The 135,167-nt window shown below is 48.8% G+C and overlaps 4 protein-coding genes and 2 long non-coding RNA genes across 12 annotated transcripts; 4 read left to right on the forward strand and 2 right to left on the reverse strand.

Moving 5' to 3' along the window:
- Positions 1–19,331: 19,331 nt before the first annotated feature.
- Positions 19,332–27,815, forward strand: LOC122458393. Its single transcript, XR_006278427.1, has 3 exons — positions 19,332–19,419; positions 21,229–21,342; positions 27,105–27,815. It is a non-coding gene; the product is annotated as an uncharacterized LOC122458393 (long non-coding RNA).
- A 3,018-nt stretch (positions 27,816–30,833) lies between these two features.
- Positions 30,834–38,964, forward strand: LOC122458394. The gene is made up of 2 exons (XR_006278434.1): positions 30,834–34,773; positions 37,997–38,964. It is a non-coding gene; the product is annotated as an uncharacterized LOC122458394 (long non-coding RNA).
- A 120-nt stretch (positions 38,965–39,084) lies between these two features.
- Positions 39,085–56,785, reverse strand: LOC119845614. Of its 2 annotated transcripts, XM_038378075.2 has the most exons (6): positions 54,966–56,785; positions 50,888–51,098; positions 49,832–49,916; positions 49,059–49,163; positions 45,879–47,846; positions 39,085–39,926 (listed from the first exon to the last, which is right to left on the reverse strand). In XM_038378075.2, the coding sequence occupies exons 1-6, from the start codon at positions 54,991–54,993 to the stop codon at positions 39,633–39,635; spliced, it is 2,691 nt and encodes an 896-aa protein (XP_038234003.1). In that variant the 5' UTR covers positions 54,994–56,785; the 3' UTR covers positions 39,085–39,632. The 2 variants fall into 2 exon arrangements, with proteins under 2 accessions (XP_038234003.1, XP_038234005.1); XM_038378077.2 differs by lacking the exon at positions 49,059–49,163.
- Positions 56,786–57,384: 599 nt separating this feature from the next.
- CC2D1A (coiled-coil and C2 domain containing 1A) lies at positions 57,385–95,275 on the forward strand. Of its 5 annotated transcripts, none has more exons than XM_038378385.2 (30): positions 57,385–57,580; positions 59,301–59,389; positions 62,521–62,653; positions 62,921–63,030; positions 63,628–63,693; positions 65,093–65,230; positions 66,331–66,658; positions 66,807–66,931; positions 67,647–67,719; positions 68,479–68,574; positions 69,445–69,575; positions 73,133–73,205; positions 73,660–73,799; positions 74,293–74,431; positions 75,410–75,582; positions 76,541–76,663; positions 77,363–77,421; positions 78,736–78,852; positions 79,582–79,655; positions 81,965–82,023; positions 82,114–82,165; positions 83,214–83,313; positions 84,616–84,706; positions 85,422–85,553; positions 86,193–86,248; positions 89,943–90,009; positions 91,159–91,285; positions 91,951–92,027; positions 92,401–92,448; positions 92,884–95,275. In XM_038378385.2, the coding sequence occupies exons 1-30, from the start codon at positions 57,502–57,504 to the stop codon at positions 92,902–92,904; spliced, it is 3,096 nt and encodes a 1,031-aa protein (XP_038234313.1). In that variant the 5' UTR covers positions 57,385–57,501; the 3' UTR covers positions 92,905–95,275. The 5 variants fall into 5 exon arrangements, 2 of the variants coding, with proteins under 2 accessions (XP_038234313.1, XP_043362877.1); XM_043506942.1 differs by having other exon boundaries at positions 57,576–57,687; XR_006278430.1 differs by lacking the exons at positions 91,159–91,285; positions 91,951–92,027; positions 92,401–92,448; positions 92,884–95,275 and adding an exon at positions 87,519–87,820 and having other exon boundaries at positions 57,424–57,580.
- A 4,158-nt stretch (positions 95,276–99,433) lies between these two features.
- On the reverse strand, positions 99,434–114,951 carry PODNL1 (podocan like 1). Its single transcript, XM_038378387.2, has 11 exons — positions 113,854–114,951; positions 108,604–108,801; positions 106,107–106,355; positions 105,239–105,332; positions 104,625–104,689; positions 103,771–103,880; positions 103,161–103,317; positions 102,554–102,669; positions 101,551–102,208; positions 100,589–100,737; positions 99,434–99,851 (listed from the first exon to the last, which is right to left on the reverse strand). The coding sequence occupies exons 2-11, from the start codon at positions 108,604–108,606 to the stop codon at positions 99,701–99,703; spliced, it is 1,752 nt and encodes a 583-aa protein (XP_038234315.2). The 5' UTR covers positions 108,607–108,801; positions 113,854–114,951; the 3' UTR covers positions 99,434–99,700.
- A 2,308-nt stretch (positions 114,952–117,259) lies between these two features.
- On the forward strand, positions 117,260–134,816 carry DCAF15 (DDB1 and CUL4 associated factor 15). Of its 2 annotated transcripts, none has more exons than XM_038378991.2 (13): positions 117,260–117,413; positions 118,940–119,037; positions 119,224–119,359; positions 120,161–120,267; positions 121,450–121,589; positions 122,076–122,246; positions 125,674–126,294; positions 127,799–127,890; positions 129,859–129,987; positions 131,008–131,093; positions 131,460–131,564; positions 132,068–132,183; positions 133,792–134,816. In XM_038378991.2, the coding sequence occupies exons 1-13, from the start codon at positions 117,279–117,281 to the stop codon at positions 133,845–133,847; spliced, it is 1,992 nt and encodes a 663-aa protein (XP_038234919.1). In that variant the 5' UTR covers positions 117,260–117,278; the 3' UTR covers positions 133,848–134,816. The 2 variants fall into 2 exon arrangements, with proteins under 2 accessions (XP_038234919.1, XP_038234918.1); XM_038378990.2 differs by having other exon boundaries at positions 117,261–117,413; positions 131,430–131,564.
- The last annotated feature ends 351 nt before the right edge of the window (positions 134,817–135,167 follow it).

The raw sequence follows: 135,167 nt of genomic DNA on the forward strand, positions 1-135,167 counted from the left end.
GCATAGAGACCACAACCCCATTTTGCTGGACCTGCAAAGACCTATAGTAAGAGATAATCCCTGCCTCTAAGAGTTTACTACTTATGTAGATGACAGACAACAACAAAAAAAGACCATTGTCTCCATTTTACAGATGGGGAACTGAGGCCCAGAAAGATAAAGTGACTTGCCCAAGGTCACACAGGGTGTCCGTGGTAGATGCAGGAATTGAACGCAAATCTTCTGAGTCCCACTGAAGTGCCTTAACCAGAAGACCATGGTCCCTTTCTAAAAGTCAGCTTATTGGTTTTCTAAGATTTTATGCTGTGTACCTGTACAGAGCTTTTTTCCTTAGAGATTGTTTAGATGGCTGCATAGAATGAGGGTTAATATTGTGATGAACTGACTTGTGTGTGCCCTTCTCTGGATGGAATCAGAACTGCTAAACTGTGAATCATGGACCCTGCATTACTGACAGCTAGCGGTGATTCTCCTTTAGTTCAAGTGGTAGTCCACCTGTGCTGTTTGGAGCATGATGTCCTGAGATTTATCTCCACTGTTGCTGTGAAGTTCTGAGTAACCCAGTTGTACAGCAGAGTGGTGACTGTAAAATCCTAGGTGGTCATGGAATTGTTATATTTCTATCGGATCTTCTTCTGATCTTTCAGATAATTATAGGGCTTGCTACTGTTTTTTAAAAATTAGGGTGAAAGTGGCATTTGCAGCGTCAGCAGAAGCAAAATGTTGTGGTTCCACTGATGTGTTTTGCAGGATCTTGTGTTTTCCATCTAAATTAAATTTCGATCTGAATAACTCTCCAAATTCATTCATTCCACTGGCTTCACTTGCACCAAAGATGAATTCGGTACCTTGTGTCTTGAATCAGGCTAGGTGGGAGAGAAAATTCTTCTTCCCTCCCTGTCCTACACACTAAACAAATATGGACATTGCTGTAAACTGCTGCATTTCAGTGGGTTAGTGATTCCTCTGTATGTGTATGTATACACGCACACACAAACACAGACACACGTTAGTGATTAGAAGAGGACTGTATGGGGATAGACAGATAGATATATGGGCAAGCAGTATGTATGGGGATGGACAGCTAGCTAGCTGGCTAGTTGGCGGTATCAGTGGGGACAGACAGATCAATAGAAGAGGATTTGTATGGATAGGTAAGATTTTGTAAAGTGGTTTGGGATTCTTTAGAATGAAAAGCACTAGAGAAATTTAATCATTATTACTCTTTTAATGCCATGATGATGTTAATCTGCAGAAGAGATTTTTAGTCTGCAGAAGAGAAGAATGAGGGGGGATTTGATAGCTGCTTTCAACTACCTGAAAGGGGGTTTCAAAGAGGATGGCTCTAGACTGTTCTCAATGGTAGCAGATGACAGAACGAGGAGTAATGGTCTCAAGTTGCAATGGGGGAGGTTTAGATTGGATATTAGGAAAAACTTTTTCACTAAGAGGGTGGTGAAACACTGGAATGCGTTACCTAGGGAGGTGGTAGAATCTCCTTACTTAGAGGTTTTTAAGGTCAGGCTTGACAAAGCCCTAGCTGGGATGATTTAACTGGGACTTGGTCCTGCTTTGAGCAGGGGGTTGGACTAGATGACCTTCTGGGGTCCCTTCCAACCCTGATATTCTATGATTCTATGATCTAATTCCAGGTTACTTTTAACCGTTAAGAACAGTTAAATAGTCTTTCAAATAATGTTCATATTCTGGGGAGGCTAGAGAGCCCCAAATAATGTAGGTTTCATAGTAGCTGCTGTGTTAGTCTGTATTCGCAAAAAGAAAAGGAGTACTTGTGGCACCTTAGAGACTAACAAATTTATTAGAGCATAAGCTTTCGTGAGCTACAGCTCACTTCATCGAATGCATCCGATGAAGTGAGCTGTAGCTCACGAAAGCTTATGCTCTAATAAATTTGTTAGTCTCTAAGGTGCCACAAGTACTCCTTTTCTTTTTTCCAAATAATGTAGTAAGAGAGTGCTGAGAAAGCCTGGGATTGCCCCAGTGTAAATGGAACGAGCCATTAAATTCAGAATGGGTATCAATTCTGTTCCCAACCAAAAAGAAAGAACCAAGGGAGAGTATTCCTTCTGAATTTGGAGGAAAGTTGCAAAGTCTCTCTTCTGTCTGAAGATAAATTGACCCTGTTGCTCCCGTTTTTCTTTAGGATACATGTTGATCCAGCACTTAGGGAAGGAAAGATTCTGTTCACAAATAGAACACAAGACCAGCCTTCTCCCCTGGGAATTTAAATAAAAGACAACATAAGGAAAGAAAGTTCAGGGTAAAATTTACCTTGTCCACAAAGAATAAACCCAAGAGAAATGGGAAGGAATTGTTGATCCGTTATTTCTGCACGGCTCAGAAACAATTAGCTGCAGCAGAAAGGAGGAGGGGAGACCAAAGGTCCCGTCCATTATCCCACTGCGCTATGGGAAATCTCCCACAACCTCCAGAATTGGTTTCATCAGCTCTATGTAGGCTTTGACCTGTTGGGGATGGTTATGATGACCAAAGGAAGTGTCAGGGTGTGTATTCCCATGAGACACTAAATGGAAGCCAGGGAGGTGACACTATTATTATTTAAGCTTTATGCAGTAGTAGTGCCCAGAGGCTAACCAAGTTGGGGCCCCCATCATGGTACGTGCTGTACAAACAGAGAGAAAATTACAGTCCTTGTCTAGCTAGGTAGGTCCCCGTATCTGGGATGGTGCAGTCAGCTCCCACCCTCTCTGACAGACACCAGCCCGACCGCAGCTCGATGAAGAAATAATTAATTCATTTATCAATGAACCATGTGGTCCAAATTCATCCCTTCTGTAACTCCACTGATTTCAGGGGAGCTACAGCAGGGATGAATTTTCCCAGCCTATCTGCAAGCACAAGCAATGCCAGTAACTCCTCTGGGTCTTCCCTTTTATGCGGCCCCCTGGGAAGACATGCAGCTCATGGTCAAACCCATTCTGCTGAACGTCAGGGACAACTTGTGTTTTCAATCATTCCTCCTGGCGGAGAGACAGTGGGGCACTCCCAGCCTGATTCCCAGGCCCCTCACATCTTGGGGCTCTGCAAATCATGGATGTCAGCAAGAAAACATCATTCTTTTCCCCTCCCAGTAGCAAGGATGCTTTGTGCCCTGTTTGCAGAAATTCAGCCAGCATTTAAAGCAGTAGGAGCCAAGATCCTTTTAGTGTATCAGGGTTGTGCACCATGTGCGGGGTCATATAATGTCAGAAAGTCTCCCTTTTAGCCCCTATTTTCCCCCTCCCACACCATTCTGTGCCACCCCCACCCAAGAAAATCAAACCAGGGTTTGTGCCATCAGTTTTTGCCCTCTCTAACATGGAGAGGGGTCTCCATCCCCACACAACCCCACTTACAGGCCAGAAGAGATGAGAAACCTTCTCGTTCAATGTAATGCAATGTAAAATCCAAGCTGAGCCTGGATTCTTTTGGTAACTTCCAGTAACTGGGAGGAGTCTAATTTGTGGGGGGAGAGGGAGAGGGGGGGGGGATGGAGAATTTGGCTGCCTCCAAATGAATTTTTCTGTCTTTTTGGTGCCTTTTAATTGAGCCCCTGCCCAATGCCCCAGGTTTTATTTTTAGCAGGGAGCCTGCCATGGTGAATTAATCTCAGCGAGGGGAACTGAAATTGGGGTCTGGAGCTCAGTCTCTCCACAGACCTACAATTACTGCTCCTTTGAGTTTTATTTATAGCTCCAAGAGGTTTACTTAAAGGAACACGCCCACTGAAATTCACTATAAAAAGGAAAAATGGCCCCTTATTGGAGGCCCACAGAGCACTGTTAAAGAGACAGGGTTTTCTTTTTTTCTGGTGGCTGACTCTGCCAGTTTCAGAAGTTGTCTGCTACCTCACACACACTCACACATTCAGGCGCTCTTATAGTCTGACAAGCAGACACACACACACATACAGATTACATAGTCTCACACACAAGATGTACTCATACAGTGTGACAGGCACACAGTCACCCACCCACACGTACAGACACATGGTCACATAGATATGCAGGCACACACACTATCAGACACAAACACACTATCAGTGACACACAGAAACACAAATACAGTTTCACATATAGACACTTACACAAATACACATACAGGCATGCAAGTAGACACGCACTCACGGATAGCACTTGACATAACACATACCCTCAGGAATACACAGTTGCACACATATATACAAATACACACATACAGAGAAACACAGTTGAATCTGAACACAACGGGAGTAACATACAATCATTTTACCTCTATTTTTTGACATTGGTTTTGCATTTGAAACGAATTCTTTCAGACTAGATAAGTATAGATTGGCGTTTATTTATACTCCAGCTAAGCTCTGACCATAGATCCTGTATCCCAATGACTTTTTCACTGTGCACAGAGTCAGCAATAAGAATGAAAAACAACAGGAGAAACCCAAATGTCTTTCAACACTCCAAAAAGGTTCCCACCTGAATTTGAATCTGAATTTGAGTGTGGAAGGTGAAGGTGAGAGGAGTTGTTTTGGATTTCAGGGTGAAGATTCAGAAGTTCAGGATTTTGGGGTCAAGGTTTAGAAGAAGATTTCTAACCACCACAGTAATGGGGGCAAGCAACCTAAGTGGTTTGAACATGGAGCTTGATAAGTTTATGAATGGGAGGATATGATGGAATTGCCGGTGATATAGCCGGGGACTGGACTCAATGACCCAAAAGGCCCCTTCCAGTCCTATGTTCCGAGGATTTGAGTTGAGTAGTCATATGAGGGCCAGACGGGACCATTATGATTATCTAATCTGAGCTCCTGCTAACACAGCCAGAGACCCTCACCCAGTAATTTCTATATCAAACCCATAACTTCTATGTGAGCTAGAGCATCTCTTGTAGAAAGACATCCAGTCTTGATTTTAAAACTTCACGTGATGGAGAACCCCCCACAGGATTGTTCAAGTTTTGGACCCAGGTTAAGTTTGATCCCTATTGTATCCTAATTAGGTCACTCCCAAGTTGAAATCTGTTGTTATTTAATTATTTTATTACAGTAGCCTGCTCAGGGTCCCCAGCTGAAATAAGAGAAAGCCCCTCCCGCACAGAGTTTGGAAACTAATTAAATAGCGCGTTGACCTGTATGTTGTAGAAGTTTTGTGCTGGGGTTTTGTTTCCTTGCTGGATGGCTTCACATAAGAGAGGAAATGGGGAAAGAGGCCAAAAAAATTGATGCCTATAAATAACTTTTTCATGAGATTAGACTGGGGTGGGGAAGAGGCTGGAAAGCAGTACATGCCTCCTATTTCACTACTGAAAAAAGCAGAACAATGTGTCTAACAGCCAGGAGGACAAAAGCCAATAAACCACTGCAAAACGTGCAACTGTCCAGTGAACGTTGTAACACGGACAAGATAAAAAGACCTCATGCTCCGTGAAATACGAGCTGCTTTCTCTTGTGACAAGAAGAGCAAGTGAGTCTGTAGGGTCAGAAATGTGGAGCCCTCCTCTGTGCTGTCTGGAAAGAATGAAGGGAGCTGGTCCAAGACAGGGAAGGGAAGAAAAAGAGCAAGGGAATGCATGAGAGGCAGAAAAAGAAGGAGGGAATGTGCAGAGAGAGAGAGAGAGAGCTAGATAGACACCGAGACATAGGGAAGAGAGGAGTGAGACACAAGACAGGGAAGAGGTTGAGTGTGAAGTGCATGTGTGTGCAAAAATGACAGACCCAGGGATGGAATGTGTGTGACAGAGAAAGAAGGAGAGGGAGTGTAGTGTGGAGGAGACAGAGCAAGACAGGGAGCGGTGCCTGATTGAAGGTGTGTCTGATGGAAAGAGACAGTGTGAGAGGGAGGGAGTGTTTGCGAGGAGAGAGACAGAGAAAAAGGGAGGGAGTGTGAGGGAAAGAGGAGACAGGGAGGAACACCCTAGTGATGGGTCTGTTCAAAATGCATATAATGATGGCATTACAGGACAAGGGAGGAGCTGGGATGGGGCTGGAGGGAGAACAGTTATAACAGGTGTCAAAGCAAGGAGATGCACCCCAAAGCTCTAACAGCCCGTGACCTCCCTCCCCGCAGCCCCCCATCTCTCCAGTGCAGGTGCTGGGAGCTGACATGTGAGCGGCTCGGGGTGCTAAGAGAAGCAAGCAGTACCACTCAATCCCCTGTCACTCCAGCCACAATGGAGGCCTTTGTCTGCCTGGCAGCTCCCAGAGTCTTTCCCAGTGCTGCTAACTAGGCTGGGACACAGAGGGAGAGCAACACAGCTTGTTGCTGCTGTTTATCCCACAGCTGCAGGGCATGGCTTGTGGGCCTTTTTCCCGAGAAATCCTGCCTCTCTCATTTTTTACTGGTCCAGCAGCAATGCCTAGCCATGCAAAAGAATGGCCATGTACTCTAAGGAGTGACCATCTGCAACACCCAGAAGTGACCGACTACAGCACCAAAGGGTCACTTGGCCCACAGGACCAAAGAATTACTTTCCAGGTCAACAAGGTGGGAGAGCACCCACAGCTGCAAAGAATGGCAATAATCATCTATGCTAAGAAGACCAAAAAGCAATGACTATTCACCCTGGGGTGGTGTCTTGCTATTCTGTGTGATTACTCGAGGATGATCAGCCATGATTGACCCTTGAGAATATCTTCACTGCAGGGGTGACTTACACACTGGAGATCCCCTTTTCTGTGCCTGGCTATGTATCTCTGTGCATTTCTAATGCCACCATAATCATGGACTATGTATCATATTCACAAAACTGCATGAAGTTCTGGCTACAATATGACTTAAACTCTCCACCTCTGTGTCCAAAGGAGATCACCCCAGTGGTTGTGTTCCAGCAGGCTGTTGCTGAGCTATGCCACCGTTCCATTACAGTGAGAAGGCCTATGCAAAGAGGTGGCCCTTGCCCCATAAAAAGACTGGTCTTCACAGCAATATTCTTTTGTACTGCAATAGAGTCTAGAGACCGATCGGAGATTGCAGCCCCATTGGGCACTGAGAAATACAGAGCAAGAGAAAAGGAGTACTTGTGGCACCTTAGAGACTAACAAATTTATTAGAGCATAAGCTTTCGTGCATCCGGTGCATCCGATGAAGTGAGCTGTAGCTCACGAAAGCTTATGCTCTAATAAATTTGTTAGTCTCTAAGGTGCCACAAGTACTCCTTTTCTTTTTGCGAATACAGACTAACACGGCTGCTACTCTGAAACCTGTCAGAGCAAGAGACTGTTTGTGCCCCAAACTGCTTCCCACCTAAGCACTTGTCTCCCCAGGAATTTTCCCAGTAATACTGCTATAGTCAAAGTGCTGTCATACTTCCAGTATAACTCCCCATGTGGACGCTCTCATTCCCGAATAAGACTGGCTTTTTTCAGTTTACCTTAAACCATTTCCAAAGTTTAAACTAAACTGGAAAAAGGCACTTTTATCCCAGAATAAGAGTATCCACACAAGGAGTTATGCTGATATAACTAAAGTGGTTTAAATTCATATCCTATCATATACCAGCATAACTTTGTTGTGTAGACAAGCCCTAGCTAGACAAAGATTGGGAGTGGAAACTGAAGCACAGAGAAGCAAAGTGATTTGCCTATGGACATCCAGCAGATGAGCCCCAAGGTGTGTTTACACAGCAGGTCTAATACTGGTTCTGACATGTTTAAACCTCATGCTCCCAAATCATTGGCACATAAAGCCTTCGGAAACGTGCCTGTATATCTTCAGCCTCTTTGGAGGAGGGTTAGGTACAAGCCTGTGTCCTGCTGGCAGATGTAGAACCCCACTGCACTATTCACTGGTCCATGCTACCCCTCTAGCATGTCCTAAATGTGACAGCACTTGGGCTCCTCCTGATATCCAGGGGGAGGAGCAAGGAGTGGTTGAGCCTAGCACTCCACCCTATGCTTTTGTGTTTGATTGACTATTTTAAAAAAATTTATGGAGGCCGAATAAAGGGAAGGTTACTTTGTGGCACCATGGAATCTAGGAATTCAAAGTGGGAGGGGCTTGGCATGGCTCATTTCCATAGGATTTCCCAGCAGGCTTGGTTGGCTCAGAGCTGTTTCATAGCAGCCTAAGCCCTGGAAACTAACTGAAAGGTTTGGCCTTTGCTTGTGGCTGCACTGAGCTTGGTTTTGTTTTGTTTTATTTTTTTTTTGCATTAAATGACTTTACATTCTATTTTCCTAGGAAGGATTTTTAGCAAACATTGCTCAGCAGTGGGATATCAATAACTTTTCAGTGGGAGGGGGTGACGCTGCTGTGGTCTCTCCAGCTACTGACAAACAAAGTGGCCATTATTTGTCTTTCTGAGACTTTTTTCTTGGGGGCCCCTTTAAGGTTTATTGCTTAACTATAAACACCATTATGTCACCATGAGCCAATCAGATGGCAGGGTAAGAGTGGGCTTTGCTGCAGGTCCTGGTAGCTTCAGCTTGCTGAACTCCTGCCTAAAAGCATTAAAAATGAATGGGTCCCAGGATAGAGTAAGAAGAAACACTGATTTGTAACACTGGCTTAAAGGGGGGTGGATCTTTCTTTATACTGTTTGGGGTGAAAGGACAGTGTGGCACCGGGATCAAGCTTTATTTTAATTAGGAACTGTCATCTAGTGATTGAAGCAGGGATGGCTGGGAGCTGAAATGCCTCAAATCTATTTTCTTGTCCTTGGAGTTACCAAGTGGTTAGAGCCGGGGTTGATAAGTCAGGACTCCTCAGTTCTGTTCCTGGCTCTGGAAAGGAATTTGATATAGTGATTAGGAGATGGGGGAGACAGGTCTCGTTGGGTTCCATCCCAGCTTGAAGAGGCATTGTAGTCTGGTTGTCAGAGCAGACGACTGGGAGTCGGAAAACCTGGACTCTGGCACACCTTGGGCAAGTCACTTTGTTTCATTGTCCTTAGTTAATATGGAAATGGCAGAATTCTGGTTGGCATCAATTGCGCACTGTTGTGAAGCAGTTCACAACACCGCAGTTTGGTTGGTTTCAGCTAGGGCCTTCTGTGAGCAAGTCTGCCCGACCTGGAGCCGGTATCAAAAAGCTCACACTGTTGGATAGAAGTCAGCTTTTGCAGAGCAGAGCTGTGCAAGGGAGCACAGCCACCAGCAGGAGATTGCTGGTGTACCTTCAACATGGCGCCGAGTAGCAGAAACAGAAGCCAAGTCCCGGGGAAGAACACACTGGGGTTGGGGGAGGTCCAGGAGCATGGCTGGATGTGGGGGAAACGGGGAGAAGGTTACTCATGGAAATTAACAGCATAAAATGCAGCCAGACCTTGGAACTGGAAACATGCAGTGATTTCTGCAGACTCTGTCCTGTTCTGGCCCTACACATCTGAAAAACACTAGAGGTTCAAAAAGCTCAGCATTAATGTTTAAGGAGCTTGGTTTGAAGTACGTGCAGCAGTGAGGCCTGGCGGAATGAAGCTGTGCACAATATGTATTGATTTATAATTAATAAAGGAGATTTATTTCCCCTGTGTCTCTCTCCCTTGCTCTGATTTTGATCTCCAAGTTTAAAGAGGCAGATTGTGTGTTGTTGGTTTTGTAATGCACTCTTTGTCCATTAATACTGCACGGCTAGCCTTGCATAGCTGGGCACACCCTTCCGTCTTTACCCTTCTACCCTGCGTATTCAATCTGCTTCAATTATTGGTCAGGCTTTTTCAGTGCTGCAGTTGCTTGATTTCGTTAGTGCTGAAAGCAGAAAGGCACAGCAGTGGGTGGATTAGATACAGTCCAGAGCATCTGGGGGGGGTGGGACAGTGTGGGTTTATTCTCAGGGTCTTAAGCACAAACAACTGGTCATCTGGTTTCCTCTGCCCAACTAAAGACAAGAAGGGAAAGCAACTTGCATCATGAAGAGGCAGCCACGATGGTCTATTCACTTCCTCTTGCAGCAGGAAAGGCAACATGCTCTTAGTCCTCCCTACTAGTATTATTTGCCCTATTTCACATATGGGGAAGCTGAGGCACATAAAGGGGAAGTGACTTACTCAAGGCCAGGCAGTGGTAGAGTCAGGATCAGAACCTCAGGTGTTCCTGGTTCCTAATACCATGCACAGGCCACTAGACCATGCTGTAGTTCTCACTGCAAAGAGAGAACTCTTACAAGGTAAGAATTTCAAGGGCACAATCTTGCACTCGTTAAGTGGGGAGAGGAAGAATGGGATGCATAAGACCCAGTTTCTTCTATCTCACCCATCACTCTAGTGGGTGAAGGGAGAATGGATTAGTATGTACTAGATTTACTTACAATGGTGCATCATGGTCAAGATCAGAGTGGATAAAAACATAGGGTGGTGTAAACTATATATGCCACATTGGACAGTGTTTTATTCCCTGGTAGCTAGATTTTAACTGGCAGGCTTGGGGATGAGTGGAGCAGGGAGAGATGTTTTCTTAACAGACTCACTGTCTCTCTCACTCTATGTTCTGTGTTCGCATTTGACCATGGCAGGCTTGCTTCTCAGTCATGCCAGTTTTAGTGGAATAAAGATTAAATATTAATAAATAAAGCAAAAATCCAAGCATTTTGGATGGGTTATAAACCCTCCTGCGACCTCCAGTCAATGGAGATTACAGTTAGGAAGAGGCTTCCCTATGGAAAGGTTATTTCAGAGCTGTGACAGCAGGGATTCTCGCATCTTCTTTTGAAACAGCCAGTCAAAGACAAGATTCTGGCCTAGATGAACCTCTGGACTGATCCAGTCTGGCAATTCCTGTGTTCCTGTGGGTTACTCCTGATTTACACCATCATAAGTGAGGTCAGAGTCATACTCATTACGTGCAATGAGAGGAGGGTGGCTTTGTGTTTAGATTACAGGAGCAGGGGTCAAGAGATCTGGGTTTTACTTCTGGTTCTGGGAGGGGAGGGTGTGTGGTCTCATGGGGAGCACACAGGCTGGGAGACAGGCCTCTTGGATTCTAGTCCCTGCTCTGGAAGGCAGTGCAGTTTAGTGGGTAGAGCAGAAAACTGGGAGTCAAGACTCCCGGGTTGTACTCTTGGTTTTGCGAGGGAGTGTGATCTACTGTTTAGAGTACAGAGTGGGAGACAGAACTCCTGGGTTCTATTCCAAGCTCTGCCACCTATTTCCCATGTGATGCTGGACAAGCCACCTCAGTTTCCCTTCTGTAAAATGAAAATAATAATATTGACCTGCTTCCCAGGGGGGCTGTGTAGCTTAATCCATGAATGTTTGTAAAGTGCCTTGAGATGCTTATTTGGGAGATGTGAGAGAAGGGAACAGTCCTATTACTTTTATACCTGCAGTTGCCTTGGCCAGCATTTATTACCAGAGAAGTGAAAGCATTCTTTCATGGTAGCTCCACCTTGGGAGGCTGTGAAGATAGGGCCTGATTCAAAGACCACTGAAGTCAATGAAAGTCTTTCCGCTGACTCCTATGGGCTCTGGATCAGGTCCACACTGTGGGTGAGAGTGCGATGGGTGGGGCAGTGGGTGTTCATGTTGCAGATTGCTAGTTCCACCCCTAGGGTGCTCTGCTTAATGGCTCCATTGATCAAGATGTCCGTTTTCTTTTCTCTCCCCCCACCCCCCGGCGAGCCTTTCCTTGTGCTTGTTGTGGCCCAGCACAGCATGGCCAGAGCACTCAAGACGTCATTGAGATGCTCCAGTTGGCCTGATAGAACAGAGCCAAGCAAGAGGAAACATCAGATAAAATGAAGATGACATCTTGTGAAATGCAAGGATGCTGTCTAAAAATAATCAAACTTCCCCCCACCCCCAACACCCCCGGCTCTGCAAAGGAACCACAGCTGCACTGCAGATCCAGCCACAGCCCCGCCAGAGGAATGAGGGCGTTGGGGAAGTTGCCCTGTCTCTTAGTCTGAGCTGTCTGCGGGAAGGGCTTTCTCTGCAGAAGGGTAATAATCCCTGCGGTAATATGTTAGCATTCATGAAGAAGAATCAAAGCTGCATCTAGGGAGCCACGGGCTCAGCCCGGGCATGTCTGATGCACTCAGCCCTTGCTGCTGATAGATTCAAAGAAGCGTGTACACAGCCAGTGAAAGCTTCCAGGACAAAGATACCAGACAGTAATGGCTCTGACAGTCCCCATTACAAGCAGGAGCTGCCGAGGTCAAGCTCAGGAAAAAACATTGTCATTCCAATAACCTCCGTTCTCTCCTTCCCCTTGTTTCACCCATTTTTCATTTCCCCACAGTGCATTTAGTGCCCATCCCCCAGACTCCCAGAGGGCAAATCAGCTGATGCTTTTAGTTCTTAAGCTAGACAGCCCTTGACTTCCTCTGATTCTGTCTCCCCTCATCCCTTCCTTGAATGCTCTGTCGCTGTAGCAATGTCTGTGTCCCTAAACTGCTTGCAACTGTGAGAACTATAATTTCTCTTGAGTCACAAAAGTTTCCAAAAAGCAGATGGAAAGAAGGCTGAGGAGAGAGAAATGAAGTGTGGAAATGGGATGATGAATGGAAAACAGAAGCTATTTGTTCAGAATGCAGACACAAATCACACACGGTAACATGGACCTATGCCCAAACACAAGCACACAGACATACAATAACACAATCACTGAGACAAGAGGTCTCACACCACACAGACTAAGACACTCACAAACACAAAACAGCATAGATACAAAACACAGAAACATAAAGACACAACAATGTAGATGCACACACCAAGGTCTGCACATAGATATTACTGCAGATATGTACAGTAAGATGCTCCAACAAAATAACAGTGATGTACAAATGAAGACACAACCACACAATAACAGCAACACACAAACTGACACACTCACAATAATACAGAGGCATAAACTGAGATAAACACACATGCTTATAATCAGGGTAATACATCCAATAACAGGGGCATGAAAGTTGAGAGAATCTTACAACACACACACCAGCATGCACACAATATCAGGGATACGCAAATTGAGAAACTCTCACAATAACAGATATACAAACAAGCCACAGTAACAAGGATATGTAACTTGAGATGTTCTCACCATAGCACACACACGTACTCCTAGATAGCTTCACACATACAATAACAAAACTCACACAATAGCAAAGATACATGCCTAGTCATATACACACAAGCAGACTCGTGCTGTTTGTCCGATAGAGGGGTCCATAAATCCAAGGAACCTGGCTGTGGTCTGTTTGTTTTTTGGCTAAGCAGTTTGGATCCAGTCCCTCACTAGACTCCCCAGGGACTCGAAGGAACTGTACTCTCTATTCATCACTTCTTCCCTCCCCACGGAGTCCATCAGACACACAAAAGGCTCGGTCTCTTCTGCATTAGGTCATTAAAAACAATCTTTATGTGCTTAATTGGAGGATATAAACTTTATTGACCTTTGGAAGTCAAATCCTACTGAGGAAAATAGAAAGAAGCCTAAACACGGGCAAGTGAAGTGTAAAAAGTACAATTAGGCAGGCCAAAAAAGAATTTGAAGCGTAATTAGCAAAAGACTCAAAAACTAACAGCAAAAAATGTTGTAAGTACATCAGTAGCAGGAAGCCTGTTGAACAATCAGTGGGGCCACTGGATGATCGAAGTGTTAAAGGAGCACTCAAGGAAGACAAGGTTGTTGCAAAGAAGCTAAATGAATTATCTGCATCGGTCTTCACTGCAGAGATTGTGAGGGAGATTCCCACACCTCAACCATTCTTTTTAGGTGACAAATATGAGGAACTGTCCCCGATTGAGGTGTCAGTAGAGGAGGTTTTAGAACAAATTGATAAATTAAACAGTAATAAGTCACCTTGACCAGGTGGTATTCACTCAACAGTTCTGAAAGGAACTCAAATATGAAATTGCAGAACTACTAACTGTGGAATGTACTCTATCACTTCCGTACCAGATGACTGGAGAATAGCTAGTGTGATGCCAATTTTTAAAAAAGGCTCCAGAGGTGATCCTGGCAATTACAGGTTGGTGAGCCTAACTTCAGTACCAGACAATTGGATGAAACTATTGTAAAGAACAGAATTGTCAGACACATAGATAAACACAATGTATGGGGAACAGTCAACACAGCATTTGTAAATAAAAATCATGTCTCACCAATCTATTAGAATTCTTTGAGGAGGTCAACAAACATGTGGACAAAGATAATCCAGTGGCTATAACGTACTTCAACTTTCAGTGGTCACCAAATAAAATTAACAGGCAGCAGGTTTAAAACAAACAAAAGGAAGTTCTTCTTCGCACAACACAGTCAACCTGTGGAACTCATTGACAGGGGATGTTGTGAAGACCAAAACTTAACTAGATAAAAAAAAGAATTAGATAGATTCATGGAGGATAGGTTCATCAATGGCTATTGGCCAAGATGGTTGGGGATGCAGCCCCATTCTCTGGGTGTCTGTGGGCATCTGAATGCCGGGTGCTGGGACTGGATTGATCACTTGATGATTGCCTTGTTCTGTTCATTCCCTTGGAAGCATCTGGCACCGGCCACTGTTGGAAGAGAGGATACTGGGCTAGATGGACTATTTGTCTGACCCAGTATGGCCATTCGGACGTTCTTACAACATGGGCCTGGCAGGGATTAAGGAAACAGAGAGTGAAACAAGGAACTAGAATTAATCATCCTGTGTATGGAGCAACTAAATGCAGCATAGGTGCATTGTACATTTAGCTCTGCTCAATAATAGCAAGAGCAGTTTGTACATTGAGGGCCAAATTCTGCTCTTTGTTACACCTGTGGGATGACACTGACTACCATGGTGTAACTGAAAGAAGAATCAAGCCCAATGGGTCCAATTGTCAAATGTGAGCACATAATTCAGGACACCCAGTTCCAGCCATGAGTGCTGATACTAGGCACCCAAGTACCCACATTACGTGCCCAGTAATTAAGCACAGACAATACATTTGGCACTCCAGAGAACATACAAGAATACATAGGCCCTGGCCCCTAGTAGCTTAGCACAGACACAGATAATAAATATAATCCCCTGTATGACAGTTCAGAGTGAAGCAGATCAACATGGAAATGCTTCTGGGTGCCTTTCCTGATTGCAACTGACTGGCTATGTCTCTCTATGCTTCAGTTTTTCCACCTGTAAAACTAGAGTGGAGAAAATGGGAGATCTGAGATATCAGCGGGAACTGAGTTATAAAGGAAACTGTTGCAGCTGGGGATCAGAGCAGTGCGAGGGGAGCATTTTGGATGGGTTGAAGGGGGAAGTTTGCAGTAGATAACTACGACATGGCAACTGTCCAGGGCAGCTGCCCAGGATGATGCAGGAGGGTCTGATTTTAAAGTTACTGAAACAGGACAATAGGGCAGCATTCTGGGATGTGAAGGGACAAGAAGAGCTGGGGGATGCAAGCCTACATGACAAGACAAATGTCAGCATTGTCTTTCTACATCCAGCTTACCCACTCCCTAACATGGAACCCAGATATGACTTCCTCCATCTCCATATCCTTTCTCACTATATCAGTGCTCGCTGGAATAGGGATCTGTATATAATTGGGGCACCGAATCAGATGCCTTCCTTAAGCTCCTTACTTTCTTTCTAATTTGCTGTCAGAGCTGAATAAATTAATGAGGATGGCTATCAGCATGATAGGCAAATCCCAGCAGGGCCCTCGGCCCCCCTGCAGATTAATCTACCTGTCTCGCAATAACCTGTCTCCCAAATCACCACCTCTTAATTCAGATGGCGCTCTGAAAAAACCTGCCATAATGCCGTGCCGTTGCCCCTCCCGTCACTGCCAGGAAGAAGATCACAGAGATGGGGGAGTAAATCATCATGGAGGTATTAAAAGGAAACACAGACTGTACACTGAGCTTCAAAGCTGTGGCTCAAAAAGTCAGTGGCTGGGGAATCGATTGCATCTTTGCATTTGCAAACCAGAGAAGAAGGGGTGGGGGAGTTTGATTTTAAAATGGCAGCTTGTCCAACCAAAATGTAGTTTGTTGTTTAGATTTTTAAAATCAGTATCAAGTGGATTTTAGATTGTCTTTAATCCTGGTTTAAATTACTGCACAGTTGGTGTCATTCCCAATCACTTTATACATTCAGGAGACACAATCGGGAGGGAGGGAGAGACTGGGTCCTGACAAGGAGGTTTCGTCTTGTCTCCAGCTTATTTGGAGGAGAGGCTGTGCAATGTATTGTCATTCCTGGAGAGAAGGTGTTATGTTGTTTCCTGCAATTAGTTCCCCCCAGTCTTCGATCTAGTATCATGAGACCAAGATTCAGAGCCTGTGATAGCGGGGATGGGGAGTAGGAATCTTAGGGAGGGTAGCTTGCCTTTCTCCCTCGTGCACGCATACATGTAGTGCCCATTGTGCTAGGTGCACACAAACGTAACTAAAAGATGTCTCTGAGCTGAAGAGCTTACAATCTAAAGCCTTGCCTTCCCTAGGCAAAAGATGAGTTCTAGGCTCCCATGGAGTCTTCTCCTTGACCTCGTGTGAGAACTGCAAACTACTTTGTCTTCCCTTGGATTTTACCTCGCTGGTTACTACGTTAGCTAACACGTGGTCAGGAAACACCGTTTTCCCTAATGAAAACACATGATAAGACAGGAGACAGCAGATGGAGACAACAAAAAGGCATGGGGATCCCAGCATAACAACGAGACGCTGATAAGCTATAAGAAAAGGAGTACTTGTGGCACCTTAGAGACTAACAAATTTATTAGAGCATAAGCTTTCGATGCATCCGATGAAGTGAGCTGTAGCTCACGAAAGCTTATGCTCTAATAAATTTGTTAGTCTCTAAGGTGCCACAAGTACTCCTTTTCTTTTTGCGAATACAGACTAACACGGCTGCTACTCTGAAACCTGTGATAAGCTATGTAGTAAGCGACAGTTATGGCTCCACATACATACCCCCCCATTCCCACATATTCACACACATATTCAGACCCATCTGCAAAAATAAGAAAGACCTAAGCATAGGTTATCTGAATATGATGCTGGCTTTTCTTCCCTTGGCATTAATTTGCCAGAGCCAGGCCGAGGCAACTTCTTTGTATTTCATCAAGCACCTTCTATCCAAAGATCTCACAGCACATTATGAACATTCTTTAATTAAGTTTCCCTGTGAGGCAGGCAAGCAAAATATTAACATCCACATTTTGAAGACACAGAAACAGAGGTTTCAGAGTAGCAGCCTTGTTAGTCTGTATTCGCAAAAAGAAAAGGAGTACTTGTGGCACCTTAGAGACTAACAAATTTATTTGAGCATAAGCTTTGGTGAGCTACAGCTCACTTCATCGGATGCCCTCTGTATTTTCCACCAAATGCATCCGATGAAGTGAGCTTTAGCTCACCAAAGCTTATGCTCAAATAAATTTGTTAGTCTCTAAGGTGCCACAAGTACTCCTTTTCTTTTTACAGAAACAGAGGTTTGCTTCAAGATCACACAACAAGTCAGCAGCAGGGTCAGGAACAGAACTCAAGAGTCCTGATTCCCGGGCCTCCCTTGCTGTAACCACTAGACCACATACCCTACCAGAGTATATGGAACAGTAGTGTTTAAGGCCAGAGGGGTCCATTAGCTCATCTATATAACACAGGCCACAGAATTTAATCCAGTTACTTCTCTATTAAACCCAGTAACTTGTGTTTGGCTAAAACATATCTTCCGGGAAGGCATCGAGTCTTGATATGAAGACTTCAAGAGCTGGAGAATCTGCCACTACCCTGGTACTTTGTTTCAATGATTAATCCCCTTCCTTGTTACAAATGTGCACTTTATTTCTAAGGTTATATCTACACTAGCACTTTTGTCGGCAAAACTTTTGTCTCTCAGGGGTGTGAAAAAACGCTCTCCCACTGACATAGCTACCGCTGCTATGTCTGTAGTGTAGACATAGCTTAATATGAATTTGGCTGACTTTACATTCCAGCTATAAAATGTTCAAACTCCCAGCTCCATGCACTACCCGCTTCCTCTCAAATCTGGGTTTATAATACAGGTCCCTGGTTGTCTACCTTGTCCCTTTTAACCACTAGACAGCAATGCCTATGAAACTATAAAAGGATTATTTTTGTAATGGGGGTGTACTTTTTTTTTTTGTTGGTTACCGAGACAAATCCTTTTGTCAGTTACACTTTGCACAACCCTACTGGCTTCCATTGAACTGCATGGGTCTGAAAGGAGAATCTGGCCCAATGCCATATGAAACTTTTATGGCATTTTAAAAAAATCATTGAAAACTGTTAGTATTATGAGTTTAAATTGTCCCCTGAATTGCTGAGATCCAAAACTCAATGATATATTAATGTACAGTGTAGTAGGAGAAACAGACTGTAATTGACAAAGAAGTGAAACCAACTAGCCTATTAGCACCATCTCCAGCTGAGTGAAGTGCAAACAAATAAACAAACAGCCAAAAGGGAGAAAAGTAAATTTAAATGTTCTTTAAAATCCTTTGAGTAATCTCAGGTGTTAAAAGAAACTGGGGCTTTCAGTTACACTAGTGTAAATTCAGGGTAATGCTGCAGGATTTACATTGTTATCAGCATGGGCAGAACTGAGCACATGAGTTTTATTTTGACATTGTTCCTTCTCTGCAGACCTCATTTGCCTGGGGCCCAAAGTATTTCTGGCCGCATAGGCTCAGGTATTTCTTTTCTCTCTTTTGTCAGCTGAGGGAGGATGGATCAGAAAGGATGCACTCCCTTAATTATCTAAGCCCCTCATGAATTTAATATGATGCTTGAATTGGCACTCCCATGCCGTCTCACACAATGCATGCGAAGAACCTACTGACAATATCTACTATGGGGGGAATAATGTGGATCTCACTGTATAATCCCTCCTCTGTAAGAAAATCTCCCAAGGTTATTCCATCTACTGAGACTGCACTCCCTTGGCTCAAGAAGAGAGATACTGAGGTGTGTGTGTGTGAAGGGTAGGGGTCAGGGGTGGGGAAGGAAATCCTATAGAAGAGCATTTAAAATGAGCAACATGAAAAGGTTGCTGGATGTTTAAATGCAGTGTCTCACTGCAGCAGGCAGGCTGTGTCTAGACAAACTCCTTCAAATCTTCCAGGCACTTATCCCTTCTCATTCATTTCTGATGGACTGTCGAGTGTGAAGTGAACACAGCTGTCTGCTGAGGAATGGAGCCCTTGCATGAAAGGCCACGGGCATCCCTTTTATCTTCCTTTTGATTTTTCTTTGACATTCCTTTGTTTCCCTTCTGGACCTCTCCTGCCTTCCATCTCCATAATCTCCTTTATAGAAAGACATATACATGTATATAAGGAACTCTCACTGGAGCATTAGGACTTGAATACATACATAGAATGTGCTTAAATAAATAAATAGTTAAGCAACTCTTGTCCACAATACTCTCAACAAAAGACATCTATCCCCCTTACAACCTGGTGGGATATTCATTGCAGCGCATGGAACAGGAGTGCTGTCTCTGTGATCACAGCAATTTGAGACCTAGCCACTCCCAGCAGCAGGTAATATTTGAATGATGGTTGTAAGAGGTGCTCCTGGCTACTGCAATCCCAGCCTCTCCTAGCAGAAGGCACTAAAGTGGACAAGGCAGCCGGATGCTGGCTGTGGGGAGTTGGCACTTAGATGCTACAGTGATGAGCACAGCACAAGAACTTAAATAAAACTCATAGCTACTCCATTCCCAGGAGATGGTGCTGTAGAGAATAATGTCAGAGCGCCAGCTGTGAGGGGAGGTCCCTGCTACTCCAATTCCATCTTCTCCCAGCAGAAAGTACTGTAGGGAATGGTGCAGGAATGCTGGCCAAGAGAGGAGCTCACAGCTAGTCCAGAGGCCATGGCCCTCTTAGCTAGAATCCCTCTGGCAATGATATGAAGCTGCTCCTTTGGCTCTGAGCATATGTCTACACTGCAATTCAAAACCCACGGCTGGCCTCGGTGACTCAGGATCATGGGGCTCGGGCCGCAGGGCTGTTTAAATGCAGTGTAAACTTCCAGGTTCTGGCTCCAGCCCAGCCTCTAGAACTCTGCAAGGTAGGAGGATCCCAGAGCTTGGGCTGCAGCCCAAGCCCGGAAGTTTACATTGCAATTAAACAGCCCTGCAGCCTGAGTCAGCGCAAGTCAGCTGGCACAAGCTAGCCGCAGGTGGCTAATTGCAGTGCAGACATACCCTAAAGCCAGGTCTCTTCTGCAGACTTATATCACTCTGGGGTGTGTCAAATCCACAGCTCTGCATGACGTAGTTATACCAACTGAGCCCCTGGTGTGGACAGCACTGTGTCGATGGGAAAGCTGCTCCCGCTGACACAGCTACTGCCTCTCACAAGGGTGGATTAACTCCGCAGACAGGAGATGCTCTCTCGCTGGCATAGTAGCATCTTCACTAAAGCGCTACAGCTTTGGCAGCTGCGCCACTGCAGCTTTTGAAGTGTCGACCTGCCTAAGGGACCTCCCAGTTCCTCCAGAGCCTACGTTTCTGAGATGGAAGTATTGTGACTGACAAAAGAGCACTAACATTTCACCAAATGGAATGAATAGGCCGCAGGTTTAAAACAAACAAAATGAAGTATTTCTTCACACACCGCATGATCAACCTGTGGAACTCCTTGCCAGGGGATGTTGTGAAGGCCAGGACTATAACAGGGTTCAACAAAGAACTAGATAAGTTCATGGAGGATAGGTCCATCAATGGCTATCAGCTAGGATGGGCAGGGATGGTGTCCCTACCCTCTGTTTGCCAGAAGCTGGGAATGGGCCACAGGGGATGGATCACTTGATGATTCCCTGTTCTGTTCATTCCCTCTGGGGCACCTAGCATTAGCCACTGTCGGAAGACAGGATACTGGGCTATATGGGTCTTTGGTCTGACCCAGTATGGCCATTCTTATGTAGCTACTCCTCCCCATGCCTGTCTGAGGACATTGCTCTCAAACTGTACCTTGATAGATACTTTATATACTTTGTGTGTCCATTGTTCCTTTCCTATGAGGATCTCAAAGCCCTTTACAAAAATGAATGAATGAACATGCACTGACCCGCCTCCAGAGGTAGATCATTATTACCATCCCCATTTCATAGAATGGGGGAACTGTGGGACAGAGAGGTGAATGGACTTGTCCACAGGTAGGCAATGGTAGAGCCAGGTACAGAATCTACAAGAACTCCCTTTGCTCTAATCACTGGACCAGACTCCTCCCCAAGCCAACATTCCTGGAAAGATAAAGGTACTTGACAGGATACTGTGGAGGGGGGGGGGGAATGCCAGCAGTGACTGGAATGCTTATTACATAGATATTATTGTTTCTTTATTGCAGTGATACTTTTTCTTTGCCTTCTAAAAGAGACATGATGCAAGTTCATTTGGACATATAGAGGCTGCTGTTTCACTTTGGGCCTAGACCATCTCATCCCTGCAGCCCCTCAGGAAGGTAAGAAGGTTACTTCCACTGCTCTTCCCAAACAGGTTAGAAATCCATGTAGCTCATATGCTGCCTTGACAGGGCTGGGATCACTGTGAGCTTACAGGTTCTGCTGAAGTGAGGCCTGCATTGTTCACTGTCCTGCGTCCCTTAATCTCCAGCTGACTCAGAAGCAGTATTGAGCAGTTTCTGAGCCAGCTACATTTACCTGTCATGGAAGACAGGATGGATGTGTCTCAAGCTTTTTAGTCTGATGATGGGTCAGTACATGGAGGAGAATCTGGAAAGACACTCATCCCTTTCCCCCAGAAATTAGCCAGGGAAACATATATTTGCAGAGATTTGTTTCTCTTCAACCCCAAGCCCAGCCATCATCACTTGTAATCAGTTGTGATTACTGGGAAGTTCACAGCAGCAGCAGTGGCGTGGATGAAGGATGGGCCAGGGAGCAACAGATCAATTGATCAGAGCTAAGTGCTACCCCTAAATCAATGGAGACAGCAATTTCTGACCAATCCAGGATCCAATGAATCCCTGCCAGTAACACACCCCCTTAACCACGCCTTGCTCTCTCCCTCACCCCCCATACACCCTTTCCTGTTTGACCGGGGCCTGGTATCTGCAGTCAGTCAAATCCATCATGAGCTTGCTGCTGGCCCCTAGATTTGTCAGCATGAGGGAGTTGCAAGAGCAAGATCATTCCAGTGGGATTGAAAAGAGGTGTTGCTGTGGATGGAATAGCCATCTCTTGGCTCCTCTCTTCTAAGCTACACTCCACCCTGAACCATAAAGCTCCATATAGATGGAGGGTGGCGGTGAGAGTATCTATCTATCTATCTATCTATCTAGCCGTCATTTGTATATAAACCCTTTTGTGGATTTATCATCTATCACTTGTAAAGCCTATCAACATAGGGTGAAACACTGACCCTACTGAAGTAAATGGCAAAACTCCCATTGACTTTGATGGGGCCAGGCTTTCATCAATGGCATTTTGTGAATGATGCTCATACTCCCTTTCCTGTGGGATTCTGGGGAGGACATTGTGGAGCCTGAGTTTGCACTAGATCCAGGGGCCACAGCAGCCCATAATCCGCCCCTGCATGGGGCAACAAAGTGGTCTGAAAAGAAACCCCTAGAACAGCACTGGAATGAAAGGGCTTATCCCACACCATGCACGTACACTCCACGTTTGACTAATGTAAGGGAAGCTGAAGGCTGTCTCAGTGTTGCTCGGTAATACTTGGAGGGTCTTACGTAAAGAGATTGCAAGAGGCAGGCAAGGGCTGCATTAAATATGTGACACACTGGATCTGGTTGAAATTTATGGAACTGGTTGCACAGAACCTGTCACGTGGCTTGAGGGGAAGGGGACGAAGATGTTTGTGCTGGCAAAAAAAAAGAGAAAGTGACTTTTTGAACATCTTTGCATATTGTTAATATAAACCCATGGTTTTCTCTGACATATCATAACCAAGACATCTCCGCAGTAAGAAGGAATGGAACGAGCAGAGCTAGAATTTTAAAAGAAATCAGAGTGTGCAACAAAATTCAAAAGAAAAAGAAGAGCTGCTGGATTTATTCTAAATGGTCAGAGTCCATTTAATCCCACTTACTTCAAGGAAGATACCCAGGTGGAAGTGAGGGCAGAATGTGACCCGTTTGCACTTTACAAGGGTATTTGCAGGGCAAGATCCTCAGCTGGTGCAAATCAGCATAGCTCCTCCGTTGACATCAATGGAGTTCATTTGTTTTATGAGAGCTGAGGGTCAGGCCCAGTGTTTTAGGTTTTGTGTAAAGACACAGATTCTGACTCCCCGTCTACGAGTAAGATGCAGGGAACACTGTTCCTACTGGGGCCATACTCCTGGTGCTTGCACTCCATGAATGCAAGTGTCCATTCCATGGCATCTTAGCATGCACTGCAGTGCTAGACACTCCCAAGTCGAGGGGATTGCAGGGTATGGCCCAGCCCCCTTCTGTACTGCAGTCAAAGGGGATGCATATTTTAAGGCTGTTGTCCAGTGGATGATCCCTGGAGCTGCCCCTCTAGTGCCCCTTCTGGAGGTATGGTGCCTGCCTCTGTCCTCCAGACAGACTGCCTCTGGCATCTGCTGCGGAATGGTGCCTTTCTATACCATCCCACCTGCCAACTTGGCTACAGCTCCTAAAGAACGTGGTCCAAAAAGCATGCACAGGTATTTGGTGCAGCATTGCTCTAATTCAGTGGTTCCCAAACTTTAAGAACCTGTGAACTCCTTTCACTAAAATGTCAAGTCTCACGAACCCCCTCCCGAAAATGAATATTTTCAGGGATTTTCTCCTTTACCTGAGTATAAATTATAAAAGCAGTGATCTTGGAAATATAAAATTTGTTTTTATGACATGCTTATTATGCACTGTTTATTATTAATTATTATTTATCATTACAGTATTTTAATTACATTATGAAAACGGCAACACTCTTCCAAGATCTCACTTTCGTAGCTTGTATCTCCTTGAATAAGTCTCCTATGTTTCATCAAGGAGTATCAGATGTGAAACACCATGAAGGTATTCAAGAAGCCAACTCACAGAGTTCCCCCTACACAAGCATTCAGGTCTTGAGCAGTCCAGGCAAACAACGCACATTACAACAAAGCTTAAACTTGTTCTTCACAATAATGTTAAAAACAATACTAGCTGCCTATTTAATTTTAAAAACAGCAAAAAATATCCACCTCCTTTTCTTATAAGGAGTCTTGAAGTTTAAATCTCCTCAGTGTGATGGGTTTCAGAGTAGCAGCTGTGTTAGTCTATATTCGCAAAAAGAAAAGGAGTGCTTGTGGCATCTTAGAGACTAACACATTTATTTGAGCATAAGCTTTCGTGAGCTACAGCTCACTTCATCGGTTTTTCCACTGAATGCATCCGATGAAGTGAGCTGTAGCTCACGAAAGCTTATGCTCAAATAAATTTGTTAGTCTCTAAGTTGCCACAAGTACTCCTTTTCTTTCAGTGTGATAGATATTAGGGGGGAGGGATAGCTTAGTGGTTTGAGTATTGGCCTGCTAAACTCAGGGTTGTGAGTTCAATCCTTGAGGGGGCCGTTTAGGGATCTGGGGCAAAAATTGGGGATTGGTCCTGCTTTGAGCAGGGGGTTGGACTAGATGATCTTCTGAGGTCCCTTCCAACCCTGATATTCTATGATTCTAAATATTCTTGGTTTGAATCTGCTTAGCTCTTGGAAGTCCAGGGGCTCTGTGCTGCTGGCCCCATGCTGCCCGGAGTCCCTAGGGACAGCTCTGTCTGTAATTAGGGAATTTTTTCCCGAGAACCCCCTGTATCATTTCGCGAACCCCCAGGGGTTCACGAACCCCAGTTGGGAACCACTGCTCTAGTTCCACCAGCAGCTGGAGCAACATTAACTCCTGTGCAGATTTCCCTGGGAAATTTGCTATGCTCTGGGAGCATGCTGTGTCAAGTAGCTGTTGCCCATCCCCTCATGACACATTTCCTCCTGACCCACAGTACCCCAACTCTGCTGTATGTCTGGGAGGGGGCTTCCGGAGGCTGAGAGAAGCATATTGCATAACTGCAGCCTCTATCTAATGTAATCTATTCTATCTAACCTATATTTTTATACCCTGCTCATCACACTGGTATCTGAATTCATCCCTAGCCAATTCCACTGGCTTTTTTGCTCCTGTGTAGGTAATAACAGCATGGGGCCTTCAGTTGTAAAGCATACTGGAATTTTTCAAGATGAAAGGGTCTCTCTCCATATATATTTAATATTAAATAAAAAGTTTTTTAAAACTCTCAACCCTGCACACCTACTGGCTGTACAGAGTAATTTCTAGTCCTTTTAAATTCTCTTAATCAGGAACATTTTTCTGAATGGATACAAAAATATAGCAAGAGACAGATTCCCCCGATAGGTTTATCATTTTATCTGCTGCTGCTACCAAGGGATGGGATGGCTGGGCTGCACTTCCACCTGCTGGTACTGATAAAGTAATGCACAAACAGATTATTTTAGGGTCATGCCTTGCCTGATGTTGTTGAAAGAAAAGGAGGACTTGTGGCACCTTAGAGACTAACAAATTTATTTGAGCATAAGCTTTCGTGAGCTACAGCTCACTTCATTGGAATGCATCCGATGAAGTGAGCTGTAGCTCACGAAAGCTTATGCTCAAATAAATTTGTTAGTCTCTAAGGTGCCATAAGTACTCCTTTTCTTTATGCTGTTTAAGAATCCAATCCTGCACACTCCTGAAGTCACTCAGCTCCTGCTGAAGTCATTGAGAGCTGAGGGCCACTTACAGCATGCATCCGATGAAGTGAGCTGTAGCTCACGAAAGCTTATGTTCAAATAAATTTGTTAGTCTCTAAGGTGCCATAAGTACTCCTTTTCTTTTTGCGAATACAGACTAACACGGCTGCTACTCTGAAACCTGTCATTAAACAGCATACATTTCTACTCTGCAAATACGTTGAGCAAGGGAAGTAGGATAATATCCTCTAGTCTGGCATCTTTCGTCCGTGGATCTCAAAAAGCGTAACAGATGTCAGTTAAATTAATCTCATACTGTAACTCTTCTATGAGCTAGGTATGGATAATAACAGCTGTTTCACAGATGGATAAAGTGAGGCACAGATATGTGGGTTAACAGATCAAGGTAAAGATTATGGGGATGCCTATACCCTATTCCCACAAGAATTTACTTTGACCTTGTGTTAAAACTGCACATTGCCTCGTCTTCACTAGGATTTTATCTCATGTTAGTTACCATGTGCTAGTTTACATTAATTAAGAACAGACTTTTTCCCTAGTGAAGATGCACCCTATAGCTATGGAGAAGACTAGGGTTTTGCTTGACCAGCTAGCACTTGTTCAAACTACAACTTGCTGTGTGTTCACTAGGATTTTAACATGTGTAAGGTGTCATGTTAAAGAATATCATTTCTTAGTGAAGCCAAGACCTTTAATGTGAGTTGTTACAGTTGTTTTATCTAGTTCTGTCTAATTTCCACTTTTAAAACTCTAATCTTGTCTTGACTAGTGTTTTGGGCCTTGGTCAGGAGTATGTCTACATGGGGAAAGTGACTTGCATAGCTATAGTGGAATAATTATGCCACTATCACTATGCCAGTATAACTCCATATTGCTATAGTCAGTGATATAATTATTCTGCTATAGCTACGCTGGTCAGTTTCCCCATATAGATTGATGATTCAGCCCTTAGACTAGGAAAAAAGGTACTTTTTTCAACTGAGCTGGCTCAGCTGAGATTGAGAATTTAGTTTCATTCAACTGAATACCCCACACAACACCAATGTACACAATTTAACACATGTAATTGATTGTAGCAGTTTGTCTACATTCTTGCCTGTGGCAATAGTATTTCTACAAAATTGATCAGCAGTGAAATAATTAAATGCCTTTAATGGTCTCTAAAATTGCTCTTTAAATCCTCAGCATTAAGCTTTGTCATCAACACCTCATTGAGATGAGACTTCCCTTCAGACTTTCCTCAGTGTGCTGTTACTCACTGTAGATTCAGACAAGTTGGCAAGTGTTTGCATTTGGAAGATTTTCTGAACAACCAGAGGGCTAGAAATGTGATTTTTTTCCCTTATAGGAAATCATAAACTCTTCAGAAATGGATGTGAGCCTCCAGAGTAGGAAGTTCATCCCAGAGTGATTAAGGCAGGAAGGCCTTTTCTCACTAGGGACATGTTGCTTTATCTTGTATTAGCATTTCTCATCAGACTTCTCTTGTATGCAGGGAATGGAACAGCATGGAATGCCATCTGCTGAGGTGTTGATGTGAGGAGCTTGAATCCTAGCATTGCTGGAATTCCCAAGAAGAAACCCAAGATCTACTGTACAGAGAAGGCCAGCCAGAGACAGTGTATGGGGGGCAGGGGAGAGGGGGGGATGCAGGGTCACATGGCCCCCCCACCCCTGATTTGCTGCTTGACTTGTATTGAGCATGCTCAGTAACAGTGCTGAAGCCAGCTGTCCTCATTCTGCTCTCCCCTTATCGGCAGGCAAGAGTGGTCTCTGCCCAGCAGTGAGTTTCGTATCTGCAGGCTCCTCAGTCATTCTTCTCCTTGTAGAAGGGGAACCCAAAGCCAGATTCGGTCAGTATGGATAATGTATTGAATTGGTGCTGAAGACTCTACCCACTATGCACCTCAGATCTGTCTCTCTCAAGTTGCTCCATCACCACAGTATCTAAGGGGCGAATATGAGCATTATAAAATAGTATCATTGCTGTCTGGTTACAGAGGGCTTGTCTACACTACAAAATTAGGTCAACTAATTTAGGTCGACCTACAGCCATAGCAGTAATTCAATTGGCTGTTGGTGTCCACACTACCCTCCTACTGCCAATGGTGCGTGCCCACACCAGGAGCACTTGCATGGCATCAACTGAACTGGGGCATTGTGGGGCACAGACAGCTGCACAGGGCTCACAGATGGAACCCCCCATCCACCCTAGGATGACAGCCAGAGCTGTGAGCCAGGCACAGGGCTCAATTTCAAAGTAGGGAGCCTTTCTTGTCAATTTCAGGGCGGCCTTAGGCTCAGAACAGCAGCCAGGGGCTCACAGCTGGAGCCCTGAAATTGACAAGAAAGGCTGCTAGGCTCTGCCCTGTGAAACAGAGTCCTGCCCAGGGCTCACAGCTGGGGCTGTCAACCCATTGTGAGGGGCAGAAGCTCCAGCTGTGAGCTTTGTGCCTGGCTGACAGCTGGGGGGGGGGGTGAGGGCAACTGTTGTAGACCAAGCCTGAGTTTCTCTGTGCTTCTCTACACTGTATATTGGGGCACAATGCTTTGAGTCAGTGGAATTCACCATGCAATGGGACTGAGATGAGGCCTATGTAAAGAGGTGCCTTTAGCTATGCTCTAATGCCAGGGTTCTCAACCTTTTTCTTTCTGAGCGCCCCCCCCCCCCCCGCAACATGCTATAAAACTGCAGGGCCCAGCGGGGGACAGGGGGACTCGGGGCTCTGGGCAGGGGGAAGGGTGGGGCTTGGGCATAGGTGTAGTTTGACTTTTATTTTGGGTGGGCAGGAGCTGGCAGGGCTTGAGCCAGCTCCGCACTGTGGGATCAGGGGAGGGAATGCCACCTCCACTCCCTGACTCACCTCAACAGGCCACCCAGCCTGTCTGGGTTGTGTGTGTGTCCGGGGGGGGGCAGCAACCAAAAATTATAACTCAAAGGTGGGGGGCTCAGCTCCAAAATGTTTGAAAACAGCTCAGGGTACAGGGAGGAGGGTATCTAGGAGCTGTGTGCCGGGAAGGCTGCCTTGCGGTCCCTGTTCCCTAAGGACTCTACCAGCAATGGGAGCAAAGGGGCTGGGAGCTTAGGAGCAGCTTAAATCCCCTGCAGCAGCAGAAGCCAAGGGAACAAGGCTGCCTGCTCCAATGTACCAGCCAGAACAGCAGCTGCCTGCACTCCCCAGCTCTGGCTTCCCATCTCCGACATGGCCAGGGGGTGGAGAGAGAACGAAGTGGAGGGTGTGTGTGTGGAGCTGCCCTGGAACTGCCCTGCTCTTGCACTGTAGTTTTAGAGGGGGGGCAACATCCCCGTGTCCCCCCAGCTCTGTCCATGGGCTCAGGGCTACTGCCCCGTGGGGAGCACCGGGGCTCTGGAATTCAGCCTTGCTGCTCCCGGCTTCAGCCTCGCAGGAAGTGCTGAGGATAGGGCTCTGTGTTTTATCCAGGGGGCCCTGTAGCCCCCCTGAAAGAGTTCACGGACACCCCCCCCATTGAGAACCCCTGCTCTAATGTAAGCAAGACACAAACTGCTCTCCACTTGGGAAGTCCACAGGCAAGAGTCCTCTCCTGAAAATTCCTGACCCCGATCTCTTAAAAGTTTTGTGCTGGATATGTCAGCTGTAGTATCCCTGTTGTTCACAGCAGATGGCCAGATTTCAAGACAAAGGGTTCCAGGAGGGCTAGTAACATTAATTGTTGCAGCCACGCCACCTCAACTCGAGATCTTGTCAATTCTGCCAAGCTAAGAATGACTGGGCAGGCAGGGTCATTGGGGGGCATGGGGAGATCTCTAGGGCTGCAAAGTGATGACATCTTGCCGCAACTTGCTGATGTGTTTTCATGCAGTGTTGTAATACAAGTGTGGCCTACTGGACATGCTCACAAAGGTGGCAAACCTGGGGAGTTTCCGTCTGTAAGTACACCGTCCACTGTCTGTGGTGACTTCTGCGGTGTTTTGTTCTGACTAATTCTAAAGAACTGATATCAAGTTCCACCGGCCTATCCTAAAAGAGTAGCCTAGAAGAGCTTTCAGTGAAATAAATAGGGGCTTGCAACATTGTGCCACATCAGGCCCCATGCACATCGTCATGTGGTGGCAACTCTGTGTTAGTGATTAGTATTGCAATCTAGTCTGTTAATCTAATCTCTATTTCTCTTTCTATTCTAATCTAGTTAATCTCTTTCTCTATGCTCTTCTAGTGCATCCATCAGCATAGAAACACACAAAAGAAAGAACGTCCTAATACAGAGAGGACGGAGAACTTGGGATGAATGAGCTAAATTGAACTATTACTATTAATAACCATGTATGTAGTGTTGTAAATGCTTATGGCTCTACAGAGTCGCGTCAGGGGATAATAGATAATAAGTCCCTGCTCCAAAAAGACTTGACCCTACAAATAATTACTACTGTGGATAGCCTTGACTTCAGTGGGGCTGCTCATGGTGGTAAATTCTATGCGCAGTAAGTGTTTATAAGATCAGGCCCCAAAAGCAGGAAAACCAAACTGAGCAATGCAAGACAGAACATACATGGATATACTTGGTTACTATGTTTCATAAACTCAGTGGGGCTTAACGGAGAGCTTGGTGTATATTAGTGGAAAGGCTACTCTAGGTATATGGGGTGGAATAGAGGAAGCTGGCAAAAGAGACCAGGTCCAAGGGTATGTCTAAACAGCAAAGAAAAACCCACAGCTGGCCTGTGCTGACTCGGGTTCACAGGGCTGAGGCCGTGGGGCTCTTTCATTGCCATGTAGACTTCTGGGCTTGGGCCGGAGCCTGGGCTCTGTGACACCTCCAGGGCCGAGCCTGGAAGTCTTCACAGAAATGAAACAGCTACACAGCCTGAGCCCTGCGAGCCCAAGTCAGTTGGCATGGGCCAGCCCTGGATTTTGCTTTGATGTGTGGACATACCAAAAAGAAGCAGTGAGAAGGTAGCTTGAATGGAATGTAAGGAGTGGGGAGGAATATAGGATGAGATGAAGGCAGAAATATATGTGGAACTGAGCAGTCCAGGTGAGGAGAAGCAAATGAGAGATATGGAAGCTACATGTGTATTTAAGGAGTCAGGAGACATGGTCAGAGCAGAATGAACGAAGAATGACAATGGCAGCTGAATTTGGGATTGGACTGGGGATAGGAAGTGGGGGAAATAACAGGAGGAGGGCAAAGCTGTCTGTTGTGTGCCAAGACTCAAAATGTCCAGCAATGCATGTGGCCTAAACTACAAAGATGCAAAGGTTTCAGTGAACATTCAACGCTGTCGGTGAGTTTTCTTAGTAACGTTAAACCATCGACCGTTGAGTGTACCCTGCGGCCTGAGTAGCAGCAGCTGAATTGAAGGATTTGGGTTTAAAACCAGGTCTCCCACAAGGCCTTCACTCAAACAGTTTAGTACATTCTAAAATACAATTACTTTGTCTTGGTTAGAAGGTGTTAATTACATTGAGTTAGCTAACAATCTAATATCAGACCTTTAACTCCTAGGGCTTGTCTATAAAGGGAAAATGAGTAGGCTAGCTATTGCAGAATAGCTCAGGACTCCTTATTCAAAATCCCCTTCCCTAATCATAAATCCATAATGCCTTTCCCAAAGGGTAAAGTATGTCTGCTCCTGAAGACAGTTCCTGTTCTAAACTGCACAGTTGCAACAACTTATGTGGGTATCACAGCTCAGCTAGTGTGAGGCATTCAGACCGCACATTCGTGGGGTAAAGTCAAACAGAGTTGACTGTTCCTCTTGCTCATATGTCTGCCACCAAGACCTTGTCTAGACAAGGGACTTGTCTACACAGGGAAATTGACCAGAATAGCTATTGTGAAATAAGGTATTCTGCAATTATTATTGCAGAGTAGCTCCCTGCATGGACACTTTGTTCCAGAATAAAAGTAATTTTATGCTAGAATAATTAGTGTACTTCCAAAGAAGAATAAATTATTCTGGAATACAATCAGTGAGTATTGTCTCAGTTTCCCTATCTATAACATAGGAATAATACTGCCCTTCCTACACAGGTTTAATTAATTAATGTTTTTAGATTAAACATTAATGTTGAGATCTTCCTGCTATATAAGCATGAATGTGTTATATATGCTTAATCTCAGTGCTCCAACTCCGTTCCTATGGTGCTTGCGGACAGATTCTTACAAGCCCAAAAAGTCACAATCAACATTCATTGCTGTCGGTGGGTTGTGTTGTTGAAGGAAAAACTCACTGATCAATGAATGCAACTGTGATTGGAATGGACACATCACATGGGAATGACCTTGTCTTCTGACCTTCTGCTGACAAAGTGATGGGACATCACTTCATTTGGAATGCTTAGGACCTTTCAGGAAATGATAATCTAAATACAATATAAGACTGCAAGACAAAGGCTGGAGAATTTCAAAGTCCTTGTGGAGTAAATAATATTTTTAAAAAACAAAAAATAGTGGACTGATTTTCATAGGTGCTTGCATCTGCCATTAACTTCAATCATCATAAAATTTAAATATAAAAGACATATTAGGGCTTTATCCTCAGCTAGTCTATATCTCAATTAGCGTATGCCTGTTCTCTGCAGTCTATTGTCAAGTGCTTTGTGTAGTTTTAAAAGACTTGAGCACCAGGGCTTAGATAAGCACTCAGAAACTACAGTGATGAGCATGGTAAAACAGGATAGATAGATAATTCCTCTCTTCTTGGGGAGATTATTCTACTAATTTTACCATTAGGACTTGTATTTTCAGTTACTCATCTTAAATTTCCTTTTATTATTTATGTCACAATGCCTCGGGCTATTCTAAATAATCCTTTTTTCTCCTTGGTGTTTCAGATACTTGTAGACAGCATTGTAAGTCTTGCAAAGATCTTCATTTATAAGTATGAACTGAAACACATTAAAACAGTGAGACTGGAGGTGGCAGATGTTTTGTGAAGAGTTGGCTGAGAAGTTAATATTATTCTTAAGATTTTGGATGACAATCGTAGAAGAATTGGCTGCAGTTTTGTCAATCCTGTTGGTCAGACTATAAATTTAAAATAAAAAATGGCGAATCACAATTTAATGTCAGGGAACATGTCTAGTGGTTAGAGCAGCAAACTCAAGTCTGTCTGCAGTCAGGATTTCATCCTATGTGCCTGTTATTTAGTTATTTTGCAAAGGGGATCTGAGCATACTAAAAAGTATTTCAGTTGTTCCGTAAAAAGCAATTTTTATAGCCAGGTCTCCTGCAGCTTGAAAATCAATTCTAATGAGATGGAAATCTGCTGTGGTTCCCTCATTGTTGCAGTGGATAGATTTCAACTGATGAATTCCAGTAGTAGATGTTTGGGTATGAAAAGCCAAGAGAACATTTCCTAGGTAGAATGGAATATGAACATTATGGGCCTTACTCAGCAAAACTCCTGTTGTTCGAGTAAGGACTGCAAGATTAGGCCCTGTAAAATTTGACAATGGGAATGCAAGATTACAAAGACTGTCCAAAATAGTTAGGCCCAAAATTCAAAGTCTTGCTAAAATGGAGTGGGGAGAGGGGAGAAAACCTGGCATAAATTGGTTTAGTTCCTATAGCTGACTATGACGTTTACACCAGCCGAGGACAGCCGAGAGGCTGTTGTTTTTTTAAATCTAAGATCAATAGAAATATTTACATTAATTACCAAAACATCAAATCATAACAGGGTTCTCCTGTCAGCATAGGTACTCTGCCTCCCCAAGAGGTGGTAGCTAGGTCAACAGGAGAATTTTCCCATTGACTGAGCACGGTCTATACTGGGGGTTAGGTCAGTTTAATTGCCTTGCTTAGGAGTGAGGATTTTTTACATCCCTGAGTGATGTAGTGCCTAATTTCCTAGTTTAGACCAGGCCACAGACAGGGGAATACAAGTGAACAATGGACAATATTGGTCAGCATGTGTTCAAAGATGCAGTTGGTGGTGTAGCTGATCCACTTTTTGTATATACGAAGGTGTCCAGTGTTAAGGAGTCTAGAGAGCTGGGAATGGGAAAGGCCTTAAAGAAGGGAGTTGCAAAAGTCAAGGTAATAATAGAAGAAGAACTTGATGAGAAATTCAGCAGAAATGGAGTTTAAGCAGCCGCATTTACAATCAAATGTTTAGCCCATGTCCTATTTGCAACTAAAAAATCTCTTTGAAATACTACTTGCAATTTCAGCATTGTTACAAAGCTATATAATTCTTAATACTTGATCTAAAAGTCACAGATTTTTGTGACTTTAAATCCCCGGTTTTCTGATAAGGTAATGTATTTTTTTTTTTGTTTTTTTCCAAAATGTAAAAACTTTATTATTGTAACAAGGTATATAAACAAGAATAGCTGACTTTTCATTTCAATATTTTTTCAGAAACAAGCATCTAAACATGTTACAAGGTAATCTTGCAGGACAGTTATCTTTTAGAACTTTTCTTTGAGATAACCCTTTAAAATGAAAAAGGATGAAGACAAAAAAGCAACCAGACTCATTGGCTCCAGGCTGACTGATGGGGGAGGGGACTGACTATATTTGTCAGGTAGGATTCCAAAGATGTGATTGGCTCCTTTGGAGAGACCTCTGATGGCCCTTTTATAAAGTAAAAGCACATTTTGCTATTTACTCCCCAAACACATTCAGGGAGGGACTGAGAGCCATCTGAGAGTTACAAGATGCAGGATATTCAGATGTTTGACATGTGGAAGGACTATCTGGGGCTGGCAAAAGTGGTGGAAGAGATACAAAAACAACAGAATAAATGGGACAACTTGCAGGTGACTGCTGTCTCTGAAGGTGAGGTAGACAGTCCCACATTCAGAACAGACCTTTCCCCAGTGACTCTGACAGGAAATTCTCTCTGTGTTTTTTGCAAGCACAATGGAGAGTCAAGGAATATTTATATGGCGCACAATTTAAAAGACAAGAAGGGACGGGTGGAATGTCCAATCCTGCGTAATTACATCTGCCCCCAGTGTGGGGCCACACAGGATAAAGCTCACACCAAACGATTCTGTCCCCTGACCCAGAAGGGATACACCTCAGTGTACAACTGCTCCTCCAGGAATTCAGTGGGAAAGCGGGTGATTCGGTTTCCCAGTGCCCCTTCTGAAAGGAACAAGGATGATATGTCATCCCTGCCAAATGACTTTTAAAATGGAAAGGCTTCAGCTCCTGGACTCCATGCTCAGGTAACGTTTTATTTCCCATATTTTTTGCTGAGAACCTAGCTATGCCACTTAAATTTGAAAGTAGTCCTGCTGCTGAACTCTCGTAAGTAAAAAATGTTTAATGTCAATAACCTCAGCATTATCAACCCCATGAATATATGTGGGAAGTTCATGACTCAGGCATGCATTCCAGTGATAACAGCTCCCTGTCTGAAATTTCCAGAAGAAAGAGAGGATTGCACTGTGAATAACACATAGGACTGAGAGAGAAAGTAGACTTCAATTTTATTTCTAGCTTTAGCCCACTTATGGCTCTGTCTACACAACAGATTTTAATGGGATTGTAGCCAAATCAAGGATCAACTGTCCTGTAATTACAGGTTTCAGAGTAGCAGCTGTGTTAGTCTGTGATCGCAAAAAGAAAAGGAGTACTTGTGGCACCTTAGAGACTAACAAATTTATTTGAGCATAAGCTTTCGTGAGCTACAGCTCACATTGTCTCCCTGACTTGGGTTATAGTTGCAGTGTAGACAGGATCTAACTTGCTCTGGGATCTTGTTGAGCAAACCACTTCACCTCTCTGCCTCAATTCACACATCAATAAAACTGGGATAAGTCAACAACTTCACAGAGTGTTGTCAGGCTAATTTTGCTACCACAAATGGATAATCATTGAGTTTTTGTCCTCTCTACCTAGGAGGAGGGGATGTTTTGGGACATTGTTACAATATCATGGACATTTGTTAGTACCCACATATCCACAAATTAAACATTTAGGACCAGATTTGGCATTCAATTCCACCAATGTAAATCCAGAGTAACTTTAGTTGACTTTTTCTTCTCGACTGCAAAATAAAACGCTCGTTAGTTAATCCCTCTCATTGCTGAGCCTTGGGCTTCTCTGTGAATTTTCTGGGAAAAGTTTTCCATGTGTTTAATGTAATAATACTTTACACTTCTATTGCTCTTTTAATCTGAGGAATCTTCACAATCCCCTTCTGAAATGGATAAATATTATCTCCCTTTTAAAGATGGGGAATCTCAGGCACACACAGATAAAGTGAACTGTTCAAGTTTATCCAATGAATCAGTAGCACAGCTGGGAAGAGAGAGTAGGATAGAGTCACCTACTTACTTCCTGCTTTAACTACTAAACCACACTAGTCCCCATAGCTGGGAATATCACTCAGGAATCCTGATGCCTTGTCTCCAAGGTTTAACCACTGCGAGAAAATAAACCTAGAATTCATAGAGCCACACATTTTATGACAAGGGAAAATGCTTTTAATACTAGTGAGAAAGGGTAGGCTTTGATTATTTTTTTCAGTTGCTGTAACTTTAAAGAAATGGCCACAGGATGGTAGTATTGACTAAAGAGGGCTGCTATAATTTATAATGACTGAGGCCAGAACTACACAGTTGCACCAATTTAAATACTGAAGGCATGATTTTAAATTAAACTGATTTAGTTAAACTGGGGCAACTCTGTGTGTGGCTACTCCTATATCGGCTTAAACTTGGCTTATAGAAGTTTAGTTTGCACCTGTGAGGGCTTGTCCACATGCAAAATTGTAGATACAGCTATGTCAACAGGGGCTTCCCTCCAAGGTCATGTAACTAACTTTGGGTAGGTGGTGCTCCTATCATGTGGCCATGCTGGTATAGTCTCTGTAGTGTAGACACAGCCTTATGTTGGTTTAAACAAGGTTTGTTTTGGTTTATCTTAAGTCAGTTAGGACAGGTTTAAGCTGAATCCCAATAAGCTATTCTTAAACCAAAATAAAGCGGTTTCTGTCAGGTTAAATCGGTTCAAGTCTGCATGAGCTGGTGCAAGCTAAATCAGTATTAACTTGTCTAAATCATTATGAGTGACCTCATAGGGGTCATAGTATTAATACTTACATAGTATTAACTTAAATGTTTTTTTTTAACTGACTTAAAGTGAATCAACTTTTTTCAACTGTGTCACAAGCCTTGACTCTTAGAATTATTTTGCTCCAGGTCACTGATATTTATAATAAATTTTTCAACTGTAGAACTCCAAGCGACTTTTTTTTTATAAAGCAGCCATGAAAGGATTATAACTCCCAAACAGAGGACCAAATCCGGAAATCCTTACTCAAACTTTTACTATGGCAGAATTCTGGGTTTTCCCTAAGTAAAAACTGAATAAGATCATATATACACAAGGAAGTTGCAACTGTTTAAAAAGTGGTTTTTTGTTAGGCTTAGGAATTGGTTTAATTCAAAACAAGCTGATAGTCTATAGGATGGTTTGGGTTAAGAAATAAGTATCAGGTAGATTTTGGGCCTAAACTAGGCTTAGTGAGAGGAAAACTGAAGATGCTAATGTGAGAAAGTTACAGATAAGTTGGAAACAGAGTGTTGTTATGTGAAAGTAAGAGTTAGCAGGATGTGACCCAGGGTTATGTTACCATTAAGTTTTGGTTATAACTGATTTAAGCAAGGCTTTTAATGAATGTTTTATTAAAATATTACCTATATTGACAGAATGGGAAGAACACTGGTACAGATGTTAATTTAAATAATAGGTAATGTAAAGAGCCAATAAGAAGGTGGTGGAAATATAATTATGCTAAATGGCAGTTTAATGCTAATTAGTATTATAATTGAGTATAAAAGGAGAAGTTTTGCTAAATTGCAAAGGAGCTTCAATTATTATCAGATGGGTATCATTATGTTCCAGGATTATAAGGCTCTTCTTCACTTTGTTGTCAGTGGAGCTGATCACCCGTTGATACACAATCTCATCCTTCAGGTGAAGTTTAACTGTAATATTGCATAAATAGTAATTGAATTCTGCTTGCTTATCATTTTCCTTTTAAATAGAGTTTGGTTGTATCATTCCAAGTGTCTCCTTGTGGTCCTCTACTAAATAAATGTTCTGTAACCAACATAGAGGCTTGAACCTGAAAACTAAGTTTGGTTTTATTGCATCCTCATTTTTAACTACTTAATATTAAGTTTAACAACTTAATATTAATTGGAAACATTTCAACATAAAGATTACAAAAGGTTACATACCCTTAAACCAAAATCAGAGTATCCATATAGGGGTTTGCTCTAGTTTAACTAAAACAGTTTAAAATAAAAACTTTAGTTCAACTGATGCATCTTTCTCATGTAGATAAGTCCTAAATTGGTCAGGATTTAGCCCAATAATTACATGTTGTCCTCTGAGGAAAAAGGGGGTGTAGAATTACATTTGCTTAATTTTTTTCAGGTTCCAAAGAATGAGGCATCTTTTGCCTCACCTTCCCAACTCTGCCTCAGGTGATGTCCCTCCTCTGGCATTTCAGGCATTTGCTGCTCCATCTGCATCAATAGTAGAGGAGGATGGCATGGAGGAAGCCAAAGAGATATCATGAGTAATGCAGGCAATGTGGGGAGAGAGGTCTGGGAGCCGGATTCCATCTGGCACTTGGAGTGAAGTGGCAAATAAGGGGAGAGAGTATGGCGGTGAATTCTCCCAGCATCATTAACTTGCCTACCATTCTACAGGACCATTTTACTTTTCTATTCAAGACAAATACCTGCTTTGGCTTCCATTGGATGTTCCAGTTCATGGAGGGGTAAGACTTACACCTGGGAAGCTGATGGCAGATGGCTCTGTCTTTGTGCAATTATGTCATTCAGTTGAAGGGAATGAGAAAGAATATCAACAAAATAGTCCTGGCCTGAAGACTCCGACAGCACTCTGGCCATTTGTGAAAGCTCACACAGCAATCTAATAGCTCTTAGAAGCTAGGTGTTCCCATATTTGAGTTGAGGGGGCATTAGGTAACAAGGTTAATAATTTACCAGCTAATGTTAAGTGGGTGAGTGTTTAAGAAATGTTTGTTTTTCCCTCACAGAGTCTCAAGTCTTCCTGTCTTTATTTTCTTTGAAAATTGTTTTATATGTTATACATATATATTATTTTATTTGCCAGTTATTTCTGAAAATTATTTTATTTGCCAGTTTTTGGTTGTCATTCTATTGAAAATGTTATGTTGTTTCACTAGTAAAAAAATGTATTATATAATTCTGTCTTTTTTTTTTTAAACCAATGGTGCATGATATTATAGGGATAATGAAGTATTGAAATGTCTGAAGACTCATCCATGGATTATGAAGATTGTGTTCAACTAGTATTGTTTTTTTTATTGCATACAGAATGAAAAGAGGAAAGAAAATAAATAAATATCAACATTCAGGTTTGCCATCCCTTATAGATTTAAAACAGCTGGTAAACAGTTTCACTTTTAATTCAAGGGCCAAAGTTTTGCATAATTTATACCAGGAAAATGCAGCACAAATCCAAGCTGTTGCAGGGTCATAGGACTCAAAAGAGCACCTCAATTCTGGTTTCCCCTGAAAACATGAAGAAAGCCTGCTCTGCAAGGGCTCCATAGCAGAAGTGATGGAGGCCTGGCCTAGATAAGGATGAAAGGTATGTTGAAAAGTCTAGGACCTTAAACACATGCTAAACTGATTGAGGTGAAGTCTTAAGTGGGGAGACTAGGGTTTATCTTGAACAGTTTAGCATGTATATGCTGCCTTGTCTACCCTAGGCTTTTCAAACATGGTAGCTAGAATGGCTCAACATTTCACCTTTACATTCTAGTCTGGACAAGGTTGGAAGGGAAAGACCAAGGGTTTATGACCAGAATTTGAGCATACAACTGTTTTTTTTTTTTAACTCTGTATATGTGCCCTTTGGGGAGGCAGGAGATGAGTGGATATTATTCCTGTACTGCAATCAGCCAGTAGCCAGCAAGAATTTGGCTCTAAGACACTGGGCCTTATTCTCATTTATGCTACAGCCTCATTACTCCATTCTGGCAGTGAAAAAGAGATTTAACATGGCTAGATTGGTGTCAAGGGGCCTTAGCGTAAATAAGAATAAGGTTCAAATGCCAAATGTAGGAGAGTAAAAGCAACACCAGAACAGAACAAAACCTCTGGCCATTTAAACCGTTAAACCAAACAATGCTATTATCTGGTTCTGATTTGATGCACAGTCCTAGATCTCCTTCCATTTTTTTACTGCGTACAGAATATTTGTCGCTCCCTTCAGGGCATGAGCAATAAACCTTCCCGACTGTCTGCTTTTTCTGTACTTCAGCCTCTTTAAAGACTCCAGATCCCTGTGGGTGTTCATTATCAATCGACTAGAAAGAATGAAAACAAGATGTGTTTCACATTAGCAACAAACTCTCCACACAGCTGCAGAAATGAGATTCCAAATATCTTTAAAAAAAACCCCACTCTTATAAAGATCACAAATTTGTCCTTCATTAATCTGAACGCTCTATAATTCACACACTGTTTTTCTTTCCCTTGCAGATCACCTTTAATTGAAAGAACAGGTTTGTTGTGTCTTTCATAAAGAGAGATTTTCTCCAAAATGTTAAATAGGTGCAAAAAATCTTAACAAAGCATTAAGCCCCATTCAGTATAAACCTGTGCTTACCTTTAAACATGTGAATAAGGAAGGGATTGCTCATTTGATTAAAGATGAATGGGGCCTAAAAGTAAAAACTCTTCAGATTTTATGGTTTGTTTACTTGCATTTATTTAATTCAAATTTCTGAATAGGGATCTTAAATAAATGAAATCCTTTCCCCTCTCAGACCTTGTCTTCACTGTAATAAAAGGAGTGGGGGGGTTTAAATCATGAAGACAGGAAACGTATTTTAACATGTTATCTGCTAGCAGCTGACTGTGGACAGTCTACACTAAAAAACTAACTAGTAGAGATTAGGATTTACTTTGATCAACTAACCCAAGTTAAAAAGAAAGAGATCTTGGAGTTACTGTGGATAGTTCTCTGAAAACATCCACTCAATGTGCAGCTGCAGTAAAAAAAGCTAATAGAATATTGGCAATAATTATGGAAGGCATATATAATAAGACAGAAAATATCATATTATCTCTATATAAATCCATGGTATCCCACATCTTGAATACTGGAATGCAGATCTGGTTGCCCATCTCAAAAAAGATGCACTGGAATTGGAAAAGGTACAAAAAAGGGCAAGAAAAACTATTAGGGGAATGGAACAACTTTCATGAGGAGAGATTAATAAGACTGGGACTTTTGATCTTGGAACAAAGATGACTAAGGGGGATATGATAGAGATCTACAAAATCATGACTGGTGTGGAGAAAGTAAATAAGGAAATATTATTTACTCCTCATAAAACAAGAACTAGCAGTCACCCAATTAAATTAAAAGGCAGCAGGTTTAAAACAAACGAAAGGAAGTATTTCTTCACACAATGCACAATCAACCTGTGGAACTCTTTGCAAGAAGATGTTGTGAAGGCCAAGACTATAACAGGGTTAAAAAAAAAACTAGATAAGTTCATGGAGGATAGGTACATCAATGGCTATCAGCCAGGATGGACAGGGATGCAAAACCATGTTCTGAAGAGTCCCTACCTCTGTTTGTCAGAAGCTGGGAATGGGTGACAGGGGATGGATCACTTTATGATTATCTGTTCTGTTCATTCCCTCTGAAATACCTGGTACTGGCCATTGTCTGAAGACAGGCTACTGGGCTTGATGGACCATTGGGCTGACCCAATATGGTCATTCTTATGTAATTACCATTTGCTGTATGTACACTAGGATTTTGGAAAAAGTATCTTTTTTTTCTGAGCAAAGACAATGCCATAAACTTTGACCCTTCAAATCCCTGTGTGGTTTGCAGCACAGTGTGTAGTAAGGCTGTTACACTCCAGCACAAGTGTGAATGGAGGTTTCTAGCATAAGTAATCTTAAACGAAGTCTTTCACAGTAAGCAGTATTTTCAACCTGCTGGTACACAGGAGTGATACGTTTCAGAGTAGCAGCTGTGTTAGTCTGTATTCGCAAAAAGAAAAGGAGTACTTGTGGCACCTTAGAGACTAACACATTTATTTGAGCGTAAGCTTTCGTGAGCTACAGCTCACTTCATCGGATGCATTCGGTGGACTGCACTGAACGCATCCGATGAAGTGAGCTGTAGCTCACAAAAGCTTACGCTCAAATAAATGTGTTAGTCTCTAAGGTGCCACAAGTACTCCTTTTCTTTTTAGGAGTGATATGGTAGCCTCACAGTAGCTCTGTCATTAGTGCAGGAGTCCTATCCTGTGTTCCCTGCTCTCCTAATCACTTTTTAACCTTGCCCATATGCCCACGTAACTGTGCACATGCCTTGTACAGGTTCAATCTCTTACAGGGCATACAAAGACCTGGACATTTGACACTAAAACAAACCAAATCTCTGAAGCTGTCTGTATTATAAAGTGCAATAAACCAATCCTCCTATCCTTCAGTCAATAATCAAGAGAATCACATGCTGTGAAGAGTTCTACATATACCATCCCTGATACAGAAATTATGTTCTTACTTGAGATTAGAGAGCTCAATAATCAGACCACAAACAACATCTGTTGCATCTTCCTCTTTGGTGGGCTCACAACCCCCCTCCATCATCTCAACCCTGATGAAAAAAGGAAGGAGAGAAGAACTAAAATAGCCCTAATCACCAACACATCAATATGCACTCAGCTAAAACATTAGGCCTGAGTCTCATTTATACTAAGGCCCCTATACAGTATATGGCTAACTGCAACTTACTCCCACTTTAAGGCTTCTGTACACTGCCAAAGGGGTAAAAGGGCCTTAGCATAAACAAAAATCAGGCTCATTATATATTGAGGCTACCTGGACACTTAAAGTGCTGCAGCTGTGCTGTTGTAGCACTTCAGTGTAGACACTCACTATAGTGATGGGAGGGGTTCTCCCTTCACTGTAGTTAATCCTTGAGAGGCAGGAGCTAGGTTGACAGAAGAATTCTTCCATCAGCCTAGTACTGTCTACCCTGGGGATTAGGTTGGCTTAACTACATCACTCAGGAACATGGATTTTCACACCCCTGAGCAACATAGCTGGGTTGACGTAACTTTTCTACTATATATATCTAGTTTCCATTTTTTCAAGCTCTTCAGATATTTTTTTACTTATGTTCTTGTTTTCAGAAAAATCAGAATGAGGTTCTAGGAAGAAAACTGTATTACATTGATGCGGCCTGCCAGGGTAAGCCCCCTGGTGGGCTGGGCTGGTTTGTTTACTTGCCACGTCCGCAGGTTTGGCCAATCGCGGCTCCCCCTGGCCACAGTTCGCTGTCTCAGGCCAATGGGGGCTGCGGGAAGCGGCAGCCAGCACATCCCTTGGGCCATACCACTTCCTGCAGCCCCCATTGGCCTGGAGCGGCAAACCGCAGCCAGTGGAAGCCACGATTGGCTGAATCTGCAGATGCGGCAGGTAAACAAACCGGCCTAGCCCGCCAGGGGGCCTACCCTGGCAGGCCGCATGCCAAAGGTTGCCGATTCCTGCTGTATTACCTATACAATGAGAAATTCCCCATATTTGGTATTTGACCAGAAACTAGTATCTCACATTGCTACACATCACTCATCAGAAAGTATTCCATCATGCCTTGCAAACTTTAGTAATGACTTTGTTCACCCACTCCAGAAGAGCATGGAACAAAGCTGTTAGAAGCCCTCAGCAACATTATGCAATAGTTTAGGGCAGGAAGTAAATATTAGATCCATTTAAAACCGCAAGGGAAGCTTTAGGTAGGCAAAATGTAATTGCCCAATTCCAGATTGTCCCCAACTCTAATCCATGTGTCGAGCACACCTTTGCATGTGAATCCACTATGCCATCTCACACCTCCTCCCCGCCATAAGGAAAGCTAGTACCCACATATTTATACATGGATACTTATCATATAGAGTGGCAATGATAGAGCGTCTGTATAGCTCTAAAATCAGGACTACAGCCAGCTCACACTTTCCATTCTTTCCATGATAGCTTGAAATACAATTGAATTTTGTTATCCCTTCTTGTCAGAAATGTTCCTAGTACCAAAGAAGTCCATTGAAATAACAATTATTCTATTTCCAGTAGACAGGATCAATATGTACAGTCCTGGACTGGTGAAATGCAATATTGCTTAGTCCAGAGCATGAAACTATGAATGGAAGGAACATATTGAAAATAAGGTTTCACATTGCTCAGTAGGAAGTCTCCCTACCTGGGTTGCAGCTTGTTTGGGTAAGATATATTAATGATTGGGACTGGTATGTTTGGACCACGCCATTCTCTTTCAGGATACAGATCTCTTTCAGGGATGGAAGGACTGCAATTACTATCCACAGAAAATGGCTGAGAGGGAGGAAGTTAATTCAAAAATAGAGAAATGCTCTGCATAAAGATTTAATTTGACACACCAAGAGAAGTTGCTTAATGCACTACTGGGAAGTGCTCAGATATTACGGGATGAGTGAGGTATAAAAACCTATATAGAATAGAATAGTATAGAATAGAATTCCAATGTGTAGTTATCCCTCTCTCATGTTCCATGCCAAATTAAAACCAGGAAAGAGGAAATCCTATTGTTGTTTTGCACAAAGTTTGTGCATCCTGGTATAATAATAACAATAATTAATAAATTAGTTATTAAGCAATCAGTGATGAGTACAGGCAGAACTCTCATGCAGGTATATTCTCTAACGAGTTGCCCAAACTGTGCTACACTAAAAGCCTCATTGGCAACTTTTAGGGAGCCCAAAGGCTGTATTTAGACCCCAATCCTAAAGAGCTCAAGCTGTGCACCCAAAAATGGAGGTACACAAAAGTAATGGTCACTTTTGAAGATTTTGCCTGTTTATCAGTTTTATTCTCACCCTGCAGCTTTTGGCATTTAGGGGGAATGTGGCCAAAAGCTACATTTTAAGACTATAGGCTGCATTTGGCCAGCAGGATGCATTTTGGATAATTCTACCCGAAGGTAGCATGTTTTAAACAAATGCCATCAAGGCTAAAAAAAAGTATGTGGGGGTTGATTTTGTTCTTAAAAGAAGTGTTTTAAATAAATGCCCTTATCAGAAATGCCTTACTCAATGGGTCTATATTTAAGCCCCAATTCAGTAGAACACTTAAGTATGTAAGGAGTCCCATTTAACTTTAAACATGTCATAGCTCTGTCAAGCTCTCTCTCCTGCACACTCACCTGGCTGTAGTGTTTGGGTCCCAGCATATTGGACTCGTGCTTTTAAGCTTCCTAAGTCTGAGCAGAGTCCAGGCACAGCCTCTGGCTTTGGGTTTCTAGGCACCTTCTCAGGTGTAGATCCTCTATTCTGAGAGCTGAGACTCATAGTATAACTGCCCAGGCTCTGTGACTAGCTCCCCAGACTCCTCAATACACACAACCTTCCCAGAGCTACAGCCTTGTGGGCACCCTCATTTTCAGGGACACACAATAGTTGAAGCATATATTGGACAGACTTTGCAAATATTTCTAACACAATTTAAACAGCACAAGAGATATACAGATACAATAATGAAACACCTACACACTATTCCTTGCCTCAGTTTTCTCACCACTCTTGAGTGTTCTTTGGGATATGGTCAGAGTCCTCTAGGTGTCCCCCTCCTGTACATGGCTTTGCCTCTAAATCATATAATCTGTCTCCTGCAGCTAGCTTCCTTCTTCCTCAGCTGGTCCTTCAGTCATAAAGGACTCCTATGAAAGCATGAGCCTTTGTTCTTCTCTCCTACCCAAGCTTCCTTTCTGGCTTTATGAGTTTTTATCTCCTAGTATTAACACCTGGTTTCTTTGTTTTCTTGTTCTGGGGAAATTCCACTGTTCAAACCCCTTGTCCCCTTCCCTGCAGACAAACTTGGTCAACCCAATTTTCCTGGGCATTCAGTTACACAGCATTTTCATAAAATCAACCAAAATTTGTAAGATGTCAGCAGATACTCCAAATTGTCACAAAATGCAGGAACAGTCCCTCTGACTTCCAATGGGATTATTCACATGCTCAAAATTATGCACATGCTTACGTGTTTTGCTGAATTGGGGCCTGAGGTAGGCCTAATAAAATCTCATAATGTACACTATAAACTGATCATAAAAGAGGTCAGAAATTGTGCATCTATATATAAAATTCCACATTTGGCCAGGTGCATTTTGAATGTAGTTTTCCTTTGTATGCTAGGTGGGCCCAATTCAGTTCAAAATGGGTATTTATGCTCAACATTATTGTAACTTGACAACTTACCTGCTGCAGTGGAAATTCAATTCTGTTATCTTCAAGGACACTCTGTAACTGGTTGTCAGGCAACAATTCTAGATCCAGAGAAAGTGCATCTTCCCAAGGTGAGCAGGTTTGGTCCACGGGGGAAGGATCCCTCAGTGCACCACTAGGCAAACCTGTATCTGCTGCAGAAAGAGATTTCCAGCCACCTGAATTAGCATCAGTTTCTCTTTTATGATTGAATATCACCTTTTCTCTTTCCAGTTGCTCAAGAACATCTATAGAGGAAAGACGATTTTCCATGGGAACAGGGTCCATCTTATCTTTCTCACAAATGACCATTTCTTCATTGTTTTTTACATTCAACGGGAGGCCAAATGAAAGGGGAGAAGATTTTATTCCTGCCTCTGGAACAATCTCTGTATTTGACTGTTTCACTTTTAATAAATTAGGTCTTGAGTCACAGATACTAACTGGTGACTGTTTCCTATCAGGCCTCACCTTCTCATTTCCATTTTCCTTCCACCACTCCAAAGTGATGTAATCTTCTTGATTGTTCTCACATATAAAGCTATTATCAATCAAGAGGGTTGAAGCATTTGGGTCAGATTCTTCTCTGGTGCCTACAGACATCTCACTCTTCTTTTCTGCCTCTTCTTTGCCTGTATCACTCTCTCCAGTGTAAAAAACTGGTTGCAGTGAGGTGTTGCTGCACTTTGAGTGACCACACCCTTCAGTTTGTAGGCAGAATGGACTGATTGTTTCAATAGCTTGTATGCTTTTTGATTCAGTAACCTCTACATCCATCTTCAGATCAACAATCATGGATTGAGTACTACTAAGAAAATCCTTCCCAGAAATATCTCTGTCTTTGTCACTGCTGATTTTCTCCAAGACTCTGCCACTGTTGTGAGGGCTGCTTTCCTCTGAAACTTTACCACTGCTTTGCAGGCTCTTTTGCTTCAAGACTCTGCCACTGCTCTGTGGGCTGCTTTTCTCTGTGACTTTGCAATTGCCTCTTTGCTCTACTACAACTTCAGCACTTATGCATGGACTACTTTGCTGTGTGGCTTTGACACTGCTTTTTGAGCTGCTTCGATCTGCAATTTGACCAGCGCTGCACAGGTTGCTGTGTTCTGCAATTTTGCCACTGCTGTGAAGGCTGTTTTGTTCTGCAGCTTTGCCATCTTTGAATGGACTGTTCTGCTCTGCTCCTTTGTCACTGCAGCTTTGCTCTTCTCCTCTGCCCCTTGTGCATGAGTTGTTCTTTTCTTTATCTGTGGTGATGTTTAAATCTACTAAAAATTGAGGTTTAATTAGGTTGCTCTCCATTTTGCTTTTGATGCTTGTATCCATCAGATCTATGACTTCCCCATGAACATTTTTAGTCTCTTTTTCTTCTTTAACAAAGTTGTCTAGTTTTATGGCAATTTCATCCTCCTCTGTAGGTTTCTTTTGGTCCACATTCTCAAGGCAACTATTCAGAAGGTCTTCATTTTGATTGCCTTTACCTCTGTCAGAAATTCTGTGTTCTGTTAGTATACTATAGCTCACATCCTTTTCAATGGGGCATTCAAGTGACCCTAGAGATAGGTTCCTGTTTTCATGACTGCCTGCATCCTTATGACATAAAGTATCTAGAAATAAGGGAACAAGTTCCACGAAGGTTATTTTGTCACAGTTGTCTTCTTGTAAATTAAATGCTATCCCTGTTCCTTGGTGAGAATCACCTACCATAGCAGCCTCATTGCTTATGTTTTTAATCTTGTGCTGGTTTTGAGTTTTAACATCCAGCCCTTCGCTAGTACATTTCTGACAGTGAGAAATTACCATATCTCCAGCTTCTTGCACTTTGGTCCCCATCAACTGAAATGATTCTGGTGGGAACTTTGCTTCCTGCATATCTGCTTCTGAGGACTCACATGCCGGATTGCTGTCTGTGCATTGGAGATTAGACTCTAATATTTCCTGAAGTTTGTGCATCATTAGTATCTTGAAGGAAAATAACAGAGCAACTTCAGTATTTTCCAGTCTATAGATCTCTACTCCAATCTATACAAACAATTACCAGGCAATTTATAGGAGCTGTGCACTGAATTCAGAGGATGTTTACAAAGGTGAAAATTATATGTAAGTATGTGATAAAGTTAATAATAATCAGTTGTTCCCAAAGGTGTCTGAAAGTCCATTAGCAGACAATGAAAAGTAGTGGGGGCTAATCCTCAGATGGTGTAAATTGGCATAGTTCCATTGAGTTTAATATACACTGACCCAGGATCTGCATGAGGCTTTGTCCTCTCTCTCTCAGAACAGTTTTCTGAGGCCTGATGAATCTCCCAAGGACCCCTGCCAACAGCAGACTATGCTGCAGTTCACAGAATTCAGAAAGATTTTTAAATACACCCACTGAACAGCTTTCCCTTTTTTAGTCCTCCTGGATTTATTACTCCCATTTGCATGGGAATATATAGTAGTTGTTCCACTCTGCTGAGCCAACTTACACCATGGAATAATTTCTCAAGGGATTTAGTGGAAACCCTGTCGTTGAGTCATTTAAAACTGAACAAGACAAAGCACTAGAAAAGAGATTGCATAGCAATCTTACATGCCTAGTTAAGAGGAAATAGACTAGAGTAGATGGACCTAACAGGTTTTTTTCCCATCCTTCATATTTATGGTTCTACAATAAGCAGAGCCAAGATTTATTATATCTTGTTGGCTGGTCAATTATTGTATATTACTGACATCAGGAAACATTTTCAAAAGTGCCTAAGTAACTTAAAAGCCAAAGTCTCATTTTCAAGAGTAACTTTGACACTTAGAAGCCTCTAAGTCTCATTGAAAGGGACTTTAACCCTAAGTGCCTTTTGAAGAAGGGACTTCGGCTCCTAAGTCATTTAGATGCTTTTGAAAATTTCATGCATGTTTTCATTCTCTTCATATATGGACAAAACTTTTGGAAGAACCAAAGGGGCTCATTCCTGGGTACTGTTCCATTGTACTGTGTTGCATGGAATATGTTCATCTTTAATTATTAATATGAAATACAATGTGCTTTAAATTTTAGAGTCAGAAGGAATTATTTTGCTAAATGTTCTCCAACATATAACAAGAGGTATGTGTAAATTGTAGGTGCTCTTGTATATAACTGCACATGCATTGGTAGGGCTGTCTAACATGTTAATTGATGATCCAGTGCTGTACCTGTTCTGTTTGAAACCCTGCTGCTTCTCCATCATTTCTCTCAGGTGTTTCAGTCAAACCTTTCTTTGGTTTTGCAAAGACTGGCACAAACTTCCCTGCTGAATTCTACAACCAAGTTAAATGATGATGAGGGTAAAGGGTGGTTATTACCAAAGGTACTAAGTAATACAGCACTCTGAGCAACCCTGACCGGAGCTCCCTCAGATCAGACACTTTCACTATTGATTAGAAAGATAACAAGGGAATGAATTTATCTGGTTTTATAATCCTGTCTAATTAAATAATGCAAACCAACCCATTTCAATCTTCCAAATAACATGTCAAGCCTGAATCTAAACTCACATAGACTACTTGCTTGAACATAGAAAACAGAGCTGAATAATTTAAAGAAAGCATTTCACATAATTTCACACATTTTAACATTTCTTTTATTTTACAGTAGAACAGAGGATTATATTAGTTGCACATTATTAATATGTATTTAGATCTTGTGATGAATGTGTGGTCCATAGGGAGCATCTCTACTAGGTCAACCTTTTTCAAATGCATGTTGCTTTGGTAAAGCTGCTGCCAACAAACCATGAGCATCCAAGTTTGAGGTGTAGGAGATAACAATATGTACACACAACAAATCCAGCTACATAGTGAAATCAAATCCAGCTGTGCCATGGAGGGAATTCACTAACAGATGAATGTCTAGACAGCACCTAGCAGACCACAGTACAATTTATTGCTAATATTAGTTTTGCATCACACCATTAGAACAGACTTACCTGTGATAAAGGAAGAGAAATAAACTCCTTTGCCTGACTTAACTGTTTCAGTTCAGAGGTAGTCTTTCTTTCTTTATCATTTGAGCTGGTTAGAAAAAGAGAGCACAACAGCATGCACATTTAGGAACTGTAAATTAACAAATTAATAAATTCCCTAGGGAGAGGCTAGAGCACAGATTCTATTTCCTGCTCTACCAATGCCTTGCCATGTTATCTTGGAGCAAATCATAATAATTCTGTGCCTGTTCTTCCTTCTGTAAAAAGGGGATAACCATATGGATCCATTTCACAGGAATTCTGTGAGACTATCTGTAAAACACTCTGAGACCCTCAACTGAAAGACACTACTGAAACACGAAGTATTATTATTAATATATACCAGTAAAACTGAAGCAAACATATACAGTATAAATCAGGGGTTCTCAAACTGGGGGTCTGGACCCCACATGGGGTCACGAGATTATTACATGGGAGGTTGCGAGCTATCAGCCTCCACCCCAAACCCCGCTTTGCCTCCAGTATTTATAATGGTGTTAAATATACAAAAAAAGTGTTTTTAATGTATAAGGGGGGGGTCACACTCAGAGACTTGCTATGTGAAAGGGGTCACCAATACAAAAGTCTGAGAACCCCTGGTATAAATACAGGGCCTAATTTAAGAGGTGCTGAGCCAGCACAACTCTGTAACTTCATTTGGAGTTATACATGCTTAATAACTCTGAAAATAAGGTCCATGGGGACAAATCTTGCAGTTCTTGACTTATTAGGTTTGCCTGAGTAAAGAACTGCAGAATTTGGCCTTCAGGCTTCAAGTGAACGTTCTCCTATAAAGAAATCTTATGTGAAAGAAATTCTGTGCAAGTGATCAAAGACAGTGAAAATTAAATGAGCAGGGAGTCAGAAAAAGGAAGTCTTTCTCCATATTCATCCAGCTCACCCAACTCTACAGTGAGAACTTTCCCCCCCTGCCTTTGTTACTCCAAATCTCTGTCTTCTCTCATCCAAGAAACTCATGTCTGATGATTCCAGTGCTTCATGGGGAACAAATCCAATTACCTTGTTTGCAAGTTTACTGTCAAAGCTTCAGTGTTTTCCTGGCTTTTCTCTTGCCATTCCTGCTTTGTTCCTGCTGTAGTTGGTTTTGATTTTCTTTTGGAATCATTGGATTGAGGTTGTATTGGTATTTCAAAATTATTCTCTGCTGTCAGCTGGGAGTTCTCCCTAAGGCTTCTTTTTGCTTTGGAAACACTGAATTCATTGTTTCCTTCTTTTAAGGGAAAAAATCATTAAAAAGTCAAATTGATAAATGTTCTATGCACCAGGAATAATTACACTACATCTCTCATCTAGAACAGAAAAAGAGTGCAATTTTGTACAGTTACATTGTAGCTTGAGAGCTGTGGAAATTACTCCACAGGCCCTATCAATGGAAACTTAATAAGCTCAAAGTATTATTATATATTTGACCAAGTTGTTATTAGTGCAGGTTTTGCATTAATTTTTGTGGCTACATAAAAATGTCAAACTAAGAGTAAATTTCTAATGCAATCTGTGACCCAACATAAAATGCTACAGATGATTTTGGATCTGATAGTTATGCTAAGGACCCTTTGCAGCACTCTTGCAGTGTTAAGGTGCCGTAAAGTGGGTGTAAAGCAGCATTTTTACACTGCCAGAGGGGTATAAATTGGCTTTAATGTAACTCAGAATCAGGCCCTTTAACTGTATCCAGCAATCCTCTTAATGATGTGGCACAGGGATTTCCAGATTTAGTAACATTGAAGTAAGCTACATTAGATATTTGCTAGCTGCCAGAACCTATTTTTTATGTATATTGTAATAATTCATTGAGCATCGAGAAACTTCACAGAAATTACTATCCTGCACATCATGGTGATCAGGAGCTTAATTACAATATCAAAGATGAATTTAATATCCTTCTGCTACAGAAACACACATCTCTACCATCTGAGATAAAGGAGGATCTTCTTTAGTTGTTAGCAATATAGGACCTATGATACACAGTAGAGGACTTCTGATCCCAGTTGAGGGCAGTGGTGCCTTAGCCAGTTCAGTACAGTATTTACATCAGTTTAAATAAAGATGCTGGTACTTTTATTTTTCTCAGTAGATGAATAAAACGTATGGGTTGGATAAATTCATGACCAATAAAACCTAAATTTGTCCATGTTTGTCTTCATCCTGAGGTTGCAAGCAGATTAGCCATGAGTGATATTTTAAGAGGCTACAGGCTGTATTTGTCCCACTTGCTGTACTTTGGACACCTCCTGATTTGGCAGACTGGAAAACAAATGCTAAGAAAGGAATCCTGAAACCCCCTCTGCATCTTGGAAGAAAGCCTCATGTATGTTGCCAGTGTTAAAAGTGAATTATGCAGTGGTCAGATTCCAGGTCTCCTTTCTAGAGTAAACTTGTAAGCACTGCCAGCTGAGAGAAGCTGAACAGGAATTCTCTAGTGATCCTCCACCTACCAGAAAGCTGCATAACACAAACTACATAATAATTATGCCACAATGTATAATTTGACAAAACTCAATCTCTGAGTAGATTAGACAGGTTCTACTCAGGGGAGGCAGCTGAGAATGAACTAGTTCAGCAGTAAGAACTAAAAATTATTACCCATATGGTTAAGCTTAGTTTGGTCATGTCATTCCTTGGACCCAATTCTTCTTTTACATAATGGTGTAAATCAGAAGCAATTCTGTTGAAGTCAATGCAGTTACAACTGTGTAAATAGGTTTGGCAGAATTTGATTATTATTTTTTCATAATGTTGATAGATAATACCAATGTTTAATTTTTAAGCATTTTTATTTGTATCTATTTAAATTTTCATCATTATGCAAAGTTACAGGTTTCAAGTATTTTTTTCTATTTTTATTGATTTAAATGTTCACAGTTGTAGGAAATTATGAGGTGGTCAGACAATTATTTGATGCCAATAGACATAGATTTAAAATTAAAACTTTATAACTGTTAAAACACAAATTATCAACATCACCTATCAAAATATACAAAGTAAATATCCATAAATAAAATACTTATAAATTCTCAAGCAGCATTTTTCATACTTTGCCTTTCTGTACATTTTGATTATTATTGACAGAAATATTTTTTCATCAGTTTGTGTATCCTGGGACCAACTCAGCTACAACACTGCAAACTACGATGAAATAGATATTTACTGACATTTATTGAAAAAAATTTAATCCTTCCGAGCCTAAGTGTAAATGAGAGCAGAATCAGGCCCTTTGCCTTTAGGTCCTTACTGCAATGCATTGGCAGGAAGCTTGCTCTTGCATGCATGCACTGCCATCTGATCTTTGAATAGAGAGTAAGTGCTGCTAGCCCTCTAGGAGTACCAGTTTCCCATACTCTCCACCAAAGTTAAAAGAACCTAAGCAGATCTGATTGATTCTAGAGTGTTTTTAAAATGGACTCTCATGCTGTGCTGAATTTTTAAAGATGCAGCATTTATTGATTCTTCAAAGTGTGTTTCAGTTAGACAGGGGTAAAAAGATGAGGATTCTTTCCAAAACACTGCAGACTGTGCGCCCCACTTGAAAATCTCATCAACTCTAGTCCTTTATTACCAACTGTACTAAGAGGCACCAGGCCAGACTCCCTTCTGATATCCTATGGAGTAAGAACAAATGCAATCAAGAAAGACAGCAGGAACACACAATGCAAATGGTGAATTCTTGTGTACCCAAACAAGAAGAAATGGGCTTGCTACATGATAAACAGCCAGGGTCTCTAAGTGCAGACTACTGAGAAACTTCATGAAATATTTATTAAAACAAAAACAAAACTCTCCACTTGAGAGTAGCGCTTTACCTCTTCTGTCACTGACGTACAAAGTGTGACCTCGCATGTACAGTGCATGTAAGGTCATGCTGTGCAGAGGATGCCATTGTTATTGTTTGAGCCTGGGCACCTCTTTCTTTACAAATTAAGCACTGCCTAAGAGGAAGTGTTATAAAGGAACTGGAGGAGCCAACTGGGTGCTATTCCTTGCTTTGTCAATGGCTCGTTGTGTGGCTACGGGAAAATTACTGCACGTCAGTGCTTCCATATTCCCATCTGCAAAACAGGGATAATAATAGATATCTACCACACAAAAGGGTTGTAAATGTAATTAATATCAGTAAAATACTTTGAGATCTTCAGATGAAAGTTGCTATAGAAGTGCAAAGGTGAAAGGAGGAGAAACGGTGGTGACATAGATGCTGACTCCGTGGGTGCTCCAGGACTAGAACACCCACGGAAAAAAATTAGTGGGTGCTTACCAGCCACTGCCCCCCAACCCCCGTTCACCAGCAACTCTGCCGATCAACTCCTCCCCCTCCCTCTCAGCACCTCCTGCCTGCCACGATCAGCTGTTCTATGGCATGCAGGAGGCACTGGGGGGGGGCTTGCTCTGGGGAGGAGGCGGAACTGGGTGGAAAGAGGCAGGGCAGGGGTGGAGCAGGGGCGGGGTGGGGATGGGGACTTGGGAGAAGGGGTGGGGGTGGGGCCTGGGGTGGAGCAGGGGCGGAAAGAGGCAGGGCAGGTTTGGGGGAAGGGGTCGCATGGGGGTGGGGCAGAGCGGGGGTGCTAAGCACCCTCAGGGCCTGGAGGAAGCCGGCGCCTGCGGGTGGTGGTACTCTTCTAAGCTCCGCCCACAAAGTAAGATCTGCCCATGTGAGGTGCCAAAATGAGACAGCAGTGTCTCACAATAGATTGTGCAGTTGTTTAAAATATGAGTGTGTGTACTCCCTGAAACTCCTTAAAACCAGATCCCTCTCACTAGTGTAGCAATCTGCGTGGAGATGGAGAAACACATTTTGCAGGGTGGAAAAGGTTTGGAGGAGACACCAGGCAAGAACCAGTCTGCCTGCGCATGGTTTGAATGCTAGAGTAGACAACATCTCTGTAAAAAATTATCTTAATAAAGAGCCAATTCAGTTTTAGAAACATGAAGCCCTCTTATTATTCTCCAGCACCAGGTACATGAAACTAGTAGGCTTCAATACACCCCTCGACTCTGCTAGGTTGGGGGGAAAGAAAGAAGTGGTGGCATCTCACACCCACTTGTAGCACCAAACTGGGCTCTGGTATTATATTATTATTACCTGGTAGTTCTTTCTTCCTTTTATTCATCTTGACGGCTTGGTAAAACTAGATGGGGGAAACACAAGAGTGCTCAAGATACACGAGTCTCAGTGTATGTTATTTCATACAAGGCAAACAACATTAAATATAAATGTTGAAATTTTACTATGGATTTTTAAAATTATTAGTACATAATTCCAGGAGATACTTTTCCCATCCATAATATTTGAGTGGATATGCCAAATGAAGGTATATGCAGTGCTGTTGTAGCTGTCTTGTAGAAGAGAGCTGTGTGTCGCTCAAAAGCTTATCTCTTTCACCAACAGAAGTTGGTCCAAAAAAAGATATTACCCCCGCCTTGTCTTCTCATGCAAGACAAAGGGAAGTTATGCAGATTATTCAGGTACAGAGATACAGATTTTGCCCACATGTTGTTATACCTATCATCAAAGTATCTAGATACCTTACAAAGTTGACACTGAAATATTCAAGATCTCAATTAGAGAGGCCAAGCACCATGCACCCCTACTGCCTGAAGTTTTACCAGTGAACTAGGAAATCAGGATTTAACCAGCTCAGAAGGCTTGGGCAATGAGTTACTTCTTTTTGCAGCTCTTTCTATTCTAAGAGTGGGCAGCTTCCTGGTAAATCACTTTTCTGCAGGGAAAAAGAAAAGGAGGACTTGTGGCACCTTAGAGACTAACAAATTTATTTGAGCGTAAGCTTTTGTGAGCTACAGCTCACTTCATCGGATGCATTCGGTGGAAAATACAGTGGGGAGATTTATATACACACACAGAGAACATGAAACAATGGGTGTTACCGTACACACTGTAAGGAGAGTGATCAGGTAAGGTGAATTATTACTACAGGAGAGCGAGGGCAGGGGGGGAACCTATTGTAGTGAGAATCAAGATGGGCCATTTCCAGCAGTTGACAAGAACGTGTGAAGAACAGTAGAGGAGTGGGGGAATAAACAAGGGGAAATAGTTTTACTTTGTGTAATGACCCATCCACTCCCAGTCTCTATTCAAGCCTAAATTAATTGTATCCAGTTTGCAAATTAATTCCAATTCAGCAGTCTCTCTTTTTGCGAACACAGACTAACATGGCTGCTACTCTAAAAGCCTGTTTTCTGCAGGGAGTGATCTCCAGCGGTATGGGCCTGCTATTGAGAAAACTGTGCCATTCCGAGGCAATGTAGTGATGTCACTTTGAATGGCACATCCCCTCATCACCACATGGCATCTTGGCATGCCGGCATTGTGCCAGCACTAGAGCTGGTTGAAGTTTTTTTTGGTCAGAACAGTTTTCCATTGGAAAACGCCATTTCAACTAAACCAAATTTTGCATTATTTTGGCTAAATTGTGTTTTGAAAAAAAAAAAATTGGGAAAAGTTTTTAAAAGGTGGAAACATCCTGCTTTGACATTTTCAGAAGAGAAAGTTTCGATTTTTAGTTTCGAAGCAGCTTTTGGTTTTGAAAATTTACAGTAAAAACTCTTTAAAATAGTCAAAAATCAAACTGAAACACTTCAGATGTATCAAAAGCGAACGTTTTCAATGGACCTACGACAGTAATTGTATTTAGACTTTTGTTTTGAAAGGTTAGCCTTTTGTCTCAATTCAGGCCACGTTTCCTCAGAATTTCTAAATTTGTCACGGGACAGAACATCCGGTTCCCGGCCGGCTCTCGCCAGCACGGTGTGACGGCGTCTTCGCCAGCGCATCGTGATCTCGCTGGGACACAGGGGCATCCGACGAAGTGGGCCGTAGCCCACGAAAGCTTATGCTCAAATAAACGTGTTAGTCGCTAAGGTGCCACAAGTCCTCCTGCTCTTCTTGCGGCTACAGACTAACACGGCTGCTACTCCGAAAGGTGGCATCTTGGCATCACTCCGCTGCACCAGCACCTCCTGACGGTACGGCCGGAAGTGGCCCATCGCCTCTGGACCAGCCGGCCTGTTGCCGCCGCCGCATCCTGCCAACGCACGGTTACACGTTGCTTGGCTGCGGCGGGAGGGCGCCGGGTGCTACTGCGGGCAGCCCAGCCACAGCCCTGCGGCGTCTGTTGAGGCCGGGGGGCGGCGGGCCTCCCCCCCCAGCGCGATAGTCACCTCAGGAGAGAAGGGGGGGCATGCGCTCCCCTCAGCACAACTAGGGCTTTCCCGCCCATTCGGAGTCTCTCTCTCCCCCTGCCCCGCCCTTCGCCTCAGGCCTCGCGCCGGCATCGCCTCAAGCGGCTCGTGCTCGCCTTTCCCGCCCTTTCCCCGGCCGGGCCCAGCTTGGCCCCGCCCCTCTCGCTTCGCCGCGGCGTCCTCAGCCACGCCCCCCGTGTAAGGTTCCCAATTCCCTCCCGAACTTTGGCTGTTAGCCCCGCCCCTCTTTAGGTCTCGCCTCCTCCTCTATTACACATGCGCGATTCTGCTACTTCCCTGCGTTGTCTCCTGGGAAATGTAGTCCCGTCCCCTCAGCGGGTGCGCTCTGCTGCGTAGGGTCGCCCGCTGGCTCGGGTTCCACCTTCCGCCGGGGGAGGCGGTAAAGCACGTCGACGGCGATGCTGGTTTTGCGACAATGGTGTGCCGGTGGCCGTAAAGCAAGGCGTGTTGTTGTCAGCTGCCTGGGCAAAGCAGGAAGTGAGTTGGGGGGGATAAGGAGGGAATGGGGCCACCTCCCCCAGGGGTGTCTTCGAAGGGAGCCCTCTACTGGGGGAGACAGCGAGGCTTCTGTGGGGGGCGAGGAAGTGTGTGGGGTGCCGGGGTGAGGAGGTGGGGGGGTTCTGGGGTGGGGGAGCGGGGTGCTGCGGGGTGGAAGTCAGGAGGTGGGGGGGTTCTGGGGTGGGGGAGTGGGGTACCAGGGGGAGGAGGTGGGGGGGTTCTGGGGTGGGGGAGCGGGGTGCTAAGGGGTGGAAGTCAGGAGGTGGGGGGGTTCTGGGGTGGGGGAGCGGGATGCCGGGGCGAGGGGTCAGGAGGTGGGGGGTTCTGGGGTGGGGGAGCGGGGTGCTGGGGGGTGGAAGTCAGGAGGTGGGGGGGGCTCTGGGGTGGGGGAGCGGGGTGCTGGGGGGTGGAAGTCAGGAGGTGGGGGGTTCTGGGGTGGGGGAGCGGGGTGCCAAGGGGTGGAAGTCAGGAGGTGGGGGGGGCTCTGGGGTGGGGGAGCGGGGTGCTGGGGGGTGGAAGTCAGGAGGTGGGGGGGTTCTGGGGCGGGGGAGCGGGGTGCCGAGGGGTGGAAGTCAGGAGGTGGGGGGGTTCTGGGGCGGGGGAGCGGGGTGCTGGGGGGTGGAAGTCAGGAGGTGGGGGGGTTCTGGGGTGGGGGAGCGGGATGCCGGGGCGAGGGGTCAGGAGGTGGGGGGTTCTGGGGTGGGGGAGCGGGGTGCCGAGGGGTGGAAGTCAGGAGGTGGGGGGGTTCTGGGGTGGGGGAGCGGGGTGCTGGGGGGTGGAAGTCAGGAGGTGGGGGGTTCTGGGGTGGGGGAGCGGGATGCCGGGGCGAGGGGTCAGGAGGTGGGGGGTTCTGGGGTGGGGGAGCGGGGTGCTGGGGGGTGGAAGTCAGGAGGTGGGGGGTTCTGGGGTGGGGGAGCGGGGTGCCAAGGGGTGGAAGTCAGGAGGTGGGGGGGGCTCTGGGGTGGGGGAGCGGGGTGCTGGGGGGTGGAAGTCAGGAGGTGGGGGGGTTCTGGGGCGGGGGAGCGGGGTGCCGAGGGGTGGAAGTCAGGAGGTGGGGGGGTTCTGGGGCGGGGGAGCGGGGTGCCGAGGGGTGGAAGTCAGGAGGTGGGGGGGTTCTGGGGTGGGGGAGCGGGATGCCGGGGCGAGGGGTCAGGAGGTGGGGGGGTGCTGGGGTGGGGGAACGGGGTGCTGGTGGTGGCAGAAGCCTTGGGGCTGGGGTGTGTAGGCTTTTGGGGGAGTGGACAATGAGCTCTGTGGGGCTTCAGGGTGTGGTTGCTGGGGATGGGAGAGCAGGAGCTGGCACGGGGGGGGGGCATGTGGGTAGTTCAGGTAGGGAGAGAGAGGGACCACTAAGGGAAGGGAGAATAGTTCATTATGCCTCTGCTGGATTGAGAGGGAAGCAAAGATCTGGGAAGTGTGTGTGCTGTGTTAGGGATTTGTGGGAGAGCTCCTGGCAGTTGGGAACTCTGTGGAGGAGAGGAGGGCATTGGAGGGGGTATGAGGGGGAAAGTGGGATGGAGGCAGAGGGCTGAGTAGGGAGAGGTAAAGAGGAGGGGAAGAAGAAAGCATTAGGAGGAGGAAGGAATGAGTTTTGTTAGCCAAACTGTCCTGGGGTGGAGCGGAAACACAGGGACATTGCCTGGGTGATCCCATTGTAACCGTCTAGCTCCATCTGACCCAATGCACTGATTCTCTTCAGCTCAGTCTGAGGGGGAGGAAAAAGAAATGAGCAAGAACAGGAGGCCGCCTCCACCACCAGGACGCAGTGGTGCTGCCAAAGCCAGACAGGTGAGTCCTGGGTTTCCTTTTGTATGTCTCCCCTGTCTGTATGAGGAAACACTTCTTTCTTCGGATCTGCTTTGAGAGTCTTGGTGTAAAAAAATGTAGTTGTCCTGTTGTCAGATTCCAAAATTCCCCCAATCTCTGTGGCTGCTGCTCCCACCCCCCAACAAGTGATCTCTGAAGTAACCTTTGTGTGTATAAAGGCCCCAACCTTGCTACTCTTGACTTCAGTGGGAGCAGGTTCAGGCCTGTAGTTTATAAAGTTTGGCTTCTGCAGGATTAAAAGTTCTATAGAGATAGAAAATTGTTGCTGTTCGTTAATAATATTGGTTCTTTCATTGTGGGTAAACTTTTGTCCTGCTGGCCTTCTGGTAAAAATACTGGTTTTGCCAGTGAGAAAATTGGCCAGGTTGTAACCCAAGTGACCTCTGCCTCCATCCCAAGGTGAGAATCAGATTTGTTGTCATTTAGAAATCACATCAGGAGAATTGACAAACCAGAAATAATAGAAGTAAAGAAATCATCATTATACCCTGCCTCCACCCTAGTCTTTTGGGACAAAGATGGGACCTGATGAAGAGGAGTGATTCATCTGTTCCCAACATCTCTCTGCTAACACACAAAGTGTGGAATTAAAAGTAAACAAGAAAAATAGTAATGTGTAGAATTTAAAATAGTGTTGCCTACATTTCCGTAAAGCACAGTATTTCTTTTACTCCAGTTTCGTGATGCAGAATTCCTGATGTTAATGTTCATTTGTGTTTACATAATGAACTAGAAATCTGAGAAATTTCTCAATCTCTGTGTACAGGCCAATGGGCAGGGTGATCTTTTGATTTGTTTCTGGTTCTAACTTTTATTAACCTAGATCAGAATCACATAGCAGGTTTACATGAGTTGCAGGTCTCCTTTCTGACATCTTCTGGCATGGTCAAACAATTGCTTTATTTTCCTAGAATGCCTGGGGAGGAGAATTTAGGATTTTGCTGAAGATGTTTGAAATGAATGGTGTTAAATATTGTTTTGCAAATGTCAAAGAATCAATTTAACTTTTCAAAGCTCATTTTTCTGTCACACTGTGCCTGCCACTCGCTAGTCTGTGGAGCACGTGCCAGTCTAAGGATGGGAACTTGATTACTCCTAAGTGACTGTCTCAGAGGAATAAAATTTGTTGTCTTGTCATAGATCCCAGGTTAAATTGCCACTCTGTAGGACAGATGGTACAGCATCCTGCAGCATTTCCAGTCTGTGGTAGATAAAGCTGGGCATTATTCCAGGTCTCTTATATCGGGGGATGTGGGTAATTGAGCTTCTGTAGACCTTTCTTTTGCACCCTTTTTACTGAACTTGCCTATGTGCTAAAAGATGGAATGGCTGGAAAACCTATCACTTTCAGTGGTATTGTATATGGTATTCCAGTCACTACGGTACCTAGGCACAGATGACAGTAACTAGTATTGCTGTCTGGCACCGCACCGAATTATTAATGGAAGTACTTGTCTGCAGAAGGAGCATGTTAAGAATGGCCAAATTGTCACAACATGCAAGTCATGGACAAAATCAGAGATCTAGGGCAAGTCTATGGAGGACAAACTGTCCAGGGACATATGGTAATAGCCCTCCCTCTCTTCATATGCTGGAGGGCTTTGTGTCCAACAGAATCCAATTAGGTGTGGATAATGTACTAAACCTCCCCCTTCACTTGAATCCAGCTTTCAATAAAATTAATGTATGACCAGTTAATTGGTGAGAGCTTTCAATTTCACTGGCTATAAAACCTTGATAGACCATAAAATTTATCTGACTGTGCTTGGAGAGTGAGGGGATCGCATGTTGCTTCCCCATTTTCAGGCCATCTGAAGGTTTAGGGTACTTGCATTAGCCTTTCTTTTAATAATCTACCAGGAGGAGGTACTGGGTTGAGTTTTGCCATCTGTCAGGGATTTTTACATAGTGGTGCATGCACACAGGGTTTGCATTGCCCTGCCCTGTCTCAGTTGAAAGTCTGCTCCCCTCCCTTATGCTTTCTTCTTCCACCCATCAGGGATTGGGTCAAACTCCAAGCAGAGACAGGTGTTGGGAAGCTCAAACCAACACACTCCTATAAAATCACATACACACTTGCAATTAAGTCTTTGCAGCAGTCTCTGTAGGAGAGAGAGAGATGATTCTTCTTAATGAGCAGTATGAAAACTGAATCCTCTCCAATAATCCAGTGAGGTGCACTCCACTGTACAAACAGCAAGACACACCCTGACCACACGTTAGGGGAAGCTGTCATAAAGCCCGTGTTGTGTAATATGATTATATGCCTGTAGCTCCTCTCATATGAGGCTGTCAAAATGCTTTATGAACATATGTTAAACTGTGCAATGCCTAGTAGTGTAAGTAGGTGTCCTGTTAGCTTCATTTGATCAGTGGGCAAATTTGCACATAGAGGTGAAGTGACTGCAGAAAACCAAACTTCCTTGCCCCGCCCCCTTTTCCAAGGCTCCTCCATCACTCGCTCTCCCTCACCCTCGCTCATTTTCACTGGGCTGGGGCAGAGGAATAGGGTGTGGGAGGGGGTGAGGCGTTTGGGGATGCAGGAGGTGGCTCTGAGCTGGGGATGAAGGGTTCGGAGTGTGGGGGGGGTGCGGGCTCTGGGAGGGAGTTTGGGTGCAGGAGTGGGCTCGGCTGGGGAAGGGGATTGGGGTGCAGGAGGGGATATGGGGTGCAGCTCTGGGAGGGAGTTCGGGTGCGGAGGGGGCTCAGGGAGTTGGGTACGGGAGGGGATGCGGGCTCTGGGAGGGAGTTTGGGTGCAGGAGGGGGCTCAGGGCTGAGGAAGAGGGTTTGGGATGCGGTGCAGGCTCCAGGTGGTGCATACCACTATCAGAAGGCAGGATACTGTACATGGATGGACGTTGGTGTGACCCAGTATGGCCATTCTTATGTTCTTATCCCAAAGCAGAGAGGAAAAAAGTACCCCCTCCTTATCTCCTGCTCGAACCATCAGATGACACTTCTCCCTCTTTCAGTTGAGACTAGAATTCAGGAATCCTGACGCCTGGTCCCTTGATCTAAGCACTAGATACCACTGCCTCTTGTTGCCTATTAGGAAACCATTGACTTGTGGTTTGTCTTTTATCCTCTCTAGATGGGTTTGCTAGTGGATTTCTCTCCAGATGGGATGATGGACAATGATAAGGAGGAGGATGGTGAACTGGAAGCAGAATTAATAGCTATCGTTGGAGGACGGCCAGATTCAAAAGAGAAGCCAAAAGGGAAAAGTAGGTGGTCCTCAACTCTATGCCCATTATACATCAGCTCAGCTAGGACACATCTGAATCCCAGAAGGACTTGATTAAAAGAGATACAAACTAAGTTTCTAGTGCCTTAATTTCAGAGCTACAGCAAGAGACAAGTGGCAGAGCCACGCAGTCCTGTGCTTAGCAACAAGACCTTTCTACCCCGCACCCTCCCAGCACACTAGCTTGAACTCTGATATTAAATGGTTATGAGAAATGAGTTGTGTATTTGTCTCCTCTTCTTTTCAGCCCCTTTGCCCATGGAAGCTATTGAGAGAATGGCCGCTCTCTGCATGAAGGACCTGGATGAAGAGGAAGGGGAAGAGGAAGAAGATCTGGAAGATGAAGATGATCTGATGGTATGAAGGACTTCATACTCGGTGAAGGACTGGGAATGTTATACAAAAGGCCTTGTTATCAGGTCGATGCCTCATATGTGGGGAATGTCTAAAGTGACATGTCTAAATGAGAATTCTTGTGTAGCAACAGGTGAATAGATCTATTCATCTGCCATCTCCCGGCTCCCTCTAGGTCCTCTTGGAGAAACAGGATTTTTTTCCTCCAAAAAGCTTTGTACCACAGTGTATCACTGACCAGGGATCCTTCTATTGAATTTTGCTCACAGCTGCATTGTGATCCAAACCCATTATACTGATATTCATATTAGAATCCGCAATCTTACCTATCTGTAGATACCGGAGTTAATGTCTTGACTCCTAGATTATTCCATTTCCTTAAAGATGGGGTGTTATACGTAAGTGCCTGTCACATCCTAATTAGGAGGAGATGCTTATTAAGTACTGGGACTTCTGCTGCAATGCCTGTCCCTTGCTAGTTGTCACCCTTAATCTGTCTCTCTGTAGTTTTATAAATTGCTGCTCCACTTCCCATCAATGTGACTTACATTTTGAGCATCTCTAGACAAAATTAAGAGACTAAATTTCTTTGTTTTGTAGGCGGAACTCAATGAAGTCCTGGGCGAAGAGAAAGAAACCAAGGATGCCACAATACCTGCTACTAAGGTGCAAAACTCACCTTCCAACTTTGCTTCCTCTTTTGTTTTTCTCACTGTTTCCAGTTGAAAGTGTGGTTATAGTACAGAAATGGCTCCTCCTTGTGCTACGTATCTGTTCCCTGTAGCTCTGCAAGTTATATATGCTCGCCCCATTGACACAAACCAGCATGTGTTTCCTGTTAGCACTGCAGAGTCTGAAGTGTTAAAGATGTAAATGACCTGTGCGGTCAAAGTCCATCTTCCTGTTGGTTCTGGGGATGAGTGAGCTGGAGTCTCTTCTGCTTCACCCATCAATAACAAAACTGACAGCCAGGTTCTGATGGCCGACAATATTGGATTTTTCAGATACCACATTGAATTGGTGACGTTGGTAGACAGTCAGGAGGCTTGTTTTGCTCCCTGTCAATTGAGCAAAGTAATTGGGTGGAGAAGATAAGGCCCACTCCAGCACTTCGCAGTATGTGGGCAACATGCTCTGACCGCTGGGAGCCGCGTTGCCGGAGTGGGGATCTGCAGGTGCAGCCGCTGTCCCGTGTGTCACAAATTGCAGGGTCAGGCCCTAAATTTGCACCTCAGTAAAGTCACTCTTCAGAACCTTCATGAGCCAAGTCGCTAAGGAAAAACTGAGCATTTAGCTGTGTCTTGAAATCAGATGTGTTTTAGAATTACAGCTGATAAGGTTGGAAAAAGACATAAACCTCTGAGTCTAGGTCACTGCGACTAGCAGAAAGGGCCTTGTGCTATTGCCATTAATTTCTCACTTTCGTTGGAGATTGTGTCATAAGTACTGCACTTTCCTGCGGCCATACATCGGCCTACTGTTCCGTTGTCTTTTTAAAGGCTTTTCTGAATATCAAAGATGAATGCATCCTTCCTCAGCTTCAGTTCTTAGTAGCTGTTGCTTGAACCCTGGTATACAATGAGAAGAGTTCTTATTTCTTTACCAATTCCCTTCACATAATGTATTGTTTTTTCTATGAATATCTTTAAAAGACTCTCAACTAGTTGAAGACCAGTTCTGTTTATATTAAAAAAAAAAAAAAGGGGGGGGGGGGGAGGAATCTAATATGAATAGAGACATTTTTTTGTATGTGGCCGGATTAGTTAACCCCAAACTCAATAGCCTTGTGCTTTCAGACCTTTCTAAGGCACCTATTGTTTCACCAACTGCCCACCTTCAGTCCTTAATGTCTGAACAGAGATACCATGAGTTGTGGTCATGTTGTCCAGGAGAATTTTGCCAGCGTGTAAGAACCGGAAAGTGAAACTGATCAGTCTAGTTTGACTGTCCTGAGCTGAACAAAGTAGGTCTCTCATTGGAAGTGTTGATATGGCTGTCCCCCAGCAGGCCAGGGCTTTGGATTAATTAACAACACTTTTTCCTCCTCTTCCCTGGGCTCTTACAGGTGAATGAAACTCCAGCTGATTCCAGCAGCGTAGAATCTACTCTGGTGGAAAGGCTGGAAATGTACAGAACAGCCATCGCTAATGCAAAGCAAGCTGGAGACAGCGCCAAAGTACGCAGATATGAAAGAGGCCTCAAGGTGAGCTTTAAATAATGCACCTAGAATACAGTGTGCCCAGGCTAATGTCTTGGTAACTATCTTGTCTTCCAAGATGCTCTTTAAGAATAAAACCAAAAGATTTTTTAGAAACATAATAGCAATTGTTTGATCTTAAATTTGCAACTGAGCATGGCCAACGTTTTCAGACTTCAAAGTGTGGCACTTAAATCCATTTTTAGGCACCCACGTAAGGGGCCTGTTTTTTCAGCCTTGCTCCTAGTGCTTTTGGTGGAAGCTATGGGTCCGGAGCCCTTCTGAAAATCACTTTTATTGAGGTGCCTAAATATGGATAATACAATAGCAGATAACCTCCTCAGCAATCAGTATATTGCAGGGGATGCAGCGCTTTGATGTCTTAATATTTTGTGATATTGCTGTGTCCTGAGAGATAATATTGAACCCAAAGGTCCCAGCATGGTCCTAATAGATCCTGTACAATTGCAGGAGTGGGCTTTCCAAGTATATGTACAATTGAGGACCTGATCACTCCTGGTCATTAAAGTTCCCATAGTGCTTTTCTCAAGTCAGAATGCCTGTCTCAGCATCCTGGCCAAATTCCGTCTTGGGTACTTTTATTCTGCTGCCCTAAAATTCTCCCTGCATCTTCATTGGGGTCTGGAGTCTTCACTTAGGAAACTGGATGTGCTCTGACTGTGCGTTGTTGTTGTTCACCCTGCTGCTTTCCCCCCACTGAGAGCAGCATTTCTGCAGTGAGATTTCTCCACAAAGAGCATGTGGTTTGTAGAGCACTTTTGGCTCCGATAGGATGAATGGCACTATAGCAATTGAAGAGGCTGCTACCTTCTAGTCATGAAAAATGTGGGAATTAGGAACTTGCTGCCTGGCTGAGGAATGGCTTTTTAGCTGATGACAGGCTATGGGTTTCTGAGGTCTAATATGCTGCAGTTTCTGGGCTGGCTAAGGACTAAGGTGCTGGTATCCAGTTTTCCTGCTGTCAGGCTCTCAGCTGAAGTTCTGGCTAATGTTGAAGCTCCTGTTTTCAATAGCTGTTGGCAAAACCAAGAGATGAGAGAGTTTGGAAGCTTATCGCTAATTATCTGTTGTTGTTTGTTTCCAAGACATTAGAAAACATGTTGACCTCTGTGAGGAAGGGCAAAAAGATTGATGAGGAAGAAATCCCTCCTGCAGTTGCACTAGGAAAGGGTGGGAGCTCCCAGCTGCCGTCCCCTTCTCCACTTACTCTGTCATCTCAGAGCTCCACACCCAACGGAAGGTTCAGTTTATCCAGCCATCCTCCTCCACAGCCACCCACTGCAGCACCTCCGCAGGGACCCTTTGCAGCATCTCCCAAGCTGCCGACTCCTGTACTTCCAAAGCCAACCCTGTCCCTGCCCATCAGATCTCCGGAGACACCAGAGGAAAAACCTGTCCCTTTGGCACTCTCGGGTAAGCATGGGAGACCTTTTCATTCTCTCTCATCGCAGAAGATTGAGCTTATAAATACCTACTGATCTATGACCATGATGTTCCCCTGATCTTGCAGTGGATGATTCTGAAACACAAAGCACAATGACTCTTTTCTCTCTCTCTCCAGGTTCTGAAAACTTCAGCACCCAGGCGCTCCTACAGGACAGGCAGCGGGAGTACAAGCTAGCCGCGCTGCATGCTAAACAGCAAGGCAGTGTCGAGATGGCCAGTAAATACTACCGCATCGCTAAGGTAGGTGCCTGCCAGCCAAAGCACGGTTCTAGGGCCAAACCAAAGTCCCTGCCAGGCTAACAGAAGTGACACTTTCAGTGGGTGCAATTAAGAAGTTGACCAGTTGGTGCTTAGAAGGCTGCTGGTAAGCCACATCCACTGGTTCTGCAGCACGTTTGTGACTCTTTCACCTTGGCTAGTCTTATTCTGGGACAGGCTTTTCCTTCAGCTGTTCAGCTTCGTATGGGGAATTAAAATCAAACTGTGGCCTCCCCTCTACAAAAAAAAAAAAAAGACCTTGAAAATTGCAGTTAATGCAGATGCAGTTATTGTCTCCATAGGTCAGCTCAGGTGTGGCTAAAGAAAATACATTCCTCTGCTCCTCTCTGTCCTCCACCTTTGAAGCATCCCTCTATAACCGACACTGAACTTGCATTGGTAGTATGGTTCAATTGCGTAGCAGGAGGCTGGGAGCCCAGAGGGCTGGGTTCTGATTCTGGGGGAGAATGTGGCCTAGTAGTTAGAGCAGAACATTGGAAGCCAAGACTACTATGTTTTAATTTCAGTTCACTGTGAAACCTTGGGCAAATTGCTCTGGTTTTCTTAGTTGTAATTTGGAGATAAATCCCACTTGACATGGGATATGAGGTTGGTTTGAGTGGTTTTGAGTAAAATGTTTTAAGATCTTTGAAGAAAGCGTTTAAAAGTACTTTTCTCCCTGGATTGTGCCTTTCAGAGCTTTGATCCCATTCTAGAAGCCTTGGGGAAAGGTGAAACCGTGGATCTGGACCACCTGCCCCCACCTGTAGGTGAGAATTGATATTCAGCTTTGCCACTGACTTCACTGACATGGCAATGGAGGCACTGACTGGGTGGAGGAAACTGCCTGTGCTAAAATTGCTAACACGGCAGTCGTGATCTTTCCTTGCTAAGATAGGCCTACAGAGTTTTGCCAGCATAGCTATACCAGTCAGAGCCATGAAGAAACCCAACCCCTTGACTTACACGGCTATGCCTGCAAAACCGCCCGTTGACATTCAGCTGTACTGGTAAGAGTCCTTATGTTGTCGTTCAGGGAGGTGGCTTGTACCAGCAAAAGATGATCTGATGCTAGTAAAGCTGCACTAGAGGGCTCTGACAGTACAGCTCCACTGGTACAGCTGTATCAGCAAAGCCTTTCTAGCGTAGACTAGCCCTTAGCGTCGTCCAGTGGTTGGAGAGCCCCTGGAAGTTGGGACTCATGGGTTCTGTTTCCGGTTCTGTCACTTACTCATTGTGTGGCCTTCAGAAGGGGACTCTACCACTCTGTATCTCAATTTCTATATTTGTAAAATGGGGCTGGGAGGAAAGGGGAGGAGTGCTTTGGGATCCTGGCTTGGAAGGTGCCAGAGAGAGACAAAATATCATTATTGCGGTGTACATCTGGGTGATGCTCCTTGTGAGGACTGGGTTGGGTGGGCCTGGTGGGAGAGGTGTAACCTATTTACTTTCTGTCGATCTGGGTTGGTTGATTTATTTTATTTTTATTTTTCACTTTCTGCTTGTCATTTACAATCTTATTTTCACAGACCAGCTGCCCAAGGAGCTGTTGTCCCCAGGTCTACAACAACAATCTGCTGTGTCGACAACAATGCCTTTAGCAAAATCAGCAGCCCCCGCTGCAGGTATGAGCTCCAGAATGGTGCCTTGGTATCTTAGCCGCCCCAGCATGACTAGAGATTGCTCGTTATGCCATGCAGCCGATCAACCTTGGAATTTCTATTAGACTGAATGGGAGCTGCATGCTGTACTGCCTGTTTGGTAGTTGCTGTGTATCTTGCCGACCTTGCTTTTGTTCCCAAGGACAGCAAACCCCCTCTGTAGTGAAAGGAACAACCCACCCAGAAAGTAAATGGGACCTGGAGGGAGAAAGAGGCAAGCCTGGGAGTATCACTAGCTTGAAGGTATTACTGTGCAAACTCCAGTTCAGCTGTTACTTGCAGAGATCACGGCAGCTACCAGAAAACATTCTAGAGCCTTGCAGAGCTTTGTGCTGCATGTTCAGATAATCAGAAGAATCGTCATGACACGGGAATGGGTGGGCATGTGAGTACTGGTATGGGAACATGTTTGCTCCCTGAATGGCAGGGAACATCTCTTATTTATTGTCAGCTCTCGGGGAGCAGTCAGTGTTGCCTAGTGGATAGAGCACTGAACTAAGACTTAGAAGACCTGGGTTCTATATCTGGCTCTCCCATTGGGTGACCATGGGCAAGTCATGGCCCGCTTTGTGCTTCAGTTTCCCCATCTGTAAAAAGTGGGGATAATATGACTTCATATGTAAATCACTTTGAGATCTACTGATGACAACTTGTGATAAGAGCTAGGTATTCTAGGCAGCGGTTAGAAATGGGTTGGAAATGATATGCTGAGTTGCCTCCTGTCACCACCTTAGCGAGGGCTGGGGCAGAGTTACAGATTTTTGTTAAGGAGGGAGACGTTAGAAAAGTAAACCCAGTAAACGTGTCATCCCTTTATTCCAACCCCTGAAATAGATATCCCTCCACCCCCGCGAGACATGTTGGAAGCCCTGCAGCAGAGGATGGAGCGGTACAAAACAGCCTCAGCTCAGGCCAAGAGCAAAGGAGATGACCGGAAGGCAAGAATGCATGAGCGCATTGTGAAGGTGAGGAAAGCGTGAGAGTCCTGTAACCTACAGCTCTGCATGGATCCTGGCTCCCCGCGCCCCCGGCAGATACAGTTCTCAATTAGAGCTGTACAGCAGGACAGTACTCTTTCTGGGGTACTGTTATCTGCTGCTGGGGATTCAATTGGTGGTTATGTCTCTCTGAGTCAGTGCTGACCCCACTTGCCGGGGGTACAGTGCCTTGGGAGGTGCCATCTTTTTGAGTGAGATTCTTTCCCGCTCGTAGTCATGAGAGTCTTTAGTGCTTTCCCCAAAAGTTGGGGGGTATAGTACATTTTGGGTAACTGTATATTGCCTTCCTAAATCCGCCTGCAGTTTCATTTGGATCCATGATACATCACTTCAAGTAGCATAAATGTTTCTGTGCGCTGCTCAAACAGCTGCTCCGTTCCACCCCAGAGACTGTTGCATTTCAGTGATGAGTGAAAGATCTTTGTGCCTATCATCTTTATTTGTAAAGTCCATCAGTTTTGCTCAGTATCTTCTTGAAGGCTGAGCATTAAAGCCTGATGCAAATTGCCAATATCTTGACAGAGCAATGGAGTGCTTAAAAAAAAAAAAACCACCTGATCTTTTAGACCTAAGCAAAACACTACCATGATTGGAATCTAATCTGCCACTGATGTGCATAATTCCAATGGACGTTAGCGTTAGCCGGGTTACTTCTCTCATTCCACACTCAATGCAGTAATGGGAGGAGAAACCCCTAACTGGTGCCATGGGATAAGATTTGAACTCCTCAGTAAAAAGATTCTGAGGCGGATTATGGTTGTCTGACTCTGATTAAGAAAAGGAGTACTTGTGGCACCTTAGAGACTAACAAATTTATTAGAGCATAAGCTTTCGTGAGCTACAGCTCACTTCATCGGATGCATTTGGTGGAAAAAACAGAGGAGAGATTGATATACACACACACAGAGAACATGAAACAATGGGTTTATCATACACACTGTAAGGAGAGTGATCACTTAAGATAAGCCATCACCAACAGCAGGGGGGGGAAAGGAGGAAAACCTTTCATGGTGACAAGCAGGTAGGCTAATTCCAGCAGTTAACAAGAATATCAGAGGAACAGTGGGGGGTGGGGTGGGAGGGAGAAATACCATGGGGAAATAGTTTTACTTTGTGTAATGACTCATCCATTCCCAGTCTCTATTCAAGCCTAAGTTAATTGTATCCAGTTTGCAAATTAATTCCAATTCAGCAGTCTCTCGTTGGAGTCTGTTTTTGAAGCTTTTTTGTTGAAGTATAGCCACTCTTAGGTCTGTGATCGAGTGACCAGAGAGATTGAAGTGTTCTCCAACTGGTTTTTGAATGTTATAATTCTTGACGTCTGATTTGTGTCCATTCATTCTTTTACGTAGAGACTGTCCAGTTTGGCCAATGTACATGGCAGAGGGGCATTGCTGGCACATGATGGCATATATCACATTAGTAGATGCGCAGGTGAACGAGCCTCTGATAGTGTGGCTGATGTGATTAGGCCCTATGATGGTATCCCCTGAATAGATATGTGGACAGAGTTGGCAACGGGCTTTGTTGCAAGGATAGGTTCCTGGGTTAGTGGTTCTGTTGTGTGGTGTGTGGTTGCTGGTGAGTATTTGCTTCAGATTGGGGGGCTGTCTGTAAGCAAGGACTGGTCTGTCTCCCAAGATCTGAGAGAGCGATGGCTCGTCCTTCAGGATAGGTTGTAGATCCTTGATGATGCGTTGGAGAGGTTTTAGTTGGGGGCTGAAGGTGATGGCTAGTGGCGTTCTGTTGTTTTCTTTGTTGGGCCTGTCCTGTAGTAGGTGACTTCTGGGTACTCTTCTGGCTCTGTCAATCTGTTTCTTCACTTCAGCAGGTGGGTATTGTAGTTGTAGGAATGCATGATAGAGATCTTGTAGGTGTTTGTCTCTGTCTGAGGGGTTGGAGCAAATGCGGTTATATCGTAGCGCTTGGCTGTAGACAATGGATCGAGTGGTATGAGCTGGATGAAAGCTAGAGGCATATTAGCTTTCATCCAGCTCATACCACTCGATCCATTGTCTACAGCCAAGCGCTACGATATAACCGCTTTTGCTCCAACCCCTCAGACAGAGACAAACACCTACAAGATCTCTATCATGCATTCCTACAACTACAATACCCACCTGCTGAAGTGAAGAAACAGATTGACAGAGCCAGAAGAGTACCCAGAAGTCACCTACTACAGGACAGGCCCAACAAAGAAAACAACAGAACGCCACTAGCCATCACCTTCAGCCCCCAACTAAAACCTCTCCAACGCATCATCAAGGATCTACAACCTATCCTGAAGGACGAGCCATCGCTCTCTCAGATCTTGGGAGACAGACCAGTCCTTGCTTACAGACAGCCCCCCAATCTGAAGCAAATACTCACCAGCAACCACACACCACACAACAGAACCACTAACCCAGGAACCTATCCTTGCAACAAAGCCCGTTGCCAACTCTGTCCACATATCTATTCAGGAGATACCATCATAGGGCCTAATCACATCAGCCACACTATCAGAGGCTCGTTCACCTGCGCATCTACTAATGTGATATATGCCATCATGTGCCAGCAATGCCCCTCTGCCATGTACATTGGCCAAACTGGACAGTCTCTACGTAAAAGAATGAATGGACACAAATCAGACGTCAAGAATTATAACATTCAAAAACCAGTTGGAGAACACTTCAATCTCTCTGGTCACTCGATCACAGACCTAAGAGTGGCTATCCTTCAACAAAAAAGCTTCAAAAACAGACTCCAACGAGAGACTGCTGAATTGGAATTAATTTGCAAACTGGATACAATTAACTTAGGCTTGAATAGAGACTGGGAATGGATGAGTCATTACACAAAGTAAAACTATTTCCCCATGGTATTTCTCCCTCCCACCCCACCCCCCACTGTTCCTCTGATATTCTTGTTAACTGCTGGAATTAGCCTACCTTGCTTGTCACCATGAAAGGTTTTCCTCCTTCCCCCCCCTGCTGTTGGTGATGGCTTATCTTAAGTGATCACTCTCCTTACAGTGTGTATGATAAACCCATTGTTTCATGTTCTCTGTGTGTGTGTATATCAATCTCTCCTCTGTTTTTTCCACCAAATGCATCCGATGAAGTGAGCTGTAGCTCACGAAAGCTTATGCTCTAATAAATTTGTTAGTCTCTAAGGTGCCACAAGTCCTCCTTTTCTTTTTGCGAATACAGACTAACACGGCTGCTACTCTGAAACCTGTGACTCTGATTAGTTGATGGAACATCCCTCTATTGGCAGCTTGCATGTGGATTGTCTCATTGTTTCCTTGCGCTCCCTCCATCTGTCTGTATCTGCCTCTTGGCTTATACTTAGATTGTAAACTCTCTGGAGCAGGGACCACCTTTTTGTTCTGTTTGTACAGTACCTAGCACAACGGGGTCCTTGCCCACAACTGGGGCTCATAAGTGCTACCCTAGTATAAATAATAAGGGATACGTCTTTCTCAGAAGGGCATGTCTGTGAGGCACCATGGCCGAGGTGCTCAGTCATGATTTCTCTTTCAGCAATACCAAGAGGCCATCCGAGCTCACAAAGCAGGGAAAGCTGTGGATTTTGCTGAGCTGCCTGTTCCACCAGGTATTTTCTGATTTATTTTGCTACCAGAGTAGAACAGTAGAGGACACTCTTTGCTCACAGTTTTTTAAAACTTCCATATGTGTGAATTTCACTCTGGAATAGCAGCTCTGGAGACCTCTATTCACAACACATGCAGCATTGGCAGTAACAGGGCACATTTCTCCATCCCTACCAATGTCTCTCAGCCCTGCCCTGGAAGGACCTTTCCCCTAGGAGCAAGAGGGAATTTCAGTGTCCTTTCTGTGGTCATTGGCATTTCTTCTGAGACGCTCCCCTTGTTCCCTGCAGTTCTATTATCTAGCACGGTTCACTCAGTGGGTTTGAATGGAATTATCACACAAGTAGCTAGATGTGGTATCTTCCTAACTCTTTGGGGCACTCGGGTATGCAGCTGCTCTCTATAGTAGTTTGATCAGTTTCGATCCCCTCTTTAGACTTGCCATTTCTTTGGTAGGCTTTCCACCCATCCGTGGCATGGAGGCTTCATCAGGAGACCAAAGCATCATGGGAGTCCTGGAAACTGCTATAAAACTAGCCAATCAAGAAGACCGAGCAAATGATGAGGAAGATGACAACGTGGAGGGGATGAAAAAGGTCAGGTTCTGCTAACCTGTTAAGCACAAGATGGCTCAGTTAAAATTGATTCTGAGTTGTATTAACTGCTTATCTGGGGTGGGACCAGTTTATACAGAACCCAATTCATTTGTGCTATGAAACTTTTTTCTCTATGGAAACTGGATAAAGGTCGCTTTTAACTAGCATAAAAGGTGGATTCTCTGTAATTTGGTCTTTCAACCATGATTTGAGGACTTCAGTAACTCAGCCACAGGTTAGGGGTCTATTACAGGAATGGGTGGGTGAAGGTCTGTGGTCTGCAATGTGTGGGAGGTCAGACCAGATGATCATGATAGTCCCTTGAAGTCCTATTGATTTGTGTTTGGATTGAATTTTATAGTGCTGGCTAACATGGGCTTTTTTCATCTCCATTTGTTTCAATTCCCATCTTACCTAAGTCCCAGAGTTCAGACTTATCGTGTTCTGTTGTAAGAAAAATAGCTTCATGTATTTTTCTGATTCTTAATTACAGCCTGGCTCCTGCCCTGTGCTGTCAAAGCCAGCCGCCTTGTCCCAGCCCAAACTGGTTCCACGTGTGTCTTCGGGAGGTACCCCTGCAGCATCAAATCCAGCTGGGACTGGTAAATCCACCACAAAAGCCACCACAAAAGGTACTTGTGGTTTCCAGCTCTCAGAAACGTTCCATCTTTATCAAGGCTGATGCTGTAGGAAGTGGTCAGACTGCGTTCAGTGCCACGCTGGGCTATATGCTGATCTGTGGTGCTGGTGCCAGTCCCTGCTACGGTTCTCTGGCTGGAATGGTTCCCTTGTCTTACTCGGTACCTATGGTGTAGTCAGGAGGCCAAGCCAGGATTTAGGGAGAGCATGCACAATGACACTAAGCAGCACAGGCTAGGAACCAGAAAGGACTGTAGGGTCTGTATTCAGCAGCCTCGCTAAAGAATTGTTTATATATTTTGTACACCCAAGACCTGTCTCCTGTAGGAAGAGGCACTATGGTGTATCTGCCATTTCCAGCACAGATGATGTCAGAGAGTAGGATGTTGTTGCCTCCTGACTGCTGAACTGTAGGTGATCTAACTCAAACTCATTCCATTGCCCCTTGTTTCTCAGGCCATCCTAAACAATTTCCTTCCATGCTGTTTCTGTGTGTCCGGTACATGAGACACTAGAATCTCTTCCTCTCCTCCTTTCTATTGCCATCTTAGTTGTCAGTTAGCCAAGCATTACCTTTTTTTCTGCTAAGTCAGTCCCACCCCTTCCTCTAATCTCTGTTGCCTTTCTCTGAACATCTTCTAGTTTCACTATATTTTATTGGTAATGAGGCTGCCAAGCAACAAACACTGTTTTAGGTTCGATTGCACCAGAGTCATCTGACATCTGTCCTGAGCAAATGGTGTCTTAAGTCAGTGATGTCTCGTTTGTGAGAGAGGTCCCCAAGACAATACTAATGACACACGCCTCATGTACCCAGTTTGAAACGTCAGACTGGGCCCCATGAGGTGATGGGCCCGGTATTTTGAATACACCAACATTCCCAGCTTCCCTTTCCAGCTCGGACTACGCATAGCATGAGGTCCTGACAGCCACCCCCGATGTGACTATCCTCTTTCTCCTCCTCCCGGCAGCTCAACAGCAGCTGGCCTTCCTGGAGGGCAGGAAGAAACAACTAATGCAGGCGGCACTTCGAGCCAAACAGAAGAATGACATTGAGGGAGCGAAGCTGTTCCTGCGTCAAGCCAAGGGCCTTGACCCCATGATCGAGGCATCCCAGAGTGGGCTTCCTGTGGACATAACCAAAGTAAGGAGGTCCCTGCGGTGCATTTAATTTGAGACCAATCCACGGCATGAGAAATACTGGTCTCTGACCACTCAGTCATTAAAGATTCCTGGCCTTTTCAAAAGCCCAGAAGTCCTGGGTAATTCTATTCTGCCTCTTTCAATTCAAAATGGGTTTATTATGGCATCTTTCACTCCCTCTCCTACCATGTTGTGCACCATTGCTGTGTGCTAGTTAGACAGCTGACACTTCCTACCCCAGAAGTGGCTGCATTTTCGTGCTGGGCATTGTGATCCTCACAGACCACGTCTGTCACTGTTAAAGTTTATAAAAATCGTTGAAGATCCTGCATAACAAAAAGATAAATGGTTATATTGCTACTTATACTGTAATAATGATTGGTCTCTAAAACTAGCCACTATATGAATATTCATAGCTATGTGTTTTGCCTGAATTCAGGAGTATGGAATGCACAAGCTCCTGAACTTAAATGTAACTGGATCTGTGTTATCTACTGAATGCTTGAATACCCCGCCCCCTGCACTTGCTTTTGGAGTGCTGATGTCTCTGCCTGTATCGGAAGATATGTCTAATGGGAGTGAGGTTAGGGGGTGAGCATTCAAGTCTCCTGGACTTTATTCCAAGCTCTGAGAGGGGAGTTGGGTCTAGTGCTTAGAGCAGGAGAGTGGAAGTCAGTACTCTTGGGTTCGGGTTCTGATACTGACCCATTGTGGGACTTTGGAAATGGAGATGCAAAGAGGAAGTGACTTGTCCAGTTTGCAAAGTGGGGATAATCTCTACCTTCCAGGGGGCTGTGAGGCTTGATGAGATAATGAAGAAGGGTTTTGAGTGCCTTGGTGGAAGATATGGTCTAGCATGGGCCATTCCTTACTCTAAGCCTGACTTTTGCAGGTCAATGTAGGTGAAAATCTCTTCTCTTGAAACCACTGGTCACTGTCATGCCTCACTTCTGTTTCAGGTGCCCCAAGCCCCAGTGAACAAGGAGGATTTCGTGCTCGTGCAGCGTCGTGGGGTCAGCATCTCCCCAGAGGCGGCCAGCCAGTACATGGAGTTCATGAAGCTGATGATGCAGCAGCACGAGGTAGAAGATCCAAGGGGAGATCAGCTAGGAAGAGAGTGTTGGGTTGGGCTTTCAGAGGCTTAGAATCTACAGGGAAGCTCTTCAGAACAGCAGTGACAGGGCAGTGGATTCCTCTGGGACCGGAGCTTTCATGCCTAGGCTTAAGTGAAGTTTCTTGCCCTTCTTCCTCCAGGAGGAGATTCTGTCAGCTGTGATCCCGGGAGTGATAGGATCACACCAGCTGCTGTGTCTTGTTAAGTCAAACTTGCTCTGCCTCTTCTGGAGTCATCCCTCTGCAAAGGATTGTGGGATTTCGGTGGGCATAGCAAGAAAACACAGGTGTCTGTCGGTTCCCAGATTGAGAGCCGCTGATCCAAGGCATTAGGCAGGGGGCTGAGGGAGACTCCAGTTTCGTTAAGCAGACTTGTATTGCTGTAGTGTGTGTTGAGTGTATTGGTTGGATTGTAAAGGCCTGTATGAAGAAGAAAGGATAACTTGGGAGACGGGACTCAGGGATTCTATTTCCAGATCCACCATTGACTCATAGAGCGACCTTCCCTTTTCCATCTCAGTGGCTCCATCTGTAATGGTGAATGAGAATACTTTTTTCACAGGAGGCTGTGTCAGTGTGTGTTTGTGACATACTGCAGATCCTTGGATAGAAGGCACTAGAGGGGGGCAGATGGTAGTAACTTTCTCTCTCGTGTGTTTTTCTCCTAGATGTGTTTGAATTACTCCAAGCAGTTCACTCACCTAGGAAATATCGCCGAAACAACCAAGTAAGTATGTCGGCAGGAGTGATTTCTATCCCCTTTTCCCTCAGGCTCCTTTCCTTGTGTTGTTTGTACACACCATGAGGCTGCTGCAGAATTACCCAGGGTGTCCTTCCCCGTTGCTTCCATCAGGGAAGTCATGCATTTCCTTTCTGAAATGTGGCTGTGTTGTGTGGCCGCCAATTTCTATCATGTTGGGGGCTCTGCTGGATGTTCTGCCTTTCAGATGAGATGCTAAGCAGAGGTCTTGACTGCTCATGGGTTAACGATCCTATGGCATTTTTCCCAACCCCGGTGTCCTGGCTAAATTCCAGCATAGGTAATTCCATACTGCCTGCCTAGAATTCCTGGCACACAGGACACCTCACTGTGCAGTGTTGTTTAATAGCATACACCAACTGCTGTTTTCTACTCCAGAAGTGGCTGCATTTCAGTGGTGGCTGAAATATTTAAAAGCATTGCAACTTCTGAAGCATTTGGATGAAGGGTGCTATATTAAATATAGAAAGTGTTTGTAGTGATCATATTAAACTTGTAACCCGATGTCTCCAGTTTCTCTCTCCATCCTAGAAGGTGCTTTTACTAAATTCAGCAGTCTATCTTCCACTCCCCACCCTGAGTCAAAGCTAAGATTAAGATTGCCTTGGCCCAAATGGGTCCAGTTTGCTCCACATCTGTTGGACATAGGCTCATGAATTTGAATTTGTGAGATAGGAACTGATTCAATGGGTCAGGCACACAGAGATGCCTTCAGCAAGGAAAGTGGCTAACAATACCATATATTTATGCAATGTGCACAATATATGTTACAAAATAAAGCAATTGGGGTGTTTTTAATGTCACTCATGCGAAGTTTTGAGGCTACAGTTCAAGTTTAATAAATAGAAGGGGAGAAAAATTGAGGGTATGTCCACACTACAGTTCTGAGGTGTGGTTGCAGCTCTACAGGCATACCCAAGTGTCCTTTGAGTACAGCCCCACCCAGAAACCTGGGTATGTACTCTGACAATGAGCCCGTGTAACCATCTGTGCTGCTGTGGCTAAACTGCTATTGTTGTTCTAGCTAGGCATATAGGAGCTGCAGTCCCCGCTCGATTGTAGTGGAGACATACCCAAAGCCATAGACAAGAGGGGGAATGTGATAGGCTATCTCCTGCAATCTGTAGCGAGATGGAGAGTGGACAATGCAGGAACGCTCTTCCAGACAGCAGGAGCTTCAGGCTTGAAGGTTCTTGTACTGGTCTGAGAGCAGAGCACAGAATAACAAAAGAATCTCCATAAGAATAAACTCCTGGCTCATTTTAGCCCTTCCCTCTGCAGGTTTGAGAAGATGGCAGAGGATTGCAAGAAGAACATGGAAATCTTAAAGCAAGCCCACGCCAAAGGCTTCCCATTGCCCAAGTACCACTATGAGCAGAGGACCTTCAGTGTGGTCAAGTAGGTTAATTTGCTGCCAGTTGTCTTCCTGCTTCTTTCATTCCAGCCGTGCTATCCCTCATTGCAGGGTGGGAGAAGGTAACCAAGACCTCGCCAATGCTGACGTGTCTGGCCCTCCACTGGGCTTCCCGTGGCCTCACTTTCGGGGGAGCTCTTCTGTATACTGGTGTGTACATGTTGACCTCTGCCTCCCAATCGGTCTGGGGCCCTCCCTCCCACTCTGTTCTCCGGAACTTAATAACTATTTTGAGTTCTTTCATGATATGGTGTGTGGGTCAGGTAGAGATGGGGGCCCACAGCAGGTGGAGTGGATAGGACTGTTGTATGTTTCATCCATGGCTAACTCTATATGCCATCTTGTTGCCATACTCGATAGTCAGTTAAACACAATATTTGTTAAAACTGAGATCTATACAGCCCACTCTGTGCCTCAGTTTCCCCATCAGCAAAATGGGGATAATGCATTGCAATTCTTGGATGGAAGGTGGTGTACGTGCAGTGTTTGAACATTTGTATGAAAAGGTTGTCCTGGCAGCTAGATTTTTACTGGTATAGTTGAGACATACCTGTGTTGGTCTGCTGTATGCAAGAGCAGGAAGTGTCGACCTACAACACCTGCAGGGGGCACTGCAGAGCATACCAACCTCACATCCCCAAGTCACTACTTGGCTGGCTGGAGGAGGTAGGAATTATTTCATGTTTAACCTTCTTTCTGCCTTATTCTTGAAGGATCTTTCCTGAGCTGAACAGCAACGATATGGTGCTTACTATAGTGAAAGGGATCAACCTCCCAGCTCCTCCAGGTAAAACAGCAATCGACTCTTATTAGCAAAGGAGTGGGGTGATGGGGATGTGTCTTATTACCGCTATGCGAAATAACCATAAACAGAGGGGCTGAGCGGAGGTTTTGCTCTGCAGTGGGAATAATCTGTTCTGCTAATGCAGTGACCGATTGGAGCAGGTGCAGAGCCTCAGGCACTTTGACTGCTGTCGTGTGGGGTATCAGCCAAAGGTGGTGGCCTAGGTGCAGTGGGAGCATTGAGCTTTGTCTGATGTTGTGGGGTGGGGTGGGCTGTTGCTATGGTGTCTGCTCGAGCTCTTGGACTGCCACACACGCTGCCCATTTTCAGCTGCTTTTTAATTACCTTTTATTAAAATACACCAGAGGCTGTTGGTCAGAGCACCAGCAATTATCACTGGTGCTTTTCCCTGCTCTTCTCGTGTGGGATCCCCTTGTGGACTGGTAGGTGCAACAATAATTGTGCGTCTGAAACACTATTATGCAGAGCTGTCCCAATAAAGAGAAGAACCCCACGGAGGGTGGGACTCAGATGATTAGAACATGGGACTAAAAGTCAGGAAAAATGAGTTCTGTCCCAGACTCTGCCACTGATTGTGTGACCTTGGGCAAGTTCTTTAGCCTCTGTGCCTCAATTTCCCCATGTGTAAAATAGGGATAATACCACCTACCTCTTGGGGAAGGGGACTGAGAGATTTAATTTATTAATTGTTTGCAGTGTTGTTGTAGCCGTGTTTGTTCCAGGATATTAGACAGTCAAGGTGGGTGAGGTAATACCGTTTATTGGACTAATTTCTGTTGGTGAAAGACATGCTTTGGAGCTTGCACATCACTCTTGTTTGTGTACGCTCAAAAGCTTGTTTCTTTCACCAGCTGAAGTTGGTCCAATAAAAGATATTACCTCACCACTTTGTCTCTCTAATAAATTAATGATTAGCATCGACTTTGAGATCCTGGAATGAAAATTGCTATGGAAATGCAAAGTTACAATTTATGAGGAACTTAAGTACCGTAGAAGATTTGCTGTCTCCATATTTTCAGCCTCAGTTGGAAATAACCCTCTCCTGCAGCAACTCTGTCTATTCGTCTAGGTACTTACCTAGTACCTAGGTACTTGTCTAGGTACTATGCCATCACCCTAATATCTGAGTGTCTTACAGATGTTGTTGATTATCACAATGCCCCTTGGAGGTAGATCGGTATTTCTACCCCCATTTTACAGAGGGAGAACTGAGGCACCCAGAGGTTATGTGACTTGTGCGAGGTCACACAGGAAGTCTGGCACAGCCACATACTGAAGCCATTTCTCCTGAGGCCCAGTCCTTAAACTGAGCCAACGCTCTTCAGCAGGATTAACTTTTAGTGAAATGTATCCAGTCGTTAGCAGAGGAGGAACAAAGTGGGATATGGGGCGATAGGAGGGTATCAGACAAAAATAACACCAAAATATGATCAAATAGCAATAGCTGGGCATGAGGTGGATGGTGGTAATTGTGAATGTGTGGGAAGAAATGAGCAGAACGGGAGGCTGCACAGATCTAGGATGGATTATAGACTCTCTCTGAGTGAAAGCGTTTGAGCTGGTTGGGAAATGTTTTTTTTCCCCCAACAGAAAATGTATTTTTTCTTGGAAAATTTGAAAACTGCAAAATTTCTATTAGGAAATGCTGCTGCAGTACTTTATGGGAGTTGTAGTTTGGGTACCTTATGCTCCCATTCTCCTACACACTGGGCTCCCTGGTTCACCTGCATCTGCCATGATGCACCCGCTCCCCAGTTGGAGAGGGGAATCCCTGGCTGTGGTGCATCGTGGAAGATGTAGTCCAGCCAGGGAGCTCAGCTAGTCAAGGAGAATGGGGATGTGAGACAGCGGAACTACAGCCCCCATGAGGTGGTGTGGCAGATTATCCAAATAGAAATACTTTGGTTTGGAGGCATTTGGGATTTTTGCGGAAAAGCCAAAACTTTCTGTGGAAATTGGGCAGTTCTTGTGAAAAATATCGTTGAATCGAAAACTCACTTTTCCATCACAGAAGAGTTTTGACAATTTTGAGCCAGTCCTAGAAAAAGGATTTGTCTCCCGTGTAGGCCAGAACCTTCTGTCTTAAACAACCATTTCAACTATCCCCGACGTCTCCAGTACAAATTAATCTGTCCTTTAGTTAAAAAGCTCTCTCCTCTGGTTAGGTAGCTTCAGGGGGGATTGCTTGCTTCCAGCAATCCTAGCAGAGTCCTTGGATTTGTATATCATGTGTTGCATATTAGGTCGTCATCTTTAAGCTATAAACGGGGTGGGTTTTTTTGTATTTTAAGGTGTGACTCCCAATGACCTGGATGCCTTTGTGCGCTTCGAGTTTCCCCACCCCAACGCGGTGAGTTATGAATGCCACTCGGCGACATTCCCAGGCTTCAGTTGGGAAGGCTCAGTTCTCACGCCCCCTCGTTTTTGTCTTGTGTTGTAGGAGGAAGCTCAAAAAGATAAGACCAACGTGATCAAAAACACAGATTCGCCCGGTAGGTTCCCGTCTGGAGTTATGGATGCGTGTGTGTGTGTTTGTGTTGGGAGTAGGGTTCCCTTGTGTTAGCCTTTCATTTCTGAAGACTAGAGCTCTGGCCTTCAGGTGATCTGCATGTGGAATAAGTCCGGCTGACAAAATACCCCACATGTAATCGGGTAGTCTCTGCTCAAGAGAGTTGCAGAGCAGAAATGGAAATGGTTCTACAATGAAGCACTTAGATACTGCAGGGATCCTGGATAAACAGCTTTGAAGGTGCACGTCAGTCTTCTATCTGGAGACATGGGACTAGGAGAGTGGAGGGGGGCAGGTCAGGATTGAGGGACAGTCGCTAAACAGTGTGTGAGGAGCTCATGGGCTGGAATAGTGGGGAGCCAGTAGGCTGGGGTTGAGAGGCATCAGCAGAGCTGTGTGTGTGGGGAGCCCAGGACTGGTATATTAGGGTGGGGTGGGTGGTTGGTAAAGGGACAAGATTTCACTGTGGTGGCAGAGCTGTGGGGGCAAGGACCGCTCAGTGTATGCCCCCTCCAGATTTGCTGGATCTGTTTTTAGTCCCTCTCCTGTCATTATCACAATTTCCACTTGCCTGACTTGGAAACTCGTTCTGTGAAATAAGCTCTGCTTGAGGTTGGAAGACCGAGAGGCTGTAATCTCCAATGACATGCCAGCTGGTGCCTCAAGGCCTTTTCTTCCCAAGATTTTGAGAGGTGATGGCTGCAGTGGCTAAAGCAGGGGACTGGAAACCAGGATCCTGGGTTCTGTTCCTAGCTCTGCTGCTGATTCTGTGATACCTTGGGGGCAGATCACTTCACCACACTGTTTCCTTTTCTCCTGCTATAAAATGGAGCAGGTGGAGGGGGTAGTATTGAGGCATAACTAACTGCAAAGCGCACTGAAATCCCAAGGCAAAAATCATTGCAGCTGTGCAGTGTTTCCTACTAATCCTACTCCTGGCTCCCGTCTTGCCCAGGGATGCAGTCGACAGCTCTTCCCTTGATATGTAATCCTCATACTAATACCATGATTTGCTGCTGTTCCCTTGGCAGAATTCAAAGAGCAGTTCAAGCTGTATATTAATCGGGGCCACCGAGGGCTCAAGAGAGTCTTTCAGACCAAAGGCCTCAAGTTTGAGGTTGTCCACAAAGGGTGAGTGAGATGCGAGGCTGGGGGCACTGGAGGGCAGGTTTAAATGTCATCTGCAGAAGCTAGAGGGAACCTTCCCTATGACACTCTTGATATGTCCTGGGGCGGAAAACTTATGAATACTGGGGGCAGGCAGAAGGTCCATGGCAGCATTCAAAGGTGAAATAAACAAAGGCTGTGGGGCATCACTGCTTATTAACAGCTTCGCTGCTGCCCACGGTTGATCTTCTGCTGAAATCAACACCTGCAGTACTGTGAGATGGACCGAGTGTGTACATCTCTGTGTACCCGGAGTGCTGGTCATCGGGTAACTGTTACGCTGCGTAGCAAAGGAATGGTGCCTACTCGCTGCCCTGCTGGTAAGTGCTCTGTGCTGCCAGGCAGAGAGCTGGCCTCATTCCCTGCCTGTGTCCCGCCCCGTGTTGGGAGCACCGCAGAGGTAGCCTGCTTTGGGAGGAGAGCAGTTTGTCATATAGGGCATGTCTTTGCTGCAAGTGCAGGTGTGTAGGCACCGGGGCCCCTGGGTTCATACTCAAGTGATTAGCCAAGGCTGAAGCCTATGCCACCACGTTTTCACTGGTGCTGTTATCCGTGCTGGCTAAATTAAAGCTAGCACTTGGGTATGCCTTGGGTATGCCTGACAGTCACACCCCGCCTTGCTCTGTAGAATACCCATAACAGCGCCACTCACTAGGCCACTTCAGCAGCAGCAGTGAATGTGTGGCCCTGCTTAGCTGGAAGGATAGTGGTCACGGTGGGGAAGAGGGATTGCTGGATTGCCAAGGCTCTGACAAGGGAGGAGGGGAGATGACTTGTGAGTGGAGGGTTGTGAGAGTCTAGGAAACATCTAGTTGCTTGTAGAGAAAGGCTGCATGAGGCATTGACACTGGTGCATAAGAAACCATCCTGGGAGACAGGGCGTGGGACTGAGCTGAAAGGAGCAGCAGCTGCCAGAGGAGGGATATATTAGCCCACTGGTGCTGTAATGGTGCAGCACCTCTAGAGCACAGCTGGCCCTTAGGGGGCATAGAGACAGAACCTTCTCCCTAAAAGCGGAAACCCTCCCATTAACGTGTTAGACCTGTGGGAGCGCTGCTGGGATCGGTCATCGTGGGAACGGGTCGGAGTGGCAGGGTTTTGCCCATTAGTCACTTCTGAGAATTTGATTCCCACTTTGGGGACGTTCCAGGGACAAACAGGTCTTTGTGGGAGCTGGGATTGGATGCCCTGGGCTGAGGAATTGATGAGGACTTCAATTTAATGTTGTCATATCCCTTTCTCCCCCCTTTCCCCCCCATCTCCCAGGGGGCTTTTCAAGACAGACCGCGTGGTGGGGACAGCACAACTGAAACTGGAGGCACTGGAGACTACGTGTGAGCTTCGGGAGATTGTCGAGGTAGGAAACAGTGGAGAGTTCCCCTCCTCCCTTTAAGCAGCACCTGTGTGCACCTGCCTATAAATCCTACCCCCTTATCCTTCAGAGTCTCAGTTCCAGAGCTTCCTCCAGGCCCGAGTAGCTGAGATTAGAAAGGAGCAAACAGCGGGGCAGGGGCAGGGGCAGGATGTTACTACCAGCTGCTCTGAACTCTCTGGTCAACGTCGGGCTGGTTCTGTTACTGGGGCCCCCAACCATTTCCAGTTGCAGTCAACACCTCTCTGAAATACTTCCTGCTGTACAGTGGGTAGGGAGTGCACTGCTGTAGGAGCAAAGGCAGACACTGGGTCAGGATGGTTTTTTTTTTTTAAATGGGCTGGATAATTGACCAGTAATACAGATAATTCTGCTAAAATGAGGATAATCCAATCTCATGCTTCACGGCAGGAGGCCGCAGGGTCAGGAAGGAATTCCAGTCCCCTTTGCTGCGAAGTATTTCACTGTCGGCCCGCGTGCCAATTATGGGCTTGAGCCTGTCTCTGAAGACTGTTGGAGAGAGGATACTGGGCTAGATGAACCAGTGGTCTGCTCCAGGGAGGCAGAATGCTAGACTAGATATGTCCTGAGATGGGATATTGGACTAGCGACCTCATTGTTTCATTTTGCTTTGGCCTTCTCTTGGTTTTTCACTGTTTCCCCCTCACCCACTTCTCTGCTCCATTCTTTCTATGCCTAGCTACTGGATGGCCGCCGTCCCACAGGGGGGAAGTTGGAGGTGATTGTGCGTCTAAGGGAGCCTCTGAGTTCTCAGCAGCTGGAGACAACAACAGAGAAATGGCTGGTTATTGACCCTCAGACCATGCCAGCGGTAAGGGCAGCTGTCTTGATGGAGCTCTGGGTTCCCTGTGACCCAGGCAGGATGATGCTAGGACTGACTGGGAAAGCCCCCTAATGCTAAGTGCCCTACAAGCGAGTCAGATCCGGCTCTGCAGAGACTTTGCCTTAGCCCTAGGCCACTGGAGTTGGGCCGCCAGTCAGAGGAGGCAGTGTCCCTCAGGGTGTTGGCATGAGAGAGGGAATGTAAGTCGGTCCCAAACAGAGCGGTCACATCTCCCCCTCGCCTGCAAAGCTCCATCACACGCTGGGGTCTGAAGAGCTGGGACTCGACTGAAAAGAAAAATTGCCTAAGGAGCAGCATGCAGCCGGTCTGCCTGGGGTCACCCATGTGAGCTGTGGTGTTGCCCCCGGGGATTTTGCTCAAAAAGGTCCTTTTCCCTTCTAATAGAGATGCAGCATAGTCCAGTGTGCAGGGCTCTGTACTGGGGAGATTCTCTTCCCAGCTATGCCACTGACTTGTGTGAGGCTGGACGGTGGACAAGTCATTTCCCAATCCGTTAACTGGGGTAACGGTCCTGTCCTGGCCTCTTGTAACGCACCTGGAGATCCGGGGATGAACAGGCATCACAGTGCTGTGGCTTATTTTGAAAGCTTCTGCCTCTTCTTTCAGGTTGCTCTCCCCAAACCCAAACCGACAGTCGGTCCAGTGAGGGACGTGGGCAACAGGTACGTCCCACTTACGTTGGCTTGGCTTAGTTGTGCTGCTTGAGGTTTTTCCTGTGCTCTGAGGAAGCTGAGGATTTGTCTGCTTAAAGATCCTTCCCCTCCCCCATTCTTTCGGGAGGGCGGGGGGGATTCCCGCTGGATGTTTGGCATTCCTGCTGAGCTTCTGCTTCTGTAGCTTTGGCTGGTGAGACGTAGGCATAAGCAAACTACCCTCCGCTGGCAGTGCTGATATTGTAGACGGTAAACTCCAGGGTAACAATACAATAATAAATCATTCTTTGCCCTTCTCTAGGACCTTCTGTCCACTCACAGAATCTCCCTGCACTTCACAGTGTCTTCTCTGGGATGTAGGTCAGAACTATCCCCATTGTACAGGTGGGAAAACTAAGGCTCAGAAAGGGGAAAGTGAGTGGCTATGGAACAAACTGGTGCCAGAGTAGGGAACAGAACCTAGGTTATTTGCCTCTCACTCCTGTGATTTAGTCACTAATTATCCCTTCCCTGCATGGTGCTCTGACAAGTTGCATTATTGCACAGTATGGTAGCTGCTCACGGTAACACCCTATGCCAGTTGTTAGTTATTTTGTAACTGGGGTTGGGGTGGGGGATGCTTTTGTTAGAGCAGGGAACTGAGCTCATTCCCGGCTCTGCCACTGACTCACTGTGTGACCCCGGGCAAGTCATTTTGCTGCCCCATGCCTCGGTTTCCCCAGCTGTAAAGTGGGAAGAATGCTTGCCTTCATTGAGCACTCTGAGATCTATGGATGAGCAGTAGTATAGAAGTGCAAAGCTGTGCTCATCTGCGACTGATTTCCCATTTGCTCCAGTGGAGAAAGCAACTCCCTCCATCCTGCTGGACAGACCCAACTTCCTGGGTCAGGGAGTGAGGAAAGATCAGTAAAACAGCAGCACCCACGGAGAGACTTGTCACCATAGCCAGGACAGCAAACAGAGAACATTTGTGTAGCTGTCTAATGTATGGGATTGCGGCCACCCTGCCCTTCCCATATTCATGTGTGGAAAGGGGGATCCTGGCTAGATCCTGGATACATGGGGAGGGGATCGTGGCAGTGCTGGCTGAGAAGCGCTCTGAGATGGCAGTGTGCTATGCTTAGATACCTTAGGCTGTATGGCCCGTGTCCGGCAAGTCCTATCAGGTTCCCTGAATGGGATGAGTGAGTCTGTGCAGGCCCTGCTGAGATCAGGGCGCAGCCTCTGTCTGACAGTCGCTGTTTATGGTCTCTTGTCTCTGTCTTTAATGTCCTTTCAGAACGTCCATCTGCTCAGTGCTCTAGCAAGGCCGGCTCTGACTGGATCCTCTTCCTCCTCTCGGGCCCTGGAAGTTCTTACGTGGAACACCTTTCGCTTCTGCTGGCCCTGGAAGAGCGATAGCTTAGAGTGACTAGCGCATTTAGGGCCCCTGGTATTCCAGGAGCCTCCTGCTTCAGTGTAATCCAGGGATACTCTTCCCTTTGCTGGTGTCCTACAGACCCTGCTCCCCGCTTCATCCTCCTGCCGCCTTTCCCCAGTGGCAGAGGTGAGCTATGCACCTGCTGAGGGGGCAGAGAAGAGGTATGAGGGGACGTGATGTGTGCAGAACAGTATGGAGGTCCCGAACAACTCCAGGAGCTAGGGGTAGAGATGGGGGAGGGGGGCAGGCAATGGGTTTTCTCCGCACCAGGCTGGAGGCAGGGAGGGAGAAGGGGAAGGCTCAGAGAGAAATGTTGAAGAACAGAGGCTTGAGGAGGAGGAAGGCCAAGCCGAGAGTCAGGAGGAGAGGAGCAAGAAATCAGGTAGGACTCGGAGCTGGAGAGAATAAAATGAAAAGGAGCTGGGTGGGGGACAAGCAGGGGCTAGCGAATACAGTGTAGACACAGGAAGGGTCACAGCACTGGGGAGAGGTGGCAGGAGGATGAAGTGGGGAGCAGTCTGCTTCCCAGTGATGTGTGCCAGGCTTTGGATCTGCACTGGGGAAAGCAAACAGACTGGGGGGGGGGGAAGGGACAGCAGTTCCCTACCTCCCTTCCCTGCCTGGATCCCCGATTTCCCATGACTGAGGTCCCAGCTCTGAAAGTATCTCTCAGCCTGAGTGCAGCAGGTGATGTCCTGAAAGGAAATGGCAAGGATGGGACTGCGGGTGTCTGGACGTGGTGTGTGTGTGTGTGTGTGTGTGTGTGTGTGAGAGAGAGAGAGAGAAGTGAAGAGCTCATGTCTGTGCAGCTATAAAAATAATGTTTCAATGAGACAAACTAATCCATCCCCAGCAAAAGGTTAGCCTTAGTTTGTACCAGAGAGGAGACAGTGAGACTGTTAACTACGAGGGGAAACTGAGGCACAGTAGAGGACAAATGACTTGCTCAAGGCCATGCAGTGAGTTAGTGCCACAGCTGGGAATAGATCCCAGGAGTCCTAACTCCCAGTCCCATGCTCTAATCTCCCCCATTAACTGGCTTCCGAGAGTCCAGCATCTTTATGCAGTGGGATTTGTGTGGCGACAGGGATCACTTTTCTGCTTTGCCTTCACTCCAGGACCCTCCACCTCCTCAGGGGTTGTCAGAGTTGGGGGCCCTTCCTTTAATCTGATGAATGTTCCCTCTGTGCATTTGGACTGACCCACTTGGTCCAGGCGTGCAGGCCATGACAGAGGGACGCAGACTCGCTCTGGGAGCCTGCAGCCCATCAGTCACTGTGCTGTGTGGCAGGGCTGGGAAGCGAGAGATAGCTAGAGGTTGACAAGTGTGGGTCTGATGGGAACACCACACTGGGCTCCTGTGTTTCCAGGATGTTTTTCAAGCGCCACTAGACCACAGTGCACTGAAATGCACCGGGTCTGAGTTAACACTCCCAGCAGTCTCCTAACCTGTTGACTCAAAAGGCTTTTATGCTCACATGCGGTGGGTGGCTTCTCTGAAGGCTGTGTTCTCCAGTCTTCACGTGGACTAGTGATTGGAGCAAGGGACTGGGTCTCTGCACTCCTAGGCTGTAGTCACAGCTTTGGAACGGGAGTGGAGTCTAGTGGTTTGAGCTGGGGGGCTGGGGTTGGGAGAGTCAGGATTCCTGAGTTGGAATCCTGGCTGTGGTGGTGGACAAATCACTTCCCCTCTCTACGCCTGAGCTCTCTTCCCTCTGTCTGACACAATGTGACTGTACTTGACCCACCCCTCCCTGTTCCTTTGTGTCCCTCTTTCCTTTCAACACCATGTAGAGCACCCAAGTGCCTGTCTGGGGACAGCGCTGCCTCTGCACCCCTCCCACCTTCCCCAACGCGACATCTAGTCTGGCAAAGCCATTGAACTGGGAGCTAGAGCTACTGGCAGATGTCAGGGGAGCTCATTTCTAGGCAGTGGGAGTGGGTTCAGATCACAGGAGCATGCTTGCTATCCCTTCAAGGGGCTGAAGCCTGCTTTGGAGTAGCAGCTCTGGCCTGAAGTCGGGCATTCTGGCAGGGCAGAGCTTCCCCAGGCCATGAGGATCTCGGTAGGGTAAACCCTGGGATCTCTTCTGCACTGGCGTGGTCTCGATTCCTGACTGTCTCCTCTCTCTGGAGTCAGCGCATGTTCCCTCTGGGGAAGTCGGAGCGAGGGGAAGTTCCACCCACTTTCCGGCCTGTAGTCGTGTTCTGTACGTACCTCTGGGGAATGGAATTCTGCCCCTTTCTGGGGTTTAACCAAGGCTAATGTTTCTCTTCCCTCAGCAAACCCATTCACACTCTGCACAGCTTGAATGTTTTAGCCTTTGACAAGGAGAAGCTGGAAAAGAAGGTGAGTGAAGCCCGATGCCCTATGACTGCCCAGATTCTCCCGCAGCACCGGCTCAGCTAGGCCTCAAGTAGAATTCTGTGGGGAAGGGGCGGGGGTCTTCTGTAGCTGATGGATTATGCCACGAGGGACCTGGGTGATCTGGAGGTTAGTGGCAGAGCTAGAAATAGAACCATGGAGACCAGACTCCCAGCTGCCTGCTTTGACAAAACTTGCACAAAACTTCCCCATTTGGATGGGGAAGCAGCTTACGCTGTGGGTTTTGGAATGGGCTCTGGCCTCGGGGGGAAGGGGGAGGGTTGTTTGAATCCAAGAGCTTGGCTGAGGCCCGTCCCTATTTAGGATATTACCCTGCTGGTGGCCTGGTCCGAAAGCCAATGGAAAGATTCCTTTTGACTGCAGTGGGCTCTGGATCGGGCCCCAGCACATTAATTCTGTGGGGCTGCTTTTGCCTGAGAGGCACTGGTGTGCCCAGGCATGTCCCTATAGGGTTCACCTTCCCCCTGGAGCAACGATTCGCACCCCACCCCACCCCGACTGTGCTGGGGTTTTACAGCGTGTTGGCTCTGTCTCTCCCGCGCGCAGGCACGGTCTTTGGGGCAGGCCCCTTCAGGCAGCGTCCAGCTGCTGTCTCCGTTGGGCGGGTCCTCACCAGCCCTGCTCCCGGTGGGGGTTCCCAATGAACTGGAATGTGAAATGATCTTGAGTTCAGGAACCCACCCCGCCCAGTGGCCGCCGAGGGGAACCAGCCGCTTACGATTTGCAGGTTCCATGCTTGGTGGGCTGCAGTGGCTCTTCCCACACAACACAAAGGTGCCAGGTTATGGGAGATGTGGCTGCAGGTCATGTCCCCTTCTAGGGGCAATGTAAAAGGGCTAGAGAATGCCCTGCCACAAGATGCATCCACCACTGACCTGCACGGGTGCTCTGTGCGTTGGCTGCTTGGAGGGCGGTAGTGTGTGTACTCCCCATGGGAGCGCCGGGCTCACCGGGTCCTGGCTGCTTTTTCAGAGCTGCCCCCCCCAGCCCGTGCTTTCTGCTACCGGCGTTGATTCCCATCTGCAGCTCGCAATGGCTTGACCTATGTCAGGGCTTTGTGGGCTCCCCTGTGTTTGCCTGGGAAGCGAACATGCCTTCTGGCTTTGCTGGCAGGTGTTGGCGTACAGACAGGCTCACAGACCGCTTCCCAGCGAGCTAGTGGAACAGTACCAGGACATCATGCAGCGAAGCCAGTGGCTGAAATCCCAGCTGCAGCATGGGGGCCCTGCATTCAGGAAAGGTAAGTGCAGCCCGACAATAGGAGCTCGTTTTGGGGGGTGCTGCCCATCACAGTGCTTGTGAGCAGTGTAAAACCTATAATCCCGGCTTCTGCCCAGGACAGGTACAGCCTGACATCACAAGCCTCCCCCTCTTCCCCCAGCCTCCATCCTGAGCTGTGGGTGAGACGGCTGTTCCGTTGTGGCCTCGCCCTCTGAAAGGGGCTTGGGGCAAGGGACACGCGTCCCACTAGGACTTGGGCAGAGACCAGTGATTTGTCATGTCTGTGGTAATTCCTAAGCCGCGTTCTTACAGCACCTTAAGGACCCCCCTGCTCCCTTTAGCCGTAATGCCTGTGCCTGACTGGGCACTGTTTAATCTCACTCGCTCACACTGTAGGCACAGGGGTAGTGCCGAGAGCAGAGATTCCCAAACCACAGAGCGCTGGCTATTCACGTGCTGGGGCTGCCTTGTTTTCACTGAGGGATTGCACTAAAATCAGCTGAACAGAAGGGCTTTCCTAATGCTGCATGACACTGAGCAACCGCCACGGGGAGCATCTGCAGTTGGGGAGGGACGGTGTCCTGGAGAGAATCGATATTCAGCTGCATTCCCCACCATAGAGAGGTTTGAAGACCCCTGTCCTGCCTATAGAGGCTTGACTGAATCTAATCTTCCTCCCCCTAGAGTACCTGACGCAGCTGGAGAGGTTCCTGCAGTTCTACACCCAGTCTGCACGGCGTCTCGGGAACGAGGGCAATCGGGTGAGGAAACCGCTTACCGTTCTCTTCTCCCTGACAGGAAGCTGGGGCAGAAGCCAAATGTTGGTTCTGTGATCGTGTGTGGTGGGACCGGGCCGGCGTCTTCGCATGAGCCCTTTCCACTTGTGATAAATAACACGAGACGACTGGAATCTGTGGGACTGCTGTCTAACTTCACGTGCTCACTACTGCCCGGTGGTTCTGTGGGGGCGTAGGTAGAAGCCTGGCTAGACTCTTGTGCCAGGCCCATCACTCATTGCTGCTAAGGTACCTGCTTTAAAGCAGCAGAGCTGTCAAACTTGGCATGGTCCCTGCAGCAGCTTCCCCCTGCCCCAAGGGAGTTAGACTTCCTGATGCTTGTTGTGTTGGTTAACAGGACGCTGCCAAGGAAGCCCTGTACAAGCGGAATCTCGTGGAGAGTGAGGTAAGCGTCCCCTAACAGCTGAGCAGGGTCAAAGTGCGTTTGGCCAGGAGTCCTTGGTTTATCCTAAGAGCAGGGTCAGTTTCCCTCATCTCAGCCCTGGACCCCCACTGGCAGCTGGAGGGGAGCTCAGTCTCCATGGCCCATTTCCCCCCTCAGCCTCTCTGCCCGGGCTGTCGTGGAGGGGGCTGACCAGCAACGGAGCCGTTCATTAGATTTATGGTGGCACCGATGCAGTAGATTTTCCCTTCAGGCCTGGAAGCTCCAAAGCTGTCCGGCAGTCCCAGGATCTTGGGGGTCCCAAGTGCAAGCTGCCAACCTGCTGTGGTTTCTGTAGCCCCGGCCCAGGAGTTAAGTGCGGCTTGTCCCTTCCCTGCCCTGCCCCACCTGACCCCAGGGGCTGCCATTCAAATACCCACACGTGTCTTTCTCTTTCAGCTTCAGAAGTTCCGCAGATGAAGCCCTTGGTGTTTTGAAGGCCTGGGACAGAATGGCCTGCCCCCCATACATTGCACTCCTCTTCCCTCCATGACCCACATGGGGGAGAAACTAGACAGACACTAATGGGAGGGGTGGAGTTCCATTCGCCGAGGGGTGGGATATACTTGAGGGGATGGGAAAGGCCCTGAAATTGACCTTGCATCCTCTGCTCGTGTAGGGAGGGTGCTGTCCTTGTGCCCCTTCCCCACCCCACTCTGGTGGTAGAAGTGAGCTCAGGCCCTGACCTCACCCCACCCCTAGAACAGCCCCCTACCCCCGAACCCTTAAGTGCATGATGCCCTGCAGGGAGAAGAGCCAGACAATCATGTGACAATCACTTTGCCCCTCTGTTCACTGAGTCCACCCTGCTCCTGGTCCCCAGCTCTGCTGGCCACCTGGTAAAAGGCTTAGCGGGAGAGCACTTTATTCACGAGGCCAAACTACAGCCGGGTTTGTCTCTACAAGGGCTGGGCCCCTGCTAGGGCAGATACCTTTGGCAAATGGGTGCTGACCACAGGTCCCGCCTCCCTTCAGCAGGCTCAGCACATGGCTGCTCGGGCAGACAGGACTGCAGTGTGCAGGACTCTTCATTTGTGTAGCCATTACCTGTAATGCCCCGTCTACCCTAGCCCCCGGGCTGTTCTCAGCACCATCTGACGGGAGCCTAGGGGTGTATGGGTGGCTGATGTGCCCTGTTCTCAGCCACAGGTCCCCATCCTAGTCCAGGCAAGACCTGGTGCAAAGGGAAACCACCCCATCCCATCTCCTGACCTGTCCTTCAGAGCCCAGTCTGAAACGATTTTGCAGACCCTGGGCGGGAGCTGTGCTAGAATTCTGTGGGCAGGGAGTGGTTGGGAAAACGCTCTGCCTGTCCTGGGGCACGGGTACTGGCTGGAGCAGGGTTCGAGGCCAGACTAGAGTATAGCCATTGTCTCTGCGACTCTTCCCCCCACCTTGGTAAAGTGCAATCCGTGCTGTCCTTCTGGGCACTGGTTTATAAAGGGGCTTTATACCACACAGCACTGTGGGCCAGGCTAAGGCTGCAACCTGTGAGCGCTGCCCTGTGCTCTCCCTCCCGAAGGTGCAGAGGCCCTGGGCGGGGGGCACTTATCTGTCACCCAGCTAATCCAATCCCTGGTGCTGCTTTTGTGGAATGCCCCATCCTCTGCCTGCAGCAGCATCTCCCGGGGGACGGCTCCAGTACCTGTCTGCATCACACAGACATAGCTAAGGCATGTCCCCCGATGCCCTTCCCCAGCCCATATCACCAGACCTCCTGCTTTGGCAGCAGCTGCTCTTCCAGCCTTTGCCTGCGTGGTGGGAGGCAGGGGCTGTGTGAGCAGAGATGGGCAGAAAACCCTTTCCCTAGCCCCAAGACACTGTCTGAGGCCCCCCCACCCCCCTCCAACCAAGTGAGAGCCGGGACGGTATGGGGCAGGAAGCTGCTTTAAGGAGTCAGAGCAGGGACGCAGTGAGTGTGACTGTGGCACTGCCTTGGGATCCAGTGGACTACAGGCGAAGGGAGGACATGTTCCTGCTATCTCCTCCTGCTAAGGCTGGGACAATCACAGGGAGGGAAAGGCACCTCATTGTGGATCAGAGCAGCTGCCCCAATGTCCGCAACTGGCTACTGTGTAAATACCGATTAAGACTTCCGCACCTTGTCCGAACTAGATGACACTAAAGATGCTCCCTCCATTTCCCCCTATTATGGCTCACGGGGACCCTCTCCCTACCCCTGATTTGCACTCTGGTCGCAGCTCATCTTGCATGGAGGGGTCCCTGCACCAATGCACTTTGCACGTACCCCTCCCACAGGGACTGCAGGCCCCAGCTGCTCACGCTGCTTTGTTCAGGATTCGCAGGGCTCCAGGAAGAGGATGCCTGGGAAGGGTGGTACATGTTGTGAACTGCTAACCCCATCATGGGCCTGCTGCTTTAAGGAGGCTATGAAAGAGGGAAGTGGAGAATAGGGCTATTTCTCGCTACTGACCTGATCCAACCAGAAGGGCTAACAGGGCTCCAGTTTGAGTGCTGTCCAAGATCCCCCTTGCCCTGCATTTCCCACTTACGGGAAGTGACCATAGAGGAATCTGCAGCTAGAGCCCCTCTCTGGCCATTTGTCTTGCTCCGATGCCTATTCCTTGCCCTTTGGACAGAGAGCGCCGCGCGTGCACGCGGGGCTGGCTTTCTCTCTCAGCGGCTGTAGGATGAAACACATCTGCATTTCACCCTACTGCCCTTCTCCCCTGGCGCCTGGCTCCAGTGGACCAGCTGCAGCTTCTCCCAGAAGGAACCGTGTTCAGCAGCTCGTCAGGCTCGGGATACCCTGGCTGGGAATGGTTGTTTTCAAAAACCCCATGCTCATTAGGAGGCCAAAGCTGGGGGCTACTAAAGGTACCTCTAGCTCTGAGCTGCCTAAAGCAGAGACCGCAACACCCCCTCACCCCCACCCCTGAGCAAGAGGGGAGGGGCAGAGCTATTATACAAGTAAGCAGCTGGGTGGGGGAGGGGAGGAACTGTCCGGTTCCTCAGAGCTCTTGGGAGTGGAGGGCAATAGCTGAATGAGTCCCACTTACCCACAGGCCCAAACACTAGAGGGGTTGAAATCCGGGACTTCAGTGGTGCTGGGATTCCCCCTGGAGCTCTCTCCCTCCTGCATCGCCCCACTCTTGCTGGCATCTCAGTCCCAGCTTGGCTGTGGGGCTGGTGGCTCTTCCTTGCGTGCCTGGCACTGAGAGCCACGTGGCCCTCACAATGGCGATGAGGCTCCACGCACCAGCAGGGCTAATCGCTGCTCCCTGTCCTGGCAGGAGGGGAAAGGATCGGGTGAGACTGATCCGGATTCTCCCCACCCCTTGCAAGGGACAGCCTGCTTTAAGCAGAAACATTCCTTTAAGCCCTATAAATAACCAACTTCTAAGAGCTGCTGCTGGATGAGGGATGAGTTGATTAGCTGTCAAATGGTCCAATCTCAACTTCCCCCTCCCTCCAGGCTTTCCTTTTAAACCAAATTTTAACCCTTTCTGTCTCTGGCCCAAGAGAAACCTTGTTGGAGGATAAATAATGGGTAGATTGTCGAATTGTCTCTTGATCCGCCTTGTCTGATTCCACAGCCCAGTGAACTGTTGTGTTGCTGGGTCTGGTTTTACATGCTGTAAGTGCCTGTCTCTGGGGGCGTCTGTCAGTCCGGCGAATCCGAGAGCGAATGTAAAAGCAGAGATGTTGGAACTGACTGTGTTCTGATTTTATTTTGTGCTTAGATAGACCACAAATCTATATAAAGTTTTTAAGACAAATCTCTTTTTCTACCAAACAACCAAACAAGACCCAGCTCTACCCTGAACTGAAATCCTGTAACAAATAACAATTAAACCTCTCTGGAACCTCTTCAGTCCTTGTGTTCTCTGCTGGATTCGCTTAATGCCAGCTTCCCATCCCAGGGGAAAGAGCAGCTGAAATCGATTGCATCCCCACCCTGTCTCTGTACCCATCCTTCACTGAACTTACCTAACTCTTCTGCCCCCTGGTATAGTCTCTCCAGCAAGGGGTCTGGTTCGGTCAGCGGTACAAATGAGTTGGCTCAAGCTGTTTTCCTAGTAAGTTAATATAATGTACAAGTTCTACAGAAGCCAGTGTGGGTGAAACGCCCTGGAGATGGGCATCCTACCCCCAGAACAGCCAGGCGGTGGGCATCGCTCAGACTCCATTGGTCTAGTCCAATCTCAGCTTCTTTCCCAACAATGGAGCTAATTACGAATGGGGCTGCCTGCCCCACCCTCCATGAAATGGACCAAGATCTACTGCGCTCATTGCACATGCGGGCTCCGAACCATTCTCTGACAGTGCCGCATGGTCAATGCCAACCTGAGCTGTCTTCACAGAGGTGCCTCAGGTATGCCTGGTCTGAAAGGGGGAGACCTGAACACAGCCTGGAGATGGCCCCAGGCTCTGCCTAAGAAGAAACAACCCCAGTAACACTGTTGCCCTTTTACCTGCTCAAAGTGCTGTGTTAACTTTGTCTCAGGATGGGTTAGCCCCATTTTACAGATACTAAAACACAGGCATAGAGAGGGGCAGTGAGAGGTCTATAGGCACAGAGTGAATTAATGACCAAGCAGGGACTAGAAGCCAGGAGTCCTGGCTGCCCATGCAGACCTCTAGGCTACACTGCTTCTCAAACCAGCCGCAGTCACTGCGTGCTTCATGCAAGCTGAGGAGCAGCATGGTGCTGAGGGGGGCGTGCTATCAGGACTCACTGCGCCGCGCATGGATCACTCATTCCATGGCCTGCTCCTGCTCCTGCTGCCAGCTCCTCCGGTAGGGCTTAAAACAGCTCAGGGAGTTGTCGGAGATTTGGTTAGATTCAGGGAACTGTCGGGCTGGAGGGAACCTCAAGAGGTCACCTAGGCCAGACCCCTGCACTCAGGCAGGACCAAGTAAACCTACGTCATCCCTGACAGGTTTGTCTAACCTGTTCTTAAAAACCTCCAATGACAGGGATTCCACAACCCCCGTCCACCCCCCGTAACCTAGTCCTGTATTTCACTAGCCTGAGAGAAAGGTTTTCCTAATGTCTAACCTAAATCTCCCTTACTGCAGTTTAAGACAATTCCTTCTTGGCCTTCTGTTGCCATGGAGAACAGTTGATTGCTGTTCTCGTCATAACAGCCCTTAACATACTTGAAGACCTACCAGCTTCCCCTCAGTCTTCTTGTCTCACAACTAACCATACCCAGTGCTTTTAATCTTTCTTCACAGGTCAGGTTTTCTAAACCTTTTAATCGTTTTTGTTGCTTTGCTCTGTTCTTCCAGCAAATTGTCCTCATTCGTCTAAAAGGCTGGTGCCCAGACCTGGCACAGCACTCCGGCTGGGGCCTCACCAGTGCTGAGCAGAGACGGACAATTACCTCCGGTGTCTTACATACCACACTCCTGTGAATACAGCCCAGAATATTAGCCGCCTTCACAGCCACGGCTCATACCCAATTTGTGATCCACTGTAACCCCTTGATCTTTTTCTACTGTACTGTCACCTAGCCAGGGTTTCCCCGGTGTGAAGCGGTGCGTTTCATTTCCTTCCAAAGTGTAGGACTTGCACTTTACTGAAGTTCACCTTGTTGAATTCAGGCCCAGTTTCCAACTAGGCAGGCTGGTCTGAATTCTAATCCTGTCCTCTAGCCCCTCCCATGGTGTCCTCTGCCACAGTCACAAGCACACTCTCCACTCCATTAGCCAAGTCATGAAGGAAAATATTGCCTAGGACCAGCCCCAGGGCAGAGCCCTGCAGGACCCCACTAGCTCTGTCCCTCCCGTTCATTCGATAGGAAACCAGTGATAGCTATTAGAGGGTGGTTTTTTCAACCGATGGTGCACCCACCTTACAGTCATTTTCTCTAGCCTGTGTTGGGACCAGGTGACATCTATTTGTTAGGGATTCATTGGAGGGGGATGGGAGCTAACTGGGGACAGAGGAAAGAGGCCCTGGTTATTCCGTTCACCCTGGAGTCCTTTGCTACCGGACGCAAAACATGCCACCCCGCCCCGTGGCTCAGAGACGTGGAGACACCCGAAAGCTCTGCTGGCCCCATTGCCTGGGTCCAGGCCCATTCCCGTTCCAGTAGCTTAAATACCTTCCTCTGGCTTCATCAGCACTTTTGCTGGGCGGCAGCAGGGAGATGTCGGTTACCTGGCAGCCCTGAGGCACAGGGTCCAGGCCCCATCCCGGCAACCCTTACCCTGCCTGTCAGCTGGGTGGAGTTCAGGCCCTGGCGGAAGACAGGTCAGGTTCTGCTGATGCATATCTCCCGCTGGCCAACTCGGGCACAGCAGCGAGCAGCCCTCCTGAGAGCCTGTGCCCTGTAAGGCTGGTTAAAATACTTGACTAAAGTTGAGCGAGGCCTTACGTGCCCGACGGGATGTGTCGATTCTCAGGAGGCTGGGGTAGGGCCTACAGTGGCGTGTCGGTGCTCTGTGCAGCTGAACGAGCCCCGAAGAGCGAACAGCGGGCAGTGTAATCCATCTGGAACGCTGCCTTGGGGCAGGCAGGGAGGATATTGAAACCATGTTATCGCTGCGATCTGGGCTATGGAGCGACAGAGCTTGGGAGCAAGTGAAGGTGGCTGCAGGAAATGACAGCAGGAGAGAGGGATTTCAGGGGATTTTTCCAGATCTCCTCTCAGCCCGAGAGATCCCAAAGCACCTGTCAAGTTCAGAGCTGGTTGGAGGGCTCAGAGGAATCGCACCTGATAGCAGCTCAGAATTTAGCCCTATACAGATGTGCATACAGAGGGAAATAACTTCCCACAGCAGTCCCACGAGATGGTTTGGATGAGAGGCTGGAGAAGAGTGGCTGATCCAGGGGAGAGTGCCAGGGGGAGTTAGGGAGGCAGATGGAATTCACCAGGCTGACCAAGGCACAGGACCTCAATTCTGTGGTTGGCTGAAAGAGCAGGAGCGGGCCCCTTGCTCCTGGTAGCACAGCGCCCCCCGTACTGTGCTGACGCTCAGGGAAGAGCGCCCCCTACTGAGACACCCACCCTACTCCCCACCATAGCTGGATTTTCCTGTCCAAGTACTGAGCCTGCCCAACCCTGCTTAGCTGCCACTCCCTGACAGGACCATCCAAGCCCATAGCGATAACACGGTCTAGGACCTGAACAGCGCAGCTGGAGAAGGAGAAAGCTGCCCCGGTTCCTCATTTCCTCGCTGCTACTCAAGCTTCCCTGACAAACCAGGCCCAGGGCAGACACTGACCGGCTCAGGTGGCCGCTTGCTAGGGGCCTGGGTGGGATCTGAGCCAGTGCCCCACTCGTGGCATCTTGACACTGATGGGTTCTGGGTTCCCCGTAGTGTCCACGACCTCCAGCTGCTTCAGGGCCGCGAAGGCCTGGTCAGATACGCTGGCTGCCAGCAGATGGTTGGATCTGAAAGAGCAGGAGGACAGGTGAAAAACTTTGTTCTCTGCCAAGAAGAGGCCTCTGTTGGGCAAATAGCCCAGGGAGATGGCACCTAGGACCCTGCCCTCAGCACTGGGCCTCTCAACGCCAGAGGCCTCAGGTGACAGAGCAAGGACGGGACAGTCCCATTCTCTATGGCTCTGGGGAGCCCAAACTTGGGCTCCAACCTGGCCCTCTGGCCCTTCCCACCCCACACATGTTGCTGAGGTGCTGGAGGGGGTACGGAGAGCAGTGACTTGGCTGAGGTCACCCAGGGGACCACTTGCGCTGCAGCGAGCCTCAAGCGAGTGCGCTAACGCTAGCCGTGTGGACGTTGCAACTCTGGCAGGACTCAGGCTGGCCACCCGAGTCCTAGCCCGCCCAAGCCCGTGGGTTGCAGGTCAGGGGGCTAGCTGGAGCCACCTCTCCTTCTCCCCACCACAGCTGGATTTTCCCCAGCGAAGCTAGTGCAAGTCTGTCTACCTGCACTGTGAGGTGTGCTCCCAGCTGCAACATAGACACACCTATAGCAAGCCGGGGTCCTGACTCCCGGGCCCCTGCTCTGACCGCTTCACCCCATCCCCTTCCCAGAACCAGGGACAGACACCCAGGAATCCTGACTCCCAGCCCCCTGCTCCGGCCCCACCTTCTGGAAAGGTCAGCAGGATGGCAGGGCAGGAGCCTGCCTGTGCTCCCAGCACTAACATTGCTGCTCCGGCTGTTACCTGAGGATGATGGCTCGGATGTCCGGGATGGTGTGGAAGGCTTCGGCCCCGATGACGGCAATGCGGTTGTGCTGGAGATACAGGTACTCGAGGGACTCCGGCAAATCAGGGGGGATGTAGGACAACTCGTTGTTGCTGAGATCCAGGAGCTGGGGGAGAGGGAGGGACAGGGTTACCCAAGCCAACAGCAGAGTTCTCAACAGCTTCTTGGATTCACTCTACAGCACTAATCGCTGGTAACACCCTTCCAGGCCTAACTGTTCTAGACAAGGCTACTGCAGGTAGCAGACAAGGCTACTGCTGGTCGGGGACTTGATCACAGCCTTCGAGTCCCTACACTGGGAGTGGGGAGCAAATTCAAACTACTTCTCCATTCAGCATGTTGTTAGCCTGTGGAACTCCCTGTCACATGAAGTCAATGAGGCTGCAAACACAGTCAGACTCGAAGAGTGGGCTGGATGCTTGTATGGATGACAAGAACATATGGAGTTAGAACAGTTCTGGAAAGAAGATTAAACCTCGTGGTTTTAAGACAATCTCTGACTATTAGGAGACCTCCATGGAGGGCTGAGTATCCCTGTGGGGGTTCCTGCACCTTCAGCTGAGGCAGCTAATGGTGGACCTCTCAGAGACAGGATAAGGGGCTACTTGGCCACTGGTCCTGATCCAGTCTTACATTGCCATGCTACCAGAGGGCTCTCTAACCTAGCAATGAAGGTACAAACTCAGGAGTTCTGGTGCCTCATCTCTAATCACTAAGCCACATTCCCTCCCAGAGCCGGGATAGAACCCAGGAGTACTGGCTCCCAGCCCCCCCCCCCCCGCCCCAACCACTAGACCCCATTCCCCTCCCAGAGCCAGGATAGAACCCAGAAGTCCTGGCTCCCAGCCCCCTGCTCTAACCAGTCAATCCCATTGCCCTCACCAATTACATCATTAGGGCAATCGTCCCCCTCTCTCACCTTGAGCCCCTGCAGCTCCTGCCACGTGCCAGGGGTGATGGAGCTGATGCGCAGCCTGTTGTGGGCCAGGTGCAGCTCTTTGAGGCCGGTCAGATTGGCCAGCAGCTCAGGCGAGAGGGAGTTGATCTGGTTTTTGTGCAGCGTGAGCACCTGGAGGCTGGGCGGGAGGCCGGCGGGCAGGAGGGTGAGCTGGTTGCCCGACAGGTCCAGGCTCTGGAGCCGGCGCAGCTTGCGGAAGGCCAGCCGGTGGATCTTGGCGCTGTAGAGGCGATTGTAGCTCAGGTTGAGCTCAGCCAGCAGGTAGGTGCTGGCGAAGTCGTGCAGGCTGATGTGAGTGATCTGGTTGTGAAGGATCATGAGGGAGCGCACCCGGCGGGGCAGCCCCGGGGGCACCCGCTCCAGCCGGTTGTTGTAGAGGTGCAGGGTGTGCAGGTTACGCAGCTTGAGGAAGGCATTGGGGTGGATGCCGGCGGCCGTCAGGCAGTTGTTCTGCAGCAGCAGGTACTGCAGGCCGCGCACCCGGTTCAGGCTGTCCTGTGGCAACGAGCTGATGCGGTTCTTGCCCAGGTGCAGAATCATGATGTTCGGGGGGAAGCCAGCCGGGATCTCAGTCAGATTGTTGTTAGACAGATCCAGGTACTCCAGGCTCTTCAGCTTGCTGCAAAGGGGAAGGGGAATGGGGCGCTGGCTTGGGGGGAGCAGCTAGTGCCGCAGCCTCCTGCTGTACTGGACCCAGGAGTCCTGACGCTCTGTTCCCCCCTGCTCTAACCATTAGACACCACTCCCCTCCCAGAGCTGGAAATAGAGCCCAAGAGTCCTGGCTCCCAGGACCCCAGCTCTAACACCTAACCCATATTCCCCTCCCAAAGCCAGGAATAGAACCCAGGAGTCCTGACTCCCAGCCCCACCGGCTATAACCACTAGACCCCCCTCCCTGCCCAGAAGTCCCATCTCCTCTGCTCTAACCACTCTGCCATGCTGCAGCTCCCTCCCCCAGTCGCACCTGAAGGTAGACGGGTCCATGCCCTGGTTGGACAGGTTGTTGTTCTGCAGGTAGAGCTCTCGGAGCTTCCAGTGGCTGCTCAGCGCCCCCCTGGGGATCCGGGCGATGTGGTTGTTCTGCAGGGACAGGAGGTCGTGGCCACTAGAGTCGGGGGAAGCTCCCAAGCCCGCCTCAGACACCATCAGCAGGGCTGGGGGGAGACTGCCCTCGATACGGTACCATCGACACTAGGCCACCCAGCCCAGCTGCCATCTGAATTGCAGAGCTGGGGCACAGAGAGGGGATGGGCTTGCCCAAGGTCCCAGAGTGAATCGAAGGCCACGCTGAGAATAGAACCCAGGAATCCTGGCTCCCAGCCCTCCTGCTCTAACCACTAGACCCCACTCCCTACCCGGAGCTGGAAATGGAGCCCAGGAGTCCTGGCTCCCAGCCCCCTGCTCTAACCACTGGCCCACACCTCCTCTCCCCATATCAAAGGCAAATGGCTGTGGGGCTTTGGGATGTGTCATGCCTCAGGGATCCAGGCCAACCACACGTTTATACAAAGTACCTGCAGAGGCAGATTCCCCCCCCCCAACCCTGGCCATGAGCCCCAGCCCTGCCCCACCTGTAAGTGGAGCCGGACGAGTGCGGGGGGCAGGTTCTGGGGCAGGTAACTGAGCTGGTTGCTGGAGAGGATCATGGTGCTGACGGCGTCGGAGCCATTGAAGGCGTCATAGGGGAGCCCGGTGTTGGCCAGCTGGTTGTTGTGAAGATACACGGACCTACATGGAGCAGAGGGAAGCAAAACAGAGCTGACACCAGAGTCTCTGGGGTAGGGTAATGCCCCTGACCTGTCCCGAAGAGGAGAGCCCCCCTAGTGAGCCCCCATCCCGCTCCCTGCAGCACAGCGCCCCCTAGTGCCATGCTGGGGTGAGCACTGACTGCAAGGGCAGAGCGCCCCCTAGTGAGCCCCCATCCCACTCCCTGCAGCACAGCGCCCCCTAGCACTGTGCTGGGACATTGAGGTCAACGCAGAGGGGAGAGCGTCCCCTACTGAGCTCCCCACCCAGCTTGAAGAAGGTGCCCACACTAATCAGGCCCAGAGCTTGGCTTAGCCAGTCCAACCCACTGAGATCAGAGCCCCTCAGCAAACGGCCCACAGCTGCTGGCCCTCTGCGTCAGAGTGCTCCCCTCTCCCGTGTGCCCGAGGCTAGAGGCCTGGAGGGCGGCTCTACCTGAGGTTGGCTTTCTGTCCAAAGGTGAGCGGATAGACTTCAGTGAGCAGGTTAGCAGCCAGGTCCACTATGCGCACTGTGCTGGGGAGGATCTGCGGTGCTACCGTGAGCTGGGAAAGAAACCAAAGGGGAACGGGCCAATTCTTGCAGGAGATCAATGTGGCCCTGGCTCTACCTGTTGCTGCCAGAGGGCCTGGCCAGGCTTTATAGAGGGATTGCTTCACTGGTCACTGACATGCAACCACCTCTGGCGTCAGAGGCAGCAGCTGTTTATACAGGGACTGCTCAACATCTGCTCGGGGGTAGAACGCAGCAGCTGTTTAACAGCGCCCAGTGCCACCACACAAAGGTTTAGGACAGGAAGTGGAGAGGAATCCTGTCTCCAATGGGCATAGCAGCAGGAGGTTAGGAAGACAGGATGGAATCACCCTAGCTGGAATCTCCCAGGACACCAGGGTTAGCACAGACACTTGCGGGAAAGGGGACAGCCTCTCTAATGACCATGTGGGACCCGTCTCCTCAGCACAGTGCAACCAGGCTGGGCTCCGGACCCAGAGGGGAGCCACCCGACCTGCTCCCTGCAGCACAGCGCCCCCTAGTGCCACATGACAGAGTCACCCATACCACTCCCTGAAGCACCCTTGGCTTTCCCTGGAGGTCCCATCCCACTGGTGACCACGCTCAGCATGGTTTAGCTTGTGAAATCCCTCTCTCACACACACACACATGCAGAGCCCCCTCCAGCTAGCTGGGCGCAAACTCCTGGTGCCATCCCGGCTCGTTAAAGCAGTGTGAATGCTGAGCACCAGGCCCCGCCCTGCCGCCCCCGTGTCAGAGGACAGACGCGCACACACCTTGTTGTTGGCCAGGTAGATGTACTGCAGCGACTCCAGGGATTCAAAGGCTTCATCCGGGAGGCCTAGAAAGCAGCAGAGAGAAGACTGCCTAGTCCAGGTACACCCTGCGCAGAAGGGAGGCCGGTACGTGTACCTGCTCCACCCAGCTCGTGAACTCAGACCCTGCCTCCACCCCTGCAAGGCCCCGTGGCTGCTTCCACTCACCCACGGAGCTATGCATCCTGTACCTGGCATCCAGCTTCCCACCACACTTTTCTATAACAGTCCCCAAAAACTTCTCATGCTACTGAAATGCAGCTGCCTCTGGGGTGGAGCGTGGCAGCTGCACAAGAATTTAGAAGGGGAAGTGGAGGAAATTCCTGTATCCAGCTGAAACTGCAGGACAGGGGGATGGCCTGCACCTGCATCCTTCTGGGATTCAAGGAGAGAAGGATAAAGGGATGATGGGCTTCGATGCTGGACCATGGGGATTTCTGTTCCATAGGAGGCTGGGAAGAGCTCTCCCTTGACTCGCACACACACACACCCAGGTCACGCAGGCAGGGCCCCTGCCCAGTGCACCGCTCCCTTTGATGGCGTCCCCAGCCCCCTGCCCGCAGCGGCTCCCTCACCATCGGAGATGATGTGGTTGTTGTGCAGGTTGAGGGTTTTCAGGCTGGTCAGCTGGGCCAGCTCGTCATAGGGCAGCTCCCGTAGCTGGTTATTCTGCAGAAGGAGACCCCCGCTCACCTCAGTCCCTGGGGAAGTGGGAGGCTTTTGCCCAGGGCCGGAGGGCAGCAGTGAGACAGAGACGGGAGGTGGAGAGTCAGGGGAGGGCTGCTCTGGGCTCTGGCAGGGGTTCCACTGCCTCCCAGGAGAGACACGTCCGATAGGCCCCCGGTTGCCCTCTGACCCCTGGGGCACCACATCCAATGGCCCCTGGCTGCCCTCTGACCCCTGGGGTGCCACGTCAAATGGCCCCCGGCTGCCCTCTGACTCCTGGGGTGCCACGTCAAATGGCCCCCGGCTGCCCTCTGACTCCTGGGGTGCCACGTCAAATGGCCCCCAGCTGCCCTCTGACCTCTGTGGTGCCACGTCAAACGGCCCCCCGGCTGCCCTCTGACCTCTGGGGTGCCACATCAAATGGCCCCAAGCTGCCCTCTGACCCATGGGTAGCTGCAACCAATGGGCCCCGGCTGTCCCTGACCCCTGGGGCACTGCGTCCAACAGCCCCGGCTGCCCCTGACCCCTGGAACGCCACATCCAAGGGCCCCCAGATGCCCACTGACCTGTGGGTCGCCACAATCAATGGGCCCCGGCTGCCCTGACCCCTGGGGCACTGCGTCCAACAGCCCCCGGCTGCCCTCTGACCCCTGGGGCACCGCATCCAACGGCCCCTGGCTGCCCCTGACCCCTGGGTCGCTCTATAGACCCTCCTCAGTAACTGGGTTCTGGCCCTGACTGGGCTCCCGGGTTCGCTGCAGGGCCGGGGACAGTTACCTGCAGAGAAAGATGCTGGACGGCTCTGGAGACGTTGCTGGGGAAGACGTGCAGGTCGAGCCCACCGCACTCCACCGTCTCCTCTGATGGGCAGGTGCAGTTGGCTGGGCAGCCCAGGGCGTTCTTCTTGGGCGGGGCCCCCCCGCCGAGCCGGGGGGATGGCGGGGCATCCTCGTCATCCTGGCTCCCGACCAGGCAGAAGGAGGGGATCTTCACAAAGAGGACCAGGAGACAGCTGCAACTCAGCCGCTGGGGAGAGAGGAAGAGGATCCGGTGAATTCCGGAGCGAACTGAACCGTCTGTATGCCGCAGCCCTGCGGAGCAGGGATCCCGGGGGCTCCCACCAGCCCAGGCCTGGCGCTGCTCGGCCCCATCAATGCAGGCTCTGTCTCCAGAGCACCAGCCACTGCTGCGGGGGGATGAAGGGCCCCACTGAGCCAGGCCCGCTGGGGATCCAGGCAGGTCGGTTTACAGGGCACTTGGCAGCTCTGAAATGCCTTAGTTGTTGTTTTAGCCAGCCTGGCAGCCGATCAACTCCCCCCCAGCCATACAGGCTGCTGTTTCACCTCCTCAGCACGGCAGCCGGATTGTGTGTGCACGTGTGTGTGCGTCTGTAAATTAACACATCAGCACCTGGCACGACAGGGCCCCGAACTCAGTCTGGGTCTGTGCAGCACTTGGTACAATGGGGCCCCAATCTCAGTCAGATCTGGGCAGCGCCTGGCACAATGTGGCCCCGATCTCAGTCTGGGTCTGGGCAGCGCCTGGCACAATGGGGCCCTGATTTCAGTCAGGGTCTGGGCAGCGCCTGGCACAATGGGGCCCTGATCTCAGTCAGGGTCTGTGCAGCGCCTGGCATGATGGGGCCCCGATCTCAATCAGGGTCTGGGTAGCGCCTGGCACAATGGGGCCCCAATCTCTGTCAGGGTCTGGGTAGCACCTGGTACAATGGGGCCCTGATCTCAGTCAGGGGCTGCAGTCTGTGCAGGCTCTGGGGTGGAGTCAGTGATGAGAGGTTTGGGAGGGCAGAAGGGGGCTCCGGGTTTGGGGGGCCTCAGGGCAGGGGGTTGGGACGAAGGCTTACCTCGGGCAGCTCCGGGGCGGCAGTGTTGCAGAGCCCTGTCCTGGGGCACTGCGCTGCACCCTGGAAGCGGCCAGCAAGTCTGGCTCCTAGGCGCGGGGGCAGGAGGCTCCGCGGCGGCGTGTGGAGCTGGAGCATCAGGCGGGGGCAGCGCGTGGAGCCCCATGCCCCCAACCCCACCGCCTAAGAGCCAGACTTGCTGGCCGCTTCCGGAGCGCTGTGCTGTGCCCCAGGACAGGTAGAGTCTAGCCTGCCTTGGCGCTGCAGCACCGCCGAACGGACTTTTAATGGCCAGGTCGGCAGTGCCGACTGGAGCCGCCAGGGTCCCTTTTCGACCAGGTATCCGAGTTGAAAACCAGACACCTGGTCACCCTAACTATAATACAAAAAAAAAACCCACTCTCCCACTGCCTGTTTCGTTGCCTGGCCACATGCTTTATTGGAAGCGACGTGTACATTTGTGGAACAACAAATACACACTACGGGGCTCCCACGAGCTCTGCTCAGTATCCCAGGGAGCGATTTAACACCAGATGGGACACAGCCCTGGAAAACGCCCTGGAGGGAATGACCCTGCAGGGCTAGATGGGCTCCGATAGATTCACCAGCCCCGATCCCCCATAGAACAACAGGTGCGGCCCGGACACACTCCTGTCCCGTCCTTCCAGAGCAGAATCTGTTCAGCCTTCAGCTTCTCCGCCGAAGCTGCCAAAATGGACCCAACTGTGACGTGGTTTGAAATTGGCCGGGACCGGGGGAGTTGCTCCCTTCCCCTTTGGGAGCTGAGTGTGAAATGAGTGGGCAGGATCCCAGCCCAGTTCCCAGCTGGCAGACAGGTCAAAACCTGCCAGCCCAACAGGCAGTGAATGGCCCCTTGTTGACAGCTCCAACAAATTGACCATAAAGAATGAGCTCTGCTCTGGGGTTGTACCTGCAGGAGAGGGATAAGGCACTTTGATTGCAGGGTCTGGGAACCTTCGCCTTAATGCCAGGCCCCTGCTCTACCCACTAGACCCCACTCCCCTCCAAGAGCAGCGAATCGGCCCTGGGGTCGAAAGCTGGATCTCCCCTGAGCCTTGCCTGGGGAATCTCCTTCGACACAGCCCCACCAGCGAGAGCGCTAGCAGCTGAATCACTGTGTCATCGAACCCTGCTCAGAGCAGGTGGGGGGGCAGGGCCAGCAGGAGACTCCCCCAAAGGCTGGGATGAATCCCTCATAAAATTTCCCCCTTTTGGCCAGTGCCAATGCATCTAAGCAGGTCTGGGAGACATCCTCCCTCCTCCAGCACAGAGTAGGATGGCCCCCAGCTGCCCTCGTGAGTCACCTGCCCAAGCAGGCGTCACTGGAGCCTCTTCGCCAACAAGCCTTAAGTCCGCTGGGTCCCCAAAAAGGCTGGAGCCGAAGCTCTCCCTCACCATAGCCGGGTCCCGGCTGCGAGGCTCCCAGGCTCCACTCTGCAGAGTCTTCCCAGGATCTTTAATTGAAGCCAGACCGGTGTGGGGCTCCTGATTCCCTCAGCTCTGTCTTCGCCTTTGAAATAAAGATCGTCCTCACATGGTCCCCACAGGAAGAGTCGCGTTCCGCACACACCCGCACGCTCGCCTCCCAGGGCACTGGGAAAGGAAACAGAGAAAGCAACCTGCCAGGAGCTGTCGCACTGTCCAGGCGTGAGCTGCAGCCGGGACGCTGTGTCTTCGCTTGCTGTTGTCTTCTCGTCTGATCAAAGCCAAGGGAGGGAGGTGGGCTGGGGGGAGACTCGGGCTATGGGCAAGTAGCAGGGCTCTGGGTCTGCTGCGTTTGGGGTTGCATAATGGGGCTGGCAGAGGTCCTGCCGGAATGTTTGGAAGGGATCACGTTTACTGAGTCTGGCATTCCAACCATGTACAGAGGCAGATAGGACTCTGGGGAAACTTAACTGTTGCTGTTTGTTTTTCCTGCGTGAGGTCGGAACCACCATGTTCTGCCCCCGCCCCGATCCTATGCTACTCTGCACTCAGTCGCTAAGCTGCCCTCCATGCAGGCTGGCTTGGTGTTAGCACTGCCACATAACCCAAGGGGAAACTGAGGCATAATGAGCTGACGTGACTTGCCCAAGGTCACCCAGGGCACTGGAAAGAAGTCAGGAGTTCTTCCTCAAAATTCCCTCACTAGGCCCAACTCCCATCCCAGAGCTGGGAATAGAACCCAGGAGTCCTGACTCCCGGCCCCTCCTTCTCTAACCACTAGACACTTCCATCCCAGAGCTGGGAATAGAACCCAGGAGTCCTGACTCTCAGTGTCCCTGCTGTAAGTACTGGACTAACACTTCCACCCCACCAAGTTGAAACTTGCCCCCACCCCAGGAAACATAAGCCCCCAGATTGTGCCCATTAGACCACAAGTCTCTGATCTCTGGGCTTCGTTCCCACTAGGGACCCCAGCTTTCTCCCACTAACCAGTGGGAGGTAGGAATTCCCAGATTCCCCTCCCCTCTGTCAAGCACTGGGATTCGGCTTCCCGGCTGCCCACTCCTTGTTGCTGAGTTATCCAGGGGCAGAGCCCAGGGGGCCAGCAATGGGACGTTGCCTGATTCCCATATGGGGTAACATTTCTGGCTCCTGATGGGCCATGAAGAATGTAATTTGTCCAGCCTCAAAGACCTCCCTGGGAATCGCAGTGTTTGTGCTTCGGAGTCAGTGGTAATGGCCAATTACCTTAACTGAAATACTTGTCACCCGGCCAGCTGTAAGCCGCTACAGTTGCTTCCAGCACGCTGGGTGCAAATTCAAGAGACCACAGGGGCTTTCTCCGAGCCCGTCTGGACAAACCCCATGGGCTCTGCAGGGAGCAGGGGCTGACTCCCTGGATTGACTCCAAAACCGTCCCCCACCCCAGATCACCCCCATATCAAATGAGCATCGTTAGATTCAAGGCAGCTATTTCTCTGAGCCCATCCATCCCAGAGAAGGATGAACTCCTCTCTGGTTCCCATTCTCAGTGCTGCTGCTGGCCCCTATGCTCCAAACCCTCCATAACTCATGCCCCTCACACAGATCTTGCAACAGGAGGTGGTGCCAAGTCTCTGAGCTTCTATCTCTTCCAGCGCCGGAAGGACAGCTCATCCCAACCACCCCTACATGCTGCTCTAGGCAAAGACAGGGATTGGTACCCCTCGACCCAACTGGCTTGCTGCTTCCATCTCCCACCCAATCCTGGGGGAGAGGGATAGCTCAGTGGTTTGAGCATTGGCCTGCTAAACCCAGGGTTGTGAGTTCAATCTTTGAGGGAGCCATTTAGGGATCTGGGGCAAAAATTGGGGATTGGTCCTGCTTTGAGCAGGGGGTTGGACTAGATACCTCCTGACGTCCCTTCCTACCCTGATAGTCTATGATTCTATGAATCCTGCCTTGTCTGTGTCATTCCCCCAGCTGCAGGGGCTGCCTGGTTTCTGCTCATATGTCTGTGGCTGGTGCGTCGACATTTCAAAACGTGCCCCCAGAATTCTTTGCACCTCCTGCAGAGTTAGCAGTTCAGAAGTACTGAGGCAACTGCCACAAAGGATTCTGGGACACTGAAATGCCACTACTGCATTCTGGGGTACTGAGGCATCTCTGCAGCAAAAGTCTTACACTGAATCAACGCCCTCATGTTTCTGAACACTCTCTAATGGTAGGTTTCAGAGTAGCAGCCGTGTTAGTCTGTATTCGCAAAAAGAAAAGGAGGACTTGTGGCACCTTAGAGACTAACAAATTTATTAGAGCATAAGCTTTCGTGAGCTACAGCTCACTTCATCGGATGCACCTTAGAGACTAACAAATTTATCAGAGCATAAGCTTTCGGGAGCTACAGCTCACTTCATCGGATGCATCCGATGAAGTGAGCTGTAGCTCACGAAAGCTTATGCTCTAATAAATTTGTTGTCTCTAAGGTGCCACAAGTACTCCTTTTCTTTCTCCTCTAATGGTAGTTCTCATTACAGTACTTCTTAGTACAGGAAATGTCTGTTGGGCTACCCTACCTGGAGCCCCCTCCTATCTGGGATAACATGCACAGCTCCCCAGCACACATGCAATATTGCCAACCCCAACCGTTCAAGCTCCAGGAGATGTTTGAGTTCCTCTCCTTTGCCTTTTTGAGCTGTACAAGGGTCATGTTTCCAGGCTTTCCTCTGCTGCACCAGGCTAGAATAGGACAGCTTTTAAAAAAGAAAAGCCGAGAGTCTCACATAATAACATGTGAACTGGAGCTTTAAGAAAACCACCAAATATCACAAGACTAGGCAAGGCTGCACATGGGGTGCACCGGACAGGCCACTTCACCTCTCTGTACCTCTGTTTCCCCATCTGTGATGTGAGGAGGATGATACCTCGTTTAAAGCTGCTTTGATGCAATGCGCTACCTGAGAGCGAAGTATCAGACTTGTCCCATTTTGACCCAACCCCTCGCATGTTTCAGCCTCAATTCTTTCATTCCTTGCAAACTTGAAATCCAAGGAGGATGCTAGAATGTGCTCCAGCCACTGCCAAAACCAAATCATTAAGAAGCCTTAGCTGTGTTTTAAGAAACCCCAAGCTCTCCTTTCAAAGTCACACACTTCCTATAATTACAGACACTCCAGACCAAGCCAGGTCACTGGAAAGCACAGAGGCTGTTAAAGCCATGGGGCCATATTTCCAATACCATCATGAAGTACAACAGAGAACCCCACCATCCTTAAAACAAAACTGAGGAGTACCCAAACTCCTTACAAGGTCAGAGTCATCCTTGGCTCCTAATTGGCAACGCCCAATTTCGTTAAATCTAATTTACTTTCATGCCATTCATGTACTTTGCAATTTGCTTCTCGAGGGGTTTACGTCGTTTTTCAATAGAGGACAGGAAGGAACTATAGATTTGCTATATCCAGTTTGACCATCCGTCCAGCTAGGCTTCTGTCTGTCCAGCTTCTTAGAGTACCGGTTCAGAGCACTGCCCCATGTAATTTAGTACACCTGCTTCCCTAGTGCATTGGATCAACATCCACCTACTCTAATCTCTCAGCTCCTGCTTCACAGGTTTGGTTAAAAGGTTAAGTGACTTCACTGGCAAAAGTTCTGCTGCCGACAAAATTAGTTTGGCAGAGCACACTCCCACATGGGTGCTGGCACCTTGAGGCCACACACAGCATCAGGGTGTATGGGCAAAAAGGGGTTGCATTATGGGTAAGCATCCCAGCATCCTATGTGTCCCATCTGCAAGTGTGCTGCCTTGTGGGGAATTTTTTGGATGCATGGTGGGATATCTGTAACTCTCTCAGGGAATGGTAGGAATTTGGGGTCAAAGGCCCACAACTCCCTCTGTCCTGTCCCATAATCTACTGCCCTGGCGCATCATCTTCAAACGCGCTGTTGCAAACCCAGACAGACTTTTGAAAATGGAAATTAGCTTCCTTAGGCACTATAAAAATTTGACCCCTGAACCAAAATGCAATTTAATCCCATATCCCTGACTCCTGCTGCACTGGATCAGATCAGTCGCACTGGTCCACTAGCCTCCTCTCACCACTGGGACTTTACAGATGTCACTGCTACATATAATGAACGAGGAGAGATCTCAGACTCTCTGCTCCAAAATCACCATCACCAACTTGAACTATAGGAGACTCTCCATTAGCCAGGAACAATATAGAACCTATGACCCACAACTGAGCAGTTTTACATTGATATCCCATGGCCACTTCTTTGTAGGACTACAGGTGTTGTTGTTGTTTTTTTAAAAAAAAACCTTCCTGAGCCCTGCGGCAATCAGATGATGCCTTGAAGCATGACAGTGGATTAATACTTATCTTGCCTTACATCACTAACAATGCTATAATGGTAGCAAGATTCCCAAGCCCCTGTTTTAAAAGTATTCCTGATATTTGACTGGCTGACCCTTGGAAGCTAGTTTTAAAGGCCTATTTATAGGCCCCGGCTCCAGCCTGGCCTGGCTGGCTCAAGGCCAGGATAGAACTGTAAACATATTTTTCTGGCTTTTCTTTTCCAAATCCCACATTCTGACCATTTGCCAGTGTATTAAGAGTCCTGCCAGCTTCTGAGTCAGACAGAGAATAGAGCCATGACTCTGTCTCTGTCCTGCAGAGAGCCTGTGATCAGGCCCCAACTGTTTCAACATGAGAAGCTTCTGGGCTAGCCGGGGATCTGGGGAACAGGGTATTTTCCCCCTCACTGATCCTCTGCTCTCCTGGCAGGTGAATTTCAATGCCAAGGCTGAGCCAAGATACAGCGTACGCAGGTGAAATGCCTCCTTATGCCAAGTGAGATTAATTTGGTCCTAAGGATCTATAGTGATAAAGATGTCTCGTGGCAAAAGGCCAGAACTTGGAGTCAGGACTCCTGGGTTCTATTCCTGGCTCTGGGAGGAGAGTGTGCTAGTGGTAAGATCAGGGGTCTGGAAGCCAAGACATCTGGGTAGAAGACAGGAGTAAGTGTCAGGACTCTTTGGTGCTACTTCTGGCTATGGGAGAAGCCTAATGGTGAGAGCACCAGGAGTTTTTCTATCGCAGACGCTGGAAGGCAGTGTGGCCTAGCGGTTGTCCAAAGCACTGCGCTACATCCCGGGCCCTGTGACCCTGGCCAATTCACTTTCCTTCTTTGTGTCCCAGTTTCCCCTCCCTGAGATAAAAGGGGTTAATCATACTGACCTACCTCCCAGGAGCGTTGCGAAGTTCAAGCCATTAATGTTGGCAAAGTGCTTGAACGTGTTGGATGGAAGACGCAGGAGATGGTCAGAGTATTATTAAAACCCCAACGTTGATGAGAAGGAGGAAGCTCTCAGCTTGTTTTTTGACTGATTCCTTCAACGTGCTTCATAAATAAGTCACTGATCGTTTACTTAAGTCATGCATAAATGAGGATGGTGGACGCTGTGTATCACAAGCCTTCTAGGATTCTAGAAGGGATGGATGACCCATCCTTTATGTCCATGGCTTCAGACCTCATTTTCATGCCACATGCAGATGATTTCACATGATGTTCAGTTGTGACAAGATGACACTGGGCGGAAGCAGTGACATTTCTAGGCAGTTAGATGATGTTTCCTCATGGTCTTTTTGGTGGTGCTCACCACCCGACTGAGCACATCACAGAACTGAAGGGATTTATCATCAGAACTCCCCTGGGACATAAATCAAGTCTGGATGTCTTTCTAAAGGAGATGCTCAAACTCAGACAGAAGTTTGGGGCTTGCTTCAGGAATCACTGGGTAGGAGTCTCTGGTCTGTTTTCTGCCAGAAGACAGATCAGCGGATCAAAATGATCTCTTTTGGCCTCAACGTCCACAAATCTCCCTCTTTTCAGACGGGGAATGTTTTAGCGCAGACGTTTCAGTGCAGGGCGATGACACAATTTGGTTGGGATGTAATGACAGTTTAAAGCATCTTGCCATTGGGCACCGTGTCATTTGGTTGGCATTGAGCTGCACCATTGCTGGGCACGATGCCAGTTATCTGTTCCTACCATTGGGCTGCACCACCATCGATCATCACATGGTTTGGTTGTCAGCCCAAATGAGCAAGGTGGTACCATTTGGCTGCCCACCATTATGGGCCATGCCACTGGGTTGCTGCCCCATTGGGCCCTAGGCCGTTTGGCTGTCATTGTCTTTGGGCTACACCATCATTGGGCACAATGCCATTGAGTTGTCATCCCATTGCACGCCTTGCCTTTTCCCTGTGCCACGCCTGGGCTTTGGTCATTGAAACACACCACATGTGGGTGCCATGCCATTGCTTGTGCCATGTCTGGGCTGTCTTTCTCATTGGGCTACACCATGCTGCTTGGATGCCACCGTTGGGTGCCATGCTGTCGGCTGTTGCCCCATTGGACGTCATGCTGTCGGCTGTTCTCCTGTTGGGTGCCATGCTGTCGGCTGCTGCCCTGTTGGGCGCCATGCTGTCGGCTGCTGCCCTGTTGGGCGCCATGCTGTCGGCTGTCAGCTGTTCCCCCGTTGGGCACCATGCTGTCGGCTGTGACACATTGGGCACCATGCTGTTGGCTGTTCCATTGGGCGCCATGCTGTCGCCCCGTTGGGCGCCACGCTGTTGGCTGTCGCCCTGTTGGGCTCCTTGCTGTTGGCTGTGACACATTTGGCGCCATGTTGTTGGCTGCGTGCCCCGTTGGGCGCTATGCTGTTGGCTGTTAGCTGGTGCCCTGTTGGGCACCATGCTGTCGGCTGTTGCCCAGTTGGGCGCCTTGCTGTCGGCTGTTGCCCCGTTGGGCGCCATGCTGTTTGTTTGCTGCCTCCTTGGACGCCATGCTGTTGGCTGTTGGCTGTTGGCTGGTGCCCCATTGGGTGCCATGCTGTCGGCTGCTGCCCCGTTGGGCGCCATGCTTTCGGCTGTTAGCTGGTGCCCCGTTGGGCGCCACGCTGTCGGCTGGTGCCCCGTTGGGCGCCATGTTGTCGGCTGTTCCCCCGTTGGGCGCCATGCTGTCGGCTGTTCCATTGGGCGCCACGCTGTCGGCTGTCGCCCTGTTGGGCTCCATGCTGTCGGCTGTCGCCCTATTGGACGCCATGCTGTTGGCTGTGACACATTGGGAACCTGTTGCCGGATGTCGGCTGTTTCCCTGTTGGGCGCCATGCTATCGGCTGTTGCCCCGTTTGGCACCTAGCTGTTGGCTGTCGGCTGTTGCCCCATTGGGTGCCACGCAGTTGGCTGTTGCCCCGTTGGGCGCCATGCTATCGGCTATCGGCTGTTCCCCCGTCGGGCACCATGCTGTCGGCTGTTCCCCCATTGGGTGCCATGGTGTTGGCTGTGACACATTGGGCACCATGCTGTTGGCTGTTGCCCCGTTGGGCGCCACGCTGTCGGCTGTTGCCCCGCTGGGTGCCATGCTGTTGGCTGTGACACATTGGGCACCATGCTGTTGGCTGTCAACTGTTGCCCCATTGGGCGCCACGCTGTCGGCTGTTGCCCCGTTGGGCTCCATGCTGTCGGCTGTGACACATTGGGTGCCATGTTGTCGGCTGTTGCCCCGTTGGGTGCCATGTTGTTGGCTGTGCCACGCTGTCGGCTGTTGCCCCGTTGGGTGCCATGTTGTTGGCTGTTGCCCTGTTGGGTGCCAGGCTGTCGGCTGTGCCATGCTGTCGGCTGTTGCCCCGTTGGGCGCCAAGTTGTCGGCTGTGCCACGCTGTCGGCTGTTGCCCCGTTGGGCGCCATGCTGTCGGCTGTGCCATGCTGTCAGCTGTTGCCCTGTTGGGCGCCACGTTGTCGGCTGTTGCCCCGTTGGGCACCACGTTGTCGGCTGTGCCACGCTGTCGGCTGTTGACCCGTTGGGCGCCATGCTGTCGGCTGTGACACATTGGGTGCCATGTTGTCGGCTGTTGCCCCATTGGGCGCCATGCTGTCGGCTGCACCATGCTGTCGGCTGTGCCATGCTGTCGGCTGTTGCCCCGTTGGGCGCCATGTTGTCGGCTGTTGCCCCGTTGGGCGCCATGCTGTCGGCTGTGCCATGCTGTCGGCTGTTGCCCCGTTGGGCGCCACGTTGTCGGCTGTGCCACGCTGTCGGCTGTTGCCCCGTTGGGCGCCACGTTGTCGGCTGTTGCCCCGTTGGGCGCTACACCATATCTCATGCCAGGGCTGGGCTGTCACCGGGGGATGCCTGGGCCTCATGCACCTGAGGACACGGCCCCTGTCTCCATGACGACAGCCCAGCACCCTGTATTTCTCAGGCACCGCTTAGACGCCCCGAAGTCCCGCTCTGGAGCCCCCCCCCGCGCCCAAGGGTCCTTAGTCTCGCCCCCTGTCAGCCCGGGAGGCGGGGCCTTGCTGATAGCTCTTCTCCATAGCAACCAAACGAGATAGAGACTGACAGGAGTTAGCCACCAATCGAACAACGCGCGCTGCCGGGCGGGGCGAGGAGACGCATTCTGATTGGCGCGAGTGCCCTTCAGGGGCGGGATGCTTAAGATTGACAGTCCATCTGGCGAATGGGAATCGCGGAGAGATCTTAAATCCCGGCGGGCGCCGGGGCTGGCCGCTGGAAAAGCGGCGTGGGCGGGCCCGGGCGCAGGAGCAGGAGGCGGTGGCGGGCCGGGCCGGGCCGCTCCGGAAGCTGAGGGGGCCGGGGGGAAAATGGCGCCCAGCTCGAAATCGGAGCGGGGCGGCCCGGGGGGGAAGCGGGGCCCGGCTGGGGCGGGGGGCGGATCCTCCTCCGGGGGGGTCCGGGGCCGCCGGGAGCACGTGGTGCGGCAGCTCGACCGGGTCAAGGTGAGGGGGGGCTTCTGTGGAGGGGGGCAAGCGGGGCGAGGGCTCGGGGGACGTTGGGGGCGGGGCGGCTCATTGGCGGGGGGCTATGGGGGGTGGGGCGGGGAGTGGGGGTCAGTGGGGGCGGGGCGGCTCATTGGCGGGGAGCTATGGGGGGTGGGGCGGGGAGTGGGGGGCAGTGGGGGCGGGGCGGCTCATTGGCGGGGGGCTATGGGGGGTGGGGCGGGGAGTGGGGGGCAGTGGGGGCGGGGCGGCTCATTGGCGGGGGGCTATGGGGGGTGGGGCGGGGAGTGGGGGGCAGTGGGGGCGGGGCGGCTCATTGGCGGGGGGGCTATGGGGGGTGGGGCGGGGAGTGGGGGGCAGTGGGGGCGGGGCGGCTCATTGGCGGGGTGGCGGGGGCGGGGGCGGGGCGGCTCATGGGTTGGGGGGCTCTCTGAGCTGGACGTGGGGGGCTCATTGGCGGGGGGCTCTGTGGGGGGCAGGGTGGAGGGGGTGGGGGTCATGGGGGCGGGGCAGCTCATTGGCGGGGGGCTCTGGGGGGGCCAGGGTGGAGGGGGTGGGGGTCATGGGGGCGGGGCAGCTCATTGGCGGGGGGCTCTGGGGGGGCCAGGGTGGAGGGGGTGGGGGTCATTGGGGACGGGGCAGCTCTGTGAGCTGGACTTGGGGGTGGGGGGGCTCTGGGGGGAGGGACCTGGGGGCAGGGCGGAGTGCTCTGTGGAGGGGCAGCTCATTGGTGTGGGGCACTGAGGGGCAGGGAGCTCTGGGGGGGACATGGGGGCAGGGCAGGGATGATGGACTAATTGAGGCCTGTGGGCGGTCCTGCAAGGAAACGTTGGGGGGGGCTCATTGACCAGGGAGCCCTGAAAGGGACACTGGGGGAAGCAGGAGGGGTGGAGGGGTGGGGAGCTCACGGGGAGGGGGCAGGGGGCTCTGTGGGGGGCAGTTGCACGGGGAAGGGGGGGGTCTGACTGATTGGGACTGTGGTGCGATTGTGGGAGTGGGGAAGGTCTCTTGGGGGAACAGTAAGAGGCTCTGTGCAGGAAGAGGGGGCACTTTCTACAGAAGTGGGTGAAATGACTTGAGCAGAGAGCTGGGGATAGAACCCCGGACTCCTGACTCCCGACATCTCTCCACCCACCCCAGTTCGTTAGACCCCACTGACCCAGGAGTCTGGGCACCTAGTTTTCTATGTCAGCCTCTGTTCTGCTGCCCTGACCCTGCAGTGAGGTTGCTCCATGCAGCCGTTGCCCCAAAAGTCCTGGCCCTGGGGCCTGCGATGGTGACTTGTCAGGAGAGCCGAAGGGCAGCAACTAATGTGGTCACCGTTACCAGAAATAAACACCCATGACTCTATCTGCTCATATAGTCCTTGTGTAGCTCAGCTCCTTCCTCACACTGGAGTTAGAAGCAGAAGGCATCCACAGGCAGCAATTCAGGACATATTTTGGGTATCCCCACATTAGTGGATATCTTGAGCCTGCTTCTTGTTGGATGTACCCCCAAGCCTCTGACATTTCCCTTCTTTTCAGATCAGTGGGCAGCTTTCTCCACGCCTCTTCCGCAAGCTGCCCCCAAGGGTGTGTGTTTCCCTGAAGAATATTGTTGACGAAGATTTCTTGTGTGCAGGGTAAGATCTGGCATTTCTCCCTTCAGCAGGTTGGCAGGGCCAGCCGTCATTCTCAGCTTGACTTCCATGGGGGCGGGGGCAGACAAACTCATGGGGAGCTTCCATGCCCAGCAAGTTTGGTGAGATGGGGATGTGAATGCATGCGAGTGCTCTGGGCTGAGCTACAGTCCTGTGCTCATCTTCCAGACACATCTTCCTTGGCTTCTCCAAGTGCGGGAGGTACGTCTTGTCATATACCAGCAACAGCGGTGACGATGACTTCTCCTTCTACATCTACCACCTCTATTGGTGGGAATTCAACGTTCACAGCAAGCTGAAGCTGGTACGTATGATGCCCCCCCATCTGGCACTGGGGGAGGGAAGGCTCCTGAAGGAACTGAGCATGGTGAATGGGTTCACAAGGAGTAAAGACCCTGCAGATATTCCTGCAGATATTACCCCTTTGGGCTGTGATCCAGAGGTATCTACTGTTAATCAGGGTTAAGTGTGGCCAGTGCTTGGAAGGGAGACTTCAAAGGAAAACCCAGAAGGGGCACTGGGGTTTCAATAGGGGACGCTCTTTCCTTTGGGTCATTGCCTCTGTATGAGACTAGAGGGTGCTGTGCTGAGCACTGTTGCCCAGTCTGGTTGTAGGAGGTACTATGGTGCAAGAAGCATCACCTTTTAAACAAGGCATAAAACTGACTCCTCAATTGCATGCATTTTGCTAGAGCTGAGGAGCTGCTATCCTCAGATCCCTAATCAGCTCATCACATTTTGTCTCCCTAAATTTCCCGCACGGTTTCAGTTCTTCCTATGCTAAATGCTAGTGCAGTGTTGCTGTGCACTGTCAAACTACTGTTGGGCTCTACCCCAGAGGCAGCTGTATGCAGTGATTCTTGTATGTAATCAGTTTGTAACTATAAAGCATTTTGAGACCCTCCTGAGTGAAAGGGGCATCTGAAATGTAAAATCACCTATCTTCTCTGTGCTAAACCAAACATCTGTCAGAGAATGCCTGATCTCAGCTAAGCCTCTTAAAAGACATTCCCAAGTAACTTCAGCTCTACGGTTGTCTGGTGGGGGTTTGAATTCCAGATCCCACTCCTTGGATTCAATCTGATTTGCTCTGTCATTCCCACAGGTACGACAGGTTCGCTTGTTTCAGGATGAAGAAATCTACAGTGACCTTTACCTGACTGTGTGTGAATGGCCCAGTGACTCCTCCAAGGTCATCGTCTTTGGCTTCAAGTGAGTTCCATTGAATGAGTCTGGTCTTGGGGGGTGAGGGAGTGATTTGGACAGAATTCGAGTTCCCTCCTGCGCTCCCAACTTCACATTCTGCTTAAAGGAGGCTGAGAGACCCACAGCAAATTTTTCACTGCTGCCGTCAGCCTCCTCCCTGAGGATTTTCTGAGTGATAGTCCTGCCTCTTTAAAATGGTTACAAATACTTCACTTAACACACAAGTGCAGGACTGACAGCCTTGGAAACTGATGTCTTCGTCCTATCCACAGATTGGGTGCAACCTGGTCAGGACAGGCCAAGCCTTCCCTTCAGCCTCTCCCTGCGCACGTACACACTGTCACCTCACCCCAGCCCTAGAAGATGGAGTGCCTAAGGCTGTCAGGAGGGGGGGAGCAGTGCTTTGGGATATTAAGAGGAGAACCGTGGCTCGGTTACTCTCCCACCTCCTCCTGAGCTGAATCTAAGGTTGGAAGAGCCAGATGCCCTGACCTGGCAAATAAGAGAGACAGGTGGGGTGCATCTGCTGTGGTTGGCTAGCAGAATACAAACTCCAGTCGAGAGAGGCTGCAGTAGGGTTCCAGTTTAGGGAAAGGCCCCTTATCAGTTGAAATGGTTTGACTTCCCTTGTTTCTTTGTTCTCCATCTGTTTTTAGTGACTGTAAATACTTAGTTTTGTGTGTTTGCTTTTTCCTCTACATTGTATTTATTTGTGATACAGTAGTGCCTTGAACCCCTAGTCGTGGGCCAGGGCCCCATTGTGCTGGGCGCTGTACAAACTCAACCAAAAGACTGTCCCTGCCCCAGAAACTTGCAATCAAAGTAAATGTTGATGTTTTAATCACCCAAGCAGTAACTGGGAATGGGGGTGGGAGCTGTGTGTAAAACTTCACTGCATGTGAAACATGTTCCTAAAGATCTGAGAGCATTTCAGTCCTGCCTCTTAGCCCCAAGGCTCCTATAAAAGAGAAATAATAGTTTAATTTAGTAGTGACTCCAGTTTTGATTAAATCCTTTGAAGAGAGAACTCTTTCACCTCCTTTCCCATGTAATGACTGGCTAATAGGCCTGATTTGGAAGCTAGGACAGATCAGGGATGGAATATGTGGGTTTAAAAGAGGGAGACGAGGGTTTGAATCCCTGAACTTCTCTGAAAGTGACCAGAGGCGTCTCCTGTCTCCCTGGCAGCACACGCTCTGCAAACGGCCTGCTGATGAACATGATGATGATGAGTGATGAAAACCATCGGGATATTTACATCAGCACGGTGGCCATGCCCCCACTCATGTACTGTCCCGGCTGCAGGGATATGGCCCTCGCGCATCCAGGTGAGCCAGGAGGATGGTGCCCTAGCTGCAGAGAATATGCTCACCGGGAAAGCTGATATGTATCTTCCTAAGGGGGTCAGATGAGGCAGGCTGTGACGCTTGGAGCTTTGGTGAAGGTGGGGTGATAGACTTGGTGATCGGACAGAGTGAGGTTTCTTGATTGGTTTAGGGGACATTTGGGACTCCTGGGTCCTCTTGCCAGCTCTTCCACTGACTTCATGACTGCATGATCTTTGGGCAAGCGTTCATCCTCTGTGACTCAGTTTTCCCATAGGTCCACACCATGAGGATGATGTAATCTGACTCCCAGTGGGGTTCATTTAGTGTTAGTAAAGGAAATATTCTTAACCTGCCAGGCGCTAGGCACGTTCGATGTGGGTGACTCTGGGACTGACTGCTTGTCTCCCACGTGCTGTCTGAACCCCAGCTGTTCTTGTCTTGTGGGCAGGGATGGTCTCACTTGTCCCTCTCCTTGTGTGTTCTCAGGGGACCCAAACGCCCACTGTCTGCAGCACGGCTTCATGCTGCACACCAAGTACCAGGTGGTCTATCCTTTCCCCACATTCCAGCCAGCCTTCCAGCTCAAGAAGGACCAGGTGGTGCTGCTGAACACCAGCTACTCCCTCGTAGCATGTGCTGTTTCTGTACACACCGCAGGTAAGAGCCTTGCCTCTCTCGGGGCAGCTGGGATTGGAGAGCGTTAACATGCGTGGACTTCTTCCTTGGAAGACACTGTGTTTGGAATTTCAGGCCTCGCTGGGTGTTTCAGCAAGGTCAGCTGCGAGGTTATGGATGCGTTGGAACAGCTGCTTAGTTTAGTCCGTCTAGCCAGGGTGTCTTCTCTCCCTCATCTTAGATTTGAAGGGACCATTAGCTCATCGAGTCTGACTTCCTGTATACCACAGGCCAGAGAACTTCACCGCCATCCTTCTCTTCCAACTGGCTTGAGCATCGCAAGTACTAAGTGTGGCGCTTTCAGCAACCCACGGGCCTGTGGCTTGGCCAGGGGTTGGAAACACCGTGGATTGAGAATGAGTGCAGTCTACCTTCAATGCTGTGAAGGTGCTGCTCAGAGGGGGGAACCAAGGGGTCAGTGGAAGGACTGGTATCTTGCAAGTCACTGGGCCTGGAGATGAGTAAGTGATGCATGGGAGAGCTGGCAGTCCCAGCTTCCCAGGGTAATGTAGGGCATTCTCTGTAGCCTTAGGTGGTTGCAAGATGCATCAGACACGCAGGTTCTCGTTCCCCACTTAACAGCTGCTGAACCACCTAAGAACAGAGCACCTGCCTCGGCCTCGTGAGGGTTTGGATTTCCAGCTTCAAATGGTCTCAAGCACTAACCACAAGGGAGGGAAGGATGGTCTTATGGCTACTTTCTCTTGTGGTAGGGCCCAGTGGCCTGTTGCGCCGGTTGCTGCACAATCAGATGTTCCTGCCCCAAAGAGCTTGCAATGTAAGAAAACCAGCAGAGGAAGTGTGGGGGCGGGGGGAGTGAGCCTCTGTTTATATATAGTAGACAGTGTGGTCTAGTGGATAGAGTATTGGACTGGGACCCAGGAGACCTGAGTTCTATTCCTGGCTCTACCATTGACCTGCTGGTTGACCTTGGGCAAGTCACTTCCTTGTCCCATGCCTGTTTCCCCATCTGTAAAATGGGAAGAGTGATGCCAACCTCCTTTGTAAGGAACGTACATCTGAGAAATATGTACCTAATATGAAAATAATACATACCCCTAGTGCAGAACAGGAAATTGACATATTTAGAAAGCTTGAGTTGGCCTCAAAAGGGAGTTGGTTTTCCCCTGATTCTGTATATTAGGGGTTTTCAATCTGTGGTCCACAGACCCCTGAGGGTCCACAGACTAAGATTTCCAAAGGGGTCTGCACCTCCATTTGAAATTTTTTAGCAGTCCACAAATGTAGAAGGTTGAAAACCACTGCTGTATATAATCCAACTCATTAAAATTTGAGGAGAGCTCATTGACACAGTATATTTTAATTTATTTAAATGATTTGAGTAGATTATAGTGAGATTAGGTTTTAACTGGGTTGTTGTCATTTCACATTTAATCTTAGGTGTATTTTTTAAAAGAAAATGTATTTAATTTAAATAAGCTGTTTTCAATAAATGCAATTTTAAAAAAGAATCACTTTTTATCACTGATTAAAAGGATTGAGAAGTGCTGATGAAAAGTTAGAGCTAGTGATTATCCACTCTGTCTACCCCCGGGGGTTGCATGGGTTAATATGTGATCATAAAGTGCTTTGAGATCCTTGATTGCAAGTTGTTGTAGCAATGCACAGGTATGTTGTCCAGATCTTGCAGGCGGGCACAATGGGAGCGTATGTTGTTCTTGGGTGGCATAAGGTTGCTCCATGTCCTGAGGCCCGAACGACTTGGTCCAGGGTGGGTGTCCCATACCTAAGGGCAGTGTGGAAGGACGTTCTGAGGTGTGGAACCTCCATCATTGGAGGTTTTTAAGAGCAGGTTAGACAAACACCTGTCAGGGATGGTCTAATACTTAGTCCAGCCATGAGTGCAGAGGACTGGACTAGATGACTTCTCGAGGTTCCTTCCAGTCCTACGAGTCTAGGATTCTATGTTTGAGTGAGAGAAGTTGACAATGGAGCAGAGATTTGGTGGGTGAGGTGGGAGGCATGTAAGGGACACATAGGGGAAGAGCCTGAAAGGTGAGAATCTGATGCAGTGATATTAAGTCTTTCTGACTCTCCTCCGAGCAGTTGGAAGCACATGGCATGCTGGTTTCCCAGTGTTTTAGACACTGGGAGAGGTAAACTTGACCCATGTTAGCTAGCACTGTAAAGCTGTGCTGGCTTCCTCCAGGAGACCAGCCCAATGTGTGTAATCTCTCATTTTAGAGAGAAACTTGCTGCTAAAATGATGACACAGGGAAATGCATAAGGGGTGAAACCCACATCCCACTGGCGCGATGAGGAGTTGTGCCTGGGGTATGTTAGAGATGATTGTTTTATTCCAGGGAAATCCTGGTGTATCTACAAGCAGGTTTGAGAGTCCAGAGCAGGAGGCTAGGAGTTGAGACTCCTGGGTTCTGTTCCCAACCATGCTCCTGCCTCTGCCACTGGCTCACTGTGTGACCTGGGACAAGTCACTCCACCTTTGTGCGCACATATTTGCGGCTGGGACCTGCCTCCTTTGCACAGGAGCTTTGGAGGCTCAATTCTTTAATGTCTGCAGAGCATCTTCCGATCCCAGAGAGCCAACCTCAGGGAGGGGATGGCTGTTTTGCAAATTAAGGCTTTGCATTCATTTCTCCTTAAAACCCGTGGGAAGTGGGCATCCAATCCCCTTCGATGGCTCTCCGAATCTCAGCCTAACTCTGAAATGATGTGCCCAGCCGTTGCATTCAGTGATGGAGCCCTGATGAGAGGAAGGATGGTCCAGTCAGGACCGGCTCCAGGCACCAAGAAAGCAAGCGTGCTTGGGGTGGCACAAATTCCAGAGGCGGTATTCTGGTCACCCTTCTCTTTTCCTTTTTTTTTTTCGCTTGGGCAGTTGAGCTCTTGGAGCTTGGGTGGCAAAAACCCTAGAGCTGGCCTTGGGTCCAGTGCACTAGCCTAGGACTTGGGAGACCTGAGTTCAGACTCCGTGTGTGACCCCTTTGCCTTGGTTCCCCCTAGCCCTACCTCCCAGGGAGTTATTCGGGGAAATGCATTAAAGCTTGTGAAGCCCTTTCAGGTGCACAGATGGGAAAGCATTGCACAGGAGCCGGGTGGTACTGCCGACCCCAGAATCCTGCCTGTCTAAACGGAGGCAGAGCTCTAACACTCTCCCAGCGTCTGACGGAAGAGGGCACGTGTCATGTGCCCCCAAGTTACAGGTGAGGATCTGGGACCTGAGGCGCAGAGAGCCCGAGTTGCAGAGCCCGGGGAATGGCTTGTATGCCATGCCCGTCACTCCGATATCAGGGCGCTCGGTGCTCTATCCACTAGACCTTTCTGCTCCCACTTGTGCAGTGGAAAATGCTGAGGGATGTCTCCATGGAAACTGTTCTCTGTGTAGCCGTGGCCTCTTTAACCCCTTCCTCACCTTTCTCTGGTTTAGAGGACAGCAACTTCTGCCAAATCCTCTACGACAGAAGGAACCAGCCCCAGTCGCCCCATGCCGGGGCTTGTGATGCTGCAGGAGCCATGCAGTGCCCAGTGGGTGCAGAGGAAGGGATGGAAAGAGATGGCTGCCCTTGCCGAATGGCTGCCGCACCATCGTCCGCCAGCAGAGCTTCCCAGGGCCTGGAAAGCCCTATCAAACCCATGGAGCTGTCGCCAGCTGTGGCCAAGGCGAAAGAGTTTGTGGCCGATATCTTCCGACGGGCCAAAGAGGCTAAAGGCCCAGCCCCAGTGGAAGAGGAGGAGGAGGTGGGTGGTGGCCGGTTTGAGTGCCGTCCTGCCCAGGAAGCCAGCCCACACAGATCCCTGTCCCAGGGCACCCCTGCTGATGCACCATGGGAGGCAAGGCCATGCTCGGGGCCCTCTGGGAGTTACTGCCGCCTGCATCATGGCCTCTCGTCTCCCAGGGGAGACCGAACTCCAGAAGGGGATCAACCCCCGAAAGATTCTCCCCTTGCCGGACCGGAGATGGAGAGCCAGCCGGCTGAGCCTGGCTACGTGAACTACACCAAGCTGCGCTATGTCTTGGAGCCCAGCGACCTGTCGGAGCCTGAGGACGGTAAGCAGAGCTTAGGGAGGCCAGTCCACTTCTCGGTGCAGGGACTGACTCTCTCGGGCTGGGGTTGTGTGTAGAGCTGAGCTGACTGGTAACTCGAGGGGTTTTTGGCTGGAGCCCGGGTCCTTTCATCCCGCATTCTGCTTGGAATTATGTGCGTTGTAACCGAGAGCTGTTAACGGTCTAGTGCTGGCTTGTGCAGTGAGTTTGGGTCTCCCTCTGGTTCCCAGCAGTCAGGCCTCCATGCTGCTAACCCCCCACCCCCTCTAGTGCTAAGAGCCCCCCCCCGCTAATTACTGGTTCTGTAGTTCTCAGAAGGGGCCTCTGGCCAGTGGGGCCCTGTCCCCTCCCTTGGGGAGATCTCTCCATAGCAGCCCTGCTGCCCAAGCCCTCGGGGCACGTCTCAGGCTCTGAAGCCTGGGCTGGGGCAGGAGAGCCGGAGCTCCAGCTTGAGCTGCAATATCTGCATAGCTGTTTTCGGAGCACTAGCACAAGCCCCACTACCCTAAATCTGGGGACCTGGGCTGGGAGGCTCCCTGCCAGCTGCAACGTAGGTGTGCCCTGAGCGGCCAGTCTCTGCACAGGTGCTGAAAGGTACCCGCCTCCTTCACCTCCTTGGTACAGCACACGCCTGGCCCCAGGCTGCCCGAGCAGTTCTGGTCCTGCCATGGTCGTCGCTGCCGTCCCTCCCTTACCAGATGGCACAAGTGTGCTCTGGCGCTTTCTCTTCCTTGCCGCAGTGAGCAGGAAGCTGGTTAATGAGGCTCTGAGACACACCAGAGCTCTTGCCTGCCCCAGAGTCCCACCCGAGCCTCCCAAACAAGTCCTCAGCACATCGATCACCTGAATTGCCAGAATCTTCCCTGACTTGCCTAAATGTTCCTGTCCCAACTAATGTTGACTGAAGGATGGACGCCTTAATTGTCCTTATCCTTCTTGGGAAGGTGCCAGTTCACTTCAGCAGGTCCAGCTTTTTGTAATTAGGTTCTTTCACTGCCCCGTCTCTGTCCCCCACCAACCACTGGCCCAGCTTGGTGCCTTCGGTTGTACTGCCCAGGTGTAACTGAAGGCATGTTTTTATTTGTACCACGGTAGCACCTAGGAGCCCTAGGCATGGACCATAATCCCAAAACCAAAAGCCAGTCCCTACACTCTAAGTATTGGAGCTCGGGGAACGATTCTACTTGTAGTACAAGGGTCCTGGCATCTGGCTCATTCTCCCCGAGCTGAATTTACTCTGTAGGGCTGATGGGAGTAAGAGCTCTGGTCACCAAAGCCGGCTCGCAAATGCACATGGAGCAGGTCTGAGCAGGAAGAGCCATTTGTAGCTAGCCACTCTTTGGAATATATTGCACTAAACCAGGGGAACTGAAACCAGTGTTTTATTCCTGCTCAAGACTCTTCCATGGGGGGTGACTTTGCAGACCCCTTTCCGGTTCCTTGGGATTGCAGGCCCAGCCTCTTCGCCAGCCGTGTGGCCTCTGCCTCATGCTGCCTTCCCTTTCAGAGTACGAGGATGACAAGATCTCACTGCCGTTTGTCGTAACTGACCTGAGAGGGCGAAACCTCAAGCCGCTGAAGGAGAGAGCCATATTCCAGGTCAGACATGGCCTCGGGCCCTGGTCCTGTCATGTGGGGGTGGACTTAAAGGGCCACTGTCCGCTTGAAATCTCGTCAGTTTCAAATAATGAGCTAACACTCCCACAGCTGCCAGTTTCTGGGGTTTGACAGCCATGTTCTCTTACCACTGAATGTATTCGATCTTGCCTCATCGCTGGAAATGGAGGGTTTAACCATATGCAAAGGCCCATGTGATGTACAAGGCAAAGGGAGAAGTGTCTGACCCAGTGCTGTCCACTTAGGTGTCTGCTGTAACAGGGTGTATGAGAGATTTGCCGATAGACGTGGGTGTCCTTTTTAACGCTTTCATCAGCCACTGCTGCTCCATAGAGATGTAGTCTCCATGGAGACTACAAGTCCCAATGTGCAGTGCTTTGTCCAGAGCTGAGTGTTGCATTTTAAGGGGTCCATGGTGAACCTGCAGAGTAACGCCATGGGGCGAACACTGACCATGCTGCCCTGTCTCCAGGCCGCCTTCTCCAGAGGGGCAGCCGAACTGCGTGGATTAAACAAACTCTTTCTACACTCACAAAAATTCTGATTTTTCACCCTATAAATGGGAGGCAGATCCCTCCCTAACAGAGGGGAGGTTAGCTGTGATCCGCAAGAAGCATGAGGGCTGGGGGCAGGAAGTGTGAATGAGGCAGTGTGCTCTAGTGCAGGGGTTCGCAACCTTGTTCTTTCCGAGGCCCCTCCATGGCCCACCTCTGCCACAACAGCTGCTTTTCTGCCTATAAAAGCCAGGGCCAGCATTGGGGGGGGTAGCAAACGGGGCAGTTGCCTGGGGCCCCACGCCACAGGGAGCCCCAGAAAGCTAAGCTGCTCAGGCTCTGGCTTCAGCACCAGGTGGTGGGGCTCAGGGCCTTGGGCTTCGGCTTTTTGCCCTGGGCCCCAGTGAATCTGATGCTGGCCGTGCTTGACAGGCCCCTGAAACTGCTCGTGGCCCCCAGGGGGCCCTGGTCCCCTGGTTGAGAACCACTGCTGTAGTGGGCAGAACACTGGACTGAGACTCGGGAGACCTAGCTTCCATTCTTGACTCTGCTGCTGGGCAAGCCACATCCCCCCCGTGCCCAAGTTCCCCATCTATAGCATGGGAGTAATGATTCTGATCACCTCTGTACAGCGATGAACAGCACTCGGTGGGGGGATTACTAATGAGAAGGTCTGTTCTGAGGGGGGCTTCGTGACCGAGCCGTGCCGTTTTTTTGGTCCACTGTTGGTCATAAAAGATTCTGCCAGCTAGAGAGGTGCCCCCGTCCTATCTGTCTTGGCGCTGATGGAATTGGTATGGGGTCTACAGGCTCCAGCTGAGATGGGGCCCTAGAGCACCAAGCACCGCACAAACACCCCATGAGAGCTCCTCCCTCACGAGCTTACAGCCAAGATAAAGGGCAGAAGAGGTGAAGCCTCTTACAGATGGACATGGCATACTGCCCAGTGCCCAAGGTCACATAGCGAGTCTGGCAGGGCTGGGAATCAAACCCAGCTCTCTGGAGTCCCAGCGAGCACCACCAGTGGCTCCTCCCTCTAACCTGGCTGCCAGCCCAGTAGGAGGTAATGGGCTTGCACATGAGGGCAGAGCTGGAGCCTGCAGCTCAAACTTTGGTCACAATTCTGGTGATGGGTGAGCGGAGTCGAATCTAGCTTGTGCCCTCGGAGCAGGGCTGGACACACGTAGCTAGAAATTTGGAGCAGCCTGTGTCTGTCTCAGCACAGAGCTGTGGGTGAGAAAAGGGGCCTTTTCTGCGGAGTCCCATCGCGGGGTGGAACTGTACTTTGGGGAATAAGTTCCCTGGATCAGACATCTTGTGCCTCAAACACAAAGCTTTCTACCTCGCCAGGGCCCGCCTAGCATGGCTGGGCTGAGGGCGGGAACTAAAGTGACAAGCCCTTAGGACTACGGAGAAACAGCTGCTGAGGCTTCTGGGTTCTCTGCCCCCATCGCAGGGCCAGTACCTGACTGTGGAGCAGCTGACTCTGGATTTTGAGTATGTCATTAATGAGGTGATCCGGAACGACGCCTCCTGGTCCAGGCAGTTCTGCTCCTTCAGCGACTACGACATCGTCATCCTGGAGGTGAGTGCGCGTGAGCGTCCCTTGCCCCGCGGAGCCAGGCGAGCCTCATGCTGTCTAGGAAGCCATTGGGCAGCACTGGAACAGGACCATCTCCAGCTGGGTGACTTGAGAGCCGCAGCGCCCTGTCTGGGCTGGGAGCCAGCACAGAGGTGCAACCCCCCAGCAGCTCCGCCGGCTGCTCCTCCAGCAGGATCAACGAACGTTTCTGTTGGCTGCCACATACTGGAGCAAGGGACTGGCCGGACGCGTTAGTGCTGCCTCTGAAATGAAACCGATTGCAGTAGCCCTCCTCTGTAACAGGGCATGGCCAGGGGGTTCCAGATCCCGGCGCTCAGCATTGCATGCCTGGGAGCTGTATCCCTCTTGGGTCCTGTCTGTAGGTGGCAGAGTAGAAGGGGTCCTTGGGGAACCTGGTGGGGAGGGAGAGGTGGTCTGGCCAAGAACCTGGAGAAGGGGCAGGTGTCAGCCTCTGCATTTCCCCTGGCTGCTGTGCTGGGATCGGGGGGAGTTGATTGGCACCTGTTCCCTCTTTGGGGGTGGGGATCTCACTTCCTGCTGCAGCACCTGGCTGCTGACCTCTCTGGGGGGCAGCTGTTGGAGCTTCTGACTAAACTAATCTGAGGGGGGAGGAGGGGTTAGGCCCCTCCCTTTGGTGTTGCTGTTTCTAATCTTGCCCACATTTCTACTGTCTTGACTCTGCAGTGCCCGGTGCGTGGTGGGGAATCCCAGTGGACAGGTGTCTCTTGTGCAGATCAGCTGCCCGGGGAAGGTGGCCTGAAGGGGTGGCTTGTGGGGCTGCTGTACTCGGTGTGTGCTTAACAGAGAGCCCTGGTCTCTGGAGGTACCATCCAGGGCTAAATACAACCAGGCCACCCTTCCTTCTGCCTGGTACCCTGATCCACCCTGCCCAGTGTGATCCATGCCCAGCACTGCTCTGCAGTGATCTCTGCCAGGCTCTGTTACCCCCTTGCCAGCTCTGAGTAACCTCCCCAAGTCAACTGTCCAATCCCCTCCCTATAGGTGTGTCCAGAAACCAACCAAGTCATAATCAATATCGGATTATTGCTCTTGGCCTTCCCATCTCCTGATGAAGAGGGCCAGCTTAGGTGAGTACAGCTGCTGCCAAACTCCCCGTCACATCTCTCCATCCCCTCAGCGTGTGCTTTTAGGGGACCCAGTCCCCACAGAAGGGGCAAGAACTGGGGCGAGGGGAGGTCACAGGGAGCAGATGCCTCGGGGAGGGGAGGGGGGAGAAACTTGAAGGAATTCCAGTAGCAGCAGGGCAACTCCCTTGCCAGAACCCCTTCACCCAGCCTCAGTCCCTAGCAGGCTCCAGGGGTCCTTCTGGTAACTGCCCAGATTGTCCGTGGGGCTTGTGTGCCATGGGGTTTGGGGAGGAAATGGTTAATTTCTAGCCCACTCCCCTATTCTAACCTGACCAGGCCGGTGTGTGTCCTGTGCCTCCCCTCCAGACCAAAGACCTATCACACCAGCTTGAAAGTGGCCTGGAATCTGAACACTGGTACCTTCATCACCGTCAGCGTGGGAGACCTCACAGAAGTCAAGGGGCAGACCAGGTGCGTGGCAGTGGCCGGTGCCTGCTCGGGTGTCCCTCCCCAGAGGGCTGCGCTGAGCTGGGGAAAGGGACCCATTCCAGAGAGCTGGGCTTGGGTGTGGAGTCCCAGGTCCTGGCTCCGTCAGACCTTTGCTGGTTAGAATCAAGAGCCCTTCACTGAGCCGGTTGCCACCCCAGTTCAGACCTCCCTTTTCCGAATCAAAATGGCCCTGCCTTCCAGCGTTCTCCGCTGGGAACACAACTCCCTTCCACCTCATCTGAGCTGGCGCTGGGTGTCCGGAGGGCCTGCCGCTGCTTGCCTCCAAGGCTGGGGCTGTGGGGGTCTGAGCAGCCGGGTATCAGCTGAGTAAGCTCAGCCCCAGAACTGCCTGGCGCTTGTGTTTGACAGCACTAATACAAACCACTCCAGGCGTTGCCTCAGGGAAAACCACAGGCTGGGGGCCTCGCCCCAGGGCAGGCCCCTGCCCTGCTTGCTCGCTCACAGTGCTGTTCCCCTGTCCGCAGCGGCAGCGTTTGGAGCTCCTACCGGAAGAGCTGCGTGGACATGGTGATGAAGTGGCTGGTGCCAGAGAGCAGCGGGCGATATGTCAACAGAATGACGAACGAGGCTCTTCATAAAGGTAAACGCCCCTCCCCTAGCCGGGCGCTGAGCCCTGGAGGAAGGGACTGCCCGGCTTCCCCTCTGGTGTGCAGCCAAGCCCTGCCGAAGGCTAAGGATCTCCTAGCAAGGCCTGCATGAGTGGGACGGGGCCTGGGCAGTGTGACGCAGCACGGCTGGCTGCCTGCTTCAGCTGGAAGATCACCTTCAGCATGCGGCTTCCCTGCTGCGTTCTGCCGCCCAGTCTGCTGACACGCAATGCCCTGCTACGCTCCCAGCCTTGTGAGCCTGCCTGGCAGGGCCATAGAGCCCTGGAACCATTTGCTTGGCTCCAGACCTGTGCTCTGCGCCCCTGCCAGCAGGAACGTGGCGCTGCAGCCGGCTGGGGCCTGTGCAAGCCGTGTGCTGTGCGGCTGGATCTCAGTGAAGCTACTCTCAATTCCAGCTTAGAGGAGGTGAAGTGTCTGGGCTGTCCTGCCAAAGGCGCAGTTCCCTCCAGAGCCCAGCACGGGGGGGCCTCTAAGCTCCCTGGCGTGTTGCGGGACAGTTACTTTCTGCTCTGTTGGCTGCTTCTGCTAGACAGTGTCCTGCCCCAGACTCCATGTGTGGGGGTGACCCTCTCTGCCCTCTGATCTCAGCCTCCCCTGTTCATACCTCTTGGGGTAGACCTGCCCAGTCATGGCTCTTTGCTGCGTGGCCCCCAGTTAAACCCCTGACCTGGCTCTTTTCTGCGCCGGAAATAATTGCGCGCTCCTAGATCCCTGTGTATCGGTGAAGGCCAGAAGGGGCTGCTGGGATCACGCAGCTGAGACCCTCGCCCCAGGGATTCCTGCAGGCGGCCCATGGCTAAGCTTGGGTAGATGGGTTAGACACAGAAGCCAACCCCCCAGCAGTCCTGGTGCAGACAGTGTCTGACCAAGCCCCTCCGAGCCTGGACCCAGCTGATCCCTTAGCTGGAGCGCTGGGTCACGCCTGGAAGCCCTAATGGGAACGGGGGGAAACAGGTGCAGCTGCCCGGGCTGTTCCGGGGGCAGTTGGTCCCCGCTCTCTGGGTGCAGGATTCTGTCCCATCTTTTCCCCATGGCTGCCATCTCTCCAGGGCCTGCTGTTCCCTCCCCCTCCACCCCGTGTGTCTCCTGACTCCGCATCTGAGCACAGGAAAGCCAGAAGACTCCAGACCCACTGACGGAATTCCACGCTTGGCTGGCAGCTGAGCCAGGCAGAGTTGTGCCCGTGTCAGTAGGCAGGGGAGGGCAGAGCTGTGCCTGGGGATGTGGGGTGGGTGTGGCAGGCATGCCGTGCTGGGCTTTAATCACCATCCCCCAGCAGGACCACCTCCTGCACTGCTGTGAGGGAAGACCCACACACTGCACTGAGCGCGCCCCTGGCTTGACCCCTTGCTGCTTGGTGGCTTAGCCACGCTGACTCCTGGCCTAGGACCCGCCTTCCTCAGCGGATCCTGCCACCTTACTTTGCCATCAGTGAAGTGGAGAGACTTGGATCTGCCCCCCAGCCCAGCTAGCCGTGGAGCTGAAGGAGCGACCCCCTGCCCTCATCTGCCCAGCCTTGGGAGTGGGGAAATGGCCACCACATCTGCTCCTTAAACCCATCTGCTCTTTGATCTCTCTAGGCTGCTCCTTGAAGGTCCTAGCAGACAATGAGCGCTACACTTGGATCGTCTTGTGACGTGGAGGCAAGACTGGTTTGGTTCCTGCCGTACTGTACGTCGGATTTAACTACCTCCTCCTGTTTGAGTTTCGTTGGGTTTTAATTTCTCCATCTTTTTTTTTTAAATTAGAGTAACTCGTGCTTTTGCTGAAAGTGGATGTAAGTAGGAGTATCCCTAGGGGAGGGGGAATGCCTGTCGTCCGAGGACCCAGCCCAGGTCTCCTCTGGGGTTGGACCTTGAGTCTCTTGCCTCTGCCAACGGCTATGGGCTGCTCTGCCGGCTGGCGACGTTGCCTGTGGTGTACGTGCTCAGTTGGGGCTAGAGCCGGTGCAGTCAGGCTAGTGGGATGCTGTGGGAGTGGACCTGACCCTCGTCACCGTGATCTGCGGTGACTTAGCAGTAACATGCCCTCGCTCAGCATGAGCAGCAGGGCTTGTCCGTGGCACTTGCTGCTAGGGCCGGGGTCCACCCTCGCTGGCGATGGGGCAGCTTCTTCCTCCGGCTCAGGACACCACTTGAACCATCTCCCTGCTTTTTGGAGACGGTGAATTCTTCTTTTAATACTGCTCGGGCCACGTGCTGCCAAAGCCACCAGCTGCACGCCTGGCCCCTGGGGACAACGACCCGTGCAGCCCCTCTCCTGGTACGGTTCCATTGTCATTGAGTCGTTAGCTGCTGAGGGGGTGAGAGGGCAGCATTCCAGCTTCCCCCAGGTGTAGTGTGATCCTGTGGCAGAACAAATCTCCCGCCCTCCTGGGGGCCAGACTTCCCGATTCTGTTCAATGTATATTTAAGTGTCATTCTCTGTTCAGTGTTTAAGGCACTTTTTCCAGTGGAGGAGGTTTTTCCTTTGAGTCCCGATAACACACCTCTCCCCCGCCCGCACACTTTGTGGATCATTCCACAGTCCCTGGCCCCACTGTTAAGCATTTAGTTTCTCCTCAAATGGGCTTTTGTTTCCCTGTAATAAACATTTTAATTTCCAAGCCACTGGCTCGCGTCGCTTTCTGCTGCGGGTGCAGGGGAGGGTGCCTGGCCCTGGAGTGCACCTGTTGCACAGCTCTGGGGTCACTTCCCAGCTCCACCACAGACCTGAGTGGAGTCATGTCAGCTGAGATTTTCAGAATAGTCCAGGGATTTAAACCCTCTGCCACTAATTCCAGTGGTCGGGTGGTTTGGGTGCTAGCCTGGGACTTAATTCCTTGTGTGGCTGTGGGCCAGTCACTTGGTCTCTGTGCCTCAGTTTCCCTCTGTACAATGGAGAGAATAGCCCTGCCCTGCATGCAGAGGTACTGAGAGGATAAATATCTTAGAGATACTGCAGTGATGGGGGCTAT

The sequence above is a fragment of the Dermochelys coriacea genome, chromosome 20 (assembly GCF_009764565.3).
Source record: "Dermochelys coriacea isolate rDerCor1 chromosome 20, rDerCor1.pri.v4, whole genome shotgun sequence".
Lineage (NCBI taxonomy): Eukaryota > Metazoa > Chordata > Testudines > Dermochelyidae > Dermochelys > Dermochelys coriacea.

Bases quoted from the DNA above. Each gene is read 5' to 3' on its own strand.
- LOC119845614 (XM_038378075.2), bottom strand. From the start codon at position 54,993: ATGAATAAAAGGAAGAAAGAACTACCAG. The intron at 51,099-54,965 runs GTAATAATAATA...TTCCCTTAAAAG, and splicing joins AAGGAAGAAAGAACTACCAG to AAGGAAACAATGAATTCAGT. The intron at 47,847-49,058 runs GTACAGCACTGG...TTTTCCTTCAAG, and splicing joins CAGGGTTTCAAACAGAACAG to ATACTAATGATGCACAAACT.
- CC2D1A (XM_043506942.1), top strand. From the start codon at position 57,606: ATGGGGCCACCTCCCCCAGGGGTGTCTTCGAAGGGAGCCCTCTACTGG. The intron at 76,664-77,362 runs GTAGAAGATCCA...TTTTTCTCCTAG, and splicing joins TGATGATGCAGCAGCACGAG to ATGTGTTTGAATTACTCCAA. The intron at 85,554-86,192 runs GTAAGGGCAGCT...CTCTTCTTTCAG, and splicing joins ACCCTCAGACCATGCCAGCG to GTTGCTCTCCCCAAACCCAA.
- PODNL1 (XM_038378387.2), bottom strand. The intron at 105,333-106,106 runs GTAACTGTCCCC...CTCCTTCTGCAG, and splicing joins TCCAGCATCTTTCTCTGCAG to AATAACCAGCTACGGGAGCT. The intron at 103,881-104,624 runs GTGTGTGCGCGT...TTTCTTTCCCAG, and splicing joins TCTACCTGGCCAACAACAAG to CTCACGGTAGCACCGCAGAT.
- DCAF15 (XM_038378990.2), top strand. From the start codon at position 117,279: ATGGCGCCCAGCTCGAAATCGGAGCGGGGCGGCCCGGGGGGGAAGCGG. The intron at 119,038-119,223 runs GTAAGATCTGGC...CTCATCTTCCAG, and splicing joins GAAGATTTCTTGTGTGCAGG to ACACATCTTCCTTGGCTTCT. The intron at 131,094-131,429 runs GTGAGTACAGCT...TAACCTGACCAG, and splicing joins GATGAAGAGGGCCAGCTTAG to GCCGGTGTGTGTCCTGTGCC.